At 39.5% G+C, this 120,403-nt stretch overlaps 4 protein-coding genes and 2 long non-coding RNA genes across 8 annotated transcripts in view; 3 read left to right on the top strand and 3 right to left on the bottom strand.

Moving 5' to 3' along the window:
- Positions 1–6,989: 6,989 nt before the first annotated feature.
- LOC125378001 (ionotropic receptor 25a-like) lies at positions 6,990–18,398 on the top strand. Its single transcript, XM_048392520.1, has 8 exons — positions 6,990–7,005; positions 7,719–7,811; positions 10,430–10,621; positions 11,828–12,155; positions 13,581–13,718; positions 14,242–14,680; positions 15,696–15,909; positions 17,203–18,398. The coding sequence occupies exons 3-8, from the start codon at positions 10,490–10,492 to the stop codon at positions 17,356–17,358; spliced, it is 1,407 nt and encodes a 468-aa protein (XP_048248477.1). The 5' UTR covers positions 6,990–7,005; positions 7,719–7,811; positions 10,430–10,489; the 3' UTR covers positions 17,359–18,398.
- A 2,032-nt stretch (positions 18,399–20,430) lies between these two features.
- Positions 20,431–39,338, bottom strand: LOC124132593 (interferon-induced GTP-binding protein Mx1-like). Its single transcript, XM_046496571.2, has 14 exons — positions 39,138–39,338; positions 34,877–35,095; positions 33,721–33,873; positions 33,326–33,480; positions 32,791–32,929; positions 32,452–32,650; positions 31,567–31,642; positions 29,554–29,676; positions 28,600–28,750; positions 25,061–25,305; positions 24,221–24,338; positions 22,668–22,742; positions 22,342–22,409; positions 20,431–21,377 (listed from the first exon to the last, which is right to left on the bottom strand). Exons 1-14 carry the CDS (start codon positions 39,199–39,201, stop codon positions 21,156–21,158), a joined length of 2,007 nt encoding a protein of 668 aa, XP_046352527.2. The 5' UTR covers positions 39,202–39,338; the 3' UTR covers positions 20,431–21,155.
- A 10,261-nt stretch (positions 39,339–49,599) lies between these two features.
- LOC124132594 (interferon-induced GTP-binding protein Mx-like) lies at positions 49,600–65,727 on the bottom strand. The gene is made up of 14 exons (XM_046496575.2): positions 65,523–65,727; positions 62,469–62,687; positions 61,860–62,012; positions 61,221–61,375; positions 60,608–60,746; positions 60,268–60,466; positions 59,431–59,506; positions 57,464–57,586; positions 56,432–56,582; positions 55,544–55,788; positions 54,701–54,818; positions 51,953–52,039; positions 51,607–51,674; positions 49,600–50,332 (listed from the first exon to the last, which is right to left on the bottom strand). The coding sequence occupies exons 1-14, from the start codon at positions 65,584–65,586 to the stop codon at positions 50,111–50,113; spliced, it is 2,019 nt and encodes a 672-aa protein (XP_046352531.2). The 5' UTR covers positions 65,587–65,727; the 3' UTR covers positions 49,600–50,110.
- Positions 65,728–77,267: 11,540 nt separating this feature from the next.
- LOC125378002 lies at positions 77,268–89,455 on the top strand. 2 transcript variants are annotated; one of them, XR_007219974.1, is made up of 4 exons: positions 77,268–77,715; positions 81,565–81,625; positions 86,338–86,481; positions 89,147–89,455. It is a non-coding gene; the product is annotated as an uncharacterized LOC125378002 (long non-coding RNA). The 2 variants fall into 2 exon arrangements; XR_007219973.1 differs by lacking the exon at positions 89,147–89,455 and having other exon boundaries at positions 77,278–77,715; positions 86,338–86,752.
- A 6,435-nt stretch (positions 89,456–95,890) lies between these two features.
- On the bottom strand, positions 95,891–112,156 carry LOC125371628 (interferon-induced GTP-binding protein Mx-like). Of its 2 annotated transcripts, XM_048392516.1 has the most exons (15): positions 111,941–112,156; positions 110,844–110,873; positions 108,964–109,182; positions 108,268–108,420; positions 107,532–107,686; positions 106,926–107,064; positions 106,589–106,787; positions 105,547–105,622; positions 103,735–103,857; positions 102,704–102,854; positions 101,816–102,060; positions 100,967–101,084; positions 98,216–98,302; positions 97,871–97,938; positions 95,891–96,606 (listed from the first exon to the last, which is right to left on the bottom strand). In XM_048392516.1, exons 1-15 carry the CDS (start codon positions 112,002–112,004, stop codon positions 96,385–96,387), a joined length of 2,049 nt encoding a protein of 682 aa, XP_048248473.1. In that variant the 5' UTR covers positions 112,005–112,156; the 3' UTR covers positions 95,891–96,384. The 2 variants fall into 2 exon arrangements, with proteins under 2 accessions (XP_048248473.1, XP_048248474.1); XM_048392517.1 differs by lacking the exon at positions 110,844–110,873.
- A 2,763-nt stretch (positions 112,157–114,919) lies between these two features.
- The window catches only part of LOC124132595, a 9,155-nt gene continuing 3,671 nt past the window's right edge, over positions 114,920–120,403 (top strand). The window contains exons 1-2 of the long non-coding RNA XR_007220008.1: positions 114,920–115,270; positions 119,120–119,180. This is a non-coding gene — a long non-coding RNA (uncharacterized LOC124132595). The remainder of the gene's footprint in view (positions 115,271–119,119; positions 119,181–120,403) is intronic.

Raw genomic sequence — 120,403 nt, 5'->3', positions numbered from 1 at the left:
AATCGAGTGAGTGATATAATGAGCATCGATCCACGGAATTGGGATTCGGTGACATGCATCAACCAAGTCAGCGAGCCTGACCACCCGATCCCGTTAGTCACCTCTCACGACGAGCATTGTCACCTTTTACGGCAAGTATGGGTTGCTGAAGACCTATAAGCTGTTAAAACATTTGACAAGTTATTGGTTATGTATCATATCTTGAATCATATCTTGATGTTATGGTTGTGCACTTTTGATCGACCATTGGTAGGTCGGATAAATTGGTAGGTATGATTCATTCAACAAGGCTCGCTAAATACAATGTTTATTCTCTCTCTCTCTCTCTCTCTCTCTCTCTCTCTCTCTCTCTCTCTCTCTCTATATATATATATATATATATATATATATATATATATATATATACAGTGTAGATATCGCTTGATCTCATCGAAGCGATATCTCCTGTGGGAGCCAGTTTTGGATGATACATTGAGGATTAACCACGAGTGTTTAGTTTTTTCGGTAATAACTGAACACATTGGTTAATCCTTTTTCTCCCATTACAATACGCACTAAAAAGTCGAGCTCGTAGTTGAAGATTTCCCGTGTTTAGTAACCACTCGGGATTTCCCCCAGCCTCGTTTTCGAATATGCTCTGTGAGACAACTGCACAATAAACAGGTAAAAAGGATCTAGCGAAGACAACTCACACGAGTTTTCCGTGACAGGCAAGCGACTTGTTAGCATTAATGTTATGTTTTTTGTTAACTATTAAAAGCTGTTGTGAGTATCGTTTTGAGAATTAGTAATGTGATTTGATATTTGTAAATGGTTTTGGGTTACTCGGCCCATAACTTTATTTGCATTCGTCCCGCCGTGATTGTCATTCTCAATGCGCAACTCTAAATAGGCCCACCTTTTTAGTGTATGTAAATACGTTATTCGTTTATTTGTTCGCTAGAAACAAATGTTATTAACCCAATTAACAGGAAATTAAATATTGTCTTAAATATTGTGATATTGTTAACGAAAAACAAGGCAAACTCGGGCAACTGATCAGCTGATTAAATCTTCTCAAATCCATCAATGGATTGTAATATTTTTGGACGAATGTTCCTCTTTAAAACTAATTTTACAGTGAATAATTCAATAAGTAAAATGATGATTATTTCATGTCTTTTTTTGTTTTTGTTTTGTTCCTGAACATGGTGAGCACATGTGTTTTTATTAAAAATATTTAAAAAAACAAATTATTCAAATGACAAGTTTTCTTTTGAACATAATATTTAACATCATGACACCAAAAATGTTACTAAATGAGTCCTCTAATTTCCCCATATTTGTGAATGACAAGAAACAATGTGAATTTGACAAGCACAATAATTTATTGTGTGGGAAAAATAAATGCATAGGATACATATGTAAACAATAAATTATCATTTCAGTAGTTCTACAAATATGTACATTTTAATACCCTTGTAACTTTGCATTGTTATTTTACTGCAACAGTTACCTCCAAACTTTATTCTTTTGTTATTTTATCAGATTAGAAGTTAAGACTTACTGATAATAGGTAATTTAAAATTAACATTTTCTTCTTTTTATATTCATGAAAACAAGAAATAATAATAAATATGTATTTTAGTGACCTGTGCATATGTGATTTTTTGGTAAAACGTATTAAAATTAAAATGAGACATTGCTAATGTAAAGAAATAAGGTTTATGGTAAAATGTTATAAGAGGACCTCTTGTTGGTGATTTCTTCATCACCCATAAATTTGAGTTTTTCTTTACTTACCATGTTCTGAAAATTTACACATTAGAATAATCTAAGGTCTCTGATTAAAATAGCGACACAGCTTTCCACTCTCAGACAGCCAATTAGATTATGTGAAAAAAATAAACCACTGTAAAGCTTGTAATGGGAGAATAATAAATAAAAATACATTTCTTTTTTTTTCATATGTCCAGTTTATCATCCCAAGAAATGCTAAATAATTATCATTAAAATTAAGCTAGCTATGCAGATAGGGGCTCTTTATCTGCTATGATAACATAACAATTGCATTATTAAAGAAGTGGTTTTTTTCAGTGAACATGGTAAATAATCAATCTTTGGTTTAAAGAATATACTTGAGACAAAAGTAATTCTACATGTCTTAATACTCTGTATTGTCTGTTAATTCTGAAAATAATTAACTGTGATATTGAGTTTCTACCTAAAACTAATAATATGAAATTAATTTTGAGATTATTTCATCCTATCTAAAATACAAAATATATTTTAAGAAGCATAAATGTACACCATTGTAAAAAAAAAATATTGTTTTTGAAAAAATACCTAATAAGGTTGATTGGTGCCCACCATCTTCATCTTCATCATTTTGTCTGCTCCCTATAATAAATCAAAATAGTTAAGAAAAAATATAAATATACATATTACTTTACTTTATTTAGATTTAGGTATGACTTAATACATTCAAGTTTAAACGGGGTAATGTTTTTTTTTTCATAATGAGTTTCTTAATTGTCCAGGAATACAAAATACATTCATTATATTGATCTGGATAAACTCCACCTGTTGAAAGGGGAAACAACTGCTGCGGTTGCAAAACATCTTGGTCGTGAGATGTACGATCCGTCCGGCAAAGATTGATCGTTTTCTGCATTAAAATTGAGTATTGCTTTAGATCCAAATTATCTGAGTGTTTATTTTCGTAAATTATAAAATTTAAGTCTCGATTATTTTAATATAACTATGAAATACATGTATGTTTTGATCGATGGGCTCTAGATCAACACTTCGTTATAACGTGACATTTATTATGTGGTTGATAGTTATTTTTTTAATAAATACTAAACAATATGGTTTTTTTCACTTTTTCATCGGTATTTTTACATGAATTAATTAACTGTTTCATTAGCTTTGTTATTAGCCTTGAAAACGCCCGTACCGGAGTGGCTCACCTGGTCCCGTAATATCGATGCGGTATCTCGCTTCGGTTACCGTCTTCTAATTCTGCAACTGGTGGCACTGTTGGCCCAGTCGTCTAAGGCGACGCGTCTGTGCAGAGTTGCGTCCCTTGGGCGCGCCAGAAATTTTCTCTTGGTCACCAACTTTCGGCAATGGAAAAATTGTCACTGTTTTAAAAGATCACAGCGGTTTTGTGATTTAGCCTTGTTTACTGCTTCTTCCACTATTTTTCTAGGGTAGTTTCTTTCTAATAGTGACTCACTCAGTTCATCAAGTCTATATTGTGCACGATCTGAATCTGATACTATCGCGCAGATTCTATGTGCTAATGAGTAAGGGGCACTGTTTTTTATATGACGGGGATGACAGGAATTGTAATTGAGGTATTGCTTGGAATCGGTTGGTTTGTAATATACATCTGTTATGTTATTGTTTGAAATTGTAACCATTACATCTAGAAACGATAGATTTTTATAGCTCATCTCTAACGTTAAGATTAAACTTGGATGGAGTGTCTGTAAAATATCTTTCAAACGCTGTAGATCGTTTTCATTCCGACTCCACAGAACAAAACAATCATCTAAACATCTTTTCCATCTATCTTGAAATCCCTGTCCAAATTCAATGCCGATTTCTTCAATTTTTGTGTACACTTTTTTCTCCAAATATATATATTTACAGCACGAGCAGAAACGCATTCAGATAATACGAGGATATCCAGCATACCGATATTATTTGTTTGTTGAATGGTGGTTGGAAGAAAGGATGAATGGCACATGACATGAGTGAGTGAGTTGGGTTTAACGTCACTTTTAACATTATTCCAGTTATATCACGGCGTGTCATCTTAATGTGGGAGGAAAGCCCGAAGTGATGCAGGTCTTAGACGTTTACCACTTCGGTGAAACCCACGAGCACGGGTATGGTGCTGACAAACCTAGAAACATAATCGGGGTGAACCGGGATTCGAACCCACAACCATAGGTTTCTGGCGTGTCCAGGGGACGCAACTCTGCACAGCGAATCGCGGCGCCTTAGACGACAGGGCCACCCGTGTCCCCGTACATGGCATGAAATAAATGGACAGATATGAGAGTGCACCCTTGTATTCTTCATAAAGGAGTGGGGGCGTGAAGGGACGCCAGAAACCTATGCTTGCCGTAAAAGGCGACTATGCTTGTCGTAAAAGGCGACTAACGGGATCGGGTGGTCAGGCTCGCTGACTTGGTTGATACATGTCATCGATCCCAATTACGTGGGCCGATGCTCATGATATAAATCACTGGATTGTCTGGACCAGACTCGATCATTTACAGATCGCCCTCATAAAGTTGTAATATTGGTGAGTGCGGCGTTAAATACAGGGCCGGACAACGGACGAGGGGGTACTGACACAAGTTCACTTGAAAAAATCAGTCAGGTGAGCTAAAACATAATCACGTCTTAATTTTCCAATATTTTATTCACACATTTAAGCTAAATTGTCTTTGGAAGTGCACAAAAAGTAGAAAATGATTTCACTAGTGAAATATGAAACATGATCTATGAAGAACAAAAGAAACAGATAATTATCTATATATATCACACGTAAATGAAGCGACAAAACCCTTTTCATATCCAATAGAAATATCTGCATAAAGCAGAGTCGATTGTACGATTCTGACTATATCATGAGCATGTGTTTATGAATCACTATCAAATAGTAATGATACAAGGGGTTCGTGGCACCCGTCACATATACATGCAAAGGCAAGTCAATTGTTCACCTGAAAAAACATGGGAACAGATGGTCAAAATAGGGAATTTTTGTCACTGATGCGTCAAATTTAGAAATGTCCTCCAAATGTCTACCGTAAAACCTTTTGAAAGCTTTACTGCTTTACAACTAGCGAACAAGATTAGTTTGAAATGTTGGTAGAAAGAGCATGCTCGTTTGTTTCTCAAAAGTTGTGAAATGTAAACACAAAAGGCTGGAGCTGCTGGAATATTGCTCGAAAGTTGAAGTCATCCCTCTTGTCAAACAGTCTTGTGGAGAGTGTTTTGTCACTGAATCTTTATACATCAACCTACATATGAAACAGATGAGGCGGTCTCACTGGTCTCCTTTATTTCTAATTCAGGTGGGTAAATCAGTGGAAGGGAATAGGCTATTTGATTGTTATTTAACGTTATCGGATCATCGAGAAAGCTGAAGTTAAACTTCTGGGCCAAGTTGCCTTGTTTTAACTTGGCCAAATCCGAACAGAAATTCCGATTCATACACCTAAGGAAACAGATCCGCAAGAAGGGGAGCACAATTGGTGCCCATGGGGGTGCCTACTTCCTGCCTGAATGTCTTACCCCCAAGTTTTACGTAGATGTTATCAATGAGGAAGTCCAGCATTTCACATATTGTTTTCTCTTTAAAAACATATTTCACATGAGACAATGGTCCCAGAACTTTAAAAAACGTTAACATGAAAACGTGCTCGGTACAGAAAGCAAAAAATTAAATAAAACATTCATTCATGTGGTCATTTACACAGAAAGATTCGTCCATAAAACATGATATGCGATGGAAGAGAATGGTCTCGCTCTACAGTGTTCGAATTTACGAAGCTCTTCTGCATACAAGTAACTTGAGATTTCCTATGTTAATTTTGTTTGTGTAATCTTATATAGTCCTTTCCATTTTCATCGGTTGAATTTCATTCCCTGAACCTTTGGTCAAATGCAGAAATAATAGAAACATTAAATCTGGGATCAACATCAACCAAGTCAGCGAAACTGGCGACCCGATCCCGTTAGTCGCCTTTTACGACAAGCATGGGTTGCTGAAGACCTATTCTACCCCGGAATCTTCATGGGTATTATGACTTGAACAAATTATGACGTATTTATAATCTGAAAACTACTAGCTCCCACATGCCGGCAATTTTAAGGGAGAAGAAGTTACAGAGTCAAACATTCCTTTTGGGTGAATTGAAGAGCATGGTAAAAAACAAAATTGGGAACATTTAAATGTAAAATATACCAGTTAGTGAGTGAGTGTAATGGGTGTAACACCGCTTTGAACAGTATTCAAATTATATCACGGTGCGTCAGCTTAATGTGAGAGTGAAGCCCTAAGTTAATCATATAACATTCAAAAATGGCTGAAAAATATCCACAAATAGAGTTTCACTATAGCAGATTGGATTCGAACGTGCTGAAGTAACTGGGGTGTCATCATTGGTTGGATTTGTTTATTGCTTGTTCAACGCCGCACACAGTAATATTCCAGCTATACGACGGCGGTCTGGACCAGAAAAATCAGTGATTGACTTCATGAGCAATTGTGTACACAAATGGGATACGATTACATGCATTAACCAAGTCAGCGTGCCTGACCACCCGATCCCGTCAGTCGTCTCTTACAAGCTTAGTCGGAACAAGCATGCCTTGGAGGCCATATTGAAAATGGGATTTAAACCTCTTGAACAAATCGGAATGTTATCATTGGAGATAACAAGCATGTGGGGTCTCAGGTTCATTGGTACAGTGGTTTCTTAGGAGAAGTTGTTTATGACGGATTACGGACAAACAGGCCATGACATAAGCTCACTTGATTTTCTGTCGGGTGAGTACAAATTCAAAACTTGTTGTATATATATATGCCTAATGGAACAGATAACGCGGTTTCACTGGTCTCTGGTGGGTTAAACAGTGGAAGGGAATTGGAAACGTAACCATCAAGCTTTAGTTAGATTTCAAGGCAAATTTCATTGTGTCCATCTGAACCACGATCTCCAGGGAGTCTATCTGTTGTTTCACGATGCGATTCATTGTGTATTTAGCACACCAATGCTTGCTAAACAAAATATTTATTACTATTACAAGATAAGAACTACCCCACACTACACTCGCGTTATAACCTCCATGTACATGTACATAGGTGTCAATAGCTGGTAACAAATCCATTGATCCTTATACATTTCAGTACCCCGGCGTCATTGGTAATATATCATCAACTCCTTCGCGGACTGAGACTATGGTGCTAGAAATAATTTAAAGACAAAACCAACAGAAGTAAGTACTAATGTGGCACATTATAGTAAATGGACTGATATGTTGTTGAGTACGAATAACAATTACATCAGCAGACCTCACCTTCTTGATGAATGAACCTCTGAATTAAGCACATTTAATTTCTTGTGTATTACGAACGCCATGGGTAATAATTATGATTACATATTGCGATAACGTCCTCCATTACTGGGATGTATGAATGACTGCATTTGCACTACAACTGAGAACATCATGATTAAACATATCCTATTGAACTGTGAGTCCTAAGGTACAAACCAATACTATACTGTAGTGATGTCCTCCAGAAATGGACTTCCGAAAAGATCAGGTTGCAGGTAAAGAAAAGCCACTGTTGGGTGGAAGTTTTGTTTTGTTTGTTTGTTGTTTAACGCCGCACTCAGCAATATTCCAGCTATATGACGGCGGTCTGTAAGTAATCGAGTCTTGACGAGACAATCCAATGATTAATATCATGAGCATCGATCCACGCAATTGGGATCGATGATATGCATCAATCAAGTCAGCGAGCCTGACCATCCGATCCCGTTAGTCGCCTTTTACGACAAGCAGAGTCACCTTTTACGACAAGCATGGGTTGCTGAAGACCTATTCTACCCGGGAATCTTCACGGGTCGTCGTGTGAAAGTATGTCCAACGGCTGCATAACTTGAATTAAAATCACTTGCACTCTCTTCGTCTGGTTTCTGTTATAGATAGGGACATGGTCAAGACAAAGCAGTATACAGCTACATAATGCTTCAACTAAAGGTCACAAGAGTCCCAATGTAGTTGTTGTAACCAAACACGTAAGTATTAATACATGGTCTCTGCTTTCTTTGTATGAAACTTAATGGTCCTTGTACAATCCATATCATAAGTACCATTAACGTCAACTCTCATTTACCATATAGATCGCTTATGTACGTCATCACAATCCGTTAATGTCAATCAATATATGAGACGCTAATTAGCAAAGAATGCACAAACAGAAAGAAGAACGAGTCGTAAGTTCTGCTAGTTTTACAAAATCAACAATGATGTAGTCTCTTCCTACTTATGTGCACTTTAACTAAATACTGCTGATGCAATATCTGTGTACACGTTCAACAAGTGCACGAAACGTATCAATACCATAAGCAAGACACATTTATTAAGTCAGTCATTTATGCCGGCTATTGTAAAATTAGGGACTTATTTACCCCTGTCAGTTAGAGACACCAGTACTCTAAAGCTCTGTTAAAGCCAGTCCGTTAATTTATGACTTATACAGACTTGAAACCGTCCCTATGGCCGAGAGAGAGAGAGAGAGAGAGAGACAGGGAGAGAGAGATAATGGTTTATTAGACAGTCCTAACCGTCTCTGTAGTCCTCCGTTTGAAAACGTTTATCACCAGTTTTATCACGCTGCTAGAAAAAGTATGCATAATGGCACTAACTGACATTTAAAAACAACAACCTAGTCCCCGATCTGTCGATATTGTCAAGTGGGAGCTCACATCCCAGCTTCACCGCAAATGTACAGTTGGTTCACGCTAATGGATTTATGTAAATGTAAAACCCTGTTTCCTGATCATTCTCTGTTTGTATGTACTCTGTATTTTGTTCATACCTCAGTTGTGTTATTATATAACGCTAATGGGGGATACCTAACTTGTGTCAACTATTTCCCAATCCTTTTCCTTTTGGATAAAATACATATGAATCAAATCAAAGAATATTGGAATACACATGTATAGTAAATTTGAGATACTACAATTGACACCAGTATGGACCAAGGAATAAGCTAAATTGTATTTGACGGGTGTCTGCTGTGAACTGTTGTGCATGAGGCTTCACATTATAAGTAAACCTTTCGATACTGTGAAGCGGTGCAGCCGAGAATCATAGACTAAATGTCAAATACGAAAATATACGGCGTTATATATATATAAAAAAAGGAGAAAGCTTTCCTATATTTCGACATGTCGCGTATTTCATGTCAAAAACCAATGGGAGTAGTACAGAAACGTTGTTTAATTTATGACGTCACTGTATTGCAACGTCGTCAAGGCACTGTATAACGTAGTCAATGGAATGTCAATGCACGTTAGAAATTGAGAGAAATAAATGGTCACAATAACATATATAAATTAATTAAAAAATTAATAAAAATAAACGTTTCCTTTCAGATAACCGTCATTTTCATATGTTATTAAATTGTTCTAAAACGTTAGCTACTTTTATGCGAAATTGATATTTCAAGACGACTTAGTAGTACAGTGTGAATGTAGCGCTGTAATTAACACTCTAGCGCAATAAACTGAACACAATCCCTCTTCTCCTTTCATTAGATTACACCATAACGATTATATAATGTTATATACCTATCTTATATACGGCTAATGCAGACCAGCCGTCATTCTGAAACTACTTATGTCCCTTTCAATAATATATTGAATTATATATTTAGTGATTTTATTAGGCTAGCGTATCATACACTTTAAAATTCTGCTGGCCCATGAAGATCCGGGTTGTTCAACAGCAACCCATGTCGTAAGAGGCGACACACGAGATCGGGGGCCAATCTCGCTGACTTGGTGGATGCATGTCATCGTATGCAAATTCCGTAGATCGATGTTCGGCATGTTCTAGGTTGTCTGGTCCAGACTGGATTATTTACAGATCGCCGTCATTCAGCTTGAGAATTGCTGACTGCGATGTTGAACAACAAACAAAAATACACACAAGCAAAGATTGCTATAGACCAATTCTTACCCGGGTCTTCACTGAATAAGTTATGTACTGACGGATATTCGAGTGGCTAAGTAGTCTACGGCGCCGAGCTTTGCCGTGATCGGGGGCACGGGTGGCCCAGTCGTCTAAGGCGCCGCGATTCGCTGTGCAGAGTTGTGGCCCTTGGGCACGCCAGAAACCTATGATTGTGGGTTCGAATCCCGGTTCGCCCAAATTATGTTTCTAGGTTTGTCAGCACCATGTCCGTGCTCGTGGGTTTCACCGAAGTGGTAAACGTCTGAGACCTGCATCACTTCGGGCTTTCCTCCCACATTAAGCTGACACGCCGTGATATAACTGGAATACTGTTAAAAGCGGCGTTAAACCCAACTCACTCACTCAATTTGCTGTGATCGTGGGTTGGAATACCAGATTTGCTCTGATGTCGTTTCCAGAGTTTTCAGCAACATTCCCGTGCTTGTTGGTTAAACCAACCTGGAAACATACAATACCTGCGTCACTTTCCTCTCACGTCACGCTGACACGTCGTGACATGACTGAATTTCTGTTAAAAGCTCCCCCACTTACTCATTCGCTCATCTGTTGACAAATGACATATTTTGGTTTCGTGAAAACGTGTATGCATTGCTCGCTAACCCGTTTCATAGATTTACGCATGGAATAAATAATTATCCTTGGCATCCCATTCCAGGAACCCCCGTTTGTGATACGCGAGGAGACTGAGAACGGAACACAGTACACGGGGTTCTCCATGGACGTGTTCAAGGAGATCTCACGGCGTCTTGACCTCGACTTCACGGTGTATGAACCCAGGGATGGACAGTATGGCAAACAGAACCCTGACGGAACGTGGACAGGACTGATGGGTGAAATACTGACTGGGGTAAAACATTCTGATTATACATCTTCTATATGTGCACAAACATAACTGAATGTGTTTTAAGAACCAAGTTGATTTGTTGGTTTATTTTTTTAACAATATATGTATGAGCATATGTCGTAAGTCCATCGGGCATTTATACATGCAATAACATTACTGAATATGTTTTGAATAGCCGAGTTGACAATTCTTGATCATTTTAAATTTAACAATTCATGCATGTGCATATATCGTCCCCCATCCGTCCGTCCTCCCGTCCATCCATTCGTACGGTTTCGTAACGTTTATGGATTGCGCTAGAGCCTTACATGTGTGTCGATGTTCATAGCGATGAGAGACGCCAACTTTTGTTACTGTGGTTTGTGACGGTGCACGAGGCAGAGTCCTGGGTACCAACTTATCCGGAATTCTACAAATCACACTTGGGTCGATCTTGTCAGCGTGTCAGATCGCGCGGACTTTACAGTCATGAGGTGAAATTGAAAAAAAGCGAAATATTATAATTCGTTACTGATATCTCTAATACTGAATCTACTTTGGCTGACGCTTCACCGAATATCCAAACAATGTGTGGCTTTGTTTACATCTGAACGCTTAAACATATTTAACATCACAAAAAAAGCCAGATTTACGATAATACCAAAAAAGAAAGAAAATCCAAATACGATCGAAGACATTGATTTAGTATTTAAAAGATATAAGAATGTAGTTTTAGTTTTATTTCCACCTCGGACAAATAAAGGTGTACAAAATTTTTCAATGAATCTATAGGAAAGAATTAGTTCAAACTAAGTTACGATTAGAATTAATACTTGTGTGTAATCTATACCCAAATATTTGCGTTTACGTGTCGGGTGAGCTACGTAGCCCTTGGACCAATGCTGAAAAAATAATGGTTAAACAGCTTTCACTGAATTAAGATTACTTGAAATGTTACACTTAACGCCTTAATGATACTTTGAAGCTGTCTTCCGGTATGTATTTGGACAAAGGTATATCGTTTCGATGGCGCTAAAATATTCATATCACGTCTGTGTAAGAAGTTAAATACATATTGTTACATCGCCCTCGAATAATATGAAATAAGAAAGATGTATGCAGGCAGAAGATTATGAGATATTGCTGACGATAGCCCTGGGTTACTTTAAGACAATACAACCTGCCGGCCCTCAGGTGTCTGTAAACTAAATGTAACGTTTCTCCACCCAGTATGCCGACATAGCTGTAGCGTCCATGTCCATGACAACTGAGAGAGACATGGTAGCCGACTTCACAACTCCATACTACGAATTCGGGGGCTTTCAAATCCTCATCAAGAACAATAACCCGGGCACATCTCTACTGGCATTTGCTAACGTGTTTTCCGGGGAGGTGTGGGCGTGTTGGGCGTCCGTCCTTCTCCTGTCGGGTCTCCTCGTGTGTGTCTTCGAACGCTTGAGTCCCTTCAGTCCCTACAACAAGGATCAGCATAAGGCACGGAAGAAGTTCACTGTGAAAGAGGGACTGTGGCTTGTAACGGCGTCATTTCCCATGGCAGGTAAGTGAATATATCAATACGGATATCACTTGGTTTATATAAGGTGAACTTATTTCGATAATTAGTTCTTACATATTATTGTTTTGTGTTCAATGAACTGTTAAAGGTAGATGTACATGTAGCTATTACTTCAAGGTTAAGTGAGTGAGTGAGTGAGTATGGTTTTTCGCCGCTTTTAGCAATATTCCAGCAATATCCCGGCGGGGGACACCGGAAATGGGCTTCACATGGGCTTGGTAAATGGTGTTGAATATTTTATGAATGGATCACTGAAAACCAAAGTAAGTGAGTGAGGTCTTACGCCGCTTTTAGCAATATTCCAGCAATACACTCGAAATGGAGTTCACACATTGTACCCATGTCGGGAATCGAACCCGGGTCTTCGGCGTGACGAGCAAACGCTTTAACCACTATGCTACCTGACCACCCCTTAAGGTTAAGTAATTTCAATACTCATGTCCTACCTTATGTTTTTTGTGGGGACTTCAGGTAAAATTAGATCCTGAGATGGTTTTTCATTTCCCATAAGCTTTCTTTTGCCCCCATTTGGTATAAACACGGCATCAAGATACCACAGACTACCTTAAAAGCGATCGGTTTTGTAAAAACAAAATATATTGTATAGACAATTGCACATTAGGCAATGTCATTGGAAATATTTTGCAACTGGATTTGACAAAATGTCCAGCATATTGTGTGTGGTCTACGTTTTGTCTACCCATGGGATTCCGGGTTTGAATTATTATAGGTCCCCAGCACCCTATGCCGGTCTTAATGAATCGGGTGATCAGGCTCTGTGACTTGATTTGTTGCGTGTCATCGTACCCCGACGGCGTGAGCCGTTGCTCCAATGTCATTCACTGGTTTGTCTGTAATAAACACGACTAGCTATACGCCCTGTTCTGTCTGACCGTGATTAGTCGCCTTGTCTGTGGTTATCAATGACAGTGACTGGTTGTTCTTTGACCAACTTTCTATTTCATGGCAAGGGAACGACCTGTCAATAATTATGATCAACCATATTTCACGAACGCGCCTCTGTGTGTTTTGGCTAAAGGCTATAGGCGTGAGAATACCACTGACTGATGTGTCATAATTTTCGGGCCGTCCGGCGTATTTTGCCTCTGATACTTGGCCACGAACAGCGAATATTGCTCTCTTTGCTGGTTTTCAAGAAAACAATCTTAATTACACATAGGATTAGACAGATCGAGGTTTATAACTTTCCGATATTTGCGTTTCGCCATGATTCAATTTCGTAATGTAAATTGTTCAGTTAGAGCGGCATAACGTCACATTGCTGTATTGTCTTATATTATATGTCTCCTTACAAGCCACAAAGCTCGGGAAAACAATCATGTATTCTGATCAGAAAATACCTCGAACCGCGATGGTTATTCTCCTACTCATTTTCACTTGCAACAGGTCCGGAGTGCACTCCTCGAACGTTCTCGACTCGTATGCTGGTTGGAGGATTCTGGTTCTTCTGCAGCATCATGATGGCCACCTACACGGCTAACCTGGCAGCCTTCCTCACCACATCCAGGCTCAGCGTCCCCATAGGTAGGAACATCATTCACTGACTGAGATAGGGTCGAGTAATAATATCCTGTCTAATCACGAAAAAGGCTCCATTTGTTTACAGCATCGATTTCAGCATCGTGCATGTGGTGAATATCATAGTGTATATGGGTTTGTGAGTGAGTATGGGTTTACACCACTTTTAGAATGTTCAAGCAATATGATGGCTTTACACATTGTACCCATGTGGGGAATCGAACGCGATCTTTTGCGTGACGAGCTAACGCTTTAACCACTAGGCTACCCCACCGCCTCAATCATCCCAGAGTATGTTTTAGAAAAAACCATCATCTTTAAGCCAACGACTGGTGTTGCTTTGATATTTTGATTCAATAACGTATTTCATTTAATAAGAAAAAGTTTGTCGACAATTTTCGGATATGACTTACCAATAGATTTCTTTTCTGACCACTAGGTATACCAAAAATGACATCTTCGATATTGAACAATTTTCACTTATTTATTACACTGGATGTCGTTCTTGATACGTTCACTGTTTTCATAGAGTCGCTTGATGACCTCGCAAAACAGAACACAATCAAGTATTCCGTGGTTCAAGGAACGGTGATCCACGAATACTTTCAAAGGATGGCGAAAATAGAATCGGATCTTTACCAGGAATGGAAAAGCATGAGTTTTTACACCAAGAACATAGGCACCTCTCGTACACTGCCCGCTAACTATGCTGTGTGGGATTACCCACTGGGGGACAAGTACCTCACGATCTGGAGATCCATCCAGAAGACTGGCTTGATAAATAATACTCGTGAAGGCATTGCCAAAGTACTGGCAGGTAATTTTGCCTTGATTCATGAATCGCCTATGATACAATACGAACTCTCCAAACACTGTGATTTGCTTGCTGTTGGCAAACAGTTCAGCAGCAGATCGTACGCATTTGCTCTGGCAGAAGGTTCGCCACTGACCCGCATCATCTTATATACGTAAGTACTTGCAGCATTATTAAAACTTATTTATTTTGATTCTTGTGATTATTTTACTTCAAGATCGACGACCTCTTCTGTTAAGTATTTGGCATGAATGTGACAACAGGCAATGTCACAGTAATCAAATTGTGTATATAGAACCATGGAAGTTTGAAACAAGTCTAGTATGTTGTACATGGAGCCAACCCAAGTCTATAGTTGTGTGCAAGTCTCTGGGGCATATTTTATTAACATAATTTAACAACTGTCTTTTTTGCTGTGAAATATTTTCATTTCAGAGACTAAATGTTAGTCTAAAAGCAGTCATGAATACTTGTATAGTTAGGTTTACCTGTATACTGGTATAAGAGTGAACACTGATGATTCATAATTTAATTTCAGGGTAAACTCAATGTATTGTAAATGATGATCTAGAATACTTAGGAAATGTATAATTATAAAATATATTGCCAATGCATAAATGGCACATCGACTATACATAAATGTCAGCGTTGCTCAAAACATTTTTATATATTTTATTGTCTGCTGTTACATCGCTGCAGCACAGCCTCGTGTTAGTTCACTGACAAAACCGCTGGTTCTAAGTTGAGTAACAGTAAGAGAATATGAAATTTCTATGCTAATATCAATGTGAATATACCATCATTTCAATCAGTAAATGTAGAATAGGTCTGCAGCAACCCATGCTTGCCGTAAAAGGCGACTATGCATGTCGTAAAAGCCGACTAACGGGATCGGGAGGTCAGGCTCGCTGACTTGGTTGATACATGTCATCGATCCCAATTGCGTGGATCGATGCTCATGATATCAATCACTGGATTGTCTGGTCCAGACTCGATTATTTACAGACCGCCGTCATATAGCTGGAATATTGCTGAGTGCGGCGTTAAACAACAAACCAACCAACCAACCCATCAGTAAATTGTTAGTGTGTTCACAATATATCTTCACGTTTATGAAGCACACGACGGGAAAACCACCGAACCAGCTTGATCAGCTCTTGTCATTCCAGGATATTACAACTGCAGTCCGAGACTATTCTGGAAACTATGAAGACGAAATGGTGGAAGAACGGCAGTTTGACATGTTCCCAGGTTGATGAAAGCGGCGGCCTCACATTTCACACTGTCGGTGGCATCTTCGTTGTTGCTAGTGTCGGCATTGGACTTGGAGTAATTGCCCTTGGTCTAGAGCGTCTGTGGGCATCATTGACAAGGGTGCCGAAAGTAAGATGCGTCACTTGCATAATGAGTGAGTGAGTATGGTATTACGCCGTTTTAGCAATATTCCAGCCATATCACGGCAGGGTACAGCAGAAATGGGTTTCACGCATTTTAATGTATACTTACATATTCAGGGAGCATCATCGAGTTTATTAATCCAACATTGGTCTGATTTCAACATTATTTCTGTTTGTAATGCGTTCCAGTGACACCGTAGCAAACCCCAGCTACGCTTGGTTTAGCGTTTGTCAAAAGCACACCCTAATATAATTCAGTTAATGCAACATTTTGAACCAGAACGTTGATTGTTTGTTTGTTGTTTAACGCTCCACTCGGCAATATTCCAGCTAAATGACTGAGGTCTGTAAATAATCGAGTGTGGACCAGACAATCCAGTGATTGACATCATGAGCATCGATCTACGCATTTGGGTACGATGACATGCATTAACCAAGTCAGCGAGCCTTACCACCCGATCCCGTTAGTCGCCTCTTACGACAAGCATTGTCGCACCACACGCACGGGTTGCTGAAGACCGTTTCTAACCTTCACGGGTTCAGAACTACTTCAAGAATGAAAGTCACCCAAAACTTCAACTTCAATGTCCCACCCTTGCAATTACATTTCCAAAGTTTCATCTTCCTACAGTTAGGTCTTGCTGAGTTATCTTACATAAACTATTTATTTGAGTATTCATTATCAGTCACGTGTTTTCAAGAACATTACCAAGGTGTTAAACAGTGCTAGTGTGAGGACCCGGATCTCCACGGGTGTAAAACGTTGATAGCCACTCTTGTAATAACCAATGACGTTCTACATTAGCATGTCTACTGTAAATGTAGTGACCGCTTCCGTGGTCTAATGGTAGAGCGTCCGCCCGGAGAGCGGAAGGTCCGGGGTTCGATCCCCAGCCGCGTCATACCAAAAGACGTTAAAAGATGCTTCTTGTTGTTACCCTGTCTGGCGCTCGGCATTAAGGGGCTAAAACGAGGACTGGTCGGCTAGGAGTCAGTATACTGTGTCTGAGTGGGGTATTCATGTTAAACTGCGACATGGTATCTCAGTGGGCTAGCACTATAAATCGGCATCAGTCCGGACTAGTACAAGCAGCCACACACACACATATATATAAATGCAATAATCTTGGACGCGACGTTGAAACCCCATTTCCCCACCTCACTGTAAATGCAGTTGGCACTTATATTCAGTCTAAGAGCTGTTGTGTGTAAGAACGTAACAGGACACTTTATCATGACACCTTCTCGTTCCTTGTCTAAAGCTGCGTATGTATTACAGGAGCAACATAACACTCAAGTAACGTCGCTGAATGGCCAAACAAATCTTGCCGCTGACTTCAACCCGGGGATCAGTTATCTTGCCAAGGAGTTCTACGGTGAGGAGGGCACGGCCGACATTGACGCTATCACACTGGAGATGGCGCGAATGTATTAGTTGAATTTTCACCATGACTTCAAGCCATGTAAATGCCCATAGAGAGAATTTATGGATGTCAACTTCTGTATTATGAGGAACACAACGTTTCGGGGTATATGCTTACTCCTTCATCGGGTGAAATGTCAACTTCTTTATTATGGGGAACGTTTCGGAGTATATGCTTACGCCTTCATCGGGGGAAAAGACATTTCACCCGATGAAGGAGTAAGTATATACTCCGAAACGTTGCGTTCCTCATAATAAAGAAGTTGACATAAATAAATTCTCTTCCTTAAGTGTATCACTTCTAAATGCCTTTCAAACACTATGTACATGCAGTTTCATTTCTTCAGGTGGCGGTTTATAACAGAAACGTGCTTGAACAGACACCATTTACTAAGTATTATGCTTATATACATCCAAGAATTTCATAATCATTGGTAGAATAGGTCTTAAGCAACCCATACTTGCCGTGAAAGGCGACTAACGGGATTGGGTGGTCAGGCTCGCTTACTTGGTTGATACATGTCATCGATCCCAATTGCGTGGATCGATGCTCATGATGTCAATCACTGGGTTTTCTGGTCCAGATTCGATTATTTTACAGACCGCCGTCATATAGCTGGAATATTGCTGAGTGCGGCGTTAAACAACAAACTAACAAACAAATCATAATCATTGAGGCTGTTTCATTATTTCTATTGCAATATTCTATTTGCTACCACAATACGAAAGTAGAAATGTGTGACCACTTTGCTCCCTTCATATAGTCGTCCATATTTGTGGGCGATATGGTAGCCTAGTAGCGTTCGCTCGTCACGCAAAAAGACCAAGGTTCGATTCCCCACATTGGTTCAATGTGTGAAGCCCATTTCTGGCGTTCACCGCCGCGACATTGCTGGAATATTGCTAAAAGCGACGTAAAGCTATGATGCTTATGCCCTCACTCACACACATTTGTGATGCATTACAGGAATCCAAGAAGAATGTATATTTTACCAACACTATGCGCATGTAAATAAACATAACTATATCTAATAAAGTTCACTTTGAGTATTGAAAAATGTTTGTTGTGCTTGTATATGTGTAGGGAGGACGATATCTCATGGTAATGTAGTGGAATTGATACGAATAATGTCGGCAGTGTTACCCTTTGCAGCATGTGATACCTGTAGTGAATTACATCATATGATGAAATGTGGCACTGATGTCTTGATCCATTGCAATGCATATACAGTATGGGTCATAATTATTGAGAATTAACAAATCTTTAAAACTGTAAATATGAAGATTTTCCCAAAAAAAACTAAAACATATTTTAAGTGAGCACGAACCTTCTTTAATCACATCACAGTAACATCAATATTTTATCAGACCACCATTTGCTTCCAAACACAGTTTTATACGATTGGGCATACTGAACAATTCTCAATATTGTTCTTAACTCTATACACTGTAGAAAGAGGAGAACCTGTGCTCTTTGCTAATGTAGCAGCATCAGTGATGCCTTCATTATGGAGCTGTAGAATCAACCTTCTTTTCTCCTCTGCACTCATTTCTGACATATCAGGAAAAGTCGTCTGATCCATAATAAAGGGAGCTAACTCCAATTTTGAACTTCTAAAATTGAAGAAGAGTTGCTTCCCTTTGACCATACCTCAATTTTGAACACTTGTCAATATTGATATCTTATGTATGCTTCCTTGAATATGACATTAAAATTCTCAATAATTTTGAATCAGACTATATTATGGTGCACACATGTAGGTGTGTATTATGAATGAACATACACACAACATATGGCCTCTGGTACGTGCATGCAACGGATCAAAGCAGGCGTTGTAACTATTCATGTTTGATCGTTGATCAACGTTACAACATTTAAGGCCTTAAAAAAGCTGCATAAACGTTTCATAACGTTTTGGAGGACATTTCCACATTTGACGCGCCAGTGACAAAAATAATGTCCAATGCAGTCCCAATTTTGATTTGTACCATACGTTCCCGTGTTAAGCTGAACAATTGACTTGCGTTGTCTGTGTTTAGGACGAGTACCACCGGTGCGGCTGGATACGCTCACATTTTTACGAATACCTGGTATCATCACTATTTTTGTATAATGATATAGTCGGAATTGTATACTCAAAGAGATTTCTCATAATTATTAATTTATTATATCATTAATCAATCTTTTCAATCTGCATGTAATTTTGTCTGTTACATCAGATTGGTTGGGTTGGTTTGTTATTTAACGCCGCACTCAGCAATATTCCAGCTATATGACGGCGGTCTGTAGAATAATCGAGTCTGGACCAGACAATCCAGTGATTGACATCAAGAGCATCGATCCACGCCATTTGGATCGATGACATGTATCAGCCAAGTCAGCGAGCTTGACCACCCGATCCCGTTAGTCGTCTTTCACGACAAGCATAGTCGCCTTTTACGGCAAGTCTGGGTTGCTGAAGACTTTTACATCAGAACGATATATATTTTAACATTTACCTTTTTCATCGTTCACGTGTCTGCTGAATATACCAAATAACGTAAAAGTGCCCTGACAACGATACATCAAATTCTATGGATCAACTTTTTTTGTGGGTTAGATCCATCGATACATTAACTTTAAATCACAATTTTAACCTTTAATTAATAAATACTGTTATAACGTTAAAACACAACTACTTTTATTTCAATATTAAACTGCAGACCCTGAACGGCGTTTCTAGTAACACCTTGCTGGTCAGGGTAAGTCATCATAACAGTGCCCGAATGTGTTGTCTGATCGTGCATCCTAGAAACGTTAACATTGGGCATTCACAACGACAGATATGGGCTGATTCTATCACCCTTTTCGCAGTATTGCTACCATATGACGACGCGGAACACACAAACTTTCCTTCGCATTGTGTACTACTTAGTACTATTACAAATAAATTCTCCAATAATCCCGAGATATCAGATGCATTGCACATAATCGTTGAAAATGGGATCAACATGATCTTGTCAAGGTTAAAATGCCCTCCTTCAGTATGCCACAGCCAAATACACAAATGGCAGTCGTGATAATGCATCAATTCAACACTTAAGAACGCAGAAACAAATTTACTATCAGTTACAATACATGTACAATTATATCAAACAAACAAAAATGGTATTAGTCATGGTTACATGAGCAAGCATTACGCGACATGGAATGTGTATTACGTCTTTGTCTATTGCAGAAGGCATACAATGCAAGTTTTGGCCGTGCGTGTGTTAACCCATGCACTGAGACACATTGCCTCAGTGTAACATGAATACCCCACTCTTCCACAGTATATTGGCTTCGAGCCGACTAGTCCTTGTTTCAGCCCCTTAATGTCGCGCGCCAGGCAGGGCAACAACAAATATCATCCTATAACGTCATTTGGTATTGACACGACCTGGTATCGAACACCCGACCATCCGCTCTCTGGGCAGACGCTCTATCCACTGGACGGTTTTATGGGACCCACCATATTAATATTCAGGGGGTGGCCCTGGTTTTTTTTGGTTAAAGCCAGGATATGTTTTCGGTAATGTTTTAAAAGAAGCACTTCCTTCATCTAGTAGGAGCTGCCGAGTAACTTAGAAATCTTTCAAAACACATCTATATCAGGATAGCGACTAACTTTCTGGTTTCAACTTCTGAAGAAAATATATATGTTTCCATTTTTACCAAGAAAAATAATAAATCCTAGCACCAACTAAGAAATTACAAAAAAGGATTTTCAGGACAATGATGACTGTTGACAGAAACAAAGCGACACAACAACGATTGACATTTAGAAATGCTAGATTTTGTCAAGTTCTTCCTCCGCCAGCTGGAGTCTCTCGTGACGAGACTTGCATTCTCTCCTCGTGTAGGCCATGTCTGGATCTTCCTGGATGTGAACCATGGTTCTTTCGTCAGAAGCAATGTCCATCAGCAGGATACGCATCTCCTCCACCTGTTCCCGGAACACGTGCTGTTGTATGATCATGGGGATGACATCACAGAGACGCCGTGCAGCAATCTGAAACAAATGTACACGAGGATTGGTACACTCAAAACAGCAATACTGACACTTTGAGAACACTTTGAGAACACTTTGAGAAATGCAATGCAAATACTCCAAGTAGCCACATTACAAGTACAAAGAACACCTTTGACCTTTCGTTTTGGTTGCATCTTCAGAGAGGATGTCCACGTTGTACGGCCTAAGGTTTCATAAAGCCAACACAACCGACGTATAATGAACACGCCAATAAACTGTTACTTATTTTTTCTCATCAACTTATACATTAAACTTCTATATCTAGTATAATTAACAATATGAGATTATTGTTCAGGTCCCAAACCAGAAATCCTTTAGAATGTGGAATCAATTGTGAATATGTGTAAAAATGAATGTTTTAATCCATTGACATATGTAAATATCCAAGAAATTGAGGCCGCACATGGAATCTGACTTCTGCCTGACCTATTTGACTTATTTTACCATTGAATGAGAACTGCCCTATCCTAGGGAAAGTATATGCAAAATTAAATCAATGATAAATACACAAACTTAGTTTGACATCCGCCAAACGAGTTCCCGAGGGCCTTTTGTAAGAACCCTCACCCTGGCAGGTGTGGGTTCAAATCCCGGACGGGACTCACCTCAAAAAAAGTACTAGAATCTGTACTTTACTAAGAAAGTGTTATCGCAAATATAACATTGGTGACGCTAAAAGATACCCTGTCTGGCGCTCGGCATTAAGGGACTTATACAAGGACTGGTCGGCTCGGAGCCAGTATACTGTGTGTGGGTGTGGTATTCGTGTTAAACTGCGGCAATGTATCTGAGTGGGCACACACACACACACACACGCGCGCGCGCGCACACACACACACACACGCAGTGTTAATTCCAAAATAAGTGACCTCGGCCTTGAGTATGAGCTTATCGCATGTCTTAGAAAGAGGCTTTCTTCAACGAACAACACATAGCAATGTACCTGGCAATAAGATCTTAGACTCAACAATGCCTTGCCGACACTGTTCACATCTTCTTCCGTTTTGTCTACTGAAATATAGAAACATTCTCATGAAAACGAAGCTTATCCAACGTAAAATCGTGATCGTATCGTATACGCACATACAGTTTCAGGTGGAGGAGCTTTAACGAGTACATTATTTCTATATACACCATACAGGCGAATGTGTTACGATTAAACACGTTACAACAAATCTAAGATTAGATCACAGTCGCAAGGGCCAAGGCAGATAATACTGTCTGGTGTGTTAAATGCTGTATATGACTACGCTATTAATACAACAGCACCTGGACTTAGCCCTGCCTTTCCTCTCCTCTCTTCCTCTTCTTTTTCTTCCTTTCGTTTCTTTTCCTCTTCTGTTCCTAGAACGGAAAATAAAAGTAAGCGTAAGGACTGCATTAAATGTTGATAAAGATGCGTGTATAGTTACAGATTGAGCATTTTTGGTTTGCCAAGGATCTTGTCCAATTTGGTCCGAATTGTGATAAACTTGAAAGATTACTTATACTGCCAAGAATCATTACGACTCATTCACTCCTGGAGATATAAACATACATACATGATGATGATGATGATGAAGATGGTTACAAAGTTAAAAGAGCCAACTTCCTCAGAAATATCACACAATGTAGAACATGCAAAGTCAATCATTTTCACCACACAGTACTCATCTACAAGCACATTAAGAATTTAAAATCTTAAGTTTGACACAGGACTTTACGAAAGTACCTACGAGCTGTTATTTTAATATCAAATATATCGATAGTCGTCAGTGATTACTGACACAGCGCCCGTGTTTGTGGGTGTCACCGAAGTGGTAAACGTCTGAGACCTGCATCACTTCGGGCTTTCCTCCCACATTAAGCTTTAAAATGACACGCCGTGATATAACTGGAATAATGTTAAAAGCGGCGTTAAACCCAACTCACTCACTGACTGGCACAGCACCTTTAGAAATTACCAAGAGAATCTTTCCAACTTAAGCGTCGGTTGATATAAGATATATCAACACTATTCAATTATTTAACTTTCACGTATGATCCACAAACAGTCACACGAACACTATTCTAACCTTGAAAATCAAGTTTGTTTCATCTGTCAATTTTAAGGAGCACAACAACCCCAGAAAACAATCTGTGAGCATTTAACAAATCATCTCATGTCTCTTTGATGACTCACGCTGCATCGTGGTTGCGGAATAACCAGTGGCAAACCAGGTGAATATAGACATATTGCTGACGTTGGTTGGTTGGTTGGTTTGTTGTTTAACGCCGCACTCAGCAATATTCCAGCTATATGACGGCGGTCTGTAAATAATCGAGTCTGGACCAGATAATCCAGTGATTGATATCATGAGCATCAATCCACGCAATTGGGATCGATGCGTGCATCAACCAAGTCAGCGAGCCTGACCACCCGATCCCGTTTGTCGCCATTTACGAAAAGCATTGTCGCCTTTTACGGCAAGCATGGGTTGCTGAAGACCTATTCCACCCCGGACCTTCACGGCTAAAGCATCCGCTCAGGCTCCAGTGTTATAACATGCCTCGCAAAACTAATTCAATGATGCGCTATCCAGTTTGTAGAAATATCTAAACATGATGGTTCCTTTGTTTGTTTCTTTGTTGTTTTACACCATTCTGTAAATTACCGAGCCTGGACCAGACAATACAGTGATTGACATCATGAACATCGATCAAGGCAGTTGGTAAACGATGACATGCATCAACCAAGTCAGCGAGGCTGACCACTCGATCACGTTAGTCGCCTCTAACGACAAGCATGGGTTGCTGAAGACAAATTCTACCCCGGATCTTCACGGGTTCATTGCACCACTTACGTAACTCGCTGCCATACGTATCATCCTGGGAGTACACCAGATTCTCCATCGTGAAATACTTCTGTATTTCCCCTTTGCAGTCATCATGAGTGGCTTTCTTTGTCTTCATGATAACCTCCTGAAATATGTTGAAAAAAGAAATATTTCAAGAATAACAATATGGCATACATGTTACATGTAAGATGTCCACAGCTGGGGAAAACATCACATGTCCGACATAATGAGGAGCTGGATAACAAATATTAACCATGCCATCGGGGACACAAATCCTTTACGATTTCTTTCTTATGATGATGGAAATGGGTTTGTCGCTTATATTTATACTCAAACAAGCAGCTTGACAAAAAATCATTTGAAGCCCAAATGTATATGTATTTATGATTTTACACGCCCTTTAACATTGGTGACGTACATTGTACACAATTTTTGACGTTTTTACAGATATCGTTGGAATTTCGTTTCTTAAAATCCGCATGACCCTTGTCACCCTATTAGTGTTGACATCAGGTAGCATCATTCTGCATAGACCGCCACTTTGAGAGGCAATGGTGTCATAAACAGTCAAATTATGTCATGTGTCAAAGTGCAAGGAACAATCAGTCAAGTCGGAATATTTCAAGATGCAGAAAAGAAACTCCACACACACTGAATGAAGACATTCACGTGATATGATAAAGATGCTATCACAGTTTGCCATACATCGTTCAGTCAATATTAATAAAAATAATTTGTGCTGACGAAATGCAATATGACGTATATTCATTTGTCGTCTTAGCTGATTGTGTGAAAGAATACGGTTAACTATAATTGAAAAAGAATCAATATATATGTGTTAAACACCTTTGCTCTCTGTGCAAAATCAGGGAATTTCTCGAAACACTTTTCTGCTAGAATCTTTAGGATGTCTATTGTATTGCGATGTACGTCGTCGAAACAGCGAAGTGCAGGTGCTTCCAGTTTCGAGATGTATTCCCGGGCATAACTTTCCACAAGTTCAAATTTGCCTAGAAAATTACAGAACTCTCGACCTCGAGAACATTCCATCCTCTCTTGTAGATCGTTCTTCAATATCCTATTCTTGATATCTGGAAAATACGTACAATTATATGTCATTCCCTGTATCTTGTCTCGGGTTATTACATAATTGATCATGAATTCATGTATATTAATCATTTCGGAGAAATTCATCAAGCATATAAACTGACGTCCAAAAGAAACTTTACCAACTGAAATATAAATTTCAGACAAAGTGTATATTTTTTCGATGAAGTCCATCTAAAACACATATTAAGCTAAATACAACAATAGTGTATGCAGAAAATAATAATTGTCTGTTACATGTTTGCGAGATAACACGCGAAAAAGTGAAAAACACGTGCACCACGGACAACTGCATATGCACGTGCGGGTAAGGGTATTAAACGATTGCAACGGCAAGTCAGACATCCACAGTGATAAAAAACACAAAAGAAATGCCACGGGTGACCACGGCCCATGATGACCGGTACTTGCGTACCTTGCACCTCCGAAATCGCTTTCTGACAGTGACGTCATCGACGACAAATGCCTTAGGTCACAGGGTTAGTCGACAGACAGTGGCCAGGAGACTCAGGGCTCATGGAATCAGGACTTTTAGACCATACAGAGGACAGCTATTGACAGCGCAACATCGTCGTCTGCGATTGGCCCGGACTGTACGACTTTGGCAACGGCGTGACTGGCAGAGGGTTGTCTTCACTGACGAAAGTCGATTCTGTAGGTTTAAGTCTGATGGAAGACAACGTGTTTACCGCCGAAGTGGTGAACGAACGGCGGTGTGTTGCGTGCAGGAGGTCGTACCATATGGTGGAGGGAGCGTCATGGTGTGGGGAGGGATCTGTGGGCAGGAGAGGACACCGCTGCTCATCGTTGACGGAAACTTGACAGCTCAGCGTTACATGGATAACATTCTTCGTCCAGTTGTCCTACCATTTCTTTTTCTGTGCTTGGAAGAGTTATTGCGTGTATTGAGGCATTTGGTGGTCACACACGCTACTAATGACTTGTTATTGAACGTGAGCGATTGTTTATGTACTCTGCCTATTGTCCATGATTCTGAAAGCTCGTGTTTTGTACAACACCCAATTTTGGGGGGCTCTGACGTCATTCTCGGTAGCGGTATGATTGTCATTTTCAGTGTTGATTATGTTGATATATTGATCTTCTCAACACTCTTTACTTCATGCATGTATGTTTTTTGGTTTTTTTAGCAAGAGTGATTTCAAACTCAGTCAGTTTATATTGATCTGTCATCGGAAAAATTATATTTACCCTGTGTTGATTTACTGTAAGTTTGTCAGAGTTACAAATAAAGAAGACATGGTTTAAACATCTTCACAGGATTTACAAAAACTATGGTTGATAACGAAAGACTAAACTAAATTATCCCCTCTATTCTTTAACAGCTTCTTCTACACCTTCCAATGTCGTGAAATGGTATTGGTACATTTCTGTAGACAGAACGTTTCATCAACTAGCAATGCTACATGTAATACTTTCAAAAACTTCAAAATCCTACAACAAAATGGGGAAAAAAATTAAACAGTTCAGACATAGACGTATGATGCATTGTTTTTTTACAAAGTGAGTGAGTGAGTGAGTGAGTGAGTGAGTGAGCGACTTTTAGTCGCCTTTAAATACAAGCATATGTTCCCGGGGACCTTCTTACAAACAATGTCATATGATATCTGATGTGATTACAAAGTATCATAAAAAACATTGAATGGAATATGCGTCATACTCCGTAAATCAAACAAAACCATTTGAACACATGTCCTTGCCTTAGCACGCAAATTCTGAAAAACTACAAAAACACTCGTGAAGAGCAAGACCCGTGAAGATCAAGGGTAGAATAGGTCTTCAGCAACCCATGCTTGCCGTAAAAGGTGACTATGCTTGTCGTAAAAGGCGACTAGCAGGATCGGGTGGTCAGGCTCGCTGACTTGGTTGATGCTTGTCATCGATCCCAATTGCGTGGATCGATGCTCATGATATCAATCACTGGATTGTCTGGTCCAGACTCGATTATTTACAGACCGCCGTCATATAACTGGAATATCGCTGAGTGCGGTGTTAAACAACAAACCAACCAATCAGTAAATTGTTAGTCTGGTCACTAAATATATCTTCACGTTTATGAAGCACACGACAAACCAAACCAAACCTAAATAGCAAAGAGCACCGGTTCAACACTAGCCTGATGGGCATACATAGTTACACAAAGAAATATGGTACACTCAATAAGATGTGATCAGGAAACGAGTCCTAAGTCCAACTTGTTGTCCTAGAATCGCAAACATAAAATGAATATTCCTAAATAGCAAAATGCATTATGATCAGTTAAGAACCTGATGCGTAAATAAAATTCATGACGACATATTTAAGGGGTTATGAATTAAGAACCGGAAACGACCCCATCACTTCATCTGTTGCCCATGAAAAGTATACAAAATACAATTACTAAACTTCTTGAATAGCAAATGGAGCCAGTTGAATACATGCCTGTTGTGTACATAATATTTAAACAGTTTATGTGTTATCCCCCAAACACGTCATTTGGTTTGAACGGGGCATACGAAATGCCTTTCTATACACATGCACAAAAGTAAAGCGCCACCCACCATATTTGTGAGCTGTTACTTTTGGCACTTAGTGATGACTATTATAACGAGATGTACGATTGTTATAAGCCATATATGTAAACCTCATGTGATGCAAAAGTTGTCCTAAAGCAAGTTTATCTTGTGTTCCAAAAGAATATGAGCAGAAAGGAATTATTACCGAAGACAGGAAATTGAAGGATTAGAACACATTGAATTTTTGTTGTTGTCATGTAACTGTTATGATATCAGCAGACCATATTAAGTGTCACATAGACACCCTAGGGAGTCCACGGACATTGACCACAGCTTCAACCCTACGCCTCATACTCGTTGAATGTTTTTCTGAGGCAAACGGATCTTCTTCAGGAAGTGCGGCTTCAAGTCCAGCGAGATGATTTTGAACGGGAGGATCACGATGTCTGATTTTCCGGCCAAGAATGTCCCAGAGATGCTCAATCGGATTAAGATCCGGACTACAGGCCGGCCAAAGACGAGTGGCAATAGCTTCCTGACGCATATAAGCCAAAAACTGCCCGAGATCTGTGTGGTCCAGCATTGTCGTCCATGTAAACAGGTGTCTGAAGAGGATGGTTGTCAAAATGAGGGACTACCACTGGACGAAGAACGGCATCTTGGTATTGTTGGCCATTCAGGATTCCACGAATTGTCACCAGCGGAAGTTTGCAGCCGAAGGAAACACAACCCCATATCGTGACAATAGTTTGGCATTATACATACCTGGTTGTTTCTGAGCAGCGGTTTTAGACAACTCTACGAAAGACCGGCGGGCACTGCTGTAGAGGCTGTTAATCTTTGGTGGAAACTTCGAGTCATCCCAGCGTTGTCCACTGGTCAAGGCGGTGGTAATTTTGATAAACTCGGTGACCATCTGTCAAAAACATCTCATCTCTAAAGGAATGTTTCTTCTTGCACGCTTCCTTTAATCGATTTACATATTTGGGGAGCATGTGGAAATCTTTAAACTTTTAAGGATATGAGGTGAGGTGAGGTGAAATTGGGTTTAACGTCGCGTCCAAGATTATTGCACTTATATAGCGTTTATGTTTGTGTGTGTGGCTGCTTGTACTAGACCGGACTGTTGCCGATTTATAGCGCTAGCCCACTGAGATACCATGCCGCAGTTTAACATGAATACCCCACTCATACACAGTATACTGACTCCGAGCCGACTAGTCCTTGCTTTAACCCCTTAAATGCCGAGCGCCAGACAGGGTAAGAGCAAGTTCCATCTTTTAACGTCTTTTGGTATGACGCGGCCGGGGATCGAACCCCGGACCTTCCGCTCTCCGGGCTGACGCTCTACCATTAGACCACGGAGGCGGTCTTTAAGGATATGAAAACATATATGCAATATTTGAGGGAAATAAACCAACTAAACTGGCTGGCTTGTAAACGGTAACAGTTTCTACAGCACCGTCCTTTAAAATTTAAATCATAGGGCACAACATTATTTTTGTAACAGTTTACTGTATCGTTAATCATTGATTAATTTATAGTTGGTTATCTGTTGAGTAATTTTACTCAGTAGATAGTGAACTGACTCCCGCGCGAAATGACGTTAGGATAGAATTTCATGATACCCCACACGGGGTGAAGCCAGTTTCTAATAATATGTCTGTGATATGGCAGGAATATTTCTAAAGGGGAGTTAAACCCCACTCCCTCGGTTACCTGGAGAGCCATTTGCCGCTTTTCTGAGGCTGTTTCTGGCGGATCCTCTCCAAGTTCATATAACTTCCGCTCCGTCTCAAGAAGTTTGTTGCGCACATCCTCCTTCAGAACCGGTAACAGTTTCTACAACATTGTTCATGATGAGCAGTTTTAACTAGAACCCTGTGTCTCAGTTTGTTTGTTTGATTGTTTTTAAGGCCTCACTCAGGAGTCCTCCAGCTATATGACGGCGTTCTGTAAATAATAGTGTCTGGACAGGACAATCCAGTGGTTGATGTCATGAGCATCGATCCATGCAATTGGGATAAGATGACATGCATCAACCAAGTCAGCGAGCCTGACCACCCGATCCCTTGTCGTCGCCATTCACTTCCAGTTTAAAGACATCAAATCCTGTTTTCGAACACAAAAGGCACCATGCCTCTAGATACCTAAACACACTTTTGTGCACTTTTAACCGGTTAATTACATTATTTCTGCTTAGGGGGGACAACAACGTCATTTTTAAACATATCGTACAACCACAGGCACTTGTTTCAGTACTCAGGATCAAGAGGAAGAACTTCTTCAGTGCTTTGCTTTGCTTTGTTGTTTAACGACACACTCAGCGATATTCCAGCTATATGACGACGGTCTGTAAATAATCAAGTCTGGACAAGACAATCCAGTGATTGATATCATGAACATCGATCTACGCATCTTGCATCAACCAAGTCAGCGAGCCTGACCACCCGATCCCATTAGTCGCCTCCTACGACAAACATTGGTTGCTGAAGACCTGTACTACCACGGATCTTGACGGGTCCAGGATTACTTCAAGAATAAAAGTCACCCAAAACTTCAACTTCAATGTCCAACCCTTGGAATAACATTTCCAAAGTTTCATCTTCCCACAGTTTACTCAGTTATCGGATATAAATTATTTCTTTAAAAAATATTAATTTGGACAGTCACATGTTTTCAAGAACATTACCAAGGGTTACAGCATGAAGACCAAAAATCTTAACCCCAGTTGGAATGTTAGGAATAGGGCAGGTGATGGTGATCCAGATACTAATATTTTCATAAGGATGAGGGGCGATCGGGTAGCCTAGTGGTTAAAGCGTTCGCTCGTCACGCTGAAGGCCCGGGTTCGATTCCCGACATGGGTACAAAGTGTGAAGACTATTCTGGTGTCCCCCGCCGTGATGTTGCTGGAATATTGCTAAAAGCGGTGTAAAACCATACTCACACACTCACTCATAAGGATGACATCATTTGTGTTTCCTCAAATACCACTTTTACATCATCGAGTGAAGTGGGGAGAGTCTAATATTAGACTCTCCCCACTTCACGAGATGAGATAAAAGTGGTATTTGAGAAAATACATTGAAGTTTTTCTATTTATGGTATACATGTTTTATATTTTTTTCGAAAACAGTGTCTGATAAATTACTAAGTTCTCCCTGTCGCCCCTTTACCACCGCCGTATAAAGGGTTTTGCGAAAAGAATATAGTTCGTGAATAAAAATAGCCCTGTTAATATATGTTATGGGAAATATATTTTTTCATATCGAGTATTAAGATCCGTGGACATTTTTGTTTGTCATAATTAAACATTCCTGTTCAAAATGGACGGCACGTTGTTTATATCAGTCACTAGTGACTGATAACTTGATCTATCGGCACTGATAAATTCCAGTATTTCATTCATACATGTATGTATATAATAAAAGGTGTATATCACACTGGCGAAGCTCTGCCTGGACCATCCTATTCAGAGCCTATCCCGATTACGTTCGCAATTTAAGTTGGCTTTTCATGGCATTCATAAGCGAAAACCTATTCACGCATCCAACGTTTCAGGTACGTTTCAGACAAAAACTGTAGCTGGACAAAAAAAATCAATAATTGCCAAAAAACTATTATAAGTTATTCCGAATACCGCATACTAACATGACAGCTCGGAAATGCAGCGACAAACGTCTTGTAAGTGCGTGCACAAAGCAAGTCAAACTACTTTGTTATACACACCTTGATGTGTTTTTTCAGCTCACGTGACAGTCTCGTTGATAAGTTGGGGATTCCCCACTGAGATGGTCGCAAGGAGCTGGAACATAGGAAACATACATGTAACTCATAAAATAACATGACTGTTTAAATAGGTATAATGTTACCCTGGCTTATTTTCATATGGCACTTTTCATATTTATCCCCATCTTGAAAGTAAACGGCAGTCGATGATTGAGCGCAATCACACCCAGTGTGATATAGATAATAACATACTGGTCTTTACTGTAAATAATGATAATGATGGTCGCAAGGAGCTGGAACATAGGAATTTCTGCTGTTGTTTAACGCCGCACTCAGCAATATTCCAGCTATATGCCGGCGGTCTGTAAATAATGATAATGTACTAAGTCTAGATGTGTCACTTGCCTTTTAATGTGATGATTGCACAGCCTACAAAGTGTGACTCGTGAAGATCCCGGGTAGAATAGGTCTTCAGCAACCCATACTTGCCGTAACAGGCGACTATGCTTGTCGTCAATATGGACACAATTTTATGGATAACATAAGACATTCAGTCTTGTTTGACAACGGTATAAGGATCTATACAGAAACGTCGCTTTTTACAGTATTAAAGAAGTTGTTATCCATAAAATTGTGTCTACCTTGTCATCCGCCAACAAGTATTGCCTAGCAATCAATTTATACTTGCGTACAAAGATACAAAGGGGATCGGGTGGTCAGACTCGCTGACTTGGTTGATGCATGTCATCAATCCCAATTGCATGGATCAATGCTCATGATGTCAATCACTGGATTGTCTGGTCCAGACTCGATTATTTACAGACCGCCGTCATATAGCTGGAATATTGCTGAGTGCGGCGTTAAACAACGAACAAACAAACAAACCTAAAATGTCTGTGACTTTTGAAGAAATCTTCTTCTACTTCGAGCGCCTGTTTCAAGGATTGGCCGTCCGATATAGCCTCCTGGCCTCGACACTTGACAATGATGTAGCCCTTGGACAGTGTGAACTCCATGTTGTTGAGGATCCTCACCACGCCCGACTCGGCTCCCTTGTCCAGCAAGTCCGGCTTTGTTAGAACTCCTGTGCAGATTCATTTTAATATTAAAATTCCATTGATAACATATGTACATGAAAGTATCAACACAAACTTAGAGATCAATATCATTTAAATACATTTTCTGATTGCCTTTTTAAACATTTAACGAAAGTGATCAACCTACCCAGAGTTCTGCCACCTTCGTCATCAAACTCCTTTGCCATTTTGAGTGCCTCACATGTGGCTATATCCACATTACACTGTAGAACAGCAAGGATGATAGTCTCCTGGCGTCCAATGTATTTACGGATCATTTGTTTAATCTGAAAAAATGATAACTGATATATTAGTACTGCAGATCATAATAAATATGTAACGAAAACTATTTAATCTTCAAAAAATTATATTATATCGCTGAGAGGATGTAGATCATAGTTTTAAAACACACCGGGTGTATTATGTATTGGGCAACTATGCTATGAACATTCTCGATTCTGATTGGTTTATAAGTGGTTTAAAATGACAATAATAACCTATAACGAAACATATGATATGGCGTCTGCATCACTGGATTACGTGATTGCCCATCCGATACCTTTCGATGTTTAAAATAACAATTTAGAAACAAACAATTCTCAATTTTATTTTCACAACAGTTTGGAATAATTTTGGTAAAATATAGTATTACGGCAATTTGAAAGATAGTGATGACGTCTTACCCTCGCTTCAATATCAACCGGCTGACCCTCGACGGCGTTCCTTGCAATACCTGGCAGGTCTATGACGGTGAGGTCAGGGACATCTGATGACGTCACTTCCAGAGTAATGAGTTCATCACTGATGCCCTTCGCACTATCTGTCATTTCCTTCTGAGCTGTATGGAACATAGCAATAGCACGTGCCAAGACAGCAGTCTACAGTCCTTAAAAATCAGATGCTTATTTTCATTGCATAAGTAAATATATACGTAGTTAAATAAGCGCTGTGAAGTGAAATTTAATTCATTCTGTCTGAATTAATCTTATTACATTTAATCAATTTATTTAATTGTTTATGTTGTTGAAGTAATGTTCTCTCAAACCAACAAACATCGATATATTTAATTGTTTCAAACCTTTCCGCACGAGCTCTCCGACGCTCTCTCTGTTCAGAATGATTTCCTCATGGGCCTCGCCATGCATGTCCTTGTACATTATCTTTCCCTCCCACATGTCCTCATCCTCTGAATGCTTCATCCGCATCTCCAACGGGCACCTTGTTACTATACCTATAAACATTTTGAATATTATCACATGTGGTTGAATAACTCGATTTTGTGTCTGTTCTATAGGACTAAAGATCCTGGATCAATATTTGTCAAAGGCAAAGTCGCACAATCATTCCAGGTCATTAGCACACAATATTGTGTGATCAACGTTCCTTATGTTGAAGACCGCCTCCGTGGTCTAGTGGTAGAGCATCCGACCGGAGAGCGGAAGGTCCGGGGTTCTATCCCCGGCCGCGTCATACCAAGAGACGTTAAAAGATGGTACTTGTTGTTACCCTGTCTGGCGCTCGGCACTAAGGGGCTAAAACAAGGACTGGTCGGCTCGGAGTCAGTATACTGTGTATGAGTGGGGTATTCATGTTAAACTGCGGCATGGTATCTCAGAGAGCTAGCACTGTAAATCGACATCAGTCCGGACTAGTACAAGCAGCCACACACACACATACACGTGCATGCACGTCGCTATATAAGTGCAATAATCTTGGACGCGACGTTAAACCCCATTTCCCCTCACCTCATTATGTTGAACGAATTAGTTGAAGGTTATTCTTGGAATTGGCTAGATTCAGGCATGACCAAGGGAATTGGACTTTTGAAACTGCTCAACATGATTTCTATGACTATTGACTTGTGTTTTAATATATCTGGAAGATGGCTTATAGACAGAATACCCACAAATAACTCTGTTCTCTGTACATTTGTCCAAGTTATCAACAAACCAGTCTCAGCCTCAGGTAATACCCATGTACATCTACCTTCCGTACATCATATTTAGCCTTCGTAGTCTAATTGTGTTCTTTTGCATAACACCTGCCCCTGAAACACAACGGCGGTCGGGTAGCCTAGTGGTTTTAAAAAGCGTTCGCTCGTCAAGCCGAAGACCAGGGTCTCGACATGGGTACAATGTGTGAAGCCCTTTTCTGGTGTCCCCCGCCGTGATATTGCTGGATTATTGCTAAAAGCGGCGTAAAATCATACTCACTCACTCTGAAACACAACTTACCCGTTCCTCTTGGCAGTTGAACGCCAGAGATTGCTTCAAGAACAGAGCTCTTGCCGGCACTCTGGTCCCCGATGACGGCGACGGCAGGGAGGTTGATGTCACTGTCCAGACCATACCCTCGGAGTTTGTCCACCAGGTCTATCAGAGGGCGCACCTCAGCGTCGAAGGACGAGGCTAAGGCTTTAGTTCTCTCCCCTGGCGACACTATAGTCTTTAGCTCTGTGAAAAGGATGACAATTTATCAGTGAGTAATTGGGGTTAACGCCATATTAAACAATATTTTAAATGGCATTGCTTCCGGATTTAAAAAAACGTCTTTTGCAAAAATTGACTTTGAAAGAAATATAAACAAGCTTGTAGCTACATTATTAACAAAGTACAATAGCTTCCGGTTTAAGCACACCATTGCCGCCTTAAAACGGCGACTATGCTTGGCGTAAGAGGCGACTAACGGGATCGGGTGATCAGGTTCGCTGACTTGGTTGATGCATGTCATCGATCCCCATTGCGTGGACCGGGCGCCGTCATATAGCTTGAATTTTGCTGAGTGTGGCGTTCAACAACAAACAAACAAACAATCATTCGGACTTGAATAGAACCGAAATGTCCTCGCGTGGGAGCCATGTTTTATAATGCGATATCATGTGAGCTTTGCTTCATACGGACCTCCCCTATTCCCTGTTTTTATTACCATTGGGAGCCACCCCTAAAGATAGTACATGATAGATGTCGTCAAATTCCAATCTATTTGCCAAGATTGCTGACGACATATCGTACGGATCTCGAGATCTGTTCCGGAAACGATAACTACTCCCATTGTTCAGTTCAAATCAAAGTTGTTGTCATGGAAGCTCCTAAAGTAGCATTTTTTAAATCAAAAACTCTGAAAAGACACCAGTTCATCACTGAGCAATCTATTTGCCAAGTTTGCTGAAGTACGTTTTTCAAGACATGTTACGGAGATAAGCACTACCGCCATTTTAAGTCAAAGTCAAAGTTTTTGCAATGGAAACGTGAAAAATTCATATTTTTTTAAATCCCAAACTATAAAAGACAATATTTTACCTCAAGATCTATCTATATGCAATGTTTAGTGAAGAAATATTGTATGCTTTTCAAGATCTGCTTTAGAAACGACAACTGGCACGAACGCACGAACGGACGGACGGTGTCCATTTAAATAATAACCCCTGAAAAATGCTTTCCGGGGGGATAATGATACACGATGACTTATGGCTGAAAAGGACACACGTGACAAGATCAATTTAACTGCTATGAGGCATAATAAAACATCGCATTTCAGGTTTTTTAGGTGACATGAGACACAAAAAGTTTCCGCTTCATATTCCTTAAGCTTCCAGACAAAATGTCACAAACGTTACGACGGATGGACAACGGACAACTTAACAACGTACGCACACTGGAACTTTCAGTTCAGGTGAGCTAAAATTAGAAGTCTTCAGAAAGTGTTCGGAGTTTTGAAAATTGAAATCAGAATTAGACATTGTACTGAATGCTTATAACATGTTCACTGATAAACAATTTGGATGGATTTGAAATCTGCTGAATAATTAGGAAATATTTTCAAATGAGTTAGAAAAATTCACACGAGAAATATCTCAAGGTGAAGTATGTTTTCATGTATGGTCTAAGGGAGGTAACTAGGAGTAGATTAGTTTGCTCAGTGGAGGGTTAATATAATACAAGTAGAGATTGCTGCAGAGCATCAATTGTTCCCCGCCATAAATGTCATATGCAGAGAAAGGAAGTGTAAGCTATGGGAGGAGATGATTGGTGTAAAGTACAAATTGGTTGTTATTAATGTAGTTGTCTTTGGAAAGCAACAATTTATTTAAATGGTCAGTACAAGGAAAATCAAAATGACTGTTGACAAATATACATACATGTATCTATGTACACAAAATTGGAAAGTTCAAACGTTATATACAGTCATTCATTAGGAAAGCCATAGGTGCTTTCCATAGATTAAAGCATCAGTTTTTCATGATGATATCCTGGTAAAATTAGCAATAATAAAACCCTTATAGAACCAATAATGTAATACAATTATGATTTTTGGGGTCTAGATTGCGAAATGTTAAAACATATTGATACACTTCTTCCAGAAAGACTTCAGTTTTGTAAATTATTTCTAATTGTAGGCAAGAAAACACATAACTGGGCCTATCATGCAGAACTTGGTATATAACCACAATTAGTACCAATAATAAAGACAAATTGATCACAAGTCCTGTTTAGATAACACAACAAATGATGTGGCAGAAAATATCAATATTTCTGGTCAAAATGTTAGCTGGGAGAACAAACTTTTGAACTAGTGAGCACAAATAAATGTAATGAATCCACTGTAAATAGACTCAAGTCCAAATGTCAAATATATGTTCAAGTATTCATTGAGGGATATTCCCATATATCCAACAGCAAGTTACATACATACATGTTGGCCAAGTCATCGGTAAATAATGAGAATTATCTTACATATTATAAAAACAAAGCTCATAGGTTACGTTTCTCAAAACATCGTTTTAGTAATCACCAACTAAAAATTAAAACTGATAGATACACAAAAACACTATGAAACATGTGGTGTCTTAGAAGATGAGCAACACTGTGCACTTGTATACAAATACAACCAAGAAAGAGAATCACCTCAACAAATAATCCTCAATCATGATAATTTGGCACACTCTACTGAAAGGAACAATTCTTACTAATTTTTACCAACAGTTATTCAGGAACAATTTCGAAGATATGTTATCATATCTACAATTATAAACAAATTCTTTGTATGTACAGCATTACTACACTTTTGTTTCATATTGTTTCCATGTCATTGTAATAAAAAAATTAAATGCAACTGTTTTAATGTACCTTCATATATTTTGTAGTTTGTAATAGTGTAATATTGCCACTGTTAGTTCATGGACTTTGAATATATCATGTAATAAGTCTTTGTTGTATGACAGTTTGTTGTAGTTGTATGATAGTTTGTTGTAGTTGTATACGGAGCACGGTTGGCACAATCGTCTAAGGCGCTGGTATTAGCTATGCAGAGTTGTGTCCCTTGAGCACTCAAGAAACCCATGACAGTGTGTTCGAATCCCTGTTCGCCCCGATTATGTTCAAGGTTGTAACACCATATCCGTGCTGGTGGGTTTCAGCAAGGTGATGAAAGTCTAAGACCTGGATCACCTGGGTGTTCCTCCCATACCAAGCTGACACGCTGTGATATAACTGGAACACTATTCAAAGCGGCTCACCAACTCACTCACTCACTCGGCATTAGGGGCTAAAACAAGGACTGGTCGGCTCGGAGTCAGTATACTGAGTGGGATATTCATGTTAAACTGCGGCATGGTATCTCAGTGAGCTAGCACTATAAATCGGAATCAGTCCGGACTAGTACAAGCAGCCACACACACAAGTGCATGCACGTCGCTATATAAGTGCAATAATCTTGGACGCGACATAAACCCATTTCACCTCACCTCACCTCTCGCGGGCTGCCTGAATAACATACGATACATAGCAAAGGTATTGCACAATAGAGCTATTCGGGTAAGCGAGGTAATCATTCACTCCTCAAACCCGCGGCAGCTTTCAGCTTGAATAAGATACGATGAACCGCATTGCAAAGTCAGTGCGTGTCGATGCTTAACTGCGCCCATAGAACGTTGTCACTCACTCTGACTCATCGACAAAGTGGACTGTCAACATAATCTGATAACATCAACATATTGATAATAAATAATTGATATAGACCGTGTATTGTCACATTCGATGCTTGAGTGTTAGAATCATGTGGGCGATTCCTAGAATCATCAAGCCATATTCCAGGAAATGAATGTACGTCACACAACCTTTCACCATGCAGACAAAACAGCTACATATGTAGCTAGGTTATCCGAACATAAACATTTAGTAGAAAGTGCAGTACAGTGCAGTGCAGATTCGACTGCAATCTGCACGTGTACGTAGACGGTTCAATGTCACGACCCTGTGGGCGCGGTAATAAAATGATAAAAGGTGTTGACGCTCCTTCAAGTCATGTTACTCACATGTTACAAAAATAATCTGCTTTATAAACCTTAACCCATATATGGCTTATATGTTCATTATAGCACTGACATACGCAAGGGTTATATTATGAAAATTAGGAATTTACTGGATAAACAAAACAAAAACACACAATTGTCTTTGTCTGATTTCAAATGCATCGATCGATTCTACCTATCCTTACCGGTATTATCAGGCGAGGGTGTCGTCGGAATAGAATAGCGGTTCTTCTTCTTGTTTCCCCCCATCGTATCTGTCTGAAATTCTCGAGTCTGGGTCCTCCTTCGTCTAAACAGCACAATTTACGAAGCTTGCAAGCTTTGAGCTGTCTCTTATCGATCGCTGTTTTATACTTCATTCGTTAGTGGAAAACCCGTTACTTTCTGTTCTTGGAAAACACGCGTCCTAGTTTCGGTTTCCATAAAAGGGGAAATGTATTCAACATGGCTACCCCCATGCGTTGTCATTGTGTATAGCATTATTAGTATCTAAATATGATTTCTTGAATTCCCCAATTCACTTTTCGCCAATTAGACATGACATATTAAAGCTTTTTTTAAGCTTAGGCTTATCGAAAGTTTGTTTGTTTGTTTGTTTGTTACTGTTTAATGCCGCATTCAGCAATATTCCAGCTATATGGCGGCGGTCTGTATATAATCGAGTCTCGACCAGGCAATCGAGTGAGTGATATAATGAGCATCGATCAACGGAATTGGGATTCGGTGACATGCATCAACCAAGTCAGCGAGCCTGACCACCCGATCCCGTTAGTCACCTCTTACGACGAGCATTGTCACCTTTTACGGCAAGTATGGGTTGCTGAAGACCTATTAGCTGTTATAACATTTGACAAGTTATTGGTTATGAATCATATCTTGAATCACATCTTAATGTTATCATAAAGGTTGTGCACTTTTGATCGACCATTAAAAGCTGATGTAAGTAACGTTTTGAGAATTAGTAACGTGATTTGATATTTGTAAATGGTTTTGGATTACTCGGCCCATAACTTTATTTGCATTCGTCTCGCCGTGACTGTCATTCTCAATGCGCAACACTAACTAGGCCCACATTTTTAGTGTATGTAAATACGTTATTCGTTTATTTGTTCGCTAGAAACAAATGTTATTAACCCAATGAAGAGGAAATTAAATATTGTCTTAGATATTGTGAAATATTGTTAACGAAAAACAAGGGCCCAAAGGAACTGTCAGCAGGATTGATCAGGCAAGTTTCTAAAAATACCAACTCAGGCAACTGATCAGCTGATTACATCTTCTCAAATCCATCAATGGATTGTAATATTTTTGGACGACTTGTCCTCTTTTAAACTAATTTTACAGTGAATAATTCAATATGTAAAATGATGATTATTTCATGTCTTTTTTTTGTTTTTGTTTTGTTCCTGAACATGGTGAGCACATGTGTTTTTATTAAAAATAAAAAAATAAAAATAATTCAATAGACAATTTTTCTTTTGAACATAATATTTAACATCATGACACCAAAAATGTTACTAAATGAGTCATCTCATTTCCCCATATTTGTGAATGACAAGAAACAATTTGAATTTGACAAGCACAATAATATATTGTGTGTGAAACATAAATGCATAGGATATATGTAAACAATAAATTATCATTTCAGTAGTTCTACAAATATTTTCATTTTAATACCCTTGTAACTTTACATTGTTATTTTACTGCAACAGTTACCTCCAAAGTTTATTCTTTTGTTATTTTATCAGATTAGAAGTTAAGACTTACTGATAATAGGTAAATTAGAATTAACATTTTCTTCTTTTTATCTTCATGAAAACAAGACATAATAATAAATATGTATTTTAGTGACCTGTTCATATGTGTGTTTTTTAAAAAGTATTAAAATTAAAATTAGACATTGCTAATGTGAAGAAATGAGGTTTATGGTAAAATGTTATAAGAGGACCTCTTGTTGGTGATTTCTTCATCACCCATAAATTTGAGTTTTTCTTTACTTACCATGTTCTGAAAAATTTACACATTAGAATAATTTAAGGTCTCTGATTAAAATAGCGACACAGCTTTCCACTCTCAGGCAACTAATTAGATTATGTGAAAAAAATAAACCACTGTAAAGCTTGTAATGGGAGAATAATAAATAAAAATACATTTCTTATTTTTTCATATGTCCAGTTTATCATCCCAAGAAATGCTAAATGATTATCATTAAAATTAAGCTAGCTATGCATATTGGGGCTCTTTATCTGCTATGTCATCTGCTAACATAACAATTGCATTATTAAAGAAGTGTTTTTTTCAGTGAACATGGTAAATAATAAATCTTTGGTTTAAATAAATATACTTGAGACAAACCTAATTCTACATGTCTTAATACTCTGTATTGTCTGTTAATTCTGAAAATAATTAACTGTGATATTGAGTTTCTACCTAAAACTAATAATATGAAATTAATTTTGAGATTATTTCATCCTATCTAAAATACAAAATATTGTTTTAGATGCATAAATGTACACCATTGTAATATTGTTTTTGAAAAAATACCTAATAAGGTTCATTGGTGCCCACCATCTTCATCTTCATCATTTTGTCTGCTCCCTATAATAAATCAAAATAGTTAAGAAAAAATATAAATATACATATTACTTTACTTTATTTAGATTTAGTTATGACTTAATACATTCAAGTTTAAACGGGGTAATGTTGTTTTTTTCATAATGAGTTTCTTAATTGTCCTGAGATATAGGAATACAAAATACATTCATTATATTGATCTGGATAAACTCCACCTGTTGAAAGGGGAAACAACTGCTGCGGTTGCAAAACATCTTGGTAGTGAGATGTACGATCCGTCCGGCAAAGATTGATCGTTTCCTGCATTAAAATTGAGTATTGCTTTAGATCCAAATTTTCTGAGTGTTTATTTTCGTAAATTATAAAATTTAAGTCTCGATTATTTTAATATAACTATGAATATGTTTTTGATCGATCGGCTCTAGATCAACACTTCGTTATAACGTGACATTTATTATGTGGTTGATAGTTATTTTTTTAATAAATACCAAACAATATGGTTTGTTTTTACTATTTCATCGGTATTTTTACATGAATTAATTAACTGTTTCATTAGCTTTGTTATTAGCCTTGAAAACGCCCGTACCGGAGTGCCTCACCTGGTCCCGTAATATCGATGCGGTATCTCGCTTTGGTTACCGTCTTCTCATTCTGCGACTTGGGGCACTGTTGGCCCAGTCGTCTAAGGCGGCGCGATTCGCTGTGCAGAGTTGCGTCCCTTGGGCACGCCAGAAACCTATGGTTCGAATCCCGGTTCGCCCCGATTATGTTTCTATGTTTGTCAGCACCATACCCGTGCTCGTGGGTTTCACCGAAGTGGTAAACGTCTGAGACCTGCATCACTTCGGGCTTTCCTCCCACATTAAGCTGACACGCCGCGATATAACTAGAATACTGTTAAAAGTGGCGTTATATCCAACTCACTCACTCACTCATTCTGCAACTCAATCTGGGAGATTGGGAAGCCGAAATTCTCTGATATATCTCCACATATCTCACCCCTTCTTCACCCACAAATTTTCTCTCGGTCACCAACTTTCGGCAATGGAAACATTGTCACTACGGTAATGTTTTGCCAGCTGGGGATTTCCTCAAGCTCCTTCCCAGCGCGTGACACCTTCGTTACACTCCCGGTAACATCGCTGCCACCAGTGTGGGAGCGGCCATTACAAGAATCTTGAAATTTGCCCTCTAATCCCAAATGCAGTAACGTTGATACTTTTGTTTATGTCTTTGGGGATGCCATCATATTTCATTTTGAAAACGTTTACGACTGACCATGTTTTCCAAATGAATTTACTTTGTTGTTTTAATAATCAGATTGGTTCGAGATTGCAGACTAACGGAAAATCAACCAACTTCTCCCTTACATTCTTACTATATCAACAACAAGAATGTTTTAATGTAACAGAAATTCAAATTGACAAACGAAGAAATAAATTTAGCAGCGATAAGTGTATTTGGCGTCATGACAGTCGTCATTTGTTTGTAAACATAACGGTCATTCGGTTGCGAGTTCAACTCCAAGCAAGGTTGTGGCCACCTATTCACAGTGGGGAGTTTTGACTGGTGGCAGCGATAGTATAGAGAGCTCCGGGAACGTACTATCGCTGTGAGGAGCTTGGGGATTTCCTGTACTAGACGACCTCGGGTCACACTCCGTCGCAGTGGTGACTCAGCATAACACCACTGCCACAGGCTAATTTGCATATCACGTGACCGGACTTTTCTCTTGTTTGTAAACAAACGCGCTTTTTCAGAAATCAGTATAGAACGGACTAATGCAAGTATTTGGGGGTGCTTTACATATTGTTTTGCATAACTATATAGATATGCTACTACAACTGCGACAGTGAGTTGCATGACAATATATATTTATGCATCAAAGTGACCGTGTCGCTAGCTCTCCGTTGGGCTTCGATGACAGCACGTGGAGCCGTACAACCAATGTAAACATAGGATAACTACGCAAAAACAAGTAGATTTTCTTGGTAGGAGAGTGACCTCGGGTATCCCCGATCCGAAAATAGTGCGTCAATTAGCATAGTACCTCTGCCACAGGCCAGCGCCATGTGATGATTCGTCAAATCTTTCACAGTCCATTCAAGATATAATTGCATATGCTTTTCATCCGTTTCATGTTTGACAAGTCTACACATTTTCATAAACAAATGTCAAAGAATGGTTAACTTTCATTGAGAAAGTATGCAAATACGTAAAAATCTACTTGTTTTTGCGTAGTAATCCTATGTTTACATTGTGGACCCTCACTCTCGCTCTTAAGGTGTCCCCTGTCTGTCCAATGTATTCGGCCTTGCATCCAGCACATTGTATGACATAAATCAAGTTTTTTGAAGCACAGTTAATATTTTCACGGACAGTTTTTCCGTCTTTGAATGTAAAAGAGCAACATTGTAAAACATGAGGGCAAGTACCACAATTTGGTCTGTTACACTTTTGTACTGTTTTACCTTTTCCTGTTTTTCATTTGAGAAAGAAGCCCTGATAAGAATCTATTTCAGATTTTAGCTCTGTCTTTTACTTTTAATAAGTTTATTTTGTGATATTTTTTGTTTTAGTTCTTGACACTTATTTAAAGAATACAGTGTTTCCCGAACAATTCCAAATATTTCCAGGTTTGGGGGATTAAAGGTTGTAACAAAAGGGAGAACACTCTTGTTAGGTTTATCTTTAGGTTTTAAAAGATCACAACGGTTTTGTGATTTAGCCTTGTTTATTGCGTCTTCCACTATTTATCTAGGGTAGTTTCTTTCTAATAGTGACTCCCTCAGTTCATCAAGTCTATATTGTGCACGATCTGAATCTGATACTATCGCGCAGATTCTATGTGCTAATGAGTAAGGGGCACTGTTTTTTGTATGACGGGGATGACAGGAATTGTAATTGAGGTATTGCTTGGAATCGGTTGCAATTGGTTTGTAATATACATCTGTTATGTTATTGTTTGAAATTGTAACCATTACATCTAGAAACGACAGATTTTTATAGCTCATCTCTAACGTAAAGATTAAACTTGGATGGAGTGTCTGTAAAATATCTAGGTCTATGCAGGTCTTAGACGTTTACCACTACGGTGAAACCCCCGAGCACGAGTATGGTGCTGACAAACCTAGAAACATAATCGGGGCGAACCGAGATTCGAACCCACAACCATAGGTTCCTGGCGTGTCCGGGGGACGCAACTCTGCACAGCGAATCGCGGCGCCTTAGACGACTGGGCAACCCGTGTCCCCGTACATGGCATGAAATAAATGGACAGCTATGAGAGTGTAATGCACCTGCACCCTTGTATTCTTCATAAAGAAGTGGGAGTGTGAAGGGACGCCAGAAACCTATGAGACCCGTGAAGATCCGGGGTAAAATAGGTCTTCAGCAAACCATGCTTCACGTAAAATTTATTCGAACCCACAATCATAGGTTTCTGTTGGTTGGTTTGTTGGTTTGTTGTTTAACGCCGCACTCAGCAATATTCCAGCTATATGACGGTGGTCTGTAAATAATCGAGGCTGGACCAGACAATCCAGTGATTAATATCATGAGCATCGATCCACGCAATTGGGATCGATGACATGCATCAACCAAGACAGCGAGCCTGACCACCCGATCCCGTTAGTCGCATTTTACGACAAGCATAGTCACATTTTACGGCAAGCATGGGTTGCTGAAGACCTATTCTACCCCGGAATCTTCACGGGTCTCGAAACGTTTGAACAAAATATAGGTGTCTTCCAGCATGTGAAGCTTAAGGTTCTGGGGTCCTGGGTTGAAAAAATAATAAATCCCCAGGTATAGATGGGATCTCAGTTGAAATTTGAAATTTTTCTTGAAAGGTATCTCTGTTTGCGTTTATAGATTTATAAAGGATACCTTTGAGAATAATCGACTAACACTTACTATGAATAGGGGCGTTATTTCTACCATATCTAAACCTAATAAAGACAGAAGAGTACTTAAAATTGGAGCCCCATTACATTATTAAATACTTAGTACAAAATTCTAAGTTGCTGCATAGCAAATCGTATCATAAGATCATTGCCAAAACTAATACATGAACACCAAACAGGTTTTATATCAGGGCCGGACAACGGACGAGGGGGTATTGACACAAGTTCACTTGAAAAAATCAGTCAGGTGAGCTAAAACTTAATCACGTCTTAATTTTCCAATATTTTATTCACAAATTTAAGCTAAATTGACTTTGGAAGTGCACAAAAAGTAGAAAATGATTTCACTAGTGAAATATGATACATGATCTATGAAGAACAAAAGAAACAGATAATTATTTATATACCACACGTAAATGAAGCGACAAAACCCTTTTTATATCCAATAAAAATATCTGCATAAAGCAGAGTCGATTGTACGATTCCGACTATATCATGAGCATGTGTTTATGAATCACTATCAAATAGTAATGATACAAGGGGTTCGTGGCACCCGTCACATATACATGCAAAGGCAAGTCAATTGTTCACCTGAAAAAACATGGGAACATATGGTCATAATAGGGAATTGCATCGGACATCATTTTTGTCACTGATGCGTCAAATTTGGAAATGTCCTCCAAATGTCTACCGTAAGACCTTTTGAAAGCTTTACTGCTTTACAACTAGCGAACAAGATTAGTTTGAAATCTTGGTAGAAAGAGCATGCTCGTTTGTATCTCAAAAGTTTTGAAATGTAAACACCAAAGGCTGGAGCTGCTGGAATATTGCTCGAAAGTTGAAGTCAAACAGTCTTGTGGAAAGTGTTTTGTCACTGAATCTTTATACATCAACCTACATATGAAACAAAGAGGCGGTCTCACTGGTCTCCTTTATTTCTAGTTCAGGTGGGTAAATCAGTGGAAGAGAATAGGCTATTTGATTGTTATTGAACGATATCAGATCATCGAGAAAGCTGAAGTTAAACTTCTGGGCCAAGTTGCATTGTTTTAACTTGGCCAAATCCGAACAGAAATTCCGATTCATATGCCTAAGGAAACAGATCCGCAAGAAGGGGAGCACAATTGGTGCCCATGGGGATGCCTACTTCCTGCCTGAATGTCTTATCCCCAAGTTTTACGTAGATGTTATCAATGAGGAAGTCCAGCATTTCACATATTGTTTTCTCTTTAAAAACATATTTCACGTGAGACAATGGTCCCAGGACTTTAAAAAACGTGAACATGAAAACGTGCTCGGTACAGAAAGCAAAACATTAAGTAAATACATTCATTCATGTGGTCATTTACACAGAAAGATTCGTTAACTCGGCCATAGAACATGATATGCCCTGGAAGAGAATGGTCTCGCTCTACAGTGTTCGAATTTACGAAGCTCTTCTGCATACAACTAACTTGAGATTTCCTATGTTAATTATGTTTGTGTAAGCTTAGTCATTTCCATTTTCATCGGTTGAATTTCATTCCCTGAACCTTTGGTCAAATGCAGAAATAATAGAAACATTAAATCTGGGATCAACATCAACCAAGTCAGCGAACCTGGCCACCCGATCCCGTTAGTCGCCTTTTACGACAAGCATAGTCACCTTTTACGGCAAGCATGGGTTGCTGAAGACCTATTCTACCCCGGAATCTTCATGGGTATCATGTTTAACGCCGCACACAGCAATATTCCAGCTATACGACGGCGGTCTGGACCCGAAAATTCAGTGATTGACTTCATGAGCAATGGTGTACGCAAATGGGATACGATTACATGCATTAACCAAGTCAGCGTGCCTGACCACCCGATCACGTTAGTCGCCTTTTACGACAAGCATAGTCACCTTTTGCGGCAAGCATGGGTTGCTGAAGACCTATTCTACCCCGGAATCTTCATGGGTATTATGACTTGAACAAATTATGACGTATTTATAATCTGAAAACTACTTGCCCAAGTCCACCTCCCACATGCCGGCAATTGTAAGGGAGAAGCAGTTACAGAGCCAAAAATTCCTTTTGGGTGAATTTAAGAGCATGGTAAAAAAGGTCATAATTTAAAATATTCAACAACAAAATTGGGAACATTTAAATGTAAAATATACCTGGCTGTCCAGTTAGTGAGTGAGTGTAATGGGTGTAACACCGCTTTGAACAGTATTCCAATTATATCACGGTGCGTCAGCTTAATGTGAGAGTGAAGCCCTAAGTTAATCATATATCATTCAAAAATGGCTGAGAAATATCCACAAATAGAGTTTCACTATAGCAGATTGGATTCGAACGTGCTGAAGTAACTGGGGTGTCATCATTGGTTGGATTTGTTTGTTGCTTGTTTAACGCCACACACAGCAATATTCCAGCTATACGACGGCGGTCTGGACCAGACAATTCAGTGATTGACTTCATGAGCAATGGTGTACACACATGGGATACGATTACATGCATTAACCAAGTCAGCGTGCCTGACCACCCGATCCCGTCAGTCGTCTCTTACAACAAGCTTAGTCGGAACAAGCATGCCTTGGAGGCCATATTGAAAATGGGATTTAAACCTCTTGAACAAATCGGAATGTTATCATTGGAGATAACCAGCATGTGAGGTCTCAGGTTCATTGGTAGAGTGGTTTCTAAGGAGAAGTTGTTTATGACGGATTACGGACAAACAGGCCATGACATAAGCTCACTTGATTTTCTGTCGGGTGAGTATATGACGGCTGTCTGTAAATAATCGAGTCTGGACCAGACAATCCAATGATTGACATCATGATCATCGATCTACTGTTACGAGTGGAAGTGGAACGAAGGGATACACTCCAAATCCATTTGCACAATGAAAGGATCGCACAACAATTAAGACAGATATTTATTAACAATGCATGATAGATTACCAATACAGCTAAGTTTACTATGGGAGAATTAGGCTTGGGCTACCATGTACAAATAATATCACCATCAAAGGGCTACAGCAAATTGTATACTTATATAGTCACCCTGATGTCCATGTTTGATTGTTCACTCCACTCCTTGGTCCACGAAAACACATATATCCATAGTTGCACATAAGCTCACACTGCAAGTTTTCCAAGGCACACATTTGCAAATATCAGCATGATTTCTAGTTGAGTTTCACAAGCCCCGACATGGGATACAATCTCTCACACAGTGTTCTGAACTTTAACATTAAAAATGAGGAGGTTAAAATACAGGTCTGGCCAACACCCAAGAAGCAGAAAAACTAACTATTTTTGAATCACCACCACCTTATACTATAATGCTGATTAGCTACAAGCTTCACTTGTGACATAATTACTTAACCCGCTCAGTCAGCCAGCTCCCCAGGTGTAGTATTCAAGCAAAATTACGCAACCCAAGCCTTCTTGTTTCAATTCAAGTCTAAATGCATCTGATATACTAACAAACATATAAAAGCATACACCCATACACATAACACTACGCAAATCGGATACGAAGACATGTATCAGCCAAGATAGCGAGTCTGACCACCCGATCCCGTTAGTCTACCAACTTGAGCATCGATCCACGCAATTGGGATCGATGACATGTATCAACCAAGTCAGTGAGCCTGACCACCTGATCCCGTTAGTCGCCCTGTGATATGCACTGCTTGGAGTACCGGTGATGCTAAATCATGTAATTGGTCGATGTGATGTAATGAGACCTGATTACGCGTCACTGAACATGTATTACTACTTTGGATAAGGCAGGGTTGGTTGATTTGTTTTTTAACGCCGCGCTCAGCAATATTACAGCTATATGACGGAGGTCTGTAAATAATTGAGTCTGGACCAGGACTATCCAGTGATTGATATCATGAGCATCGATCCACGCAATCCGGATCGATAACATTCATTAACCAAGTCAGCAAGCCTGACCACCCGATCCCGTTAGTCGCCTTTTACGACAAGCATTGTCACATTTTACGGCAAGCATGGGTTGCTGAAGACCTATTCTACCCCGGAATCTTCAGGGGTCGGATAAGGCAGGGAAATGATTTGCGAGTATTGTCACGTTTGAGTGATTATCAGGCTCAGCGATAATAAACGAAACCTTAGACTGAATGTTTTCACGACATTCCTGATTTGTAGAAAACCATAAACCAAGTAATAAAAGCTTAAACGCATTTAGAAAATGAACAGTTATAATAACACGTAATACGGAATGATACATTCGTCCATTCCAAAACCAAAATGGCTTCGTTTCCTGCCATGGAGAAACTTTTTATCCGTATAAATAAAAGAGTCCATTGTACGATTCCCAATACATCATTAACATATGTCAATGCATTAAAGAAATTACAGATGGGTTGTCAGGACAACGATGATTGGTGACAGAAGCAAGCAGAGACACAGCGGGTCCCAAAAGTACCAAAAGGTTGAAACGATGCCACAGTCGAGTTATCGTGCATGGATGGACGGAAACACACCTGGCGATGATCACTTGAGTTGCCCCTTCTTGCAGCATACCGATCGCTTGATTCCTGCTGGCTTGGGACGATTCCCAATACATCATTAACATATGTCAATGCATTAAAGAAATTACAGATGGGTTGTCAGGACAACGATGGTGGGTGACAGAAGCAAGCAGAGACAGAGCATGGATTGACATTAATGAAATTAATTAGATTTTGTCAAGTTCTTCCTCCGCCAGCTGGAGTCTCTCGTGACGAGACTTGCATTCCCTCCTCTTATAGGCCATGTCTGCATCTTCCTCGATGTGGTCCATGGTCTTTTCATCAGAAGCAATGTCCATCAGCTGGGTTCGCATATCCTCCACCTGTTCCTTGAACACGTGCAGCTGAATGATCATGGGGATGACGTCACAGAGACGCTGTGCAGCAATCTGAAACAAATGTACACGAGGATTGGTAAACAGAGAGCAGAAGTTCTCTCTCCTTGACCACGCAAAAGAAGTACATGAAAAGATTCCACTTTCACTGAAGAAACACGAATACACTCGTTTCACTTATTCATTCTAGAATGCAATGCATATACTCCCGGCAAACCACAAAACTAGCACAGGGTACATTTTAGACCTTCCGATTTGGTTGCATGTTCAGGGACGGGGTTCTCACTATATCGGTGTTATCTTTTAATGAAATGGCTTGGATGAGGCTGGTGTCAAAACATTGGCAGGGGACGTTAGATACTAGCATTTAATCTTCAGTGTCGGTTTTGGTGATGTATGGCAATCCCAGAACATTGGCGATTTTAATCTCTTCTTGGTAGTATTCAAGAATCGTTTACGTGAGGGTAACATCTAGATTCTTACTAATAAAATGAATTCAGCTACCAGGTGACGGAATTATGTACAAGTCAAAACAATGTTAAATACTGGGTATTACGTAATGAATATACGAGAAAGAGACGACAGAGTCAGGTTTTTATGTTTATTGAGATTAAACGAGTTGCCTATTCAGACAACTGTGGGGCGAGCGAGGGTGTTGATGAATCTCATTGTGTTTGTAAAGTTTGTAATCTTAATGAAGTGAACATGTCATACATGTTTCGTTTGTCTGCCCTATCGATACAACAATAAGAAACAGGTATATACCAGTTTACTGCTATGACAATCCAACATTCTACTCCTACAAGAAACTAGTAGGCAACAATTCCTGTCATATTCTTATGTATTAAGCAAAATATGTCGAGGAATGTTTGACTATACCAGCGGTAGAAATTTGCACTAGTCCTATAATTCTTGCCAAACTGCCCAATAGTTAAGGTATCCTGAGGACTACCAGAAATCTGCCATTTTTAAGGGTTTTGCTATATGTTATCATTATAAGGACCTCTCAGAAATATGTAACTGTTTATGTATGAAATAAGTTCTAAGCCTCAAATATTTTGTTGATGTCAGATAGGCATATCGACAAAAGCTTGAGTCAATCGATATAATTCTTCGCAAAAATAAGCTGTTGTTTGGAAAATGAGGAAAAACTTGAACGTAATGTCGCCCTTCAGTGTCGCACTATCATGTCTTATAATGTCTCCAGTGTTATATGGGGGCTGTATCGGGTTTGAAGTCTATGCATGACATATGTTGAGAAAAACAATTGCCGGGCGGGTCAAATTGAAAAGACACATTCATCATGGAGTAAGATATAGCGAATGTACCTGGTAATAGGATTTTAGACTCAGCAATGCCTTGCCGATACCGTTCACATCTTCATCCTTTACAGAGCCTGAAATGTAGAAACATTCTTATAAAAATGTTATAAAAATCATATTGTGTAACTATGTACTCGGTAGATGCATATTCATTATCAGAAGGAGTAGCTTCAGCGTGTATATTGTTTCTATATACACACTATTCGAGGAACTATGTTAATTTTGATAAAGTTATTAACAGCACTACATATAGTGACTGGGTTCAAATCGCAGGAGTCAAGCAGATATTACATTCTGATGTATTAAATGAGAAGTCCTTTTCGTGATCGTGACGCTATCAATACGCCAGTACCTAACTGAACGTTATATTTTGACGCTGCCTTATGTTTCCTCTCTGCTTCCTCCTCCTCTTCTTCCCTTCGTTTCTTCTCTTCTTTTCCTAGAACCGACAATAAACATTCGCAAAAGGACTACATTACATGTTCACTACTGAGAAATAAACAGATTTTGATGGTCACCATGGTAACAGAGCCAACAAATTTAGAATTAACAAGAAACAGCGTTATCACCATCGCCCGCCATGGGGAACATTAGAATTTTGTTTGTTCATAAAGTAGTGAATATAAACTATAAAGAAAGAGTCCTATAAAGCCTTAAGAACGGATAGTCACAAGGGTCGCTGGAGTGTCATCAGAAAAAAATATTAAATGAAAAAAAATATACACACAAAAGGACCCTTCTCTGGAAAAAAATTATGGCACTAATTCTCGTATTCAGTCTTAATAAGTATCAATTAGATAAGCTAATCTCAGTAGTTTCTTTGAAAATGTATCCCTATCGTAGACACTATACTCTTTCTAACATGGATCAAGGGCAGTAACTGTGTATACTCCAACTCTGAAAACGTTCCAGCTCCTCACATCGTCATCCCGTTCGCGGAGCTCTCTTACACTATCGCTCCACCAGACAAAGCTCCCCACTGTGATAGGTGGCTACAACCATGCTTGGAGTTGAACTCGCAGCCGACTGCCCGTGACACCGAATACTCTTACCCCAGCTAAATTATTTTCATTGTTTGTCAGTTTGAATTTGTATTTCATTTCAACTATCATGTAATTGTATACATACAATTTTCGAAATCAGTCTTGACAAGTATCTCTTATATAAGCATGCAAATTTTCATTCATGTAATTTTAGTAGAAAACCTGTCACCATTTCACGCATTATGGCCCAAGTTGAAATGCACGGCGCAAGGGTCATAACTCATTTAAGACCACTAAAACAGTGTGGCAAATTTCATTTCTATAACTTTAAATTGTTATTGAGAAAATGTGTCTCCTTTGAGAAGCGGGCGGATGGACGATCTCCGATGCTAGTTTCATTGTTGACTTTGTTCATTTGCTTGATTGATTATTCTTAAGCGAACTTCTGCGCAGCCAAATATATTAATGCATTTAGACAACGCTTATTAAGTGATTACTGACACAGTCCTTTTAGAAAGTGAATATCTCCAAAGCGTATTTTGGTATCAAATAGATCAATACTTGTCGGTGAAAGTATATATGATGTATGTCCAGTCATGCGAACACTTTTCTAACATTGGAAATCAAGTGAGGTGAAATTGGGTTTAACGTCGCGTCCAAGATTATTGCACTTATATAGCGACATGCATGCACGTGTGTGTGTGTGTGTGTGTGTGTGTGTGTGTGTGTGTGTGGCTGCTTGTACTAGTCCGGACTGATGCCGAATAGTGCTAGCCCATTGAGATACCATGCCGAAGTTTAACATGAATATCCCCACTCCGACACATTATACTGACTCCGAGCCGACAAGTCATGTTTTAGCCATTAATGCCCATCGCCAGACAGGTACCATAATTTAACGTCTTTTGGTATGACGCGGCAGGGGATCGAATCCCTGACCTTCCGCTCTCCGGGCGGACGCTCTACCTCTAGGCCACGGAGGCGGTCGAAAATCAAGTGTGTTTTATCTGAAAATTGTAAAGTTGCATAACGACCCAGGAAAAACTCGAAGAGCACATATTCATAGAATACATGATTGAAGACGCATCTTGGAAGAAGCATAACCAGTTGCAAGTCAAGTGAATTCAGAAAACTTTTCGGAGACCAGTCAATGGATTTGGTTGGTTGGTTTGTTGTTTGACGCCGCACTCAGCAATATTCCAGCTATATGACGGCGGTCTGTAAATAATCGAGTCTGGACCAGAAAATCCAGTGATTAATATCATGAGCATCGATACACGCAATTGGGATCGATGACATGCATCAACCAAGTCAGCGAGCCTGACCACCCGATCCCGTTAGTCGCCTTTTACGACAAGCAAAGTCACCTTTTACGGCAAGCATGGGTTGCTGAAGACCTATTCTACCCTGGAATCTTCACGGGTCCCAGTCAATTGAATGATGTCAGTATACTTGTATTGTAACACCTACACTTCTTGGTGTTTGTTTTTCTCTCGAAAAATGTTTCGTTAGAAACTGTAAATGTCTCATTTATCTCGCCAATCGAGACTGTTCGTTTCGGAAAGCACCATTTTTATTACTTGACCAGCTTGTATTCATTCCCATCAAACAGGAGTCTCGTCGGTTTCAAGGGTAATTTGTTAAAGTTGATTTTGTATACAATCATATCCGAATGTATGATAAAGAACTTTCGTGACGCTCAATACGTTTGTTTATAATTTTTGAGAATTTGCAAATTCAGAACTACTTTTTAAGCCGCAACCACAAGGGGTGGTGAAACGGCCTTCGTGTCAGGTAGGCAGAATTTACGTTTAAAGATTTACATTTGGAATATAGAAAACTACACAAAAAGTATATATAAATTGGATATTCCATGTGTCTCGTGAAATGTCATGTTTCTCTCATCTCGTGACTCGACACGTGATATATCTTCTATATATTCATAACTCTATTTGCTGTACGAGCCAGTTTGTAGATATGTCAAAATATGTCGGTCGTATAGTAGTCGAGTAAATAGTCGAGTCGGCACTAACAAGCCAAGTAAATTTAGAAATATTCTTATAGATACCGAGAGACCAGTCAATGGGATGATAACTGTATTCACTGACTCCACTTACGTAACTCGCCGCCATACGTTTGATCCTGGGAGTAAACGAGATTCTCCATCTTGAAATACCTCTGTATTTCCTCTTTGCAGTCATTTTGAGTCGCTTTCCTTGTCTTCATGATAATTTCCTGATGATGTAGAAAACAGAAATATTCCAAGAATTACAATAATACATACATTGCACATGTAAGATGTCTACTGATGTCTATCTGATATTATAGCTAAAATGGACAGAATTATCATCGCCCGCACGTTATCAGAAATGGGCGGGCCACTGTAACCTGATAATGCCCTCCTTCATCGGGCAGTTAATGGAAGACCTCGGGCTTCTGCAAATTATAATGCCCTGAAAAATAGCATTACCCTTATATTATTACCTACGAGGGCAAACATATAGGGGTTCATAAAAATCATATGTGCCCTGGGGTCATATCAATGTATACAACAATGTATTGTTTCTAAACATGCAATCTCGAAAACTTTAACATGGGGGTATTCCGGGTTTAACGACTGAAACCTTACAATCTAGACCATCTATTAGCCATTCCAAATGGGTTTTTTGTTCAGGTTTCAAATTTGAAATCTAGAATTTGTCAAAATATGTTTCGAAGCGTAGTCGCCAATTTGAAATTTGTGCCGTAAAGCACGAGAAAGCTGCCTTCTGATTGGTCATTCCATTGGTCGGTCAAAGTTCGCGCAAGGTCGGTCTGACGTGAACCGCAATGGGATGTCCTCAGATCTTTGTTTAGCGGTAGCGAGAACTAAGATCGGATTTTAATGAGATTGCCTTAGCTCATTACTGTGTGAAAGAATACGATTAACTAAAGAGAAGGAATTAAAATGTGTTAAAGACCTTTGCTCTGTCTGCAAAATCAGGGAATTTCTCGAAACACTTTTCTGATAGAATCTTTAGAATTTCTATCGTCTTGCTATGTACTTCGTCGAAGCAGCGAAGCGCAGGTGTTTCCAATCTCAAGACGTATTCCCGAGCATAACTTTCAACCAGTTCAAATTTGCCAAGAAAATTACAGAACTCTCGACCTCGGGACGCTTCCATTCTCTGTTGTAGTTCGGTCTTCAGTGTCCGATCCTTTGTGTCTAGCAGGAGAAAATACGTACATGTATGTGTCAGTCAATGTATTGTGAACAGAAGCACCTGAGGTCAGTTTAAAAGTCCCTAACAAACAATTCAGTATGTTAATCCTAATTCAAACAAAGAAGCCACGGTTCAGTTCAGCTATTGCCACTCGATGAACTGTTATTATGGTTGATAACGAAAGACTACGATAAATGATTCCCTCTATTCTTTACGTGCTTTCCTTTCATTCCAATAACGTGAATTAGTAATATTATAATAAGTGAATTGTGAAATATTTCTAAAATTAAATTTTACAAACGAATAGCAAAAGCATTGGAACAATTCCTGAATCGATCCTATGCAAGTGACCGCCGCCGTGGTCCAGTGGTAGAGCATCCGCCCGGAGAGCAGAAGGTCAAAAGGCATCGGTTTAGATCATGTGTAGGCAACGTTCATGAAGAAATATTGAACTGTTTATGAGTTATTGATTATTGTCGGGATTGATATTTCTTATATTTTACTTCCCCTCGTTCAGTTTCAATTGTTTACCATGGTCTCTGTGCTAAAATGCAATGTGTAAATCAGTGATGTGTAATATAGCACAAAGTCGCGAAAATATAAATGCCTCTAATATATTCTCAAGTAGGTATGCAATCTACATGCCTGGTTGCTCTTGAGCAGCGGTGTTATGCAACTCTGCGAAAGACCGTCGAGCAACACTGAATAAGGTGTTAATCTGTGGCGGAAACTTGGGGTCATCGCAACGTTGTCCATTCGTCAACGTGGTGGCAATGTCGATAAACTCGGTGACCATCTGTGACAACATAACACCTCATAAAATATTGCTTCCATGAAATTACTTTGGTGTTTCCTCCAAATAAGTTTATAGATTTGGGAACATGTGTAAACTTATAAGAATATGAATACATGTATACACTGAATCGGCTTGTAAACGGAAACAATTTCGACAACACCCGTTCAAAGTTCATAAATGGCATACAATTGTTATTTTGTTATTGCATCGTCATCATGGATTGCTTGTTATTGGTTTATACTATCTTACCTGTTTTATCTGTTGAGTCATTTTAGTCAATGTTTAGTGCAACTAATTTTATATATTGGGATAACACTTTCTTAGTAAAGTACATATTTACGTACTTGTTTGGGTTGAGTCCCATCCGTGATTCGAACCCTCACTGCCACCAATATGTAACATTAGTTACATTTGACCACTTTCTAAATGGCACCGTGTGTTCATGGCTTTCAGCCACGGGATTCCTGCCAATTTACACTTGTCAGAGGGGTACACAAAGTACGTGATCTTGACAACCAGTTGTCGGACTTTCATTATGGTGGAAGCCTCTGTGGCTGGGTGGGTTAGAGCGCTGACTTTGTGTGCTGGCGATTAGGTGCCTCACTCTGGCAGTATTGGCTCGAATCCCGGATGGGACTCAACCCAATAAAGTACGAGAATGTGAGCTTTACTAAGAAAGTGTTATCCCAATATATAAAATTAGTTACATTTGACCACTTTCGTGCGTTCAATGTATATTTAATTCCTAAGAAATTACATTGGCGTAGCCTCTCTACTAACTGACTTCGATTACCCACATGGGGATGACGCCTTTATTACATTATATGCCCGTGAAATAAATATTTCTAAAAGGGTTATTTAAACCCAACTCAGTCACTTACCCGGAGAGCCATCTGCCGCTTCTCTGAGGCTGTCGCTGGCGGATCCTCGCCAAGTTCATATAAGTCACGCTCCGTCTCAAGAAGTTTGTTGCGCACATCCTCCTTCAGATCCGGTAACAGTTTCTGCAACATTGTTCATGATGAGCAGTGTCAAATATAGAATCCCTGTTTGTAAGTAAACACAGTATCAACCCCTTCCCAGCCATTTCACCAAGACCACAGAATCTATTACATGTACTTCCGTTTGGGAAAAAATTGGTCTTCTAAAATAGACGCTCATATCAGATCTTGTAGCACGGATTGCAAGCGGTACCTTTGATCCTACCCGTGCTGTATCATGGTAGTAAGAGCACGGTTTGTTAAAGATTATTACCATTGGCTGATGCCAAGATCAGCAAGCCCCGCCTAATGGCTTGAGAAATTTCAAACTTACGACAATGTTTCTTCAGTGTTGTACAGTGTTCAAGAGTAATAACGTAAATAAACCAAAAAACAATAGAAATGTTTATAACTTTATTAAAAGATTACAATGTAACTGTCAAACATAAAAACAACTGGACACAGAACGCATTTTGCTAAATTCGGAAAATTAATAGTTGAAATTTCTAATATGCCTTTGAAAATTCCAAAAGTTACACTTGATTTAACAATTAGATTAAAAGTTAAAAACGTTTCGAAGGCAGAAAGCATGTGACGTCATATTTAACGTCATATTATACGTAACTAAATTTTACACAAACTCGCGCAATTTTGGAATGACCGTCGCAACCCGTGCTTACAACACACTTACAACACACCCGCCCCTCGGTCCTTTTGTCTGTCAATCAAATGCCATGCCAAACCGTGCTCTTACTGCCCAAACAACTCGTCTTGGTGTGTTGTAACTATAACTAAAAGGACACGTCTCCATCTAACCTACTTCATTCATTTCTAGTTTCAAGTTTCAAACTACAGTAAACTACGGTTATAACGAACACGCTTATAACGAACTTACGGATATAACGAACTTACGTTTTGGTCCCGACTATTTGCTGTAGTTATGCTGTATATATGCTTATAAAGAACTACGGTTATAACGAACTAAAATTAGTAGTCCCTTTGAGTTCGTTATAACCGTACTTAACTGTAGTTTCAAACAGAAATCCCCATGCGTCTAGCTACCTTGATAAAAGAGTACTGTCACTTACGTTTAACCATATCGTTCCGTTTCAAAAAAAAAGTTCAGTACTTCGAAACTTGGCTCAAACTGCCTGAATGAGAGAATAATACGCACTTCCAGTTAATGCAAGCATTTCCGGTTTGAGGAAACACAATGCTGTACAACTTGAAAGGAATGCCTCTAGCTGCCTTGATAATAGTTATGTGCATTTTTATCACAGAATTTCATGACATTCTTCGCAGTTTGGCAATGCACTTATAATTTTATAGTTGTAAACATTGGTGCTAGCTCTCATTAACATGTAATACAACAGGTATTTGTTTCAGTACCTAAATAGGCAGAACTACTTCGAGAATGAAGGTCACTTGAAACTTCAACTTGAATGTCCTACTCTAGCAATAATATGTACAAAGTTGCTCTTGTTGAGTTATCGGACATAGAATATTTCTTTCAACATATTTATTTGAAGGTTAATTTGGCCTTCAATATTTGTCACATGTTGTAGAGTTACCAAGAGTTATTGTTTGTGTGTTGTTTAACGCCGCACTCAGCGATATTCCAGCTATATGACGGCGGTCTGTAAATAAACGAGTCTGGACCAGACAATCCAGTGATTGACATCATGCTCATTGATCTACGCAATTCGGATACGAAGACATGCATCAACCAAGACAGCGAGTTTGACCACCCGATCCCGTTAGTCTACCAGCGGGTTGGTCTTACAGGGTGAAAATCCAAAGGCAAATGCTGTGTAAGTGCGTAAAATATATTCCAGACAAAGCTAGAGTAACTATTTTGGTATACAAACCTTGATGTGTATCTTCAGCTCACGTGACAGTCTACCTGATAAGTTGGGGATTCCCCACTGAGATGGTCGCAAGGAGCTAGAACATAGGAAACATACATGAAACTCATAAAATAACATGACTGTTTAAATAGGTATAATGTTACCCTGGCTTATTTTTATATGGCACTTATGATATTTATCCCCATCTTGAAAGTAAACGGCAGTCGATGGTTGAACGCAATCACACCCAGTGTGATATAGATAATAACATACTGGTCTTTACTGTAAATAATGATAATGATGGTCGCAAGGAGCTGGAACATAGGAATTTCTGTTGTTCTTTAACGCCGCACTCAGCAATATTCCAGCTATATGACGGCGGTCTGTAAATAATCAATTCTGAACAAGACAATCCAGTGATTAATATCATGAATATCGTTGGTTGGTTTGTTGTTTTACGCCGCACACAGCAATATTCCAGCTATATGACGGCGGTCTGTAAATAATCGAATCTGGACCAGACAATCCAGTGATTAATATCATGAGCATCGATCCACGCAATTGGGATCGATGACATGCATCAACCAAATCAGCGAGCCTGACCACCTGATCCCGTTAGTCGCCTTTTACGACAAGCATAGTCGCCTTTTACGGCAAGCATGGGTTGCTGAAGACCTATTCTACCCCGGATCTTCACGGGTCTCATGAATATCGAAGCGGAAGTCGATAGTTGAGCGCAATCACACCCAGTCTTATACAGATATACTGGTCTGACGTCTTAACTGTAGATAATGATGGTTTCATAGATGTACATGTATGTACAAAGCTGTATGCCTGTCAGTGCAGTGATAACACTACCTAAAATGTCTGTGACTTTTGAAGAAATCTTCTTCTACTTCTAGCGCCTGTTTCAAGGTTTGGCCGTCCGATATAGCTTCCTGGCCTCGACACTTGACAATGATGTAGCCCTTGGACAGTGTGAACTCCATGTTGTTGAGGATCCTCACCACGCCCGACTCGGCTCCCTTGTCCAGCAAGTCCGGCTTTGTTAGAACTCCTGTGCAGATTCATTTTAATATTAAAATCCCATCGAAAAACATATGTACATGAAAGTATCAACACAAACTTAGAGATCAATATCATTTAAATACATTTTCTGATTGCCTTTTTAAACATTTAACGAAAGTGATCAACCTACCCAGAGTTCTGCCACCTTCGGCATCAAACTCCTTTGCCATTTTGAGTGCCTCACATGTGGCTATATCCACATTACACTGTAGAACAGCAAGGATGATAGTCTCCTGGCGTCCAATGTATTTACGGATCATATTTTTAATCTGAAAAAAAGATGGTAACTGATTTAGAGAGAGTGAGTGAGAATGGTTTTACGCCGCTTTTGGCAATATTCCAGTAATATAACGGCGTAACTTATTTAGAGGTGCTCCAGTTTATTAGATAATTTACAGACAGAATTTAATATTCTAAAACTGTTTTATATTGTTGAAAGGATGTACATATCAGTTCAAAATATTCTGGGGTGTACAATGTATTGAACAACTATTCTATGAAATTCACTATTCTGATCAGAGGTTTAGAATAACAAAAATATCCTTTGAATGAAACATTTGATATGGCGTCCGCATAACCAGATCGATCTTTCACTGTCTTTAAAAAAATATTTTCTCAATTGTATTTTGATAAGATTTTTTATATGTCCAGCAAATGGTTAAATTGTACTTTTCCTGGCCGAATGACATGTTTTGAAAATGGGTATAACAGTGTCACTGTATTACTGTGACGTCAGAGCTTACCCTCGCTTCAATATCAAACGGCTGACCCTCGACGGCGTTCCTTGCAATACCTGGCAGGTCTATGACGGTAAGGTCAGGAACATCTGATGACGTCACTTCCAGAGTAATGAGTTCATCACTGATGCCCTTCGCACTATCTGTCATTTCCTTCTGAGCTGTATGGAACATACCAATAGCACGTGTCAAGACAGCAGTCTAAACTCCAAGTAAAGTCCTATTTAAACAGAACTCAGACCTTGCAGAACTTAAATCTTTCAGTTGGTAGGTCGACCCGTGAGGATCCGGGTTAGAGTAGGTCTTCAGCAACCCATGCTTGCCGTTGAAGGCGACTTTGCTTGTCGTCAGAGGCGACTAACGGGATTAGGTGGTCAGGCTTGCTGACTTGGTTGATGCATGTCATTGTATCCCAATTGCGTAGATCGATGTTCATGATGTCAATCACTGGATTGTCTGCTCCAGGCTCGATGATTTACAGACCGCCATATAGCTGGAATATTGCTGAGTGCGGTGTTGAAAAACAAACAAACAGTTGGTAGGTCAGAAGTATATTGATTTGGTTTTAAGTGAAAATGAATATATTAATTCTTAGTTCTTGTTATAACGAACATTTGAAAATCAATATATTTAATTGTTTCAAACCTTTCCGCACGAGCTCTCCGACGCTCTCTCTGTTCAGAATGATTTCCTCATGGGCCATGTCATACATGTCCTTGTACATTATCTTTCCCTCCCACATGTCCTCATCCTCTGAATGCTTCATCCGCATCTCCAACGGGCACCTTGTTACTATACCTATATAAAACGAATCACTTCGAATTTTCAAATGTGTTTGAGAACATAACTAACTTGATCAATTTTTGTCAATGCAATGTCGCGAACTCAGTCCGGGCTAATTTGCAAATATTATATGATTTGTGACGTTCATAATATTGCCAAATTGATTGCAAGTTGATTCTGCTGTTTGCTAAACTCGGACATGGTCAAGTGACTTTTGACCTTTTCAAAAACGCTCAAGCTTACTATCGACGACATCTGACTTAAATTAAAATATACCATACACCCGAAAGATGGCTTTGGACTTTCAGCAGACTTTCCACAAATATGTCTATTCTATGTATTTGCCCAAGCTGTTAACATGTTGATCCAGACTCAGTTGATATACATGTGTATGTACCTGCCTTACACCCATTTACCGTTCGATGTAATTGTGTTGTTTTGCATAACACCAGCCTCTGAAACACAACTTACCCGTTCCTCTTGGCAGTTGAACGCCAGAGATTGCTTCAAGAACAGAGCTCTTGCCGGCACTCTGGTCCCCGATGACGGCGACGGAAGGGAGGTTGATGTCACTGTCCAGACCATACCCTCGGAGTCTGTCCACCAGGTCTATCAGAGGGCGCACCTCAGCGTCGAAGGACAAGGTTAAGGCTTTTGTTCTCTCTTCTGTTGACACTATAGTCATTCTCTCTGTGGACAGGTTGACAATTTATCAGTGAGTAATTGGGGTTAACGCAACTTTGAACAGTATTTCATCTATATCATGTTGGAGCGAGTAAAGGCAGATGTCCATATTAGATATTTTCCATTTTAGTTTCCAATGCCTGTAGCTACATCAATAACATAAATATAAGCATTTCCGGCCTAATGATATTACTGGATTTTCGTAAAAAAATGAGTGAGTTTGGTTTAACACCGCTTTTAACAGTTTTCCAGTTATATCGCGGCGTGTCAGCTTAATGTGGTAGGAATAATGTGGTAAACGTCCGAGACCTGCATCACTTCGGTGAAACCCACGGGTACGGTGCTGACAAACATAGAAACATAATCGGGGCGAACTGGGATTCGAACCCACAATCATAGGTTTCTGGCGTGCCCAAGGGACGAAACTCTGCACAGCGAATTGCGGCGCCTAAGACGACTGGGCCACCCGTGTCCCCCTGTCGTAATAGACGACGATGCTTGCCGTAAGAGGCGACTAACAGGATCGGGCGGTCAGGTTCGCTAACTTGGTTGATGCATGTCATCGTATCCCAAATGTTCGATGCTCATGATGTCAATCACAGGATTATTTGGTGCAGATTCTATTATTTTCAGACCGCCGTCATACAGCTGGAATATAGCTAAGACAATGACATCGACTCAAATATACTTGAAAGTCGTCTTCAATGGTTCATTGAGTGGATGAACAACTGACAACGGGCAAAAACTATTTAAAAAACGTTTTTGACCTATTGATCCACAACCGCTTGTCAAATAACTTTCAAACTTGACATGTTTCTGCAGTATTACATGCTTCACTTTTATGTTTTTTTCACTTTGGTCAGTGGTCACCCGATCATCCCAAGGCAAGAGAGTTAACTGACTTTTAAAGTCCAGTTTCCACCCTTGTCGAACTAGGCTGGAATTCCTGGGCTCGATCGTAGCACCACCAGTGGCTATTACGAGTTATGTCCTTTCTATGCCTCTCCTATTGACCAATCAGATTTAACCTCTCGTATCACTTGCATTTGCTTCCTACAAAACGAAGTGCATCAAATCACGTGAGCACCTTGATTAAAAACATGAAAAGATTTAGAAAATATCTGTTGACAACGAGTTAGCGGTGCACCTGCTTTGCAAATCCTGCAGTCGACCGAAATCTGCATGACATTTTACGAACCGGATTTTGATTTCGGTGCGCGATTTTGATTGGACTATGCATATAGACTCGTTAGTCCAGCCAAAATGTAACTCCATAATACCAGCCTAGTTCGGCAAGGGTGGAAACTGGACTTTTATAGTCAGTTAACTCACTTGCCTCGGGAAGATGTGGTCACCCCGGGTGCATATCATTTGACTTTGTTTGAGCTACATGTCTTCAAAACCCTACTCCTCTGAATGTACCCCTTAAAATGCTTCTAAACATTCTCAGAATTATTTCATTATTGTTTGTTTGTTGTTTAACGCCGCAATATTTCAGCTATTCAACATTTTCAACAGACAAGGATTAATTTTATACTTGTAGTTTACTGTAGTCCGGATTTTATTGTGCTAGACCACTGAGATACCATGCCGCAGTCTAACACGGATTCCCCGTTTAAATACAGTATACTCAGCCGACGGGTCTTTGTTTTATACCCTTAATGCCAAGCGCCAGGCAGGGTAACAACAAGTACCATATTTTAACGTTATTTTGTATGACGCGGCCGGGGATCGAACCACCTACCCCCCGCATTCCCGGCTCTCGAATAGACCACTGTTCGGCAGGATATCGGAAACATCATGCATGTCGAAACAGACAACAACAGATGAAACTGAATGAAAACTCAAACTGTTTATCAAGCTGACTGTAAGTTTGTTTGTTTGTTTGTTGTTTTACACCACACTCAGCAATATTCCAGCTTTATGACGGCGGTCTGTAAATAATCGAGCCTGGACCAGACGATCCAGCGATTGACACCATGAGCATCGATCCACGCCATTGGGATTCGGTGACATGCATCAACCAAGTCAGCGAACCTGACCACCCGATTACGTTAGTCGCCTGTTACAGCTGTTGCTGAAGAACCATTCGACCCGGATTTTCACGGGTAATCTCATTATTAAACATCAAGACATAAAAGCCGTTTCCCAATATCTCCTTTGGCTGCGACCATATAACTTTATAGTTTCTGCATGATGTGTCATTTTGTTGCATTTTTTTTAAATTAAGCTTTTTTAAAGGTAAAACAAGCATGCAATGTGCATAAAAAGATATTGAAAGAAGCGTTAGTATAATATTCATTTATCAATGCAAGGGCCTTGTGCAATCGTACTGTTCTATTCATGTGGACGATTCCAGGAAATGAATTTACGTCATACGGCTTTTCACCATGATGACGACGTGTTGCTACATGTAGACCACCATGACATTAACAGACAAACTTGTTATACATGTTATAGAAAGCGTGGGCAGGGTCCAGCAACCACTGCAATTTGTCTTCACTGACAAAATATATGACTGCAAACTATGAATTAAGCAGACAGTTCATTGTTACGCCCTTGTTCCCTTGGTATGCTGCGCTGGCTACAGTGTAGCGCCAGCGCAACATACCCAGGAAACAAGGCTGTTCATTGTCACAGCGCCGCTCGGTAAGAAAGGACACTCGAGTGGGAGTTGTTCAGGAAAGAGCACACGTTAATAAAGTTAACCTGTGGCATAAAATATAAAATAAAGTGTTATGATATGATAAGTATGAATTTACAGGATAAAAAATACAAAAACACGCACAAAATCGTTTTGCCTTGATTTCCACCAAGTGCATCGATTCTACCTATCCTTACCTGTATTATCAGGGGAGGGTGTCGTCGGAATAGAATGGCGGTTCCTTTTCTTGTTTCCCCCCATCGTATATGTCTGAGTTTCTTCTGGCTGCGTCCTCCTACGTCAAAACAGCACGATTTACGAAGCTTGCATCCGCTTTGAGCTTTGAGCGGGCTCTTATCAACCGCTGTTAAGTTCTAGACCTTGTTCGTTGCAAAACCTGTTACAGTTCTGGGAAAATAAGCATCCTAGTTTCGGTTTCGGTTTCTGTGAAAGGTACACGTATTCAGCAAGCCTGCCACCCTGCGTTGTCATTAAGCATTTTAATCTTTTTTAATATGATATATTGTATTCCCCAATTCATTATTTTGTGTGAAAACGCCAATTTGACATTAAAACATATCTGTCAAGGCTGACACATATTAAGAGATGCACTGAAATGTTTAGCAGTTACAACATTTGATATTATAGGAACTGGTCATTTATTATACCTTCATGAGATGATGTACAGTAAACTACGGTTATAACGAACTCAAAGGGACTACTAATTTTAGTTTTTAATGGCCTCGCTTTGAGAATGCGAAATGTGATATCTAAAACTGGCCCCTAAGAGAGATAAGCACTCTCTTCGATGACATCTAGTTCAACCGCCCCAGGAAGGCAGAGAGTAACACACAAACATGGTGTCCTGCTATGTCTGCAGTAATATTTGTGTTAGTACATTCGTCAAAGAATAACACAAAACAATATACTTCAGTATCTTTTAAATGTTATTATCACAGATAGAATCAAACTGTTATGTAAGTGACTGATTGTCAGGAAAAGCATAATGTTTATGTTACATTTGTTAATTATGCTCAAAAATACACAAGGATACTATGTATTAACAACAATATGATACAACTTTTACAAACTGTCAACATCACAGATATTGTTTTCATGCATTTACAAAGATGTTATTATGTTACAGTTCCATTAATTTCAACAGGCATGAATTCTGTGATTAAAGGGGAAATATAGGTTATTAACTGAGGATCATTATCATGTTGATGAGTTTGCCATATCATGATTAAAAAATCATGATAGTGTTGAGCCCCATATTTAATTTAAGTCAGAAAATTCCATTGACATGTGTATCTGTTAAAAGAATACATGTAATATATTTAGTTGTGTCAACAAGATAGTCCAACCATGCACGAACCTCCACCAGGGCAAAATTTCCATCACTTTTATCAAAATTCCTCTCCACTATCGCTGGACAATAGTTGGTACTCTTCATTAGGAATATTTAAGTAGTCTCCATCAAAATATTTGTTAAAATCATTCCATTCATAGTCTAATGTCGTGTCAGTACCTTTTGAAACTATACTTTCTGTATCTGCACATGTATAGATATTATGCCACATTTGGAAGACGAGGAGTACAATGCAAACTGTATATACAGATGATTATTTCATATCTGTATGTTTAAAAATATATCACTTTCTTAATCCAATCAAGAAACAATAAAAAGAAGTATCTCCCTGGCATTACCTTGCAATAAAAGTCTAAAAATGTATGGCAATTTGGAGCAGACGACAGTTTTCCATTTCCAACCAATCCGGCGTCTTGGTTTGGTCACGTGACCCAAACACGTCATTATGGGGGCAGAATCAACTACTGGCTTCTGAATGTTTTTCTTCATTTGCACAGGATACAAGTGCCAATACAATTTAATAAATTGTTTGCTTAATTATCCCACAAGACTGTAGTAATGACAGTTTGTTTTTAGCACTTGTGAGATAGAAAGATCCTGGACAAGAAGTATGTGACCCTCCAGTCACATCGTTTACCCCTAATGAAGAACTGTCCATTTGAATAGATGATATCATTATATTTACACAAAACAAAGACGATATATTTGACCTCGGGTGACAGGTCTTTCACCACGATCACAGATATCAGCGATAAAGTGTAAACTGTTGACACAAAGTGAATTCCAGAACCAGCTATTTCTGAATGAAATGTTTCAGAAAGGGTGATGCTCTTTAACCAACCAGATTGCTACACTATACTAAAGCTCCACCTTTTTCTGTGATTGACTCTTTTCCAAATACACCAACAACCAATACAAAATGTAGAATAATGCCTTATATGGCTTGAGATAAAAATATCCTGATATTGAAGTTGAACTACAGGGAAAAACTGTACAACCGGAAGTGTGAACATATTACTTTTGCACCGTTTACTGGAGTCAGGCTGTATCATTATATCATGATAATTACTTATAATTGGAGGTGGACCTATGATGAATTCATATGTGAAAAAGTAAGGGCTTCTTTTATTTTAACTTCTAAGTAAATAAGATATTTCTAATGACACCACTTTCTTGTTGATCAGTGGTGTTTCAACCTGGTATCAAATTACATTATCCATAGGCGCTGTAGAACCAGAACGAGGCGGGATCCCCCTGCTATAAGCAGGCTTTACTACTGAAAGTGTAAGCTGGTTAAGTTCTAGACCTTGTTCGTTGCAAAACCTGTTACAGTTCTGGGAAAATAAGCATCCTAGTTTCGGTTTCTGTTTCTGTGAAAGGTACACGTATGTTGTGCCCTTAAACCTACAATGGTCTTAAGTCTACAATATTCATGAGTGGGCGTGGCTTGTGTATGCACACGACACTTATTTCGTACGCACTGCTTCTCAATTGAACCCGGAAGTGCATCGAACTTCTGCCGTGTTGTGACAGCCTGCCACCGTGCGTTGTCATTAAGCATTTTAATCTTTTTTAATATGATATCTTGTATTCCCCAATTCATTATTTTGTGTGAAAACGCCAATTTGACATTAAAACATATATGTCAAGGCTGACACATATTAAGAGATGCACTGAAAATTAAATGTTTAGCAGTTACAACATTTGATATTATAGGAACTGGTCATTTATTATACCTTCATGAGATGATGTACAGTAAACTGCGGTTATAACGAACTCAAAGGGACTACTAATTTTAGTTCGTTAAAACATATATATAACTACAGCAAATAGTCGGGACTAAAAAGTTAGTTCGTTATATCCGTTAGTTCGTTATAAGCGTGTTCGTTATAACCGTAGTTTACTGTACTTGTAAATAAATAGATATAACCGTCACCTGATCGCAAACACCACATACAACCCTTATGATTATCACGTTGCAATATATAGATGTTCGACATTTCTAAAAGGAAAAGTAGATCTTTCCCGGAATTACATATATAATCGATATATCTCAGTAACCAAGGTAGAAAGTAGGAGACATTATTCAAGGAAAGCAGATAAGGTACACGGGCCGAACAGCTTTGTGCACAGAATGCAGTCAATAGTGTTCCACGGGTCTCAACTTGTCGCGCACTTTACAAAGGTATGATCCCGCTTGAGGCTCTACCGGGCTACAGGTTGGGATAACCTGCGAGACAGAGACGCTGGTTTGATAGCCTTACACAACTACTCCCAGTGTCCAAGCACAGAGGACGGATGATGAGGTGCATACGATATCTCTTACAACAAGCTCCATCGACTTTGCTAAGATGTATATTTCTTTGTTTGTTGTTTAACGCCGCGCTCAGCAATATTCCAGCTGTATGACGACGGTCTGTAAATAATTGAGTTTGGACCCGACAAGCCAGTGATTGATATCATGAACATCGATTCACATACATGTAATTGCAATACGATGACAGGCATCAACCAAGTCAGCGTGTCTGACCCCACTTACGACACGCATAGTCGCCTTTAACTTCAACCATGGGTTGCTAAAGACCTACTCCAACCCCGATTACAACGCAGTAAACTTGGTGGAGTGAGTGAGTGAGTTGTGTTAAACGCCGTTTTTAACATTATTCCACTCATATCACAGCGTGTCAGCTTAATGTGGAAGGAAAGCCCCAAGTGATGCAGGTCTTAGACGTTTACCACTTCGGTGAAACCCACGAGCACGGGTATGGTGCAGACAAACCTAGAAACATAATCGGGGCGAACCGGGATTCGAACCCACAATCATAGGTTTCAACTCTGCACAGCGAATCGCAATTAATTGAGTCTGGACCAGACAGCCCAGTGATTGATATCATGAGCAACAAACAACGCAGTTGGGATACGATGACCTGCATCAACCAAATCAGCGAGCTTGATCGCCCGATCACGTTAGTCGTCTCTTACGACAAGTATAGTCGCCTCTTCACGGATCTTCACGGGTCCATTAACAGTGAATTCATTCCACGTTCATATTGTCCTATAACAGTTTACATTGTCTACGTTATGTGCGTCTAAGCCATAAACTGAATTGCGTCATGAACTTTCTTTCAATCGAAGTACAGCTAGTAATACGCCATGCCAAAATCGATGAGCTCGCTGTTCAAATTCCGCCCTTTACACATAATTACATTTGACATGGCAAGGTCGAAACCTTATAAACTATAACACGGGCTTCAATTCTATACACTTAAATCGATGTGACTGCTAAGCACAATAGAACATGTCTGTCCCTATCATTACCACATTAATGTATCTACTTAAGGAAAGGATATATACATGGTAAACGTCTGCAGTTGGGATGGCACGTGGCAGCCACCTTTACGCTATTACATAATCGTGATACTTGGCTGAAATACTTGTCATGATTACAAAAGAATATTGGTTTAGGTTGCAACGAATTTGATTCTCCCACTTATACCTATGATACAAAGATGCATATTTATGCATACAGCGAGCATTGTACACAAAGGCTTCTATGACGCAGTCATCATGCTCGCTCTCATTTTCTGTGAATTAAAACATGTAAGGCGAGTTTGGCACCATCTACCTGAGTGGTACCGTCAGTTGCTCGATAATCTGGACATGACAATTTTAGAAAGGTGTATGTGCATTAAAAATGCGGGTCTGAGGCAATTTGACAGATCAAACAAAATTGATCATGGTAACGAGAGCGGAATAGGTTCCTTAATAGATAAGATAACAAACCTAACAAAACTAGTCAAATTGTCAGTGATATATATCGAAGTTATTTCATCAAATGGTATTCCAGTGAGGAACAATGCACCACGGTGAATAGCACCTGTTAAGCTATTGACTTGCACGCCGCCGAGAGTCTGATCAGATGTGGAAGGAAACTTCAGCAACGGAAACGCCCCGTAGATTCGTTGGAGACAACTACGACAACGGACTCGGAGTTCGACTGCATTGAGTTAACAGAGGCTTCAGCAACAACAGCTGCGCCATCTATAAGGCGATGACATTGATTTTAATGTCAATACGGACGTCAAATATATATACATAGTGGAATATTGTTTGGATTAATACACATTGAGAAACAAACCCATTTTGGAATAAATGCTGGAGCTAAGTCTCAACCATGTCAATAAATACCAAACTGAATGTGAAATAATGTGACGTTTTGTGTGTGTCTTTAAGTTCTAACAATATATTCAAGCTGCAAAAGAAAACATGTTCTGTTTAATTTATGGTAGTTGTGGACAGTCAGAAAACGTGCAGGAAGGTGAACACGCTGTCCTCACAGAACACTGAAAAATACTGACTACTGTCTGTTATATTTGATTCAAATAAAATATGTGTCTGAAACAAATCAATAACACAATTCAGTTTGAAACTTTGAGCAAAATAGGAGTTTCATCCATTCTGAAGACATGATATTAATATATCTTTGGTTTTATTGACGCCGAGGAGATGGCTTGAATATGTAGTGAAAGATGTATTATTTCATTTCACTAAGCATAATATTATCTTTTTTATTGAACTTTATATGATGCACAGATATTTTTCAGCTGGTATATCGTTGACTTTGTTGGTGAACAATCTGTTTACAGATAACACGTGCATATGTACGATGTTGCAAATGAAATTGTAACTTGTCTGTGACCATATGTAATAATTATACCAAACTCCTGAGTCGGCATGGAGAGTTTTCTTAAAGACGCTACACCAATATCTAGTACATGAACATGTCATAACGATGTTAACAACAAACCATACTTGAGTTTGTATGTTTCTGTAATGTTTTCTGTGCCATTATGGGGCGACGGGTGGCCCAGTCGTCTAAGGCACCGCAGTTCGCTGTGAAGAGTTGCGTCCCTTGGGCACACCGTAAACCTATGATTGTGGGTTCGAATCCCGGTTCGCCACGATTATGTTTCTAGGTTTGTCAGCACCATACCTGTGCTCGTGGGTTTCACCGAAGCGGTAAACGTCTGAGACCTGCATCACTTGGGGCTTTCCTTCCACATTCAGCTGACACGCCGTGACATAACTGGATTAATGTTCAAAGAGTCGTTAAACCCAACTCACTCAGTGTACCATTAGTTGTCAGAAGCAAGTATAGGTGATAATCAGGATATGAAGAATTGTGGATTTTCTTGAACATACGCGCGCTGTCACCTCTCACGTCACGCATGGTATCTCAGTGGCTTTTAAAAACACGACTAGAACAAGAACTAGCACGCACAACACACACGTACGACACACGCATTCACGTGCGCAAGTATCACATGCTTGACGCACGCACGCACGCACAACACACACACACGCACGCACACATATTCTGACACAATTGGTATTATTCCTGTAGATTTGTTTTGCAGATTAGTGATTCTGTATAATGTATAATGTCCTTGTTACTTCACAGTAATGGGGGCGGTCGGGTAGCCTTGTGGTTAAAGCGTTTGCTCGTCACGCCGAAGACCCGGGTTCGATTCCCGACATGGGTACAATGTGTGAAGCCCATTTCTGGTGTCCCCCGCCGTGATATTGCTGGAATATTGCTAAAAGCGGCATAAAACCATACCCAGTCACAGTAATGTGTGGTAATGTAATAATAATTTCTTTATGTGAAGTTAACACGATATACGGCATTTCCATTGGTCGGTCACATGACCGCGAAACTGAAGTTCATAGATGGGGCTGGTAGAGCCACATTGGCAACTAGAATAAAATATCTGTTGAACATACTTGGATTTGGTCTAGTTTGGTTTAAACAGGGTGTTGGTGACATATAACCCATTTCCTTAGAATTTGTAGGGAAAGATTGCAGGATTTTTGGAAACAAACATGGGCACTATTTATAAGTGAAACAAGTAAGCTTAATAATTATTCCATTATCAAATTAGTGTTGGAGCCTGAAAGGTATTTGCACAATATGAAGAGTAAAAATTTAAGAATTGCTCTTAGTCGATTCAGATGTGGTAACCACAAACTGACTGTTGAAATTGGGCGCTGGGGAGGATTAGATTTCCACATAGATAACAGGAAGAGCGAGCGGTTTGATTTGAAACTATATATTATAAGTGAAGTTACACCAGAGATATAATCAGATTACACAGAATCGTTGTTGTTACGGTTATTAAAGTTTCAATTATTCTGCAAAAGTCTGTTCAAGTATTTTGTTTAAAATAATCCGAGGAACTCTTTTTCTCAGTGAATTACATGGCTATGGAAAACATGTATCACTACGCACGATCTATACGTAAGATTTCGACAAGTTGCTGATGTTAATGTTTAATGCAATTATTCCTTAATTTGGAAGCAAAAATGTGAAAATGATAAATAGAATTCATCACTCGTGTTTTTAATATGGGAAATATCAACCTCGTCCCGTTTATCGGTATTTGCCTCGCCGAAGGCTCGGCAAATACCGATTAACTAAGACTCGGTTGATATTTCCCATATTAAAAAAAAACTCGTGATGAATCCTCTATTTATTACATCGTGTTACTTGTATAACAAATTCAGAAATATGCTTTTGCCAAGTATTTGCACTATAGTAATCTTTGTACTCTCGACAAATTTGAGAAAGTTAAGACAGATAATTCTTTTTCAGAATCTTTAGCACTGTATGTTGTTAAATGCACGCAGGCAAGGCGGGTTTCCAACTTTTTCAGTTTGTAGACAGTAATAAGCAGTGTTTTTAGTGTAAAAAGTACTGCTTAGAGCTTCAGTAGCAGAGCCATTAGTGATGTCATTTGATTGTGACGTCATGGCGACCCTAATACAGTTACTAAATGAATTGCCGTTCATGGTCCTCGTGGTCAATTACGCCATGACTTTGCTACTCGCCTTGTCCGCCGCGGCTCGGCTCTGTCAAGGAGTGATTGGTCTAACGACGCTTACTCCAAGTTGTCTCTATCAGCATTCACACTCGCATAATAAAGAAACGCAACACCATCTTTATACTCAGTTAGTTTTACTTACTCTCAGCCGATCTATCAATACAGGACAGGATCAGACCGGCCAGACTCGTCACCAAATGGGGGAAACTGAGAACGATCGGGATTCGACTCGATCAATTGCAAACCGCGCTCTCCTCTCCTAATGTTGAAGGTATCATTCTATAGTGTTCGGGCCTGGCCTGTCCTTGTCACATGTCACAATACCTCATTTTGATTCGTTAAAAGTTAGATCTGACCATGAACTCATGTGTGTCGTAATCGGAAAAATACAGAAGCCTACGTGCCAGATTGCTCATCTCTCTATTGATTTTGTGACTCGCATCCGGAAGCTCCAAATGAAATATACCTTGAAACTCTCTATTTGTCATTAACTAATGGACGATAACCAGGAACCAATCCAATGATAATTACGAAATGTCCAGAATACACTTGTGATAAATGTGAAATGTCTTTTATCCATTGATTCATTTCTAACTAAAAGTTCTGTCACAAACTATATCTAATGCAACTCCTCATTGCAGCTATAACGGTTTTATTTGTTACCATTTTCTAATGTTTTTGAGATGCATTTTTAACCTTATAACAAAAGCATTGTGATGCAATTTCATTGCAGCGACAATGTAGATATCGCTTGATCTCACCCAAGCGATATCTCCTGTGGGAGCCAGTTTTGGATGATAAAGATAATTTCATGCACATCTACCTACTGCCCGCAAATATTAATGTATACTCAACAACAAGTAAAGTTTGGTTTTCAATATTGTAGTACATGTATGGAATCAAGTCACAAAAACGCAAATGCTACAGAAAAGCATGCATTTCATGCAAAAGTTGACTTTTATGCAAGCCTCATGCATTTCACTACCCAAGAATGTGTATAAAAACATGTGCGTTAACGGGATTCCATATGCATTCTTTGGCATCGTGCTGACAACAACCACAACAAAATTACGCAATTATTCAACATTACGAAATACCTGTCCGAGAATGAGGGTCTGCGAGCCATTGGTATGCTTGAAGCAGGATCGAGTCAACTGATGTTGCAAGACAATTTAACGCCCACAGAAACACCATTTGGTGTTTATGGCAACATTGACAACATTCGAATGCAGTCAGAGACCATCCTCGGAGTGGTAGGCTACGCGTTACCAATAATCGACAAGACAACTGGATTCGAACAACACACCTATGAAATCGATTCCAGCCAGCAACAGTGACTGCGAGAGCATTCCCTGGCCTTCGACGAATATCTTCAAAAACCGTACGTCGTCGCCTCAGATGTGCAGGGATTGTCGCCAGAAGACCCGCCAGACGTCCCATTTTGACAGGAAACCATCGTCAAGCACGTCTATGGTGGTGCAGACAGCGTCTACGCTGGACGGCCATGCAGTGGGGACAAGTTCTATTCACTGACGAGTCTTGTTTTCACCTCAGCCACAGCGATGGACGGATTCGAGTGTACCGACATCGAGGTGAATGTTACGTCAATCATTGTGTCATGGAAGAAGATCAGTTCGGGGACGGCAGCGTTATGGTATGTGGTGGGATTACAGCAAGACAGAGGACCCGTTTGATAGTGGTAGAGGGAAATCACAATGGACAGCGCTACCGCGACGAGATCATCGGCCCTGTTGTTCTACCGTTTTTGCGTCGTCATGGCCAAAGCATTACCTTTCAACATGACAACGCCCGGCCTCATATTGCTTGACCTGTTCAGTATTCTCTTCAACAAAACAACGTGAATGTCATTCCCTGGCCGGCTCGCTCCCCTAATCTCTCACCAATAGAGCACATGTGGGATGAGATGGATCGGCGCCTTCGACGTCAACCACGTGTTCCACAGACACTCCAGGAACTTTGAAACATGCTACAGCAGATATGGACATATATCCCACAGGACTTTGTGCAATGCCTGGTCCATTCCATGAGACGAAGATGTGTTGCTTGCATCGCAACCAGAGGTGGACACACACGCTATTGATTTGTAAATTGACATTTTGGCATGTTCATGTTTTTTTATGAAATCGCGAATTTTCTGAAGTCAGTATGGCAAATTAAACCATTTGAACACTTACAGGAGTCTTTCATCTGTTGCAAACCGAAATTGTTTCAGATTTGGTAAAAAACATTATTTTGCATTAAATCTTATTCAATGTCACAGGAACTTTTGTTGTTCAGTATATGTCGACAATTGAACAGTCAGCTACTACCTTTTCAGGTAAGAAAGCCTTTTGAACATCTGAAACCTTTAGAACTGTATGCCAAACCTGAACAGGAGAGGTTGAATACTGTAAAAATGTAGGTGATTGATTTGAGCCTTGGGTGAGTGTTTTGGACTTAGGAGAGCTGGGTGATGTGATTCATGGTTAAAACCACTCTCGAGTGATGTTTGAGGAACTGATTGGAGCCTGCTCTCTCATATAGCTGGAATATTATTGAGTGCGCCATAAAACAACAAACAAAACGAAACAATATTCTGAGGTACTACTTATTGGTATTTAAATTATCATCATCGTGAGAGAGTTTTTATGGTTATGTTGTAAGGGAACCATCACTTCAACTTGTCCATGTCAAAATAGTACACGTCTATATTAAGAAGTGACTTCTGTATGTACACTGTAGAAACTGTAAATGTATTACTGCCACAACTGAGAGTGAATAAGATAATAAGTAGTAAAACCACACACAAACAATTCAATCCCTGACCTTTCTGTATATTTTACTACCAATACATCATGTTCAAAACAGCATAAATATGAAAAGGGGCTAAATCGAACTGTATATGCACATAGTATAATGGTCTCTTCATTCACAGATCTAAAAAAAACCAATGGTTTCAAACTGAGTGTGAAATTGAAGGGTTTATAAAAAGGTGTAAGAGTCCATATATTTATAGAAATACATAAAACATATTTTCACTCTAAATTGTTATACACTCAGTTATGAAAAGTGTGCCAAAGAAGATTGCGCTCGCCTATTATTTCAACTTTTTACAAATATTATCATATATTTATACTAATTAGCGTCTATGGCTGCACTAAACAACCACAAACCTTGGTCATGACATATATATATATGTTACAACCAATGTGTAAAATGACTGCTTGCTTCTGGTTCTCAAACCCTTTTTCAACGCCTTATAACAGTATTTGTGCATTTCCTACCATTATAACATGTTGGTTTGGTTAAATTATTAATAATGGTTTACATGTGAGTTTGTGAGGTTTTGGGTGGGCTTTAGGATGGGCCTTTGGGTGGGACCCACCCACCCCCAACACACACCCATTTAAAAAATCCTGGATCCGCCCCTGCTATATGATAGTTAGGCTGTCACACAGACCCTGAAACAAATACATGTATATCCAACCCATGCAAGTCTAGATTACCGTTGTATCTGACAATGAACAATTATGAAGAAAGTCTCTTGGCTCCTTTTCATGACATTTTCAAACTATAATTTAACATCTGGTGTTTCTAAATAGTTTTTCTTCATTAGGTGTATGCGAATGTTTATGTGTCAGTTCACCAGAGACGAAACCCCGACTCTTCCTCTGCAATACATTGTAGTAAGCCGGGAGAGTTACTTCCCTTTTAGAGGTTTTCTTTCAATAAGTGACAGTTCGTTTACTTCCGGTAAAACTTGCACGTGAAGACCAAATCTTGCATGTGTTTTTGTTTTGACGTCAATTTTATAATAAGTAACATATGCAGAATGCTACATGCATATATATGACATGAGACTGGAATGCTTATCAAATCACAGTCGCTGTTTAGTATTCGACAAGTGTTATTGAGGTTTTCCAGCTCAAGACCAGCGGAATTCTCCGATGTAAACAAGTGGATATCAAAGGTGGACAATATGCCGAGAATAAAAGTCGAGAGGAAACTTCGCCATGTGAAGTATCGAGAGAGAATGGGAGACAAGCTCAAGGCTCCTTCATTCGTAAATGTTGTTGTAATCGGGAGTGGAGGGAGAGGTAGTCCACGCTCTGTCATTATTGATACAAGCATATCTAAGTGAGTATACTCCATCACTCTTGGTATTACCGTTTCCGATAATTCCTATTACTCGTTGTTGACAGTTGTAATATTCTAGCTTTATGGGCAACAATGCAGTTTACCGAGCACAGCCCGAGCTCCGCCATCCGCTCAGTTACCGCACTATAGTGCCACCGCTGACTCGCTATAATGTTACTGTGCCTCACGCACCGGTGACTCTCGCTTTACGATCCAACACCCGTTTTAGGTCTTAGGGAAACTTACACGTCTTACGATCCAACACCCATTGTTCGGTCTTAGGGAAACTGGCCTACCTTTAGAATACAGTACCACAAACTTTTCAAACACGTGATCATACCCTATAACGTAATTTGTGGTATTTTGTTGCCAGTCACACTGGCGAAACAATGCCCTGTGAGGTCAAGGGTCATCGGGTATGCATAAGCTTTTCCCAGTGATCTATCATCTCTACATGAAATGCCATTGAATACGCCAAGCAGTGTGGAGAGTTTTGAATATTTGTTTACTAAATATAGCCTGCGGCGGCGCATTTTATAGCAAGCGCTAGTTTACGAAAGCACTTTCATTTTATATATATTTTTTATTTCGTTTTTCTCGCAATTCAAGTGGCTAAAATGGTTATAAATGGGAACTAATATACATATATTATTTTTTCGGTTCATTAATTTTCATTATTATGCACAAGAACGCAGTTTATTAGGGATATTATGTTGGCGCTGAACACATCCAAATATCACTAGTGTTAGGGTAGGTTACCCCGAACTCTATCCTTAGCCCTTGGATCCCCTTTACGATCAATCACCCCTTTACGATCATTAGGGTTAGGTACCCATTTAGTGGCTATTAGATTACCCGAACTCTGTCCTTAGCCCTTGGATCCCCTTTACGGTCAATCATCCCTTTACGATCATTAGGGTTAGGTAAATCTACCCGTTTAGTGGCTATTATAGATTCTATAGCGGCCCCTAATATTCTTCCCACTAAAACGTCGAGTAAAAAGTATGAAATGGTTTTGTGTCGAATACTTTGGCTACTGGAAACTGTCCTGGAACATTCACACAAGCCCCTTCACCGGCTACATTTTTTCAATACTGATTCAAAAGCAAACTCACCATTGTGTCGTCACTAGTCATGCTTATTCCTCCCTCGTTCCTTATTATTATCCACATCATCCTTACAGTGTTCCCTACCACACTTTTCTGTCACAAAAATCACCATATCATTCATGCGTACTCGCGAGTTCGACGTCTGACGCCTGAAGCCGTTTTCAGTTCGGGGCATATCGGCTCATTCCTCACCACTCGGTATCTTGTAGATTACGGAATGGGACGAGTGTGCCAAATGGCATCGGGATCATTCGTAAGTCACGAGACACCATGCCTACCCGTAACCTTCGTAAGTGTCCGTCACCTATTCGACCCTTTTCGTTCAGTTCCGTGACGTCATAGGCATGACTAGGTAAATTAGCACTAAGTTTAACAGTGTGGACGTAGCTCAGTCGGTTAGCTGTCAGGCTAACAATCCGAAGGTCGTGAGTTCGCGTCCGAAGGATTCTCACAAAAACTGTCTTGAGACGTGTGACCTACGGCAGAGATCGTCCTCACGAGAAGTTGTGGTACTGTATTCTAAAGGTGCCCCGTCTTTACGATCCAACACCCCTTTTCGGTCCTTAGGGTAAGCTTGCTTCGGGCAAGGGTTAGCAAATAATTCTTTCCTTTCAAGCGTTAATCCGGTTAATCTGATTGGTCGGGCATGTTGACATAAACAATGGCGGGTGTGGTTTAAGAAATGGGAAGATGAATGGGAGAGCATGTTAATGGGGATTCTAATGACCCGTTAAACGAGCATTGATTACATGTGATAGCGCCCGTGGTCCATTGGTAGAGCGTTGGCTAATTACCGCATTAAGAGCCGGTGAGCCGGCGAAGTGCTTTGAGCCCTCACAGCGCTAATTGAATCTGAAAAAGTGCGCCCGGTAAAGTGCACTAATCCTGCTTTATGAAAGTTACTAACCCCAGTGTCGGTGGTCACTGTGGAATCAAATCATATCTTTGGTTTCAATTTCATGACATGTCTTTTGCATGTGCAAGTTTAGTTGAATGGATCTATCATCCTTGATTTGAGGGGTAGCCTGCAACCTCGGGGTATCGCGGTACTTGTTATGTACGCTTAACGGAACAAAATGCACTCACTAACCTTCATGATTTTTCGTGTTCTCTATATCAGATGTCATTTATTTTATCTAACCATGCATATTTTACTTATAAAAGTTCATTATTTACATTAGTAGCGCCGAGTAAAAGCTGGCCTCGCGCTCAGTTTGACAGGTACAGGGAAAAGTTTTGTCTGGAGGTCCGAATCTGACAAAAGTAGGACATAATTCTACCAACCACTAAATATGATGATGCCAGACTTTAGTGATTTGTCCAGACAAGTTCAAAGACAGCACAAGTAAAATTCTAAATGTGTTATCAGTAACAGGTATTCAATGCATATTTACCGAAAAGTAAAAACTAATATTTAAAAAAAAACAACAACAAATGATATTTTTAGATTGTTTTAAAAAAACTGGATGACAATAATTTGTAAAAAAAAATGGAAAAATGTTAAAAGTCATCAATAAATATATCAAAAGCACTCCTAGTATGCCCAAAGTATGTACTTATCTTTTGGCTACTAGTGTACTGTAAACATCATCTCTTCAGAAACCATTCAACCAATGAACATGATGAAGCTTCACATGCTTATTTCCACCAGTTAAAACATCTGAATTTGTTTAAGAGGTTTGAATCTGATTTTCAGTCATCTTCCCAAGGCAAGAGAGTAAACAGACTATTAAAGTCCAGTTTCCACCCTTGCTGAACTAGGCTGGAATTATGGAGTTACATTTTGACTGGACTAATGCATAGTCCAATCAAAATCTCGCAACGAAATTGAAATCCAGTTCGTTAACGGTTGTGCAGATTTCAGTCGATTGTAGGATTTGCAATGCATGTACACCGCTAACTCGTCAACAGTTATTTATCAAATCTTTTCAGGTTTTTAATAAAGGTGCTCACGTGATTTGATGCACTTCCCAATGTAAGACCTGTTTTATCACAATATAGATGTTGATTATTGATCAGATCGTCTTGACAGGGCGCCACCATTTTGTTTGAAGCAAATGCAAGTGATACGAGAAGTGGAATCTGATTGGTCCATAGGAGACATAGTAGGGACATAACTCGTAATAACCACTGGTGGCGCTACGATCGAGCCCAGGAATTCCAGCCTAGTTCGGCAAGGGTGGAAACTGGACTTTTAAAGTCAGTTAACTCTCTTGGCTTGGGAAGATGATTTTCAGTATGGCTGACATGACACCTATATTTAAACCCTATATAAGGCCACTGCTCTGCCATTTCTCCTAAGAATGTATTGTAAAGCTCTTAAATTCCGTCAAAATGTATTTTTGGCTCTGTAAACATCTTTGAAATTGCCAGACCAAGGAAGCTGAACTTAGGGATGTATTCAGGAATTTATCTGGAACTGCTAGGAGACTGATATTCGGACCTGTGTCAGCAGTAAATCTTATAAAAATTCCCAAATTGGAATTAAACATTTCCCAATTCATGTTAATATAATTAATGTTATGGCTTTGTAGATGTTACTTGTATTTCTTGTACTTGTATTTAGGAAAACAAGAACCCTTTTTAAAAATCCCAAAATTGAACAAAATCATTATTTTTTCCCATTTTCCCAACTGTACTGAGTTTAGAATCCAAGATTAAAGTGTAACAACATAAAATGTTCTTGCATCTGTCTGTCTTGAAGCTGTTTTTTACCCTGACTTGTTTTTTTGCTTTCCAGGAGAATATCACCAAGTCCTACAAAAACTTTACAGCTGCTTACACTACCATTGCTCAACTAGGTGAGTGGGTTGCTGTTTTCATTGCTGCTGGTAAACTGATAAACGTGTTAAAGCAAACATGGGATACCCAAATTTGTCCTAATCAGAGCATGTTAGTGTCATTCACAATGGTTTGAGGCTAACATTCTTTCTCTGGCACATCAATACGATCACAGCAAATGTTGCCCATCCTGAAGGTGTTGTTATAAAAGGTTTTCCATGCCTTGAGATTTATTAGTATTGAGATGAGAACCTGTGAGAATGAGAAATTGCTTTGAAAAGTACCCTGAATTACGGCATTGTGACTTTATTAAGATAAAAAAAGGAAATGAAAACTACAAGTACCAGTAATTAGATCCTTATTGTGAATGCTTACTTTTTTCATTGTTCAAAAGTTACTGTATTCTATGTAATAAGCGCCCAGGGCACTCTCAAAATTAGATATAGAGGGCTTTTATTAGAATATTATTTTGGTGAAAAAAAAACAGAGTTGAAAGATCGTAAATTTCGTGGCTTATGCTGACAGCCTGAAATGATCACATATGACAGCTATATTTTTGCAGAATTTAATTGCCCATAATTAAGGGTACATATAACACACGAGTGCGTATTATACACGAATAATTAAGTCTTGTGTACATTGATCATTTGGAAGGGGTGCTGATTGGGATTGTTCACAAGCCAATATATTTGCAAATATCGCAGCGGGCGCATATTACGTCGAATATGGTAATTACATCTATGCGCAACAAATTATTTGAATGACAATTAATTCACCAAGAACTACCACTGGTGGGTCAGATGATTGTTGAAAACACCTGGTGTCATTAGAACATATGGTGTCACGGATAGACTGCACATCATACACAAAACAGCTTTTCTGCCTGAAACTTGGACCCAAGAATGTGTGTGTGTGTGTGTGCATTGCGTTGAAGGAAATAGGGTAAGCTGTAACTAGCCATTACACCATTGCTGTCATACTTTGTGAAATCCAGGATACCTTGACACGTACCAAGTTTTATTAACAATGTTCATTGTAGAAAATAAGTTGCCTGTTACACTGTCAGAATGGATAGGACATCATTTTCAGGAAATGGTTCCATAATTACTTCTTTATTAGTGTTAATGGTGAATGTTCTTGTGTTTTTTGCAATGAAAGTGCTTGACACTACCTATTTACTTGTTTACTGAGATTAGATCTGAAACAATTACTTTGTTAATGGATATGCCCTTTGAACCGTCCTGTTTGGCAACGTCAACCAGGACAAAGAAATACTTCTTAATATCATTGATTCTGTTCATCATTACTTCTCTATGAGCAAAAGATTTGTATAAATATGCACTCTTACATATATTTCTCCAACAACTGTTTACCTTTGATGTACCTCATGTGACATAGTATCTAGTACAGTGATCCCTCGATATACCGCTGTCATCGGGGTCCAAGAAACTGACCCCGCGGTGTAGGAAAGAGCGGTGTACAGATATTCCTTGCTGAGGTTCACATTACGTAATGATGGTAGTGAATGGAACAGTGGCGCAATTATTTCACAGTGGCATGGGACATGTAGATCTATGTAACACTGATCGGGGACGATGATTCAAACTGCATGCGTAAAAAAATAAAAATACTTTGTGTAAATTAATCAAAGTAGTCTGTATTATTTTACGACTGGATGTTGTACATGTAGAATCTAAATAAATGTTGTTATATTTTAAGTTTTAAGTATAACATAGTAATGCAGGACAAGTATACAAATGTAAAACATATTTAGAATTTACAAAGTTTATATTACTGTATAACATATATAACACTACTGCTGCTTGTTCGAACTTTGATGGGGAGAGATATTTGTATAGGCTTTGCCTGTTTGTCAATCCCCTTTCACTGTTCCAAGTGGAAATAAATATTGTTTTAAACCAAAGGCAAATGTCCACCTGACAGAATCTGGCTGATGGTGATTTTAGTGTGGCTAATGCGCATGCTTCTGGGTTGTGATAAGATGACTGGCAGTGTTGATGACAGCTGGACATGCAACAGTACAGCATTCCCAGTGTATGCAGGCACCTCATGTTTTTGTCACTCATACTTGTAGCCTTGGTGATCCGGGGTTGAATAGGTCTTCAGCAACCCATGCTTGTCGTAAAAGGCGACTAACGGGATCGGGTGGACAGGCTCGCTGACTTGGTTGATGCATGTCATTGATCCCAATTGCGTGGATCGATGTTCATGATGTAAATCACTGGATCGTCTGGTCCAGACTCGATTATTTACAGACCGCCGTCATATAGCTGGAATATTGCTGAGTACAACAAACCAAACCAAGGTTACAGTCACCATATCAACAAAGTCGACAATTACAGGTCCACCTGCCAATTTTCAACGAGGGAGTTCTTGGAGTTTAACGACCACTTCAGACACAGTCTAATTCACAGTCAGGTGGGGGTAAATTTGGAAATTTAAAATGGGGCAATAGGATGAAAACACCTGACCCAAAATACTAGTGATATATAGAGAATATTATATGAGCGTTCATGTCATACTATGTTTAGGCACTAGTGTTGTATACATAGTATGAGATGAACATGAATATAATGTTCTATTTAATAACGAAGAAGATATCCACATACAGAGACAAATTTGAGTATTTATCTATAAGTCAGCAAGTCACAACAGCAGCGGAACCACAATTTGTCGAATGATGTCAACCATCTTCAGCTACGACGTCGTTTCTAGTGTGACGTCATTCCAACCTGACGTCACAATAAGATTTGAATGATGTCAACTCTGCTGTCGGGATGGCGGAAACAATACACCGTGTCTCGTGATGGATATCAACCTAGGGCACATATGATTTTTATGAACCCCGATATGTTTACCCTTGTAGGTAATAAGGAAGTGTAGGTATATGGAGATTGGACAAAACAAATAATAAAAAGATGTATAAAAGGTTAGAGTAAAACATAGAGAGAAAACAAAAATAAATATGAAATAAAGAAAAATAGTGACAAAGCAAAAATAATGAAAATTTGCTATTGAGTTGTTTCTGTTATTTATATACTATAAACTACATGTACGTCTCATTTTGTTACTTACTAACTGGTGACTGCAAATGTCTTAATTATGTAATTACAATTTACAGACTTAAATTTCAGTGAACTGAGTTTTCTCACAAGTTAGTTTTCATCTGGTGAATACAATTCACTTGATCATGGATACACATTTATCCTAAGTTGAGTTCACGAACGACTGTGAGTGTGTTCGGCAGGACCCCTGAGCTTGTATTGATTTATTTAAACATATATTTATTCAATGAGTCTGAATCAATAAACAATCCAAAAGGTATGTTAATACCTCTCAAGTACAAGTTGTATTCATGAAGGCATTAAACAAACAAATACATGATGATGAACTAAATACGTTCACAAAAGTAAGTGGTCATGGACAACAGTAAGGTGTAATAAGTACAAGATTGATATATATGCGGGATTTACAGTCTCACGTTAGTTTAATCCTTCTGTAATGAAGTATGTATGAATGTACTGTTTTTAAGATATCTAGATTAGTAGTTTTTGTAAAATTAGCAGCATTACCATTCAGTATAGTGTTAAGATCAACTCCCTCAGAGCAGAGACCCGTGAAGATCCGGGGTAGAATAGGTCTTCAGCAACCCATGCTTACCGTAAAAGGCCACTATGCTTGTCGTAAAAGGCGAATAACGGGATCGGGTGGTCAGGCTCGCTGACTTGGTTGATGCATGTCATCGTATCCCAGTTGCGTGGATCGATGCTCATGATATTAATCACTGGATTGTCTGGTCCAGTCTAGATTATTTACAGACCGCCGTCATATAGCTGGAATATTGCTGAGTGTGGCGTAAAACAACAAACCAACCAACCTCAGAGTAGAAGAATGTATAATTTCTTACATCATTGTGAAATGGACAGGAAAAGAAATACTGTGATACATTTTCATATATATGTGTCCACAAGAACAACCTGTTTTGTCAAACTTTGATATTTGACCAAAGCAGTCCGTTAGGCAACACATTTTTATTTTTAGGTTTACAGATATGACTAACTCAGCAAAAACTGCAAATATGACTTATAATTTTTTTCTCTTTAATTCCCAACCTTCAGCGAATACATGTGTATTAGTAGAAAACAAAACAAATATTATTTAATCTGATTAACTGATTACAAAATATGGCATAACTAAAAGTCTGTGAAACAATGTCACAGGAATTGTAAACGACCACTGGCAACTAATTTTTCAGACCAACCCTCCAACTCATAAGACATGATTGGGATAAGCATGATAAGTAGGCGGTGAACAGAATTTAGGAAAACGTATTTGGCTTGTTACAGGTAGAGAAGTTGTATGCCTGATGAAATTGACTTCTCCCGTGGACACGTGTTGCTCATAAGACTATTGAACTCACCACTCAAACTCATTGTTAGCTGAAACAGTAGATGCACATATCCACGTACTACCTCTCATGGACTACTTGCTACCTCTTTCTTCACAATGGTACACGCCAGTGGGCAGATCTCATACATAGTCATACAAGAGTAATATAAGGTTATAACTCAACAAGGCAATAGATTGATATATTTAATGAAATACAGTTCTGAAAAAGAATAATAAATACAAATCCTTACAAATGGCAACATATGTAGTGAAGAAGAGCTGTGTGTCATGTCTACATTACAATTTCTCCCTTTTTTTCAAGAGAAAAGAGAACTGAGTGAGGGTGATTTTTCCGACTCTGCAATAAAGGTAGAGTACATACCTCTATACAACAGGGAGACACCAGGGGATGCCACCAGTCGGGACCACACCAAGGATGGAGAAGAGGCTGTTGCTGACGAGCCAGGTGATTTTGACAAACCTGGCTTTATTTACTGATACAAGAGTAGCTCTTGCTGAAATAATAATTGATGATTTGTTTGTCAGCATCAGTTGCTCCCTTTTTTTTATAAAGTTTTTTTTCCATATTTTGATTTTGATGATAAAGTTCCAAAAGAAGGGAAGAGGCCTAATTTTGTGACCTTGATGTTTGTCCCCCATGAAGATCCAGGTTAGAATAGGTCTTCAGCAACCCATGCTTGCCCTAAAGGGCGATAATGCTAGTCGTAAGAGGTGACTAACGGGATCGGATGGTCAGGCTCGCTGACTTGGTTGATGCATGTCATCGTATTGTGTGGAGTGATGCTCATGATGTCAATCACTGGATCGTCTGGTCCAGACTTTATTCTTTACACGACTGCTGTCATATAGCTGAAATATTGCCGAGTGTGGCGTTAAACAAAAACACAAACAATCTAACAAACCTTGTTGTACACTTGGACAATAGCTATGAATGCACACATCATATTGTTACCCACAGACATTAATTTTGATGTCCTAGTGGCCCAGTGTAAAATGGAAGCCATGCCAATTAACCCTTTTCAGGGATACACAAAGTATGTGATCTAAACTATTAGGTGTCAGACTTTAATTTTTTGTGGCTGAGTAGGTTAGATCGCTGAATTTGTGTGCTGGCAATTAGGTGCCTCGATCACTCTGGCTGTGTGGGTTCAAATCCCAGACAGGACTCAACCAAAAAAAGTACTAGTATTTGTATTTGACTAAGGCAGGGCTATCCCAAATATAACATTTGTTACATTGACCAATTTCTAAATGGCATTGTTTATTCATAGGACAAATATGTTTATGTTAAAGGGCTGAAAGATGGACATGATTGAGTGAGAAAACTATATTTGTACATATCCATGTAGCTGATTGGCCAGTTGAAGCAATATGCAGGGCTCGAAATTAGAAATTAGAATTAGGTGAGCCATTTTAGGTTTAGGTGTCCTTGTCTTTATTACCAAACAAAATTATAACAAATATCAATTATCTGCTAGGTTTTGAAAAATACGCACTCGTGTGTTATATGCACCCTTAATTATGGGCAATTAAATTCTGGAAAAATATATCTGTCGTACATAAACATTTCAGGCTGTCAGCATAAACCCTGAAATTTATCTCTCAACTCTTTTTTTCACCAAAATAATATTCTAATAAGAGCCCCCTTTTTCTTATTTTGAGAGCGCCCTGGGCGCTTATTACGTCGAATACGGTAACACAAGTAAGCACTATTGTTTGAAATGCAAGACCTACGTGATAGTTGTGATACTCCGTCAAAATACAGAAAGAGCGATTACATTCAAATGTATTTTGTGCAGTGTAGAACATTTCGTCAAACATCTGTAAGATACAGTCAAGGGAAATCACCAAATACTGCCGATTGATTTTACAACAGGAAGTCATTTAACGATAGTGGAACATGCAACTCTTTCATTTCACAGTTTTATTTTGCCAAGACATGAGATATAAACTAACGTGAGTACCTTTAATGAAAAGAGGCAATGAACATAAAATTAAAGTGTGCCATTTCCTATTTTATGTGTGCAAAAGGTGGCCTTTACTGAAATTTCTTAAAGTCTGAAATTTCATGTTTTATTTGATTTCTCACTTGAAGTGACAGAGTAATATGTAGAATAACCTATTCATAACTCTCACACCATTTATCATTTGTCAAAGTTATTCACAGTACTACAATGCTTTCTGTACAGGGCTGTAGCATGTTAAAGCTATAATATGATATTCCATGAATGCCCCAGGTATTTATTTGTTGTTTAATGTTGCTTCAGCAATATTCAAATTGTAAATCATCACTGCCTGACCAAATAATCCAGTGATTGACATCATGAGCAGCGACCCATGCATTGCGATACAATTACATGCAATCATCTAATTCACAGTCTGATCCACTCTGTCGGCTCTTGTGACAAGAATATGTTTCTGGAGACCTCCAGTCTTACAAGGAATCCGGACTGGTATTTTGTTTGTTTGTTTGTTTGTTTGTTTGTTTGTTTGTTTCATGCTACACCCAGGAATATTCCAGCTATATGATGGCCGTCTGTAAATAATCAAGTCTGGATCAGACAATCCATTGATTGACATCATGAGCATAGATCCACGCAATTTGGATATGATGACATGCATCAACCAAGTCAGCGAGCCTGACCACCCGATCCTGCTAGTCGCCTTTTACGACAAGCATAGTCACCTTTTACAGCAAGCATGGGTTGCTGAAGACCTATTCTACCCCGGAATCTTCACGGGTCTCGAAACGTTTGAACAAAATATAGGTGTCTTCCAGCATGTGAAGCTTAAGGTTCTGGGGTCCTGGGTTGAAAAAATAATAAATCCCCAGGTATAGATGGGATCTCAGTTGAAATTTGAATTTTTTCTTGAAAGGTATCTCTGTTTGCGTTTATAGATTTATAAAGGATACCTTTGAGAATAATCGACTAACACTTACTATGAATAGGGGTGTTATTACTACCATATCTAAACCCAATAAAGACAGAAGAGTACTTAAAATTGGAGCCCCATTACATTATTAAATACTTAGTACAAAATTCTAAGTTGCTGCATAGCAAATCGTATCATAAGATCATTGCCAAAACTAATACATGAACACCAAACAGGTTTTATATCAGGGCCGGACAACGGACGAGGGGGTACTGACACAAGTTCACTTGAAAAAATCAGTCAGGTGAGCTAAAACTTAATCACGTCTTAATTTTCCAATATTTTATTCACTAGTGAAATATGATACATGATCTATGAAGAACAAAAGAAACAGATAATTATTTATATACCACACGTAAATGAAGCGACAAAACCCTTTTCATATCCAATAGAAATATCTGCATAAAGCAGAGTCGATTGTACGATTCCGACTATATCATGAGCATGTGTTTATGATTCACTATCAAATAGTAATGATACAAGGGGTTCGTGGCACCCGTCACATATACATGCAAAGGCAAGTCAATTGTTCACCTGAAAAAACATGGGAACATATGGTCAAAATAGGGAATTGCATCGGACATCATTTTTGTCACTGATGCGTCAAATTTGGAAATGTCCTCCAAATGTCTACCGTAAAACCTTTTGAAAGCTTTACTGCTTTACAACTAGCGAACAAGATTAGTTTGAAATGTTGGTAGAAAGAGCATGCTCGTTTGTATCTCAAAAGTTGTGAAATGTAAACACCAAAGGATGGAGCTGCTGGAATATTGCTCGAAAGTTGAAGTCAAACAGTCTTGTGGAAAGTGTTTTGTCACTGAATCTTTATACATCAACCTACATATGAAACAGATGAGGCGGTCTCACTGGTCTCCTTTATTTCTAGTTCAGGTGGGTAAATCAGTGGAAGGGAATAGGCTATTTGATTGTTATTGAACGATATCAGATCATCGAGAAAGCTGAAGTTAAACTTCTGGGCCAAGTTGCATTGTTTTAACTTGGCCAAATCCGAACAGAAATTCCGATTCATATGCCTAAGGAAACAGATCCGCAAGAAGGGGAGCACAATTGGTGCCAGCATTTCATCGAAAATGATCTGATTCATTAAGCGTTGGAATGTTGCGGGTGCATTTTTGAGCCCGAAAGGCATAACATTGTACTCAAACAAGCCATCTGGAGTACAAAATGCACATATTTGCTTTCCCTTAGGTGATAATGGTATGCCCCAATAGCCTTTTAAAAGATCAAACTTTGTCACATATTTTGCATTCCCTACACGATCTATACAGTCGTCTATTCTTGGCAAGGGATAAGAATCAGTTTTAGACATAGAATTGACCTTCTTAAAATTTGTACAAAAGCGTACCCCACCATCAGACTTGGGCACAAGAATGCAAGGGGAACTCCATGGACTACTACTAGGCTGTATGATATCGTTCTCCAGCATGTAATCTATTTCCTTTCTCAATAGCCCTAGTTTAATTGGATTGCATCGATAAGCATGTTGCTTAACTGGACTAGCCTCACCCACGTCTACATCATGTTCTATCATATTAGTACGTGATGGTGTATCAGGAAATAAATGACTAAACTCTTGAATTAAGTCTATCAGCTCTTGTTTTTCACTGTCAACCATGTGCGATAGCTTATCATCCAAGTTCTCTAATATTTCAGAGTTGTTTAGCTTAGTCTTAGGCATATCCATACCTTCAAACTGAAGCTCCTGACCAGTATCAGACTTATCATCCTGAACATTCAGCATACACACAGATATATACTTTCCTGCTCTCTTTCATGATACTTTTTGATCATGTTAATGTGACAATACCTCTTAGCCTTTCTCTTGCCTGGTGTACTTATCACATAATCTGTATTGCTGACCTTTTTGAGCACCGTATATGGCCCAAAGTACTTTGCATGTAGTGGCTGACCTGGTAACGGTAGTAACAACAGCACTTTCTCTCCCGGCTTAAACTCACGCTCGACAGTCTTTCTATCATACCACTGTTTCATGCGTACCTGACTATCCTGTAAGTTTTTTCTTTGCCAACTCACTAGCACTACTCATTCGTTCTTTGAAATCTGTCACATATTGTAACAAATTCGTTTCCGTCTCCTCCTTCAACCATGCATCCTTCAGCAATTTCAATGGACCTCGCATTTGTCTACCAAACACTAGCTCGAAAGGACTAAACCCTAATGACTCTTGCACAGTTTCCCTCACTGCGAAAAGCACATAAGGAATACCCTTATCCCAATCTTTATCATGATCTTGACAGTAAGCTCTGAGCATAGTTTTCAATGTCTGGTGGAACCTTTCTAATGCTCCCTGTGATTCTGGATGATATGGACTAGACGTAAACTGTCTCACTCCCAACTCACGCATCAGATCTTTGAAGTGATTAGAAATGAAATTTGAACCCTGATCCGTTTGTAGTGACTTAGGCAATCCAAAAACAGTGAAAAATTTTGTTAGTGCGTCACAGATAGTTCTTGCCTTAATATTCCGTAAAGGAATTGCCTCTGGAAACCTTGTGGAAGTACACATTATGGTCAACAAAAACTTATGGCCTGCCTTAGATTTTGGTAATGGTCCCACACAATCAATCAAAATTCTACAGAAAGGTTCCTCAAATGCTGGAATTGGTTGTAAAGGATACTTGTGAATGGTCTGATTAGGTTTTCCTGCCAACTGACAAGTATGACAAGTCCTACAATATTTCCTCACATCATCCTGCAAGCCAGGCCAATAGAAATGGTTCAGCAATTTCCGATATGTCTTAGTAACTCCTAAATGACCTGCTAACATCGGATCACGAGCTAGACTGAGAATGTCACGACGATAACATCTCGGCACTACAATTTGGTTTTGAACCTGCCAAAACTCATCCACACTACTATCCGGCGGTCTCCACTTCCTCATGAGAACATCCATATCCAAGTAATACCCAACAGGTACATTTTCAATCTCCACCTCAGATAAAACCTTATCCCTCAGTTTGTGTACCTCTACATCTGCATTTTGATTCCTAATGAGTTCTTCTCTGGACCAAACTCCTTCAAAACTGTCTCCACTTTGTGCTAACCCCACAGGATTACTACCATCAGTATCCTTCACAACATCCACCTCACTCATATATGTATGTGACAAATCATACTCAGACTCAAAATCACTAACTTTCTCAACTGGGACTGAGATCTCCTCTGACTGAGCTTTTGCTCTTGCCCTCGTCACAGCACATGAAGGATACAATACGATATCATCTATACCCTCATGATCCAAACTCTGATCTGTCTCTGAAATATTGTTACCCACTACATCTGCACAAACGGTAGGTTCCTCACAAACAATTGGGTCCACCCGACCAACTGAATCATGAGCCTTAACCTCCCCTCCAGCCAAATCATTCCCCAACAGAAGACCCACGCCAGAAACAGGCAGTTTTTCTCTAACTCCAACAATAACAGTTCCTAATACAAATTTGGACTTAAGTTCTACCCTATGAAGAGGAACCTTAATCACACCACACTCAATACCTTGCATGAGGACATTTGTACCAGTGTAAGTTTTCTTTGACAGAGGGACTATGCCTCCAATATAAGTGTCTGCAAACACCTGTATCTCTAAGAATAGTAATTGGATTTTGCTCACCATTGCTCAGTGAAACCTCACCCTTAGATATGAAAGGATCATAAGATGCTTTATGCCTGTCTAGTTCAACATCACACTTCGACTCAATAACAGGGCTTTCTTTTGCAAGAAAACTGCTTGGTGACTTTTCAAACAATGCAGCACAACTACTACCCTGGACACTTCTATCTTGAGTTGGATTTCTACCACCCCCTGTATAAGTGTTTGTTCTGCCTTGTTGATTGCCTGGATGATTATCTGCCCCTTGACCTCCACGATTGCCTTGATGACCACGACCCTGACCACCATTAACATTGGAATAGCCATAAGGTTGACCACGACCCTGACCACCATTACCATTGGAATAGTAATTCGACTGACCACGACCTTGACCGCCATTACCATTGGAATAGTAGTTAGACTGACCACGCCCCTGACCAACATTACTATTTGAGTAGTAATAAGACTGACCCTGGGATGGATTGCCCTGGAATGACTGACTCTGGGATGAATTACTACTGCCACGACTATAATACCTAGATGACTGAGAATTGTGACCCAAGGTATGGTTGGCACTACCACGTCCTTGACCTCCGCTAGATTGAAAATTTCGTGAAAACGAACTCTTATGAGTAAGTGCATACTCATCTGCCAATCTAGCTGCTTCACTCAAAGTGTTTACACCATGTTCATCCAAATACACTTTAATCTCAGTAGAACTACACCTTTTAAACTCTTCAACCAGGATTAACTGTTTCAAATTATCATACTGTCTATCAACCTTCTTAGATGTACACCATCTATCAAATGCAGTCTCTTTGGCCCTGGCCAACTCAACATACGTTTGGTTATCATATTTTTTGTAGTTCCTGAACTTTTGTCTGTACGCTTCTGGCACCAACTCATATGTCTTCAAAATAGTATCCTTGACCAACTCATAACTTGCACTATCACTCAAAGATAAAGCTGCATAAGCCTCATGAGCCTTACCCACTAGCACACTTTGTAACAAAGTAGTCCAACACTCTATAGGCCATTTTAAATGTGTTGCCGTTTTCTCAAAATGATCAAAATATGTATCTATTTCACTTTCCCGAAAACGAGGCACAAACCTAATGAATTTAGAAACATCCACATGCTGATGAGCAGCTCCGATCTTGTCTAACTCATTCCGTCTCTCACGATCTAACTTTTCTAACTGAAATTGTCTCTCACGCTCTCTCTCCTCCCAATCCAATCTCTGCTTCTCTAATTCAAACTCCCGTTCTCGTTCTTTCTCTAAACTTTGAAATTTTAACAACTCAATTTCTCGGTCAAATTGTGTCTGATGAGTTCTCCCATCATCATACCCCTCCGAAGTACTATCCATTCTAATCAATTCCTTGTTGGCTAAATCATCCAATATCACATTTTGAATAATACCTTTCTTAGCTGCCTTATCAACATCAATACTGAAATAATCAGCTAATACAAACAAATCTGCTTTTGGGAGGTTGAGAATTTTAGCTCTGGTCATTGATTTCACAAACTCAATAATTACAAAACTCATGTTGCACTATCATACACATGTGATATTGAAGTACCTATGATATACAAAACAACATTGTTGTGCTCTCCCAAAGATGTTTGCCAATATATAGCAAATACTTCATCTTTTTTTAACTTTTGTATTGCTTTTAACACACAAATGCAAATTTGCTTCCCGCTTAATTATAGTTCCCTTTAAAGAAATGGACGAGCCCCCAATTTGTTACGAGTGGAAGTGGAACGAAGGGATACACTCCAAATCCATTCGCACAATGAAAGGATCGCACAACAATTAAGACAGATATTTATTAACAATGCATGATAGATTACCAATACAGCTAAGTTTACTATGGGAGAATTAGGCTTGGGCTACCATGTACAAATAATATCACCATCAAAGGGCTACAGCAAATTGTATACAAATATCAGCATGATTTCTAGTTCAGTTTCACAAGCCCCGACATGGGATACAATCTCTCACACAGTGTTCTGAACTTTAACATTAAAAATGAGGAGGTTAAAATACAGGTCTGGCCAACACCCAAGAAGCAGAAAAACTAACTATTTTTGAATCACCACCACCTTTTACTATAATGCTGATTAGCTACAAGCTTCACTTGTGACATAATTACTTAACCCGCTCAGTCAGCCAGCTCCCCAGGTGTAGTATTCAAGCAAAATTACGCAACCCAAGCCTTCTTGTTTCAATTCAAGTCTAAATGCATCTGATATACTAACAAACATATAAAAGCATACACCCATACACATAACACTACGCAAATCGGATACGAAGACATGTATCAGCCAAGATAGCGAGTCTGACCACCCGATCCCGTTAGTCTACCAACTTGAGCATCGATCCACGCAATTGGGATCGATGACATGTATCAACCAAGTCAGTGAGCCTGACCACCCGATCGCGTTAGTCGCCCTGTGATATGCACTGCTTGGAGTACCGGTGATGCTAAATCATGTAATTGGTCAATGTGATGTGAGTGAGTGAGTGAGTGAGTTGGGTTTAACGCCGCTTGTAACAGTATTCCAGTCATATCGCGGCGTGTCAGCTTAATGTGGGAGGAAAGCCCGAAGTGATGCAGGTTTTAGACGTTTACCACTTCTGTGAAACCCACGAGCACGGGTATGGTGCTGACAAACCTAGAAACATAATTAGGGCGAACCGGGATTCGAACCCACAATCATAGGTTTCTGGCGTGCCCAAGGGACGCAACTCTGCACAGCGAATCGCGGCGCCTTAGACGACTGGGCCACCCGTGCCCCCGTCAATGTGATGTAATGAGACTGGATTACGCGTCACTGAACATGTATTACTACTTTGGATAAGGCAGGGTTGGTTGATTTGTTTTTTAACGCCGCGCTCAGCAATATTACAGCTATATGACGGCGGTCTGTAAATAATCGAGTCTGGACCAGGACAATCCAGTGATTGATATCATGAGCATCGATCCACGCAATTGGGATCGATGACATGCATTAACCAAGTCAGCAAGCCTGACCACCCGATCCCGTTAGTCGCCTTTTACGACAAGCATAGTCACATTTTACGGCAAGCATGGGTTGCTGAAGACCTATTCCACCCCGGAATCTTCAGGGGTCGGATAAGGCAGGGAAATGATTTGCGAGTATTGTCACGTTTGAGTGACTATCAGGCTCAGCGATAATAAACGAAACCTTAGACTGAATGTTTTCATATCATTCCTGATTTGTAAAAAACCATAAACCAAGTAATAAAAGCTAAAACGCATTTAGAAAATGAACAGTTATAATAACACGTAATACGGAATGATACATTCGTCCATTCCAAAACCAAAATGGCTTCGTTTCCTGCCATGGAGAAACTTTTTATCCGTATAAATAAAAGAGTCCATTGTACGATTCCCAATACATCATTAACATATGTCAATGCATTAAAGAAATAACAGATGGGTTGTCAGGACAACGATGATTGGTGACAGAAGCAAGCAGAGACACAGCGGGTCCCAAAAGCACCAAAAGGTTGAAACGATGCCACAGTCGAGTTATCGTGCATGGATGGACGTTAACACACCTGGCGATGATCACTTGAGTTGCCCCTTCTTGCAGCATACCGATCGCTTGATTCCTGCTGGCTTGGGACGATTCCCAATACATCATTAACATATGTCAATGCATTAAAGAAATTACAGATGGGTTGTCAGGACAACGATGATCGGTGACAGAAGCAAGCAGAGACAGAGCATGGATTGACATTAATGAAAATTAGATTTTGTCAAGTTCTTCCTCCGCCAGCTGGAGTCTCTCGTGACGAGACTTGCATTCTCTCCGCTTATAGGCCATGTCTACATCTTCCTCGATGTGGTCCATGGTCTTTTCATCAGAAGCAATGTCCATCAGCTGGGTTCGCATATCCTCCACCTGTTCCTTGAACACGTGCAGCTGGATGATCATGGGGATGACGTCACAGAGACGCTGTGCAGCAATCTGCAACAAATGTACACGAGGATTGGTACACAGAGAGCAGAAGTTCTCTCTCCTTGACCACGCAAAAGAATTACATGAAAAGATTCCACTTTCACTGAAGAAACACGAATACACTCGTTTCACTTATTCATTCTAGAATGCAATGCATATACTCCCGGCAAACCACAAAACTAGCACAGGGTACATTTTAGACCTTCCGATTTGGTTGCATCTTCAGGTACGGGGTTCTCACTATATCGGTGTTATCTTTTAATGAAAAGGCTTGGATGAAGCTGGTGTCAAAACATGGGCAGGGGACGTTAGATACTAGCATTTAATCTTCAGCGTCGGTGTTGGTGATGTATGGCAATCCCAGAACATTGGCGATTTCAATCTCTTCTTGGTAGTATTCAAGAATCGTTTACGTGAGCGTAACATCTAGATTCTTACTAATAAAATGAATTCAGCTACCAGGTGACGGAATTATGTACAATGTTAAATACTGGGTATTACGTAATGAATATACGAGAAAGAGACGACAGAGTCAGGTTTTTATGTTTATTGAGATTAAACGAGTTGCCTATTCAGACAACTGTGGGGCGAGCGAGGGTGTTGATGAATCTCAGTGTGTTTGTAAAGATTGTAATCTTAATGAAGTGAAAATGTCATACATTTTTCGTTTGTCTGCCCTATCGATACAACAATAAGAAACAGGTATATACCAGTTTACTGCTATGACAATCCAACATTCTACTCCTACAAGAAACTAGTAGGCAACAATTCCTGTCATATTCTTATGTATTAAGCAAAATATGTCGACGAATGTTTGACTATACCAGCGGTAGAAATTGGCACTAGTCCTATAATTCTTGCCAAACTGCCCAATAGTTAAGGTATCCTAAGGACTACCAGAAATCTGCCATTTTTAAGGGTTTTGCTATATGTTATCATTATAAGGACCTCTCAGAAATATGTAACTGTTTATGTATGAAATAAGTTCTAAGCCTCAAATATTTTGTTGATGTCAGATTGGTATATCGACAAAAGCTTGAGTCAATCGATAAAATTCTTCGCAAAAATAAGCTGTTGTTTGGAAAATGAGGAAAAACTTGAACGTAATGTCGACCTTCAGTGTCGCATTATCATGTCTTATAATGTCTCCAGTGTTATATGGGAGCTGTATCGGGTTTGAAGTCTATGCATGACATATGTTGAGAAAAACAATTGCCGGGCGGGTCAAATTGAAAAGACACATTCATCATGGAGTAAGATATAGCGAATGTACCTGGTAATAGGATTTTAGACTCAGCAATGCCTTGCCGATACCGTTCACATCTTCATCCTTTACAGAGCCTGAAATGTAGAAACATTCTTATAAAAATGTTATAAAAATCATATTGTGTAACTATGTACTCGGTAGATGCATATTCATTATCAGAAGGAGTAGCTTCAGCGTGTATATTGTTTCTATATACACACTATCGAGGAACTATGTTAATTTTGATAAAGTTATTAACAGCACTACATATAGTGACTGGGTTCAAATCGCAGGAGTCAAGCAGATATTACATTCTGATGTATTAAATGAGAAGTCCTTTTCGTGATCGTGACGCTATCAATACGCCAGTACCTATCTGAACGTTAAATTTTGACGCTGCCTTATGTTTCCTCTCTGCTACATCCTCCTCTTCTTCCCTTCGTTTCTCCTCTTCTTTTCCTAGAACCGACAATAAACATTCGCAAAAGGACTACATTACATGTTCACTACTGAGAAATAAACAGATTTTGATGGTCACCATGGTAACAGAGCCAACAAATTTAGAATTAACAAGAAACAGCGTTATCACCATCGCCCGCCATGGGGAACATTAGAATTTTGTTTGTTCATAAAGTAGTGAATATAAACTATAAAGAAAGAGTCCTATAAAGCCTTAAGAACGGATAGTCACAAGGGTCGCTGGAGTGTCATCAGAAAAAAATATTAAATGTGCAATATTTATACACACAAAAGGACCCTTCTCTGGAAAAAAATTATGGCACTAATTCTCGTATTCAGTCTTAATAAGTATCAATTAGATAAGCTAATCTCAGTAGTTTCTTTGAAAATGTATCCCTATCGTAGACACTATACTCTTTCTAACATGGATCAAGGGCAGTAACTGTGTATACTCCAACTCTAAAAACGTTCAAGCTCCTCACATCGTCATCCCGTTCGCGGAGCTCGCTTACACTATCGCTCCACCAGACAAAGCTCCCCACTGTGATAGGTGGCTACAACCATGCTTGGAGTTGAACTCGCAGCCGACTGCCCGTGACACCGAATACTCTTACCCCAGCTAAATTATTTTCATTGTTTGTCAGTTTGAATTTGTATTTCATTTCAACTATCATGTAATTGTATACATACAAATTTCGAAATCAGTCTTGACAAGTATCTCTTATATAAGCATGCAAATTTTCATTCATGTAATTTTAGTAGAAAACCTGTCACCATTTCACGCAGTATGGCCCAAGTTGAAATGCACGGCGCAAGGGTCATAACTCATTTAAGACCACTAAAACAGTGTGGCAAATTTAATTTCTATAACTTTAAATTGTTATTGAGAAAATGTGTCTCCTTTGAGAAGCGGGCGGATGGACGATCTCCGATGCTAGTTTCATTGTTGACTTTGTTCATTTGCTTGATTGATTATTCTTAAGCGAACTTCTGCGCAGCCAAATATATTAATGCATTTAGACAACGCTTATTAAGTGATTACTGACACAGTCCTTTTAGAAAGTGAATATCTCCAAAGCGTATTTTGGTATCAAATAGATCAATACTTGTCGGTGAAAGTATATATGATGTATGTCCAGTCATGCGAACACTTTTCTAACATTGGAAATCAAGTGAGGTGAAATTGGGTTTAACGTCGCGTCCAAGATTATTGCACTTATATAGCGACATGCATGCACGTATATGTGTGTGTGTGTGTGTGTGTGTGTGTGTGTGTGTGTGGCTGCTTGTACTAGTCCGGACTGATGCCGAATAGTGCTAGCCCACTGAGATACCATGCCGAAGTTTAACATGAATATCCCCACTCCGACACATTATACTGACTCCGAGCCGACAAGTCATGTTTTAGCCATTAATGCCCATCGCCAGACAGGTACCATAATTTAACGTCTTTTGGTATGACGCGGCAGGGGATCGAATCCCTGACCTTCCGCTCTCCGGGCGGACGCTCTACCTCTAGGCCACGGAGGCGGTCGAAAATCAAGTGTTTTTTATCTGAAAATTGTAAAGTTGCATAACGACCCAGGAAAAACTCGAAGAGCACATATTCATAGAATACATGATTGAAGACGCATCTTGGAAGAAGCATAACCAGTTGCAAGTCAAGTGAATTCAGAAAACTTTTCGGAGACCAGTCAATGGATTTGGTTGGTTGGTTTGTTGTTTGACGCCGCACTCAGCAATATTCCAGCTATATGACGGCGGTCTGTAAATAATCGAGTCTGGACCAGAAGATCCAGTGATTAATATCATGAGCATCGATACACGCAATTGGGATCGATGACATGCATCAACCAAGTCAGCGAGCCTGACCACCCGATCCCGTTAGTCGCCTTTTACGACAAGCAAAGTCATCTTTTACGGCAAGCATGGGTTGCTGAAGACCTATTCTACCCTGGAATCTTCACGGGTCCCAGTCAATTGAATGATGTCAGTATACTTGTATTGTAACACCTACACTTCTTGGTGTTCGTTTTTCTCTCGAAAAATGTTTCGTTAGAAACTGTAAATGTCTCATTTATCTCGCCAATCGAGACTGTTCGTTACGGAAAGCACCATTTTTATTACTTGACCAGCTTGTATTCATTCCCATCAAACAGGAGTCTCGTCGGTTTCAAGGGTAATTTGTTAAAGTTGATTTTGTATACAATCATATCCGAATGTATGATAAAGAACTTTCGTGACGCTCAATACGTTTGTTTATAATTTTTGAGAATTTGCAAATTCAGAACTACTTTTTAAGCCGCAACCACAAGGGGTGGTGAAACGGCCTTCGTGTCAGGTAGGCAGAATTTACGTTTAAAGATTTACATTTGGAATATAGAAAACTGCACAAAAAGTATATATAAATTGGATATTCCATGTGTCTCGTGAAATGTCATGTTTCTCTCATCTCGTGACTCGACACGTGATATATCTTCTATATATTCATAACTCTATTTGCTGTACGAGCCAGTTTGTAGATATGTCAAAATATGTCGGTCGTATAGTAGTCGAGTAAATAGTCGAGTCGGCACTAACAAGCCAAGTAAATTTAGAAATATTCTTATAGATACCGAGAGACCAGTCAATGGGATGATAACTGTATTCACTGACTCCACTTACGTAACTCGCCGCCATACGTTTGATCCTGGGAGTACACGAGATTCTCCATCTTGAAATACCTCTGTATTTCCTCTTTGCAGTCATTTTGAGTCGCTTTCCTTGTCTTCATGATAATTTCCTGATGATGTAGAAAACAGAAATATTCCAAGAATTACAATAATACATACATTGCACATGTAAGATGTCTACTGATGTCTATCTAATATTATAGCTAAAATGGACAGAATTATCATTAAACAGCCCGCACGTTATCAGAAATGGGCGGGCCACTGTAACCTGATAATGCCCTCCTTCATCGGGCAGTTAATGGAAGACCTCGGGCTTCTGCAAATTATAATGCCCTGAAAAATAGCATTACCCTTACATTATTACCTACGAGGGCAAACATATAGGGGTTCATAAAAATCATATGTGCCCTGGGGTCATATCAATGTATACAACAATGTATTGTTTCTAAACATGCAATCTCGAAAACTTTAACATGGGGGTATTCCGGGTTTAACGACTGAAACCTTACAATCTAGACCATCTATTAGCCATTCCAAATGGGTTTTTTTGTTCAGGTTTCAAATTTGAAATCTAGAATTTGTCAAAATATGTTTCGAAGCGTAGTCGCCAATTTGAAATTTGTGCCGTAAAGCACGAGAAAGCTGCCTTCTGATTGGTCATTCGATTGGTCGGTCAAAGTTCGCGCAAGGTCGGTCTGACGTGAACCGCAATGGGATGTCCTCAGATCTTTGTTTAGCGGTAGCGAGAACTAAGATCGGATTTTAATGATATTGCCTTAGCTCATTACTGTGTGAAAGAATACGATTAACTAAAGAGAAGGAATTAAAATGTGTTAAAGACCTTTGCTCTGTCTGCAAAATCAGGGAATTTCTCGAAACACTTTTCTGCTAGGATCTTTAGAATTTCTATCGTCTTGCTATGTACTTCGTCGAAGCAGCGAAGCGCAGGTGGTTCCAATTTCAAGACGTATTCCCGAGCATAACTTTCAACCAGTTCAAATTTGCCCAGAAAATTACAGAACTCTCGACCTCGGGACACTTCCATTCTCAGTTGTAGTTCGGTCTTCAGTGTCCGATCCTTTGTGTCTAGCAGGAGAAAATACGTACATGTATGTGTCAGTCAATGTATTGTGAACATAAGCACCTGAGGTCAGTTTTAAAGTCCCTAACAAACAATTCAGTATGTTAATCCTAATTCAAACAAAGAAGCCATGGTTCAGTTCAGCTATTGCCACTCGATGAACTGTTATTATGGTTGATAACGAAAGACTACGATAAATGATTCCCTCTATTCTTTACGTGCTTTCCTTACATTCCAATAACGTGAATTAGTAATATTATAATTAGTGAATTGTGAAATATTTCTAAAATTAATTTTTACAAACGAATAGCTAAAGCATTGAAACAATTCCTGAATCGATCCTATGCAAGTGACCGCCGCCGTGGTCCAGTGGTAGAGCATCCGCCCGGAGAGCAGAAGGTCAAAAGGCATCAGTTTAGACCATTTGTAGGCAAAGTTCATGAAGAAATATTGAACTGTTTATGAGTTATTGATTATTGTCGCGATTGATATTTCTTATATTTTACTTCCCCTCGTTCAGTTTCAATTGTTTACCATGGTCACTGTGCTAAAATGCAATTTGTAAATCAGTCTTGTGTAATATAGCACAAAGTCGCGAAAATGTAAATGCCTATAAAATATTCTTAAGTAGTTATGCAATCTACATGCCTGGTTGCTCTTGAGCAGCGGTTTTATGCAACTCTGCGAAAGACCCGCGAGCAACACTGAATAAGGTGTTAATCTGTGGCGGAAACTTGGGGTCATCGCAACGTTTTCCATTCGTCAACGTGGTGGCAATGTCGATAAACTCGGTGACCATCTGTGACAACATAACACCTCATAAAATATTGCTTCCATGAAATTACTTTGGTGTTTCCTCTAAATAAGTTTATAGATTTGGGACCATGTGAAACTTATAAGAATATGAATACATGTATACACTGAATCGGCTTGTAAACGGAAACAATTTCGACAACACCCGTTCAAAGTTCATAAATGGCATACAATTGTTATTTTGTTATTGCATCGTCATCATGGATTGCTTGTTATTGGTTTATACTATCTTACCTGTTTTATCTGTTGAGTCATTTTAGTCAATGTTTAGTGCAACTAATTTTATATATTGGGATAACACTTTCTTAGTAAAGTACATATTTACGTACTTGTTTGGGTTGAGTCCCATCCGTGATTCGAACCCTCACTGCCACCAATATGTAACACTAGTTACATTTGACCACTTTCTAAATGGCACCGTGTGTTCATAGCTTTCAGCCACGGGAGTCCTGCCAATTTACACTTGTCAGAGGGATACACAAAGTACGTGATCTTGACAACCAGTTGTCGGACTTTCATTATTGTGGAAGCCTCTGTGGCTGGGTGGGTTAGAGCGCTGACTTTGTGTGCTGGCGATTAATTGCCTCACTCTGGCAGTATTGGGTCGAATCCTGAATTGGATTCAACCCAATAAAGTACGAGAATGTGAGCTTTACTAAGAAAATGTTATCCCAATATATAAAATTAGTTACATTTGACCACTTTCGTGTGTTCAATGTATATTTAATTCCTAAGAAATTACATTGGCGTAGCCTCTCTACTAACTGACTTCGATTACCCACATGGGGATGAAGCCTTTATTACATTATATGCCCGTGAAATAAATATTTCTAAAAGGGTTATTTAAACCCAACTCAGTCACTTACCCGGAGAGCCATCTGCCGCTTCTCTGAGGCTGTCGCTGGCGGATCCTCGCCAAGTTCATGTAAGTCACACTCCGTCTCAAGAAGTTTGTTGCGCACATCCTCCTTCAGGCCCGGTAACCGTTTCTGCAACATTGTTCATGATGAGCAGTGTCAAATAGAATCCCTGTTTGTAAGTAAACACAGTATCAACCCCTTCCCTGCCATTTCACCAAGACCACAGAAACCATTACATGTACTTCCGTTTGGGAAAACATTGGTCTTCTAAAATAGACGCTCATATCAGATCTAAAAGGACACGTCTCCAGCTAACCTACTTCATACATTTCTAGTTTCAAGTTTCAAACTACAGTAAACTACGGTTATAACGAACACGCTTATAACGAACTTACGGATATAACGAACTTACGTTTTGGTCCCGACTATTTGCTGTAGTTATGCTGTATATATGCTTATAAAGAACTACGGTTATAACGAACTAAAATTAGTAGTCCCTTTGAGTTCGTTATAACCGTACTTTACTGTAGTTTCAAACAGAAATCCCCATGCGTCTAGCTACCTTGATAAGAGAGTACTGTCACTTACGTTTAACCATATCGTTCCGTTTCAAAAAAAAAGTTCAGTACTTCGAAACTTGGCTCAAACTGCCTGAATGAGAGAATAATACGCACTTCCAGTTAATGCAAGCATTTCCGGTTTGAGGAAACACAATGCTGTACAACTTGAAAGGAATGCCTCTAGCTGCCTTGATAATAGTTTTGTGCATTTTTATCACAGAATTTCATGACATTCTTCGCAGTTTGGCAATGCACTTATAATTTTATAGTTGTAAACATTGGTGCTAGCTCTCATTAACATGTCATACAACAGGTATTTGTTTCAGTACCTAAATAGTCAGAACTACTTCGAGAATGAAGGTCACTTGAAACTTCAACTTGAATGTCCTACTCTAGGAATAATATGTACAAAGTTGCTCTTGTTGAGTTATCGGACATAGAATATTTCTTTCAACATATTTATTTGAAGGTTAATTTGGCCTTCAATATTTGTCACATGTTGTAGAGTTACCAAGAGTTATTGTTTGTGTGTTGTTTAACGCCGCACTCAGCAATATTCCAGCTATATGACGGCGGTCTGTAAATAAACGAGTCTGGACCAGACAATCCAGTGATTGACATCATGCTTATTGATCTACGCAATTCGGATACGAAGACATGCATCAACCAAGTCAGCGAGTTTGACCACCCGATCCCGTTAGTCTACCAACTTGAAGCATGCCAATAGCCTGAAGAGACCGACTATTTGATATTCTGGGGCGGGGGAAGACCTGGGAGTTTGTATGGAGACTACATATTATTTAACTACAAATGCCAAACCATACACATTTTTTTAAAATTAAAACAATGGGCCTAAATATTTCTTTTAAAAAACACCTTGCGACTATGATATTTTTCTGGCAGACAAATTATTTTATTGTAAAAGTCTGAAGAATAATTTTTATTTTTCAAGTTCTTTCTATGACAATTTATGGTTTTCGATATAAACTCAGGCCTCCTCTCTCGCCCCCTCCCCAATCCCGAACAGTACCTAATGGTAGTTTCCTTGGGCGTTATTCGCGTGGGACATTCCCAGTTTCACAAACACTGCATTATTTTTAAAAGCAGGAACAGGATGGGGGTGGGGAGGGGGGGGGGGGGTGGGGGTGTGGAAGGGAGGCGGGTTGGTCTAACAGGGCGAAAATCGAAAGGCAAATGCTGTGTAAGTGCGTAAAATATATTCCAGACAAAGCTAGAGTAACTATTTTGGTATACAAACCTTGATGTGTATCTTCAGCTCACGTGATAGTCTACCTGATAAGTTGGGGATTCCCCACTGAGATGGTCGCAAGGAGCTGGAACATAGTAAACATACATGTAACTCATAAAATAACATGACTGTTTAAATAGGTATAATTTTACCCTGGCTTATTTTTATATGGCACTTTTCATATTTATTCCCATCTTGAAAGTAAACGGCAGTCGATGGTTGAACGCAATCACACCCAGTGTGATATAGATAATAACATACTGGTCTTTACTGTAAATAATGATAATGATGGTCGCAAGGAGCTGGAACATAGGAATTTCTGTTGTTGTTTAACGCCGCACTCAGCAATAGTCCAGCTATATGATGGCGGTCTGTAAATAATCAAGTCTGGACCAGACAACCCAGTGATTGATATCATGAGCATCGATCCACGCAATGACATGCATCAACCAAGTCAGCAGGCCTGACCACCCGATACCGTTAGGCACCTCTTACGACAAGCATACACTGTAGTCGCCTTTTATGGCAAGCATGGGTTGCTGAAGACCTATTCTAACCCGGATAATTAACATACATGTAACAATCTCTCATTAAATTAGATGCATGTTTAAATAGGTATAATAATTCCCGAACTAAACTCTATATGTCATCTTTCATATTTATCCCCATTTTGCAAGTTGGTTGGTTGTTGGTTTGTTGTTTAACGCCGCACTCCAGCAATATTCCAGCTATATGACGGCGGTCCGTAAATAATCAATTCTGGACAAGACAATCCAGTGATTAATATCATGAATAGACCAGTCCAGTCCCGACCGATAAGCCCCGCACACAACTGCCGTCCTCGTTTTATGCGTTAGGGAGGACAACCACTGGCTATTCGCTATGTCGTCACAGCCGGCAAAAGTTGAATGCGCGGGCGATGTCGATAGTTGAGCGCAATCACACCCGGTCTGATACAGATATACTGGTCTGACGCCTTACCTGCAGATAATGATGCTTTCATAGATGTATGTACAAAGTTGCATGCCTTTCAGTGCGGTGATAACACTACCTAAAATGTCTGTGACTTTTGAAGAATTCTTCTTCTACTTCTAGCGCCTGTTTCAAGGATTGGCCGTCCGATATAGCCTCCTGGCCTCGACACTTGACAATGATGTAGCCCTTGGACAGTGTGAACTCCATGTTGTTGAGGATCCTCACCACGCCCGTCTCGGCTCCCTTGTCCAGCAAGTCCGGCTTTGTTAGAACTCCTGTGCAGATTCATTTTAATATTAAAATTCCATTGATAACATATCTACATGAAAGTATCAACACAAACTAAGATCAATATCATTTAAATACATTTTCTGATGGCCTTTTTAAACATTTAACGAAAGTGATCAACCTACCCAGAGTTCTGCCACCTTCGGCATCAAACTCCTTTGCCATTTTGAGTGCCTCACATGTGGCTATATCCACATTACACTGTAGAACAGCAAGGATGATAGTCTCCTGGCGTCTAATGTATCTACGGATCATATTTTTAATCTGAAAAAAAATGGTAACTGATTTAGAGAGAGTGAGTGAGAATGGTTTTACGCCGCTTTTGGCAATATTCCAGTAATATAACGGCGTAACTGATTTTGAAATAATTAGATAATTTACAGACAGAATAAAATATTCTAAAACTCTTTTATATTGTTGAAAGGATGTACATATCAGTTCAAAATAATCTTGGGTGTACAATGTATTGGACAACTTTTCTATGAAATTCACTATTCTGATCAGAGGTTTAGAATAACAAAAATATCCTTTGAATGAAAAATTTGATATGGCGTCCGCATAACCAGAGTGCGCATGCCTGGTTGCACAAATCGATCTTTCACTGTCTTTAAAAAATATTTTCTCAATTTTATTGTCCAGCAAATGGTTATATTGTACTTTTCCTGGCCGAATGACATGTTTTAAAAATTGGTATAACAGTGTCACTGTATTACTGTGACGTCAGAGCTTACCCTCGCTTCAATATCCAACGGCTGACCCTCGACGGCGTTCCTTGCAATACCTGGCAGGTCTATGACGGTAAGGTCAGGGACATCTGATGACGTCACTTCCAGAGTAATGAGTTCATCACTGATGCCCTTCGCACTATCTGTCATTTCCTTCTGAGCTGTATGGAACATAGCAATAGCACGTGCCAAGACAGCAGTCTAAACTCCAAGTAAAGTCCTATTTAAACAGAACTCAGACCTTGCGGAACTTAAATCTTTCAGTTGGTAGGTCGACCCGTGAAGATCCGGGTTCGAATAGGTCTTCAGCAACCCATGCTTCCCGTTAAAGGCGACTTTGCTTGTCGTCAGAGGCGACTAACGGGATTAGGTGGTCAGGCTTGCTGACCTGGTTGATGCATGTCGCTTGCCGTTAAAGGCGACTTTGCTTGTCGTCAGAGGCGACTAACGGGATTAGGTGGTCAGGCTTGCTGACTTGGTTGATGCATGTCATTGTATCCCAATTGCGTAGATCGATGTTCATGATGTCAATCACTGGATTGTCTGCTCCAGGCTCGATGATTTACAGACCGCCGTCATATAGCTGGAATACTGCTGAGTGCGGTGTGAAAAACAAACAAACAAACAAACAGTTGGTAGGTCAGAAGTATATTGATTTGGTTCTAAGTGAAAATGAATAGATTCATTCTTAGTTCATGTTATAACGAACATTTGAAAATCAATATATTTAATTGTTTCAAACCTTTCCGCACGAGCTCTCCGACGCTCTCTCTGTTCAGAATGATTTCCTCATGGGTCATGTCATACATGTCCTTGTACATTATCTTTCCCGCCCACATGTCCTCATCTTCTGAATGCTTCATCCGCATCTCCAACGGGCACCTTGTTACTATGCCTATATAAAACGAGTCACTTCGAATTTTCAAATGTGTTTGAGAACATAACTAATTTGATCAATTTTTGTCAATGCAAAGTCGCGAAATCAGTCTTAGCGCTAAGATGATCTTAACTCCCATACTTTAACATAGGCTTACAATAGTTGTAGCGCTAAGGTCGCTTTGTGCAAGTGGGCCCAGGCTAATTTGCAAATATCATATGATTTGTGACGTTCATAATATTGCAAAATTGATTGCAAGTTATATCTGCTGTTGGCTAGACTCGGGCATGGTACAGGGACCTTTGACCTTTTCAAAAACGCTCAAGCTTAGTATCGACGACATCTGACTTGAATTAAAATATGCCATACACCCGGAAGATGGCTTTGGACTTTCAGCAGACTTACCACAAATATGTCTAGTCTCTACGTATTTGCCCAAGCTGTCAACATGTTGATCCAGACTCAGTTGATATACATGTGTATGTACCTGCATTACACCCATTTACCGTTCGATGTAATTGTGTTGTTTTGTATAACACCAGCCTCTGAAACACAACTTACCCGTTCCTCTTGGCAGTTGAACGCCAGAGATTGCTTCAAGAACAGAGCTCTTGCCGGCACTCTGGTCCCCGATGACGGCGACGGAAGGGAGGTTGATGTCACTGTCCAGACCATACCCTCGGAGTCTGTCCACCAGGTCTATCAGAGGGCGCACCTCAGCGTCGAAGGACGAGGCTAAGGCTTTAGTTTTCTCTTCTGGCGACACTATAGTCATTGTCTCTGTGGACAGGTTGACAATTTATCAGTGAGTGATTGGGGTTAACGCAACTTTGAACAGTATTTCATCTATATCATGTCGGAGCGAGTAAAGGCAGATGTCCATATTAGATATTTTCCATTTTAGTTTCCCATGCCTGTAGCTACATCAATAACATAAATATAAGCATTTCCGGTCTAATGATATTACTGGATTTTCGTAAAAAAATGAGTGAGTTTGGTTAAACACCGCTTTTAACAGTGTTCCAGTTATATCGCGGCGTGTCAGCTTAATGTGGTAGAAATAATGTGGTAAACGTCCGAGACCTGCATCACTTCGGTGAAACCCACGGGTACGGTGCTGACAAACATAGAAACATAATCGGGGCGAACTGGGATTCAAACCCACAATCATAGGTTTCTGGCGTGCCCAAGGGACGAAACTCTGCACAGCGAATTGCTGCGCCTAAGACGACTGGGCCACCAATGCCCCCCTGTCGTTATAGACGACTATGCTTGTCGTAAGAGGCGACTAACGGGATCGGGCGGTCAGGTTCGCTAACTTGGTTGATGCATGTCATCGTATCCCAAATGTTCGATGCTCATGATGTCAATCACAGGATTGTCTGGTGCAGATTCTATTATTTTCAGACCGCCGTCATACAGCTGGAATATAGCTAAGAGAATGACATCGACTCAAATATACTTGGAAGTCGTCTCAATGGTTCATTGAGTGGATGAACAACTGACAACGTGCAAAAACTATTTAAAAAACGTTTTTGCCATATTGATCCACAACCGCTTGTCAAATAACTTTCAAACTTGACATGTTTCTGCAGTATTACATGCTTCACTTTTATGTTTTTTCACTTTGGTCAGTGGTCACCCGATCATCCCAAGGCAAGAGAGTTAACTGACTTTTAAAGTCCAGTTTCCACCCTTGTCGAACTAGGCTGGAATTCCTGGGCTCGATCGTAGCACCACCAGTGGCTATTACGAGTTATGTCCTTTCTATGCCTCTCCTATTGACCAATCAGATTTAACCTCTCGTATCACTTGCATTTGCTCCCTACAAAACGAAGTGCATCAAATCTCGTGAGCACCTTGATTAAAAACATGAAAAGATTTAGAAAATATCTGTTGACAACGAGTTAGCGGTGCACCTGCTTTGCAAATCCTGCAGTCGACCGAAATCTGCATGACATTTTACGAACCGGATTTTGATTTCGGTGCGCGATTTTGATTGGACTATGCATATAGACTCGTTAGTCCAGCCAAAATGTAACTCCATAATACCAGCCTAGTTCGGCAAGGGTGGAAACTGGACTTTTAATAGTCAGTTAACTCACTTGCCTCGGGAAGATGTGGTCACCCCGGGTGCATATCATTTGACTTTGTTTGAGCTACATGTCTTCAAAACCCTACTCCTCTGAATGTACCCCTTAAAATGCTTCTAAACATTCTCAGAAGTATTTCATTATTGTTTGTTTGTTGTCCGGATTTTATTGTGCTAGACCACTGAGATACCATGCCGCAGTCTAACACGGATTCCCCGTTTAAATACAGTATACTCAGCCGACGGGTCTTTGTTTTATACCCTTAATGCCAAGCGCCAGGCAGGGTAACAACAAGTACCATATTTTAACGTTATTTTGTATGACGCGGCCGGGGATCGAACCACCTACCTCCCGCATTCCCGGCTCTCGGATAGACCACTGTTCAGCAGGATATCGGAAACATCATGCATGTCGAAACAGACAACAAAAGATGAAACTGAATGAAAACTCAAACTGTTTATCAAGCTGACTGTAAGTTTGTTTGTTTGTTTGTTGTTTCACACCACACTCAGCAATATTCCAGCTTTATGACGGCGGTCTGTAAATAACCGAGCCTGGACCAGACGATCCAGCGATTGACACCATGAGCATCGATCCACGCCATTGGTATTCGGTGACATGCATCAACCAAGTCAGCGAACCTGACCACCCGATTACGTTAGTCGCCTGTTACAGCTGTTGCTGAAGAACCATTCGACCCGGATTTTCACGGGTAATCTCATTATTAAATACATCAAGACATAAAAGCCGTTTCCCAATATCTCCTTTGGCTGCGACCATATAACTTTATAGTTTCTGCATGATGTGTCATTTTGTTGCATTTTTTTTAAATTAAGCTTTTTTAAAGGTAAAACAAGCATGCAATGTGCATAAAAAGATATTGAAAGAAGCGTTAGTATAATATTCATTTATCAATGCAAGGGCCTTGTGCAATCGTACTGTTCTATTCATGTGGACGATTCCAGGAAATGAATTTACGTCATACGGCTTTTCACCATGATGACGACGTGTGGCTACATGTAGACCACCATGACATTAACAGACAAACTTGTTATACATTATAGAAAGCGTGGGCAGGGTCCAGCAACCACTGCAATTTGTCTTCACTGACAAAATATATGACTGCAAACTATGAATTAAGCAGACAGTTCATTGTTACAGCCTTGTTCCCTTGGTATGCTGCGCTGGCTACAGTGTAGCGCCAGCGCAACATACCCAGGAAACAAGGCTGTTCATTGTCACAGCGCCGCACGGTAAGAAAGGACACTCGAGTGGGAGTTGTTCAGGAACGAGCACACGTTAATAAAGTTAACCTGTGGCATAAAATATAAAATAAAGTGTAATGATATGATAAGTATGAATTTACAGGATCAAAAATACAAAAACACGCACAAAATCGTTTTGCCTTGATTTCAACCAAGTGCATCGATTCTACCTATCCTTACCTGTATTATCAGGCGAGGGTGTCGTCGGAATAGAATGGCGGTTCTTCTTCTTGTTTCCCCCCATCGTATCTGTCTGAGTTTCTTCGGGCTGCGTCCTCCTACGTCAAAACAGCACGATTTACGAAGCTTGCATCCGCTTTGAGCTTTGAGCGGGCTCTTATCAACCGCTGTTAAGTTCTAGACCTTGTTCGTTGCAAAACCTGTTACAGTTCTGGGAAAAAAAGCGTCCTAGTTTCGGTTTCTGTTTCTGTGAAAGGTACACGTATTCAGCAAGCCTGCCACCGTGCGTTGTCATTAAGCATTTTAATCTTTTTTAATATGATATCTTGTATTCCCCAATTCATTATTTTGTGTGAAAACGCCAATTTGACATTAAAACATATCTGTCAAGGCTGACACATATTAAAAGATGCACTGAAAATGAAATGTTTAGCAGTTACAACATTTGATATTATAGGAACTGGTCATTTATTATACCTTCATGAGATGATGTACAGTAAACTACGGTTATAACGAACTCAAAGGGACTACTAATTTTAGTTCGTTAAAACATATATATAACTACAGCAAATAGTCGGGACTAAAACGTTAGTTTGTTATATCCGTTAGTTCGTTATAAGCGTGTTCGTTATAACCGTAGTTTACTGTACTTGTAAATAAATAGATATAACCGTCACCTGATCGCAAACACCACATACAACCCTTATGATTATCACGTTGCAATATATAGATGTTCGACATTTCTAAAAGGAAAAGTAGATCTTTCCCGGAATTACATATATAATCGATATATCTCTGTAACCAAGGTAGAAAGTAGGAGACATTATTCAAGGAAAGCAGATAAGGTACACAGGCCGAACAGCTTTGTGCACAGAATGCAGTCAATAGTATTCCACGGGTCTCAACTTGTCGCGCACTTTACAAAGGTATGATCCCGCTTGAGGCTCTACCGGGCTACAGGTTGCGATAACCTGCGAGACAGAGACGCTGGTTTGATAGCCTTACACAACTACTCCCAGTGTCCAAGCACAGAGGACGGATGATGAGGTGCATACGATATCTCTTACAACAAGCTCCATCGACTTTGCTAAGATGTATATTTCTTTGTTTGTTGTTTAAGGCCGCGCTCAGCAATATTCCAGCTGTATGACGACGGTCTGTAAATAATTGAGTTTGGACCCGACAAGCCAGTGATTGATATCATGAACATCGATTCACATACATGTAATTGCAATACGATGACAGGCATCAACCAAGTCAGCGTGTCTGACCCCACTTACGACACGCATAGTCGCCTTTAACTTCAAACATGGGTTGCTAAAGACCTACTCCAACCCCGATTACAACGCAGTAAACTTGGTGGAGTGAGTGAGTGAGTTGTGTTAAACGCCGTTTTTAACATTATTCCACTCATATCACGGCGTGTCAGCTTAATGTGGAAGGAAAGCCCCAAGTGATGCAGGTCTTAGACGTTTACCGCTTCGGTGAAACCCACGAGCACGGGTATGGTGCAGACAAACCTAGAAACATAATCGGGGCGAACCGGGATTCGAACCCACAATCATAGGTTTCAACTCTGCACAGCGAATCGCAATTAATCGAGTCTGGACCAGACAGCCCAGTGATTGATATCATGAGCAACAAACAACGCAGTTGGGATACGATGACCTGCATCAACCAAATCAGCGAGCTTGATCGCCCGATCCCGTTAGTCGTCTCTTACGACAAGTATAGTCGCCTCTTCACGGATCTTCACGGGTCCATTAACAGTGAATTAATTCCACGTTCATATTGTCCTATAACAGTTTACATTGTCTACGTTATGTGCGTCTAAGCCATAAACTGAATTGCGTCATGAACTTTCTTTCAATCGAAGTACAGCTAGTAATACGCCATGCCAAAATCGATGAGCTCGCTGTTCAAATTCCGCCCTTTACACATAATTACATTTGACATGGCAAGGTCGAAACCTTATAAACTATAACACGGGCTTCAATTCTATACACTTAAATCGATGTGACTGCTTAGCACAATAGAACATGTCTGTCCCTATCATTACCACATTAATGTATCTACTTAAGGAAAGGATATATACATGGTAAACGTCTGCAGTTGGGATGGCACGTGACAGCCACCTTTACGCTATTACATAATCGTGATACTTGGCTGAAATACTTGTCATGATTACAAAAGAATATTGGTTTAGGTTGCAACGAATTTGATTCTCCCACTTATACCTATGATACAAAGCTGCATATTTATGCATACAGCGAGCATTGTACACAAAGGCTTCTATGACGCAGTCATCATGCTCGCTCTCATTTTCTGTGAATTAAAACATGTTAGGCGAGTTTGGCACCATCTACCTGAGTGGTACCGTCAGTTGCTCGATAATCTGGACATGACAATTTTAGAAAGGTGTATGTGCATTAAAAATGCGGGTCTGAGGCAATTTGACAGATTAAACAAAATTGATCATGGTAACGAGAGCGGAATAGGTTCCTTAATAGATAAGATAACAAACCTAACAAAACTAGTCAAATTGTCAGTGATATATATCGAAGTTATTTCATCAAATGGTATTCCAGTGAGGAACAATGCACCACGGTGAATAGCACCTGTCAAGCCATGGACTTGCACGGCGCCGAGAGTCTGATCAGATGTGGAAGGAAACTTCAGCAACGGAAACGCCCCGTAGATTCGTTGGAGACAACTACGACAACGGGCTCGGAGTTCGACTGCAATGAGTTAACAGAGGCTTCAGCAACAACAGCTGCGCCATCTATAAGGCGATGACATTGATTTTAATGTCAATACGGACGTCAAATATATATACATAGTGGAATATTGTTTGGATTAATACACATTGAGAAACAAACCCATTTTGGAATAAATGCTGGAGCTAAGTCTCAACCATGTCAATAAATACCAAACTGAATGTGAAATAATGTGACATACGTTTTGTGTGTGTCTTTGCATGTGTTTTTGTTTTGACGTCAATTTTATAATAAGTAACATATGCAGAATGCTACATGCATATATATGACATGAGACTGGAATGCTTATCAAATCACAGTCGCTGTTTAGTATTCGACAAGTGTTATTGAGGTTTTCCAGCTCAAGACCAGCGGAATTCTCCGATGTAAACAAGTGGATATCAAAGGTGGACAATATGCCGAGAATAAAAGTCGAGAGGAAACTTCGCCATGTGAAGTATCGAGAGAGAATGGGAGACAAGCTCAAGGCTCCTTCATTCGTAAATGTTGTTGTAATCGGGAGTGGAGGGAGAGGTAGTCCACGCTCTGTCATTATTGATACAAGCATATCTAAGTGAGTATACTCCATCACTCTTGGTATTACCGTTTCCGATAATTCCTATTACTCGTTGTTGACAGTTGTAATATTCTAGCTTTATGGGCAACAATGCAGTTTACCGAGCACAGCCCGAGCTCCGCCATCCGCTCAGTTACCGCACTATAGTGCCACCGCTGACTCGCTATAATGTTACTGTGCCTCACGCACCGGTGACTCTCGCTTTACGATCCAACACCCGTTTTAGGTCTTAGGGAAACTTACACGTCTTACGATCCAACACCCATTGTTCGGTCTTAGGGAAACTGGCCTACCTTTAGAATACAGTACCACAAACTTTTCAAACACGTGATCATACCCTATAACGTAATTTGTGGTATTTTGTTGCCAGTCACACTGGCGAAACAATGCCCTGTGAGGTCAAGGGTCATCGGGTATGCATAAGCTTTTCCCAGTGATCTATCATCTCTACATGAAATGCCATTGAATACGCCAAGCAGTGTGGAGAGTTTTGAATATTTGTTTACTAAATATAGCCTGCGGCGGCGCATTTTATAGCAAGCGCTAGTTTACGAAAGCACTTTCATTTTATATATATTTTTTATTTCGTTTTTCTCGCAATTCAAGTGGCTAAAATGGTTATAAATGGGAACTAATATACATATATTATTTTTTCGGTTCATTAATTTTCATTATTATGCACAAGAACGCAGTTTATTAGGGATATTATGTTGGCGCTGAACACATCCAAATATCACTAGTGTTAGGGTAGGTTACCCCGAACTCTATCCTTAGCCCTTGGATCCCCTTTACGATCAATCACCCCTTTACGATCATTAGGGTTAGGTACCCATTTAGTGGCTATTAGATTACCCGAACTCTGTCCTTAGCCCTTGGATCCCCTTTACGGTCAATCATCCCTTTACGATCATTAGGGTTAGGTAAATCTACCCGTTTAGTGGCTATTATAGATTCTATAGCGGCCCCTAATATTCTTCCCACTAAAACGTCGAGTAAAAAGTATGAAATGGTTTTGTGTCGAATACTTTGGCTACTGGAAACTGTCCTGGAACATTCACACAAGCCCCTTCACCGGCTACATTTTTTCAATACTGATTCAAAAGCAAACTCACCATTGTGTCGTCACTAGTCATGCTTATTCCTCCCTCGTTCCTTATTATTATCCACATCATCCTTACAGTGTTCCCTACCACACTTTTCTGTCACAAAAATCACCATATCATTCATGCGTACTCGCGAGTTCGACGTCTGACGCCTGAAGCCGTTTTCAGTTCGGGGCATATCGGCTCATCCCTCACCACTCGGTATCTTGTAGATTACGGAATGGGACGAGTGTGCCAAATGGCATCGGGATCATTCGTAAGTCACGAGACACCATGCCTACCCGTAACCTTCGTAAGTGTCCGTCACCTATTCGACCCTTTTCGTTCAGTTCCGTGACGTCATAGGCATGACTAGGTAAATTAGCACTAAGTTTAACAGTGTGGACGTAGCTCAGTCGGTTAGCTGTCAGGCTAACAATCCGAAGGTCGTGAGTTCGCGTCCGAAGGATTCTCACAAAAACTGTCTTGAGACGTGTGACCTACGGCAGAGATCGTCCTCACGAGAAGTTGTGGTACTGTATTCTAAAGGTGCCCCGTCTTTACGATCCAACACCCCTTTTCGGTCCTTAGGGTAAGCTTGCTTCGGGCAAGGGTTAGCAAATAATTCTTTCCTTTCAAGCGTTAATCCGGTTAATCTGATTGGTCGGGCATGTTGACATAAACAATGGCGGGTGTGGTTTAAGAAATGGGAAGATGAATGGGAGAGCATGTTAATGGGGATTCTAATGACCCGTTAAACGAGCATTGATTACATGTGATAGCGCCCGTGGTCCATTGGTAGAGCGTTGGCTAATTACCGCATTAAGAGCCGGTGAGCCGGCGAAGTGCTTTGAGCCCTCACAGCGCTAATTGAATCTGAAAAAGTGCGCCCGGTAAAGTGCACTAATCCTGCTTTATGAAAGTTACTAACCCCAGTGTCGGTGGTCACTGTGGAATCAAATCATATCTTTGGTTTCAATTTCATGACATGTCTTTTGCGTGTGCAAGTTTAGTTGAATGGATCTATCATCCTTGATTTGAGGGGTAGCCTGCAACCTCGGGGTATCGCGGTACTTGTTATGTACGCTTAACGGAACAAAATGCACTCACTAACCTTCATGATTTTTCGTGTTCTCTATATCAGATGTCATTTATTTTATCTAACCATGCATATTTTACTTATAAAAGTTCATTATTTACATTAGTAGCGCCGAGTAAAAGCTGGCCTCGCGCTCAGTTTGACAGGTACAGGGAAAAGTTTTGTCTGGAGGTCCGAATCTGACAAAAGTAGGACATAATTCTACCAACCACTAAATATGATGATGCCAGACTTTAGTGATTTGTCCAGACAAGTTCAAAGACAGCACAAGTAAAATTCTAAATGTGTTATCAGTAACAGGTATTCAATGCATATTTACCGAAAAGTAAAAACTAATATTTAAAAAAACAAAACAACAAATGATATTTTTAGATTGTTTTAAAAAAACTGGATGACAATAATTTGTAAAAAAAAATGGAAAAATGTTAAAAGTCATCAATAAATATATCAAAAGCACTCCTAGTATGCCCAAAGTATGTACTTATCTTTTGGCTACTAGTGTACTGTAAACATCATCTCTTCAGAAACCATTCAACCAATGAACATGATGAAGCTTCACATGCTTATTTCCACCAGTTAAAACATCTGAATTTGTTTAAGAGGTTTGAATCTGATTTTCAGTCATCTTCCCAAGGCAAGAGAGTAAACTGACTATTAAAGTCCAGTTTCCACCCTTGCTGAACTAGGCTGGAATTATGGAGTTACATTTTGACTGGACTAATGCATAGTCCAATCAAAATCTCGCAACGAAATTGAAATCCAGTTCGTTAACGGTTGTGCAGATTTCAGTCGATTGTAGGATTTGCAATGCATGTACACCGCTAACTCGTCAACAGTTATTTATCAAATCTTTTCAGGTTTTTAATAAAGGTGCTCACGTGATTTGATGCACTTCCCAATGTAAGACCTGTTTTATCACAATATAGATGTTGATTATTGATCAGATCGTCTTGACAGGGCGCCACCATTTTGTTTGAAGCAAATGCAAGTGATACGAGAAGTGGAATCTGATTGGTCCATAGGAGACATAGTAGGGACATAACTCGTAATAACCACTGGTGGCGCTACGATCGAGCCCAGGAATTCCAGCCTAGTTCGGCAAGGGTGGAAACTGGACTTTTAAAGTCAGTTAACTCTCTTGGCTTGGGAAGATGATTTTCAGTATGGCTGACATGACACCTATATTTAAACCCTATATAAGGCCACTGCTCTGCCATTTCTCCTAAGAATGTATTGTAAAGCTCTTAAATTCCGTCAAAATGTATTTTTGGCTCTGTAAACATCTTTGAAATTGCCAGACCAAGGAAGCTGAACTTTGGGATGTATTCAGGAATTTATCTGGAACTGCTAGGAGACTGATATTCGGACCTGTGTCAGCAGTAAATCTTATAAAAATTCCCAAATTGGAATTAAACATTTCCCAATTCATGTTAATATAATTAATGTTATGGCTTTGTAGATGTTACTTGTATTTCTTGTACTTGTATTTAGGAAAACAAGAACCTTTTTTAAAAATCCCAAAATTGAACAAAATCATTATTTTTTCCCATTTTCCCAACTGTACTGAGTTTAGAATCCAAGATTAAAGTGTAACAACATAAAATGTTCTTGCATCTGTCTGTCTTGAAGCTGTTTTTTACCCTGACTTGTTTTTTTGCTTTCCAGGAGAATATCACCAAGTCCTACAAAAACTTTACAGCTGCTTACACTACCATTGCTCAACTAGGTGAGTGGGTTGCTGTTTTCATTGCTGCTGGTAAACTGATAAACGTGTTAAAGCAAACATGGGATACCCAAATTTGTCCTAATCAGACCATGTTAGTGTCATTCACAATGGTTTGAGGCTAACATTCTTTCTCTGGCACATCAATACGATCACAGCAAATGTTGCCCATCCTGAAGGTGTTGTTATAAAAGGTTTTCCATGCCTTGAGATTTATTAGTATTGAGATGAGAACCTGTGAGAATGAGAAATTGCTTTGAAAAGTACCCTGAATTACGGCATTGTGACTTTATTAAGAAAAAAAAAGGAAATGAAAACTACAAGTACCAGTAATTAGATCCTTATTGTGAATGCTTACTTTTTTCATTGTTCAAAAGTTACTGTATTCTATGTAATAAGCGCCCAGGGCACTCTCAAAATTAGATATAGAGGGCTTTTATTAGAATATTATTTTGGTGAAAAAAAAACAGAGTTGAAAGATCGTAAATTTCGTGGCTTATGCTGACAGCCTGAAATGATCACATATGACAGCTATATTTTTGCAGAATTTAATTGCCCATAATTAAGGGTACATATAACACACGAGTGCGTATTATACACGAATAATTAAGTCTTGTGTACATTGATCATTTGGAAGGGGTGCTGATTGGGATTGTTCACAAGCCAATATATTTGCAAATATCGCAGCGGGCGCTTATTACGTCGAATACGGTAATTACATCTATGCGCAACAAATTATTTGAATGACAATTAATTCACCAAGAACTACCACTGGTGGGTCAGATGATTGTTGAAAACACCTGGTGTCATTAGAACATATGGTGTCACGGATAGACTGCACATCATACACAAAACAGCTTTTCTGCCTGAAACTTGGACCCAAGAATGTGTGTGTGTGTGTGTGTGCATTGCGTTGAAGGAAATAGGGTAAGCTGTAACTAGCCATTACACCATTGCTGTCATACTTTGTGAAATCCAGGATACCTTGACACGTACCAAGTTTTATTAACAATGTTCATTGTAGAAAATAAGTTGCCTGTTACACTGTCAGAATGGATAGGGCATCATTTTCAGGAAATGGTTCCATAATTACTTCTTTATTAGTGTTAATGGTGAATGTTCTTGTGTTTTTTGCAATGAAAGTGCTTGACACTACCTATTTACTTGTTTACTGAGATTAGATCTGAAACTATTACTTTGTTAATGGATATGCCCTTTGAACCGTC

Source organism: Haliotis rufescens, unplaced genomic scaffold (assembly GCF_023055435.1).
Source record: "Haliotis rufescens isolate VD_foot unplaced genomic scaffold, xgHalRufe1.0.p SCAF_11, whole genome shotgun sequence".
NCBI classification, from domain to species: domain Eukaryota; kingdom Metazoa; phylum Mollusca; class Gastropoda; order Lepetellida; family Haliotidae; genus Haliotis; species Haliotis rufescens.
The sequence above is the reverse complement of the archived record's forward strand: the minus strand, read 5'-3'. Positions and strand labels throughout refer to the sequence as shown.

Coding starts and splice junctions, on each gene's coding strand:
- LOC124132594 (XM_046496575.2), bottom strand. CDS start 65,586: ATGGGGGGAAACAAGAAAAGGAACCGCCATTCTATTCCGACGACACCC. Junction 62,013..62,468: donor TCAACTGCCAAGAGGAACGG/GTAAGTTGTGTT, acceptor CGTTTTATATAG/GTATAGTAACAAGGTGCCCG. Junction 50,333..51,606: donor GTCTAAAATCCTATTACCAG/GTACATTCGCTA, acceptor CATTTGTTTCAG/ATTGCTGCACAGCGTCTCTG.
- LOC125378001 (XM_048392520.1), top strand. CDS start 10,490: ATGGACGTGTTCAAGGAGATCTCACGGCGTCTTGACCTCGACTTCACG. Junction 13,719..14,241: donor CAGGCTCAGCGTCCCCATAG/GTAGGAACATCA, acceptor CTGTTTTCATAG/AGTCGCTTGATGACCTCGCA. Junction 15,910..17,202: donor CATTGACAAGGGTGCCGAAA/GTAAGATGCGTC, acceptor TATGTATTACAG/GAGCAACATAACACTCAAGT.
- LOC124132593 (XM_046496571.2), bottom strand. CDS start 39,201: ATGGGGGGAAACAAGAAGAAGAACCGCTATTCTATTCCGACGACACCC. Junction 33,481..33,720: donor CGGAGAGCTCGTGCGGAAAG/GTTTGAAACAAT, acceptor TGTTCCATACAG/CTCAGAAGGAAATGACAGAT. Junction 21,378..22,341: donor GTCTAAGATCTTATTGCCAG/GTACATTGCTAT, acceptor CATTTGTTTCAG/ATTGCTGCACGGCGTCTCTG.
- LOC125371628 (XM_048392516.1), bottom strand. CDS start 112,004: ATGGGGGGAAACAAGAAGAAGAACCGCCATTCTATTCCGACGACACCC. Junction 109,183..110,843: donor GAGAGCCGGGAATGCGGGAG/GTAGGTGGTTCG, acceptor ACCTGTCCACAG/AGACAATGACTATAGTGTCG. Junction 106,788..106,925: donor CGAAGGTGGCAGAACTCTGG/GTAGGTTGATCA, acceptor GAATCTGCACAG/GAGTTCTAACAAAGCCGGAC.